The sequence below is a fragment of the Nipponia nippon genome, unplaced genomic scaffold, assembly GCF_047370975.1.
Source record: "Nipponia nippon isolate SJK-2023a ecotype South Korea unplaced genomic scaffold, ASM4737097v1 scaffold_1, whole genome shotgun sequence".
In the NCBI taxonomy this organism is placed as follows: Eukaryota; Metazoa; Chordata; class Aves; order Pelecaniformes; family Threskiornithidae; genus Nipponia; species Nipponia nippon.
Window position 1 is genome coordinate 50056696 of NW_028262290.1, and position 122237 is coordinate 50178932.

General features: G+C 43.2%; 1 protein-coding gene and 1 long non-coding RNA gene across 10 annotated transcripts; one reads left to right on the top strand and one right to left on the bottom strand.

Moving 5' to 3' along the window:
* Window positions 1-7332: 7332 nt before the first annotated feature.
* KCTD1 (potassium channel tetramerization domain containing 1) lies at window positions 7333-117853 on the top strand. Of its 9 annotated transcripts, none has more exons than XM_087754606.1 (5): window positions 7333-7447; window positions 83394-83572; window positions 111260-111404; window positions 113699-114004; window positions 115599-117853. In XM_087754606.1, the coding sequence occupies exons 2-5, from the start codon at window positions 83409-83411 to the stop codon at window positions 115755-115757; spliced, it is 774 nt and encodes a 257-aa protein (XP_087610732.1). In that variant the 5' UTR covers window positions 7333-7447; window positions 83394-83408; the 3' UTR covers window positions 115758-117853. The 9 variants fall into 9 exon arrangements, with proteins under 9 accessions (XP_087610732.1, XP_087610740.1, XP_087610705.1 ...); XM_087754614.1 differs by lacking the exon at window positions 7333-7447 and adding an exon at window positions 14725-14742; XM_087754579.1 differs by lacking the exon at window positions 7333-7447 and adding an exon at window positions 14791-14843.
* LOC148057370 (uncharacterized) lies at window positions 44661-46602 on the bottom strand. The gene is made up of 3 exons (XR_015704093.1): window positions 46540-46602; window positions 46385-46439; window positions 44661-44736 (listed from the first exon to the last, which is right to left on the bottom strand). It is a non-coding gene; the product is annotated as an uncharacterized LOC148057370 (long non-coding RNA).
* Window positions 117854-122237: the final 4384 nt, after the last annotated feature.

A 122237-nucleotide genomic window follows, 5' to 3' on the forward strand; every position in this document is an offset into this window, starting at 1 on the left:
CCCACCTTCTTTGATGGATGTGGAATTTTTAGGACAGAAATCCTGTGCTAGTCCTTTAGAATATTTTAGTGAATGTTAAACTCCCCGGCACTGCAAGGGAGCAGCTAAACCCCGACGCCTTTTCATCTGGAAAAAAAATGAGCTTCATTACTGTAAAAGCAATGCTTTCCCATGGTATGAAAGAAAAGAAGGTCCATTATTGTTTCTTTAAACCCAGCAGTATGACATGTCAGGCTCTAGCCAGACACCGAAACGACTGCAGTTTATTTAAGTGCAAGCAGTCTACTCAGTGCTGAATAAGATGTACAAGGAGTCAGGAGCCTTGCCCCAAGGAGACTGCAACCCAAGGGCAGTCGTGCAAAGCAGTGCTGGTGCCAAGGGTTCAGCACAGCTCCCCTTTGCAGTCATGCTGGGAGGTGGCAAGGAATACAGGATCAGGCCCATGAACTTAAAGCTTTCTGGGGAGAGGAGAGAACTGTCTTGTCTCTCCTTAGTTCATATCTTATACTTAAGGACTAAATACTGCATATTGTCTCTTTTTTCATGGTTTTCATTTGTGTTTTTTTTAAATCCCTCCCAACTTTCAAGAATAATCAGATTTAAAAACAGATGTCCTGCCTATTTTTTTAACGAAACCTGTGATGTCCTTTCTGGCTTGTGCCACAGCAGGACACCTCCGTCTTAGTGACATAGGTGTCTGACAATTTGTCAGGGAGATAGCCATAAGTTAGGCAGAAAACCGGACTCCATTAAAAAAACATAAAAGCTGGGAGGAGGCAACTTGATGTGGCATGGCTCCTGGCGATGAGGAAGCATGAGTGCATACTGAAGCTTAGAAATAGAAAGTGATGTCCTCATAAAAATATGGCTTTAGGCTGGTGTGCCACTAGAAATTCTTCTGTCAGTTTAGAATATTTAGCTCTAAGGGATCTCTACTTTCAAATGGATCTTTTGATGCAAAATAGGCTGCACAGACAGAGATAGTGTTGAAGAAGGGAGAGTCTCATTCGTTCCCAGTTATGCTTGGTAAACTGAAGATTTTTGGATAGGCTTTTTGATCCCAAAGTACTGAGTGGGCAGGTGGGTTACCGCACCAGTGCGTTAGCTCTCTGTGCTCTTCTAACTGAAAACCATTACTGATGCCCGGGCAGCTAAATAATACTGAAAGCTTCGACACTGCTGGTTATCAGGGGAACCTCTTTAGCCTAATTTGAAAGCTCAAAGCTCCAGGCAACTGAATTTTTTTGGTTACAGGCTCTTTTGTGTGATGTTCCAATGCAGTATATCCAATCAATGATGTGATATCACGCACGGTACCATCATGTGGATGTTTATTCCCCCTGTGTTTTGTATTTGACTTGTTAAACTGCAAGAAGAGTTCAGGGAACAAACAGAAAAAAAGAAATAAAAAGAAAACTCCTCAGCTCTCCTGCTGCAGAAATTTAAAACTAGCAAATACACAAGCCTCAGTGCTCCAAGAGAAATGAAAAAGAGCGGAAAGTGAAAATATATACATATGTATACACATGAACAAAACATGAGCCACAGTCATGGCAATCTGGGCTCCAATGCGCCAAACAAAAGGGGTTAGTCCTCCAAGCAATCTTTGTGCCGTAAAATTTAGGACACAACAAGGCTGGTTTATGATCACACTGTAGATTCCACTATAAAACTACACAGTCGCAGTACAGTAAATTCCACTGGATGATTAGGCCTGGCTGGTTGGGGGGATTTTTAATATTGCATCTGCTAAAACAAGTTATGTTAAAGATAGTCTGGATGGGGTGGGAGGGGGGGGACAAGACTAATTATCAAGATACTCATTCTTCCTTTCTTCTGTAATTCCTCTCACACACATCCTTCACAATTTAAGTTCACTTGGGGAAATTTCAAGAATTGTGAGGATTCTTTCCACACTGATTCTTTTAACACAGAAAATAATGGGCCAGGTCTTCAGATGAAATAAATCAGCCCAGCGTGCCTGTATAAATAACGTTAAAATGATTTTATGTATTAGGATGCCTAAAATAAAAGTAAGAGCAAGCTCCATGATGAATGATTCATTTACAGAGGGTGCCTGATGTCTCCTGAGGTTTTGGCCCAGAAGAGCAGGAGCAGCTTATGGAAACTCCATCGTTTTATAACACTTTTCATTTAATTTGTCGTGAGCTAGTCCAGTGCTACAAGCATGAAAGATAGTTCAGAACTAAGAATTCAAGCAGGACTAGATTATAAAATTATAAACCTTTGGAGCAGAGATTTCAGCTCCACCCAAAGCAACGCTTACATTAATTGCATTTTTCTGTGTTTACAAGATTTTCCTTCCAGTCTGGTTTCTCTTTCTGCTCTGTTCTGACGTGAGCCATAAACCTGCATTTCTGATGCTGTACTCCCTGGTCACTGAGATAACTGTGACACTGAGAGTTTCCCCTTGTCATTTCACACAGTCAGTCTCAAATGAGAACTCATATTTGAACATTAATATCTGCAACGATGAGGCATATGGGCAATCAAAAGTGGCAGGCATCTGGTAGGGGCAAGCTTCCGCATGCACATTGAGCTGTTTTCTTACACCAGGAGAAGAATCCCTTCTTTTTTTGGCTTGATCGTGCCGGTGCTGAGTGACAGCTGATGGTGGTGATAACCTTGTGCTGTCATTGACATGAGCCAGCCATGAGGCTATTCAATCCTGCAGGACTGTATCCTGTGCTCACCGTTACCCTGGAGCATTTACCAGGTAGCTAGATCTTACTTTTATTTTTGGCATCCTGAAAAACAAAATCATCTTACCTTTATTTACACATCTCCATGGAAGCAAAGTGTCTGTGGACGTACACTGGCCTCAAGTTCAACTAATGCTGCTGTCCCTTTCCCTGCGTTAGCTCTCTGCCATGTGAATCTTCACAGTGAGTTCACAATGATTTTGTTGATGCCTAGAAGATGTCATCAGTGCAGCTGTAACAGGGAGAGAGTGAGGAATGAAGCAACACTTACACATTCACACTGGGTGTATTAATCTCATTTACAAGGGAAATGGTATCCAAAATTAAAGGTATTGTCGACTTACTTACTTAGTAAACAAATCACTGCTGACAAGTCAGCTGGACGTAATCAGATGAGACCTCTTTTCTCTCTTAAAGGTGTCAGAGTAACAAATCAAAAAGCACACCAAGAGGTGTTGATCAAATTTATCCAAGACGAGAAAAATTTTCCTTCTTACACCTTAGTCTCTGTATCCACATGGTTCAGATCTGTTTGTCCACCTTTTAGCTGGTTTCAGCTCGTGCTATTTGTAAGCAGGGGGGAAGGTAAACATAAGGAGGCAATGACTGCCGCTCAGGATACTCAGTTAAATAATGAAAAAACAGCACTCTCCATATAGGAAGCACAGCAGAAGAGCAAAGAATTAAGCATGATTAGGAAACGAGGTGAGCCAGCTAACGTCTCATCCCAGGGAGGTGGAAAGGATCAAAAGGCCTGCCCAGGTCTGCAGGGACTCTGAGGGCGCAGGAGTCCTAGAAATTGTGCCAACACCTGCCAAAATGTGCCTGGGGTGGCACGGTGTTGCCTACCTTTTGGATTCCTCTCAAATCTGAAACAAAGCTCAGCAGAATCAAAATTAAATAAAAGTGGAGGGTTTAGGCATTCACCCTTTGAATGCATAGGGTATAACCAGGCACTAAGAAACTGAAAAAAAAAAAAAAAAACAGGCAAGGACTGTGTTTATTTAAACACCATAGCTCAGAGATTTATGAATCTAGGTGTGTTACAAACCCCATGCTCAAGTGATGTAGCAAGTGACATTAGCAGGAATGCTTTCTATACAGTCAAAGGCAATCTGGTGCAGAATTACCTACAAAATTCAATACAGCAGTGACAACAACTATTTTACCTACTCCCAGCTTATTTTGCCCGTTCATACATGACTGGTTGGGAGAGATATTTTTCCAAAACCTTGTGATCCAGACATTCTGGGAACACCATCATGCCCACAAGCAAGAGTTTTCCCTTTTGCTGCTGTTTATTTTCACTTTGTGCTGGGGGAACGTAACATGCATTTCTGTCAAGTCATATGGTAGCAAGTATGCTCAAATGAATGCTCATTCTAACAATAATGTCAGAAATAACTCATTTTTCCAAACAACAAATTTTAATTGCCAGCTTAATCTAGTGTAATAACAATATGGAGGCTTTAGGCCTCAGTTCATCAAAGCATTTAAACATGTGCTTAAGTATTATTGCACTTAATGAGACTTAAGTGTCTGCCTAAGTGTTTAGCTAGTTCAGTGACCTGATACAGGAACTGAGGAGAAAATGTTCACTGATTAAGTCAGACCACAAATAATATGATTTCAAAAAATAGTGTCCAAATAAAAACTTCTGAATGCAAAGTTTAAGAGTGCAAGGGAACTGGCAGGCTGAAGAGCAAAACAAAACTCTTAAAACCGGTGAATGAACTTGTCACTATTATAAGCAGTCTCTCAAAGGAGGAGCTGATTGGCATACTCCCATACAAAACAGAAACAGTAAAAAGTAATCAAATACCATCACACAGCAGAACCCAGCAAGTCAAATTAAGAAAACACCCTTTGAGAAGATGAGATCATCTCCAAATGGTAGGAAGGAAACAGGTCACCTCCCGTCACTGGAGATTCCATTGCATACAAGGATGGCTGCCATCTGCAGTCACCCAGAAACACCCGATGGCTGAGCAGGGTGATGGGCACCTGGACCTCGAGAGAGCCTTCTGGTAGTCTGTGATCCAACCCAGCCATTTCAGAGTATGGCATTCACATATCTTCCTGCAATTCTCTCCACAGTCTGCCCAGCAGTCTTTCCTATTTTCCCATTTTTCTCTAAAAAACACATTATTTTAGGAAACTCAGTAGGAGAAAGCCATTCTGAATAGAGCACTGATTGTATAGCTCATCATTCGAAAATTAGGAAATGCAGAACTAAGGGGTTTGAGCATAGTTTTGACTCTCTCTGTTGCTCACAGATAGATAGAGCTATGTATGTGTATATACACATATACAGATATATGCAGAAGAGTATTCAGTACTACTACTCCTGTAAAGGAGTTCCTGTAAAATCAGGTAATGTTTAAAACCTGAAAAAATGTAATACAACATATTTGTTACCAGTACTAAAAGTAATATGAAATTGCAGTATGTTTGCTTCCACAAGCTTACCCTTTAGATCTGTGATATGATCCCCACAGTAAAATGAATTTAGAGATCAAAATAGAAATAAGAAGTACAAACCTGGGATATCTAAATCTATAGGAACTTTGCTATTGACTTCAGTTTGACAAGGAGCACAGTTGGCATGAAAATGATTTTTTCCTGGGACATACAAATCACTAAAGTGCACCAAGTAACTCTGAAAAATTCAGAAGGGTGGTATGTGGTACACATCTATTTGCAAGTTCCTCATTCTCTGAAGTGCTATGGTTGAAAAAGCCAAGCATTTGTTACAAGGAAGTTTGCAAGTTGAATCTTCCAGTTAGTAAAGTTTTGTGACTAAATTAGTTAAGAATAGAATATTTAAAACACATACATAAAAAAAATCCTGCAGCTGTATAGCTAAGGCCATAGAGCGAAGTTGTTGTATTAACTTTACTTGAGAAAGAGATTGTGCCTTTGTGATCTTACGACATCATTTCTCACTGAAAGCTGGCAAGCGTGCAAGTTTCTTTCACAAACGTAAGTCATCTACACCAATATAGGATTGTTAAGATGATTTATTTGGATTTCCTTCAAGCTTTTGACAAGATCCCTTACTAAAAAAATCCTGTAAAAGCTGCACGGTAGAAAAGTAGCGTTGTTCTCTGTTGTAAAAAGCGGACTGGGAGACAGGAACTCCTGAGTTCTCATTGTATTTCCTTTGATCTATATGCCCTGTTCATAATAAGCCTGACACTTATTCCTTCTGTGGCTTTGGGCAAGTCATATAATGTGTCTGCCTCGTTTTCTTATCTTGGGGGGTATTGCATGGATTAATTAGTCAATGTTTGTAAAGCATCTGAAAGCGTATTGACCTGATTCTCCCAGGGAAGCAGGGACACTCAGCTTCTTGGGAAGTCATGACCAATAAATTCTAAGGCATGCTACAGAAAAGAAATACCAGAAGAAAAATGAACCCAGTCTTGACACAGACTACACCTGGTTTAGTTCAGCTTGGTCCTGAAAAAGGCTGCACACACCAACTCCTCTGCCACAGCTGTCAAAGGAGCCCAGGATGTCCACAGAGGTATCTGGCATCCTTCAGGTTTGAGGCTGTAGCCGCTGGTGAGAAAAGAGGGAGAATGGAGCGCTCCCGAAGGGGACACTGAAACTGCTCACAATGAATGTTTGCACTAGTGAGCTGGCAGAGGAAAATAAAAAAGTGAGTGAGTGACACTTGCTGATGGTACTCATTGTCCCATGCAGTTGAAGAGGATTGTGAGAAGCCTGAGATGAATTAAAAAATATTGGTGTATCCTGAATTTGAGGATGACTAATGATCAAATGAAATTTATTTTGGACAAGCATAAGGTAATAAACATTGGCAAGGTTCTCTCTGTGACCTCACTCATTTTACTTTAAGTTTGGCTTGAATTTACTGCATAGTCACAATCTGTATATTTCCACATCTATCTCTATGTGGACACAGGGAAATAACCACGAGAGGATTGCTCCTGTCCTAGGCATTGGTGTGGGTGGTTTAGCTGACCATTGAGTTAAAAAGGCAAATTGAGAACATCATTCTTTAAGAGAGAAATCAAGGGAGACAATATCATGACCAAGCCATTGATAAATGGCAGCAAATCCCCAGGCAAAGGGGAAGGAATATTTTCTCAGTATTTCTGACTTTTCCTGATCATTTTGGATACTGCTTTTCTCTGTTGGCTGACGTCAGGAGAGCAAAGGTGGCTGCTGCTGCATTAGCAAAACTCTGCATTTTCTTCTGGGGAAGAGAAGTGCAGCACACAGAGGGATAAGCCAGTTTTGCCCATGTGAGTGCATCCGCAGTAGTCGTTTTTCACTTTGGAGTAGCTATTTGTGTGCACAGGTAGCGTAGTTGCAGAGAGAAGAGAAACCAGTCACTTGCCTTGACACAGAGCCCTATTCCCTTCTTTGCACCAGCAACTATGCCAGCTACATCAAGCCACTGACTCTTTGCCAACACTGTTTGCTATTATATCTGTCAGGGGAGTGTTCCTAGTATAGACGTGGCCTTGGCAGCAATGCTGGCTTGCCGATGTGTACTTGTGAGATGCCTCTTTCGTGCCACCTTCCTTGAACTGCCTTTGGATTTCTATTTGGTGATCATGGTGTCCTTTCTTTTCTAGAGCCTCCTCTTTCACATACACACTCCATGATTCAGTTGCTCACAAGACAACCGAAGATCGGAAGAAATACAACGACAAAACCCTAAGCAGGCTAGCAGGAGGCTGGCTGACAAGGTAGGACTTCTCTCAACATCTTTGTTATGCTGGTCTGGATGGAGAAAGGTTGCCTGGAGGTATATATGGGAGTATTGCCTTTGCATGAACTAGCCCAGCAATTTTCAGTGACTGTGGCATGAGAGGGAGAGTTTTGCCAGATGGGCGTTTTTCCCTGGCAGACATTTTCAGCCTCTGCCTTAGGAGATGACTATGTCTATTTTCACAGGCAGTCAAGTAAAATCCTCTTTAAACTAGTAGGTCTCTTCATGTCCCCCTAGCAGCTGTGACAGGACCAGCAGGGCATGGATTAAAATATCAATGAGCTCCTGGCAAGCCACTATTTTTGACCAGGAAATGAACAAATAAGGATTGTGATGAGGCCACAAGGTTCATACCCCTCACTGCTACACTACCCAAAAACCTACTGTTGTCTATCACTGCTCAGTGTCTACAAGTTTCTTGTATGAAACAAGGTACCGGGACATTACTAAAACATGAAAATTACCATTATAACTGCAGCTGTGATATATACGCTACATATGGAACCAAGAACAAAGCACATAGTAGCTTAACATTTATGCACTTTTCCTCCTTTGAATATACTCATCCATCAAGTATGGCCAGAGTAGCCCAGCTCCTATAATTCCTTGCAAACCTGGGAAATGACAGTGATATAGAATCGGTATGAGGTGAAAAACTGCTGCTTTTCAGGAAGCGGCTAGGAGAAAAACATCATTGATTTAAAAGTGGATTTCTCCAAATTATTCCAAACAGAAAAGTACAGCTGCTTTCTGCAGATTCCTGTTTCTACAAAGAGAGTGCAAGGAGATGCTAGCAACATCAGTTTTTCAAATCTCATGCATATCATTGAAAACATAAGGTAATTTCTGTCACACAGAAATATAACACAAACTATAGTACACTTTTGTTTTGGAAAGGGAATGTTCCAGACAGTTACTACTTCTTTAGCAGAAGGGTGGCGAGTATCTCTTTGGAATATTCTTTTTAAAAGATACACTTGCTCTACAATGAGTCTAGAAAATTAGTCTGGTTCCAAAATCTGCGGATGACTCATTACAATCAGCATTTGTAGGTCTAAAACCTTGGAACGGACTGTTTCTGAAAGGTGGCTGTAGTAACAACCCTGTTCAAATTCTACGATCTGCCCCTTTCTTTATCCAGATCAGTTGCTTGACAATCCCAGACCAATACACACACTCCCAGACTCTGGGCTATTCAAAACACAGTCACAAATCCAGATTTCGCAGCCTGAGTTTCCCTTGAAGCTGTATTGTGTATCCCTCTGAAATATTTCCTCTGTTGAATAGGATGGTTTATTGGGTAGAAATTCATACTTCAAATAACTATCTCAATGTATTACCATATTATGCCAGTATCTCACACTTTCTGGAAGAGTGTGTTTAGAAATACAGCTATATTGACAGAGAGTATTGTAACATCAATGTCAATTTTCTCTCTGAAAACTCATGGTACAGCTGAGTAACGCTTCTGAGAATGGTGGTTTTAATGTTAAAAATCCAGGAGGGAAGGTTGTTAGTGTGTTTTGTTATTTAACAACACCAAATACCTTTGCTTATTGTCTCTACATATATAGGTGTGCTCAGGGAATAATTTTTATAGGTAGAAAAGCTAAGAGATTCTGACACCCAAAGGATGCGCAAAGAGATACACTAACATAAACTTCTATGGTGCCCTGAAGGTACTTCCATTGTATGACAGGGCTTCTTGTGAGCAGTTTTGGCTCGGGCAATAGAACCATGAAGTAAAACTGACTGGTTCTGGACTAGATGAACAGAGAATGAGGCAGATTATATTACCTCTAGAAACCATGTTTTTTATTATAGGGTACTGGAATATAAAATAGCAAAACCAAGTTAATCAAATGCTTATTTTTCTCCTTACCGACTTCCCTTCTCCCCCAACATATACACACATATACGCACACACACACGCACACACACACTTTACCCTCTTTTCCTCAGCGTAGTCTTTAATTAGAATGAGTTGAGCAGTTAAATTGGAACGATCTTAGAGCAATTTGTACAATCTCATGAGATACATTATCAGTTATGCCCTGAAATCTGCACGCTTTATCTGAGCGGTTAAACCAACTGAAGTTTCTTCCATGTTCAACCCTGCTGATATTTCACATGATCCAGCTCAGAAAAACTTACAGTGACCATAAGGACGCATTAATCTTTTTGTAAAGCGTAGTGACTAATCCAAATTAAACATTTGGCTTGCAAGGAAAGGAGAGATTTCAAATGTGCATAGGGGAAATCCAGTCAAAGTAGTAGGTAGCAGGAGCAGAGGTGAACTCCGATTTGCCCTCTGCCTTCACAGGTTATACAGAATTGGTCCTTTCCCACCTGTTTTGCAGCAGACAAGACAGACAGACTTTTCTGTGGAACAAATGTCTGAAGGCAGGAAAAAAAGCCGGTATGGTACTATCCTGCTGTGCCCCTCAGAAAGCCTCTGCAATCACCGAGCAAGCAGAGGGGCTGCTTCTCAGGAAGGAATAACTGGGGAGGGAAGAGGGAAGCAGAGAACATCAGAGAAATGCAGAGAATTTCCCAAAGTTCATTATAAATCCATATACACATAGGAGGCGATGACACCAGGATTCACATTTTCAATCCTGCATACTCAAAGACAATCTTCTAAATTCTTCTTATTTTCACTTTTCCACAAGTGTCATGATTTGCTGGAGGTCTTAGCATCTCCAGCTCCCATTGCAGGCAGGGGTTTTAGGGGCACTGAAGGCTTCTGAAAGACACCCATGGAAGAGCCCCAAAAACCTGAAGAAAGGCTTTCTGTGAAACTACTGTGTGGTCCCTCAATTGCCCATACAGTCTGCAAGCTTATCCATGTCTTCACAAGGGACCCAGAAACTCCCAGGAGATTTTGGTACACCAAAAATTGGTGTTTCTGGAGAAGAACTTAGTTCAATCTGGGAGGTTTCATACCAATGACAAAATTACATAAATGACCTTCACCTCCCATTCCAGTGACGCTGCTTCTCCTTAAATCAGCTACCCACAGACTCTAGTCTTATTCTCTGAAACAGGTAACTGTGTGAGCTTGGAGTTCAAGAGATTTTGGTGCTCTGATGCAGAGATAGACATCACCTCCTCTTACAGTGACTGGCAGGCAGAGCTGTCATGTTGGGGCAGCTGAGGGCAGAGCCGAGAGATCCACGTGGAAAGCCGTCACTACTTCTGTTTCTGTATGCATTTGCACTGCCTAACACAGAGCCAGCCTCAAAACTGGGAACTGTAGTGGGCTACGGAAATACTTTTATTCAGCTTGTTTGTCAACTAAGAGCAAAAGAGCATAAGTGGCATAAGTGCAAGGGGTACATAAGGGCTATGTAGAAACAGGGTAGAAGTTCTTGTTGCTGCATTAGTTCTGCCACCTTCCTATAGTAGACCTGTGGCTTGATGCCCTGTTATTCTCACAAATGCAGAAGGGATGGTATTGCTTAGGCTACTTCCCTGTTTGGTATGGTTTGCGCTATTCAATCCATTTCACAGTTAAGCAACAAAATCTATTTCTTCAAATACTGCATCAAAATGTTACTGGTAATAAAGAAAAAATACATTATTTTTAACACTCCTTGGGGAAAAGAAGTCTGGAGAAACTGTGTTCATAAATCTCCCCCTTCAAATGCAATGTAAAATCTTTTCTATTTGCCTAAAAAGAAAAAAGAGCCACTGACCAAATATCTAATGCAGGCAACTGTTGCTGGCTTTTATTTCCACACTTAGCTGCTCTTCTTAATATTTTTGAAACAAGATTGCAGCACATACAGAGCCTATGGAACTGCAGGAGGGAACTTTCAAAAGAAGGTCAAGCCGACATGAGGGCCTTCCCAAGAAGAGCCCCCATGCTTGTTTCCAGGCAGGATTACAGCTAAATCAGAAATAACGCCCTTTAGCAAGCGGACACATATGATCTGCAGCCATTGGAAAACCTGCCTCTTCAAAAGCTGCAATTTTCCAAACTGTTAACATTGACAATGATATGGCAAAACTACTATAGTTTTCCAGAGGCTAACTATGAACAGGTGATGATTTGAGGAAAAATTCAGAAATCAAATATTGAGCTCCGTTTGAGCTCATTAAGGTTGCTATTCAGCATCAGTAAAATATTCATAATGCACAAACACAATGTAGTTTTATGTAAACCTGTTTAAAAAAAGATAACTCCAAGTAAAACAGAACAGAATTTGGTTTAATGTGTTCTCCTTTGTATGCAAATTACCTCCGAGCCGTTAATAAAGGTAAACCTTGCTAACTTATTTAGATATATGTGACAGCCCTTTTGGTTTATATTGGTCCCTTGTGAACTCTCCCGATGACAAAAATTCATCCCTAGATCAGAGTACGGCCACACCAGTAGTAAATTCAGGCCTGAGTTAAGGTAAGGCTGCTGCGGATACTGAAAGCTTTGAGAAGGAAGAATAAGCAAAGCCAGGGTCTTTCCTCTCCTCTCCTGGGAAAGTACTATGGAAATGTTTAATTTGCATGTGAAAAGAGATGCAGACAGTGCATCAGTGTAGCAGTTAACATCGACTTTTTTGAGAATACCTCCATTTTATTCATGTGCGTTTATATGTTTGACCACCGTATAGAGGGAAGGAGCAGGCTGCAGTCCCATCATGCTATGATAGCGGACAAACGGAGGGAACAATAGCTACCCAAAAGATATGTGGGTACTTTGGGTATTTGGGTACAGGTTTGCAGCTACCCCAGTGGGCATTTGCCCTATCCCACGAACGTGATGTGAGACTTAAGCCCTTGATTATCTGACGCAGAGATGAAAGTTTTACCAAATGAGCCTTCTTGAGCTAATAAATAAATTTTCTTACTTCTTAAGAAAATACACCTTTTCTTATCTAGTGCTGACATCATTTGATAAACTCTTCACTGCAGGTAAAGTAACAGCACAAGGATATTTTTCACATTTTTAAAGGATGCTACATTGCTGTCTTTCTTCACCTTTCTCCATAATAGCCACTTGCAAGCTTAAAATTAAGATTTGGTCCTTTACTGATTTTTTTTTCTCTGTATTATGCAGGCCGCTAATGAGTGCCAGGCTGCTGGCATTGCTTTATTTATTTATTAGAAAGAGAAGAGCAGTGAAGCATTTAAAGCAGTCACATACAAGGAGCCATAAAAATTTTTGCCATGACACACAGTAAGACAGAAATAAAGTTAGGTCAAGACACAGGTCTACTGAACTTTGTAAACTGTTCATTTCATCTGGATGGCAAACTTCAAAAATGTTCTTTATTGTCTTTTAATTGACAAGCCATGAGAATCTTTAAGTTATTAAACCAGCTTTAAGTACTTAAAAATGACTCTGTTGCTAAAGCTGCATAACATTAGCAAGAGTTGTAATGACCCTGTTCCACATAAACCCACTTGGAGAAGGCATAAATGGTTGAGGGGAGTTTTTCCTCTTGTGTCCTACTAGTTTTTGGAAGAATATTAAAAATAAAATTTGAAGACGAAGCCATGTTGAGTGTTTCTTGGGGCAGGTAAGTGTGTGGTTGCTTGAAGTTTTTCCTTTTCATTTCTGTCAGCCGTTCCTGGTTAATCAACCGAACGTAGTTGTGCTCGTTATATCGCAGTAACAAAGCATTCGCAAATGGTGTGATTCCTGGGTGAGAAGTCCTACCACGTTATTATGCTGATCATTTAAAGAGAAGAGAAAGGACAAAAAGAATGTATTGGGTTGGATGTATTTTTAAGCAAGGGAATTAGTCATTCCTTAGGCTGCAGCAACTGCCTTAGGAGAAAAAGGCGATTGTTATATTTTGCATAAAGTAATGCTTTAAAATACTAAAAACATATAATAAAAAGCTAATTGTAGGTATTCGCTGGACAGACTGGTTCTATTCAGGGGCTTTATGGGGCAGTTTTGGCCTCACAGGCTGGTCTTTTTCATAAGAAATGTCAGCAAAGTCTCTGAATTAATGGACTGTGAAGTGCTTAGAAACATACCGTTTCACAAAAGTATACTGGGAGGATGTGACACTAATGGGAGGTGACCCATGGGTTTATGACAAAATAGCCCACTCTAACAACAAGAACAACAAAAAAATGCAGCTTCTATACACAGTAGCTTTGAACAACGCAATATACAGTGGAGTGGGAGGTGAGGAATGGTAGAATAAGGGAACGCTGATGAAGAATAAGATTTGTAAATTATTTGGTTACCCCCGCTTTTTGTTTTCTTCAGGAGAAGGGAGCTGCAAACTCCCGGCTGAGGGAAAGGGGAAAGGAAAAAGGCAAGGCTCCGTTGTAATGGGATAATTGGAGAAGGAAAGTTAGTGGCATTTGCGAGCGATGTCACATGAACCTAAGTGGTAAATTCCTGGATTTGCTTACATGGATTTGTTTTCTTTTAATTTTGCTGCTTTAAAAAAAAAAGAAAATAAAAAATGCAGTGCAACTCCTTCAATCTTTTTTGCAATTCTGCATGGTTGAACATTTGAAATGAGTTTGTGTATCACCCCCAGGCATTGATTCAGACTTGATTGGGGCAAAGCAGACTCCATGTGCTTATTTTTATACACGTCATTTGGGAAGTTATATAGCCAAGGGAACAGAAAATGTGTTGCTCCACTGCCAAATTATCACATATCCCTCGATCAAAACGGGAGGTGATCCTAATCAACAAGTTGTGCGACCTTAGTGCAATGGCAATGTCAGGTCAACTCGGGAAAGTGAAGAGACAGATCTAAATACAAATAAAAAGAAAGAGGGAGACAGAAAGAGAGAAAGAAACAACCAACAATCCTTATAATTATCATCATCTGCTGCTTTTCCCTCTTCTGGCAAAGAAACACTCCATCCATTTGCAGAAATCGCCCGCGGAAACGTTACATCAAAACTAATCACAACGATTAAAATCAGCTTTTCTGTGCAAGAGGAGAGTAAAAAGCAAGTTGGAGGCTGGAATGAGACTGTTTTTTCCACCAAAAAAATCCGAAAAAAAAAAATACACGCGATATATATCTATCTATCTATATGCACGTTTCGAAGGAGATCAATTTTATGCCCGTGTGATCAGTTAATTTAATTTAAATTTTATTTCGGAGATTGATTCAGACTGGAGGTAGAGACATGAGCTAATTGTATCCTGATCCTTGCCTTGAGGGGTTTCAAAGCCCTGGAGCAACTATTCTCTGTATTTTGCTCTGTCTACCTTAGCCAAGCTATTGCATTTCTCTCTGGTGTAGCGAGGAGAGCAGACCGCTGCCGGGAGAGAGAAATATCGGAAGTGTGAGTTGGGGGGGGGGGGGGGAAAGGGGAGAAAGGGGGGAAAAAAAAAGGAGGAAAAAAAAAAAAAAAAGGGGGACACTTTTGCGGCTCCGATGTTCCAGGTAAGGGCTGCTCGGGATTGTTGTTGTTTGCAGCGGAGGGTGCGGAGGGACTCGGGCGCCGCTCGCTTCCACGCATGTGCCGGGCGCTCGCACCCCGCGCGGGGACGCGGCGCGGCCGCCTCGCCCGCCGCGCTCCCCCGCGCAACCCGCGCCCCCGCGCAGCGCCGCGGGGAGGCGGGAGGGAGGGAGAGGAGGGAGGGAGGGGGCCGTGCGGCGGGGGGGGGGGGGGGCTCCTCCTTTCCCCACCGCCTCTCGGAGGGGGGGACTTGGGGGGGTTGGTGTGTGCGGGGGGGACTTATTTAATTTAAATGTGTATGTTTTCGCGCGGGGGGTGCGCGGCTGGCATTGTTCTCCGCCGGGCTGCAGGAGGGGGCCGCCATTGTGTGTGTGCGCGAGAAAGGGAGCGAGCGGGAGGCACCTTCCCCCCCTCCGCCACCCCGGCGCTGCCGTGGCTCCGCGGCGCACCCCCCCCCCCCCCCCGCCTCGGAGCCCCCCGCGGCTCCCTTTGTTGCCGGGGCGGCGAAGGGAAGGGCGGCCCCGGGGCAGCGGCCGCCCTTCCTCCGCGCCGCCCGCCGGCCCCCCGCCGCCGCGGGGGATGAGGCGGCTGAGGCGCCGCCACCGTTGGCGGCGGGACGGCGGTTGACCCCCCGCCTCCCCGCACCCCGGGGCCGGCCGCCGTTTCCCCAGTCCCCCGGTGTCCGACGCCGTCCCGGAAGAGAAGGAGCCGCGTCCGCCGTCTCATAAACGGAAAAAAAAAAAAAAAAAAAGAAAAAATCCGCTCGCCGCCTGTTTCCAATCAGCGAGATACAAGTTTATTTGAGCGTGGCCTGCGGGCAGCGAGCGTGCTCGGATTGTTCGGGCAAATTAAAAATGGGCGAAACGCTTCTCCTTTCGCAGCGGCGGGGGCTGCCGAGGGACCTCCGGCTCTGCCCGCCGCCGGGCGGGGCAGGGGGAAGGGGCCGCAGCGCCCGGCGCCCCTCACGCAGCGCTCGGTGTGCGGGCGGGGACGGGACGGGACGGGACGGCAGCGGGCGGGTGCGGGCGCTTTGGGGCCGGTGGCTCCGGCGATTATTTGTCTGCTCTGTCACAAGCGCGGGGGAAAGGCTGCGCCTGAAACGCAACTTTCCATCTGCATCTTCCTCCCCTCAAGCGCCGGGGGCGGCTCAGGCGGAGGCGGCCGGGCGCCGGGGGCTGCGCGGTGCGGCGGGGCGGGCGCAGCGGGGAGGCTGCGGGGCGAGCCGAGGAAGTTGGTGCCTTGAGCACTCCGGGGGCGGGGGGGGGAGGGGGAGGGGTGTGCAGAAAAAAAAGTGGGAGTTTAATTGGTGCCGGTTGGGTTCAGCAGCGGCGGTGCGAGGATGCTCGGCCCGCAGGTCGGAGGCACTTGGCGAAACTTCACCTCGCCTATTCAAAATGACTGCGGTGATTTTGGTGTATTAATGACGCCCGAAGCACAACACAAAATGTTCTAGCACACACTAGAGGTCCCTCTCAGAGCTGTCAGACGTTAGGGTGTTTTCAGGTTGGGTTGTTCTTTATGATTTTTTTTTTTTTCCCCGCGGTTTCACTGTTTGATCAACATTGACTATTGCTGCAACTATCAGCGCAGCGTACGTTATTCAAATAAGGGTGAAGAAGGGTTTGCGACGTTTCTGTTTGTGCCCTCGTTGTTTGGGTATCAGTGGGTCAGTTAACGTGCACATTCCTCTGCGCTCTAAAAAACGAATCTAAACGGGATTAATTTCGTGCCGTGATTTATGAGTTCTGTTTGAAATATCCTCGCAGTTTGTTGTTGTTGGGGCAAAGTTCCAAATTTTGTGCTCGCTTTTCTCGTGTGAATCCTGCCATGGAAGTAGACAGCGTAAAACTTAAATAAGGATTCCAGGCTATGGCTCATGGTTTTAAAAAGAGAAATATGCAAGCAAGCAAAAAGCTGAGTATTAAGATTATAAAAAGTCAATAAAGGTGATGGAGGCAACTAAAAATGATTGATCCCCAGCAATTTTCATATCCAGACCACGTTAGGGAACTAACTAGTTCCCTCCGTCTTCATGTATTACAAGCAGTATTATCACCATTTTAGGGATGGAGAAACTGAGAAATAAAAAGAAGGTCACTGACTTGCCTAAAGCCATATAGCAAATAAAAGATAGATCTGGAATCAGCTAGGACAGATTTAGATCTCTTGCTGATTTGCACTGCTGTAACCATTGATTTCAGTGGAATTCTTCTGGATTTAAGTCAGATTCGGACCTTAGGTGTTGCTCTTTCTCTTAGAAACACTGCCTTCGTCTAAATTCCATTTTGAACATGACTGAATTAGATGGAAGATTTTGGGGGGAATATTTGGTGTACATCTAATTTTTAAAAGGCAAATTACTATGAAACTTTAGAACTTTGTTGGCTCCTGATTCTTCTTTTCTCTCTTTTTTTTTTTTTTTTTCACCCATTACAATTTCATCTGTCACATCAGTGTATTTCCCTAGTTGGTTTTTGGTGTTTGTTTTTTTTTAAATAAGCAATTTCCTCATGTCTGGTGCAGCTTTTGTTACTGGTTTCCGAGTAGCACTTCTTACTAAACGTCTCTGAATGAAGCCTTCAGTTTTAGGTCAGAACAACCTGAGAACAAATGATTTTGCATGAGGAAGACTTCCATTCATTGTGGATCTCACTCAGGCAGAAATGAAAAATTACATGACTATTGTATGCAAAAAAGCCAGCCTTCCCCCTGCATAGGGGAAAGGCTGCATGTAGCAGACTTGCACACATAGGCTCTTTGTTGGATTATGATAAGTTTATGTATGGAGAAAATGCAATGTGAAAGGAAATATTCACTGATCGTAACAAATGTGAGTACATTATTCAAAGTGGGGTCTCTCACAATTAACAAAATATCAAATCTGCCAGTCACAGTCAGGCAGCATTTCACATGAGCACAGTCAGGCAGCATTTCACATGAGCCCAGCTGGGAAGGAATGATAATTTCTGCTTTCTGTATTCCAACTACTTTAGAAACATTTTGAGGATACCATAAAACAGACAGAGATGCACAGATTGTGATTATGGTGCTTTACATGTATTAATGTGTGCTGGTATATACAAACTGCCACCACTAAAGCATAATGTGAAGTTCCTGCTTTCGTGTAACTAGCTGTCAGCTGGATTGAGTACGATGCTGATACTTCAGGGAGCTGGTAGTCCCTCGGTGTTGCTAACACCCCTGCAATGAGGGTCTGACCCCACATCTTAACGTGTAGGAAAGCAGACATAGAGCATGGGTGTAATTAAGAATATTCCCCGCCCTGCCCACCCTCCCAATTTGAGTTTATGTGTCTCTGAAATAGAAAGCATTTAGGTGGGAATTAGCCCCACAGAGTGTATGTGGTTTGTTTAAGACCATGTACTGGCTGAGCCAAGTTTTAAATGCCAGAGCTTTAGCCCCCTTTCTCATGTTCTGTGCAGTAAACTACTGTGCCTCACTTGCAATATGTGTTCAACTCTTCTCTGGTACCAGAGGAAAAATAATGTCGATCAGAAGCAAATTTTAGCGGAGATGCCTGCTGTTACTTATTTTGGATCCTTTTACACTGCTGCAGTGGAGCCAAGTTGGATCTCCTTCCAGGAAACAAATTTAGTTAGTTGTTGTTTTTTTCTGACAGAAACATAATTCTTACTTTAAATGGAATCTCTTCTGTTGGTCTGCATTGCACTTATGTTTTCTTTTTACAGCCTGGGTAAAATTCATCTCTGGTACAGTGCCATTGACTTCTGTGTTGTTTCACAAAGAATTAATTTGCCTTCCTGTGTTAAAATACAAATTTCTGTCATCCTACTTCCCACAGAATACAATTTCTTTTTTTTTTGTCTGAAGGAGAAAAATATAAAATGCACATCTTCATTTTTATTTTGTCCAACTTCACTACTTGTGCAGGCAGAGGTACCTCTTCTTTCACTACGTCTCTGTTAAATTAAGTTGAATATATATATACATTTAGAGGATGTCTGTAGGTGGGAGGAGGGAGTAACTACTATCTTCCTAGCTGATAATACCTTCAAAAAAATTTTAATGTGCGTGAAAGCCATTAGCACATTCCATATTGATGATGTGTGTTGTAGCTTTAATAATCCTGGGTTCTGTAATGTATATTTTAATCATGCTTTTGATCCAGAAGTCAAATAAACAACATTCCATATCCAACTGAACCAAAGTTGATGCTGTTGCATGTTCAGTTGGTGTAAGCCCATGTTTATGAAATGAATGGCTCACCTGATAACCTTTTCCTGATAGCTCTTCATCTGGCTGGCTACCCCCACTGGCAATGGAAGTTACCGGTTTGATGTGGTTGGCAGGTTAGCGCAAATGCGGCTTTGCAGGTGGTTTGTATGTAGCCGAAGTCTACGGGTGAGGGATACAAACCTTAGAAGTGCTTGTTGGGGCAAAGGACAACTCATCCTGACAAATTGTTTAGTGGCTTTTACTCAACTGGTTTTCTTTGCCCAACGCACTCATGAATAAGGAACAGCCTTTAAAAAACCAAAAAGTAACACTGCACAGCAGGGTTGCCCCAAGATGGTAGGGAAGCGAGTTCTGTCTCACCCAGGTTAATGGCTCTTTCTGCTTCTCAAACGAGACCTGTACAATTGTGGCCGTTCCCCCTCAGCCAGCATTGGTGACTCAGTTCTGCCCCAAACCTCAGGTTCCATATAAGCATCTATGGGTTTTCCTTAATTTTCACAGGCATAATTCAGGCTGATTTGCAGGATAGCTGACATGCAGGACTGTAACTGGTAGTACGTCGGCACAGGCGTGTGCATCCCGCTCCTGGCTCTGTGTGAGTGTGGTTGCCTCTATCAAACAGGCAGCTGGAGTGGGGACACAACTGTCTCCTACTGCTGTAGTAGGTTTTGCCAGACCTCACCTGTCACAGCCTTTAGTTCTCACCTGAGAACTGTGAAGCCACGTTTTGATTTGGCCAGGCAGAAATGATGGGAGGTTGTCTCAGGCGAGGTATTTCCAGCAGACATGAGGAAATGTTAATAATTCTGCATAAGGCACGGGCGAAACTTAATCTAGAGCACAGTGTGCAGCTCTGAGCATCCATCTTTGAGAAAGGTGAACTTAAGCTGGAACTGCAGCTAGAAGGATGATCGGGGAATGGAGTATCTGTCTTGTGAAAGGAGATTCAAAGAGGCATGAATGTTCGTGTTAGCAAAGTGTAGTCTGGAAAGAGATAGGACTATTCTATATAAATACACACAGGTAGTAAATCCCAGAGAGAAGTGAAGTGACTGTTCAAGCTAAAGGGCAATAAACGCGTATATAAACTGGCCCTTTTTTGGGCAATAGTTTCCAAGAATGCTTTCCAATTCAATATCTAGAAGATTCAGCATTGAAAGTGAGACCTTGAATGTGGTAATACTCAGCTTTAGTCATGTCTTTAAAACCTGGGGTACTTGGAGAATATTTACAAAAAAAGGACTGCCAACCTTTTACCTCGGTGACCTTACCTGCACAGTCCCAATAGGCTACAGTTGACTAATTTTTTCATCAATGTTTCTGTCAGTGGAGAAAAGGTTTCATTTTTTAAAGAAAAAATACGTTTTAACATATATAAAAAAAAAAGTCAAAAAGCAATTCGAGATTCTTTTACAAAACTGAAACCGGACCTTTCTCATACCTGAAAACCACTATTTATTTTGAATTTTCATTAGATAGAATTTTGAAAAAGACCATCTGACAGAAAAATAAAAAAAAAACACCTGAATTTTTCACAGAAAAAAATCCTCAATGTCTGTTCTTATTATCAGTGAAAATTTCGTGGTGTTTGTCAATGGGAGGAATTTCTGATTTGCCCTTTAGATAGGAACCATCATTTCTTCTCGGTTCCAGCTGCAAAACTATTTCTCTTTCTATAGTTCTTCATTTTTTTCCAAGTTAGAACTTCAATGCTTACCGTTTTCTTCTGCTTTGTTTAGTGGCACTCACTTCATTTTCATCATATTCTGTAACAAGGAGAGGAGAGATTTAACAAAGAAAGATGAACAAAGAGCCCTTTTCTCTTTTTCTCACCTTCTTACAAACATTAACTTAAAAACATCCTCTTCATCATCCGATCACCTGGCAAACTTTCTGCACACTGGTTTACTTGTATACCCAGCTTATAAATCCTGGCGGGGAAGGACCGTCTCTCCTACTGCAGCAGAGCACTGCAGGTATTCAACAAGTAATTAATAATAGCTCCCGCTATCAGTGTTGCCAGAGGAGCAGGGGGAAGAGAGGAGAGGAGTGGCAGACGTTGAGAACATAAATAACCGTTGGAAACCAAAGTATCCAGGGGCTGCTAAAGTAGCTCAAAGTTAAGGCAAAGTGCTCTTATGAAATAAAACCAGCTTTATTTCCCTGTGCGAGCTGAACTTGGCAGTGGCATTAGATGGAAGAGGTGTTGTGCATAGCATGTCTTACAAAGGGAGGACAGGCCCATCAGTGTGACCATGCAGCCATCCAGGGAGCGAGGTAAGAGTGCCGTGGTGGCCCAGACTCAGAGAAAGAAATGAAATGGGAGTCTCTCAATAAAATACTAATACCGATCTCCCCAAGGTGCACTGCTTTCTAAATAAGCCAGGACTCACCTAGAGGTTTAGTTAAGATGTCCTAAGAGAGACTGATGGTCCATCCATTCAGCACCTGGGACCAGTGCTGAATAATTCAGAGGATCATTATCATTTCTGTAGCCCGTTATGTACCCATTATACTGAACACTTTTCTAAACACTGCAGAGAGATAATCCATGCGCTAAGGACCACTCACACAAGGTAAACAGACCTTCCTAGCTTGCCAGTAACAGGCAAATTTGGCACCGTTTTTCTATAGCAGTCTGTTTTGCTGTAAGAGTTAAGGCGAAAGGGGGAAGGGGTTAGATGGGCTTACCATCTGTATCAGAGGGGGCCCTACAGGTGATGTCAAGGCAGCTGTACCAGCTGGTGACTGTAGGTGAAGGCATGAAGACCATTATAGGAGAAAATGAGAAAAGGGCAGACTAGATCAACAGAGGACAATTAACACCCTGATTATCAAAGGGAGGTCATGGATGCAGGGAAGTTAGGGAGAGCCTTGAAGACTGGTGAAAATTGGCAGATGCAGCACCAATGGAGGGATTCAAAGAGAGTCAAAAGGGAGAGGTGGACAGTTAGGGCTCCATTGTGTATAGACAAACAAAAGGCTGATGGATTTGCCCTAGACATCCAAGAGACGGGCATTGATGAGATCCAGGTGGGATCTTACGTGGATCTGCAGCTTGGCTCTGGAGAAAGAGGGAAAGGGAGGAAAAGCAGCAGTGGAGTTTGGAGGGGGCTGCAGATGTAAGCTGAGGGAAAAAGAATGAGATGGTGCAACCTTCCTTACCCTCCAGCTTTTCCTTACAGTGGCCTCTGCGGTACAAAGACAGCTTGGGATTCTTGGAGGCAAAATGAGGACGTGATTTTTGCTATTAGCAGAAAACTGAATTTCTAAGGCTGTTGAAGCTGTTCTGAGGAAGAGGCTTCCTGAACAATGTGTAGGCAGGAGTGTTCTTGGTTTGGGGACACATGAGAAGGCAGCTGCAGTTTTTGCTGGGCCTTCTGCACTCGAGCAGGTGAAACTCAATCAGGAATAAAGGGAGTTACCCCTTCTCAGGGTAAGAGGTGGTTCTTTTAGGTGAAACTGTAGCTTTGAAGAAGTATTTTCTTTAGCTCAGAAATCTTCTGTATTTATTATTGGCTACGTACATTTTTTCCTCTTTTCTTTAATCTTTTTGAACAATTTGCATCAGTGTCCTGCAACTGAGAGTTCCACAGGTTGCTTGGAGAGAAGCTGGAGAGTGATATCCTTATCCATTTATAAGCTAATGCCTTTTTAAATTCCATTAGGTGCCCTCTTGTTTTATGAAGGGCATCTGATTTCTCCTTCACACTATTCATTATTTTATATACCTCAATTCTATCATCTTTTACTGTTTTCCTTTCTAAATGAAATAGTTCTGGTCTTAATCTTTTTGTTTAGGAATACCCCCACATGCCTCTAATCATTTTTGTTGCCTCTGGCTGTCTAGTGTAGCTATCTAGCACTCCCATCATTGCGTCTCACTGGATCTTTTAAAGCTAGTTCCAAAGTCATCAGCGTGAAGGAGACTGAAGGATGGTCTTGTGGTGAAAGTACATCACCGAGAGTCCAAAGTTTTGCTTCCAGATCTCCTGCCCTATGACCTTGGGCTAATCACTCAGCTGCAGAGATCCACAGTTTCCCTTTCAGTCCCAGGAAATGGCATGGGGAAATTTCAAGCAAAATATGTTAAGTGTTTCTCCACGCCTGGATGGAAATTATTATAGAAGCACAGCCATATTAAATGTAGTAGTTTCGACTATTTTTCCACAAGGCAGCTGCGTGTGTGTTGAAATTTGTAACTTCTCCCTGACTGTTTGATTGTATGGCACTTGACTGTTTTCTATTTGTTACACTGCTCTGATATTGGGTTCCAAACAAATTCAATTAAGTCATTTCTCTTTGTTATTTTATGGTGAATTTCATATGGAAAGTATGAGTTACAAACGATTTGGGCCGAACAGACACATGGCTTTCATGCCTCCTTGGGGACTTGGAAAGCCAGCGCAGTCCTGCTGAAAGTGAAAAACAGAATCAAAGTCTGACTTTTTACGTGTAGGACATGGCCCATTCCTGGGAGGCACTGGGTACCCCTCACTCCCACTCATACTTTGCACACGTGGGATCAAGACTAAGGTATTGCTGGCTTGTCTTCAGTTTAAATGAACTAATTATCCAGAACCTGTCAAGACTCTCACAAGGAATGTAAGACTCGCCCATCTGGTTTCCTCCTCTGATGTTTGCAGCCAGGCCTGGCTGTTAGATATTTCTAGCGCCTCTGTCACTCTCCAAAAGCCCGCTTCAGGTCTGGGGCACCTCACTGCCTTGGTGTATCATACGGTGCCTCGTCATTTCTGGCACACAGGAGCCTGCAACGCTGCAGCTGTGTGTGCGCTGCTGTCACGGCCCCGTGCTCCAAGGAATCTCACAAGTAAATGCATTCCCAAATGTCATCACTTGCTGCAAAATGGGATAGGAGATCTTTGAGGTGTCTGAACTATAAAACCTACTTTTTTAAAAAACATCTTGTACAACAAAAGGTGCTAAAAGAATACACTTCTTTGATAGGATGCTACTCCAACAGAGTAGCAAAAGCAAGCTGCTTAGATATTTGTAGCATAAAACTAAGGATAACTAAATTCTGATTTAAACTGCATTTTTTTGTCTGCTTGTTATCCTCCTAGCCCTGTACCTCCTTTTTTGCCTTGATGTCCCTCTTTCCTTTTGTAAGCCAATAGTCAGCTCCCACAAATACCCCAGATGGCACTGCCTGCTCCTTTTGCTGGGTGGCTCAAGCCTCTGCGCACATTCCCACCCAAGCCCTGGGAAGTTTGGTGCTCTTCTGGTCTCTTTGAAAAGTGGCCCATCCTACAAAACTCTCCTGATCACCCCAATCACGTCAATAGGCCTGTTTGTGTGATTAAGGATAACACATAAGGATGCTCAGGGGTTTGGTGCATCAAGAATCTTTGCAGCTTTAAAAGGGGAAAAGGGTGGTTTGGCCTTTGGTGGGGCTTGAAGGGTTTTGTTTCCCTTATGCCTTGTAGCTGGCATTTTGTCAGAGCCTTCTGCTCACTAGCATTCCCATGACACATGAACACGCTCAAAGAAAAATTTCCTGTGAGAAATCAGTGGGCTTCATTAAATTTTCAAAGTTTAGAGCTGTGATCCTCTTTGCCCCTCTCCACGGGCAGCTGGCCCTGCCAGATTCTGATGGTTTATGTGAACATTTGATAAATCTCACTGTGGACTACATTTGCTCTTTCACCCAAGCACACACATTTCCCTAACACTTTGAAATTATGCCTGCCAAACATTTTCTGATGTAAAGTTAAAAGTCATCTATTACTGAAGTGATTTTTCAGCCCTCGTGGGCATGTTTTTCTTTCTTTTTTTTTCTTTTTCCTTGTGTAGTTCAGATAGTTTCAAGCTCTTTTAAACAGGCCGCCAAGGGTCAGTTTCAAAATATATATATTTTTAAAATTTTCTGTGCCTTAAAAATATGTTGGTGTTATTCCTCTTTTATACATCTCCTTTTAAAGTCGAAGTCAAGTGAACATAATGTTGCCTTACTGCCAAGGCCACAGAGAACTTAATATAAAACTGGAGGTTGCTTCTTCCTCTCTCATGCAGGTCTCAGTCCTGCACTTACATCAGGACACTTTTCCCATTGACTTCAGTTAGCCACAGCCAATTAGGCCCCATACCACTGTGCCGAAGTCGATGACTCTCTTTCTGAAATGACCTCCGCTGTGTGGGGTGGCACTCATGCCTGCTGTGCTTCCGAGACATCCAAACGGGGGACGTGGCTTGAAGGGTGCACCAACTCCCATCTGGCTGCCACGCCGGCTCACAGGGAAGGGAAGCAGGTTCTTGCCAGAGCAGAGATGGGATGGGACTGGATCAGGCATCCAGATTTGAAACACTCCCAGGTCCCCCGCTCTAAGTTGGACCTGTGTAGGTTTGGTTGCAGCTTTGCAGTCCATTAATTTGGTGTCGTTCATGGCCAGCCTTTATATGCAAACCATTTGTTCGTGTTTAGAGCCTTGCCTGACCCTTTCCTCATTTTTGCCCCTTTTCACCTCCTGTATGGATCATACTCCTGCTTTCAGTGAGTGAGCAGAAGGCAAGATGTCACTTCTTTCCTCCCTGATCCTCTCGGTTCCCCACTTCTCAGTATTCCTGGCATTTTCCTTTAAATGCCTCTTTTCTTACTCTAGGTTCCAGAGCTGTGCACAGGTTTTGAAACTGATTAAAGCAGTTTGTCCTACCATGGCAGGGAGATCCTAAAACAAAGCATGTGTGTCTCTTGGTTTTAAACCAGGATTTTCTTACTCTTTTCCCAGTTTCTTGTTTAGCAAACATGGTTAAACAGGATCATGGTGTAAAAAAAGCAAAGCAACTCCTCCCTTCCTGGAGAGCACCAGCCTGATAACATATCCAGCTTTTTTCCAAAACCCTGCTAATGCCCTTGAACATACTGAAGTATGCTCCAGCATCAACTGGTCTGACCAATCTGAATTTGTCATTTCCATTCAAAGTGCCTTGGCAGGATGTTTATTTGAAATTGGATTTGCCACTTATTTGTGTCACAACTGCGTTTCATGCAGGATCTAGAAGCGTAGAGACTTGGGTCTGGGCCAGTCTTAAATAAAGAAGCTAATGCAAATACCCCCCAACCCCAGTAAAACACAAGAAATGCAAAACATCATACAAAGCCTTCTAGGGTGGAGATAGAAATCTAATAGCTAGCTAACACTTAAACTCCACTGCAATTAAAATATAATCCTTTAAATTTCTTGGATTTGAAGGGAAGAGAGGGTTGGAAAGAGGTACAGAGAAGGAAATGAGTCAGAAGTGAAGACATTACAATCCTGAGCCTCAACATGGAACTACTTAAGCATACCATAATTGCATCACAGAAGGTATGCATACCCCGAAACCAAAAAGGAAGCAGGCAAGAAAAAACAAACACAGTATGATGAACCAAACAGGTAACCTTTGGGAAAAGGAAATCTAGCCCTGGCTAACCCGAAAGAAAGGAACGTAAACTGGCAAGGAAAAGTGAAAGATGGGAAACAGGAGGAGTGAGAGGAAATTTCAAGTGCAAACAGACACATTTCTGCAAACAAATGCGAAATATAAATATCTGAAAGAGAATCAGTGGATTTGCTGGACCAAAGGGGCAGTTAAAAATGACAAGGGTGTTGCAGAGACTACATTATATCCTCCCATCAGTCTTTACTGGTTGGAAATACATTCACTCTCTACATATTTTATTTAATTACTAAAGATGGGGGCCTGTCAAACATTGAGGTATCAGAAGAGAAACTGCAAGACTGACATGCTAAAGTAACAAACCTCCCACAGCAGATGGCATCAATCAAGGCTGATAGCTGTTAACAAAATCATGCACATTTCCCTTAAAAATAGACTACTCTCCTATACCAAATCAATGGAACATGGCGTGTATTTTACTTTAAAATCAAGATCATCTCAGCCACATGAAAAAGAAAGAAAGGTTGAAGTATAAGTTAGTGAGTTATAAAATCTGCACACGAGCTTAATGCTAAGCATGACTGATCCAGTAACAGAAAAGCATGCCTTTTTTAACTTCCTAAAAAAACCTTGAAGTATCTCAATGAAGCCATGGATTATGCAGAAGCATTTAATATTAATTTTAGAGGAAATTTCAGAAAGTCTTTGATAGCTTTACTCACAAGATGCTGTTAAGATAATCTAGCAGTCACGAGGTGAGATGCAAAATTCTGCCCTAGCGTCTGTTTTACAAATGAAACCACGTGTTGCAGGAATGAAGAGTGAAAGGTTAGCAAGGAAGGCAGTAGAATACCCACAGATAGGCCCTAGGGGTGGTCTTTAAAACTTTGATGAATTATCAGAACAATAAGCTGGGACATTTGGAGGTAACAACATTGTCAAAATTGTCTGGCCCCTTGGCCACCCAGGGTGAGACAAGGCTCTGAAAAACTTGGGGACCCAAATACAGTTATGTGAAGAGGAAGATGACATTCATTTTTTACTTTGATAACACAGACAGTGACAAATGTGAGAATAAATATTTCGAGTTCTCTATACACCATCAGGTTATGAAAAACCTCTTAAAGCCTTATTTTACATGTCATGTCAGAGCAGAGCAGCGGTGGAAGGGGCAGACTGTGGTGCCCGGTTGCTGAAGGCAGAGCCACAGAGACTCCAAGCAGCACCAGGACCTGGAGGGCAGTGAGAGGGGGCTCCCATAATGCAGCCAGACTCCTCGCCCTGTGCTGGGGCTGCCCAGGACCAGTGGGGTACAAAGCCTGGCCTGCAAGGAGAGAGACACTGACCTGAGTGAGCAGGTCCGGTCACCCTGTTGTACAAAAGTTAGAGTAAATACAGAAGGGACCCAAACCACACAAAAACACAGAGGCATGGAAAGTCATCACCTGGCTGTGTGCAAGCTGGTTTGTGTAGAGAGGACTGAGAGTGTGATGAAGGTAGACGATATAAAGAATACAGTCGAGAAAATAAATTATATGTTTTATTTTACTCTTTCAAAATATTAAGAAAAGGTTTGTGTGGCAGTGTTAATTTGTAACAAAGAAACTGGTGTGATTCCTGGAAGACTCAGCTTTCCTAAATTTCTGCCCAGAACTGGCTGTAACATCACTCCCGCCTATTTCTGTGTGTTTCCCTACCTCTGCAAACTGAAACAGCCAGGGCAATGTTCTCACAAAGATCAGAAATACAATAAAACATAAAGCCAGCAAGTCTAAAGCTGGTAAGAGGAATTACATTTTGATACCAAATGGAAACTCCCTGATGCAGGACATATAACTGACAGCAAATACCATTTTGCTCAGCATGGGCTGGCACAGTGAGGTTCACCCAGGCTGGTCCTTGGGAGAGAGACAGGAGAGAAGGCTGTGCAAAGACTGTACTTAGTGCCCTACAACAAAGCTGTGATCCATTTTTAAGGAGAACTGTACTGGTCCCTTCATATTTTTTGTCTACAAAAATTACAAAATTTTGTAATTCAAAGGTTCCTTTCACTGTTCTTGTGTATTTTCCTTCCCTTACTCCTGCAGTGGTCATGTTCTGCTGCAAAATTACTAGAAAAAAATGTTTAGTTTGGTATGGGTTATTTGAAATTTTGTCAGTCCTGGGGTGGGCAAGAAAGCAATGGGGAGATACTTGAATGAGAAGAAATTCTAGTTTATGGAAATGAATAAGACATGATTAAAGCACAGGGTAAGCTCCTTTCATCTCACAGCAAATATAATATTTGTGGGATGTCAGGATTACAAGTTTCTTGTGAATGACTAGAGTTCAAAATATTCCTATTTGTAATTTTGCGGCTAGTGGCACTTCAGGGTCCAAGAGTCACCAGAGGATATTACAGAGAGGAAAATAATTTAGAGAAGAAACTAAAAGTCTGTTATGACACAAATCACAGTGGAGAAACGGAAGGTGAATTTTATTCCCACATACAGTACCTGCTTTATTCTGCAAGCTAAGAAATGATAATACAAAACCTTTCTGCCTAACCTGATCTACAAATAAAATCAATTGACTTCCTCTACCTTTCCCTGGCAGTAAAGAGTGGCACTATAGGTAAAATGTAGGTGACTTCAGGGTGATATTGCCAACGCTGAATTTTTTTGTCATTTAGCTAAAAAAAAAGGAAGGTCACATTTTGACCTTTTTAATCAGTGTTCCCAGTGGACGTTTCTGTTCTTGCTATTACAGAGTATTTTATAAGAAACTGCATCTGAGAGCCCAGTATTTGACTTATTTTTTTGTGTAACAGGACTGATAATCTTAGGTGCAAAATTGCTAACCTGTGAGAGTGCCGAGATGCCAGGCCTTACAAGGGCCATCAGAAAATAGGAAGAAAATATGTGATGAACTTCCCACGAACTCTTTTACAGAGTCTCCTAGGGTAACACCTATTGCTATGTGTACATGAGAAGGGGAAGGGAGGAAAGAGAACAGCCAGATCACAGTTTTCTGTTCTCAAGGGCATATCATGTAATCTCCATAGGTGGGTGCACATCTTTAAATATATTCTGAGTATTAATGAGTTTGGCATTCATGTCTGCCAGCCACAAAATAGCAATCTGCAAGCTGCTCCGAGCATCCCTCGCTGTGCCAGCGTTCCTGTGGAGGTGGTCAGAAACTCACAGGATTAGATACGCTGGACAAAACCTGCTATATTTAGCTGTGCATAGGGAGTTCCCCCATTTCCTTGGTTATCTATTACATTTGCAAATAAATGTTCTGCTGAAGGCATTAATAAATGCTATCAATAACTTCTTCACTCCGTGAACTGATCACAGAGCAGGGTAGAACCAACTGCTAGATAGAAAGTGCGACTATGTCCCAGTAGACTGGCAAACAGAACAGCAGGAGTCACTGTCCCAAGGGAAAGAAATGAATACCAGGGTCTGTCCAGAAGTTAAAACCAAGCAGGTGGAGCATTCCCTAGTCACACACGGAGGAGGAGAGGGTTGCTTGGTACACCATGCATTTCTGAAAGGTTATGGGTAGGCAGTTAAACAGAGAGAAGTGCTTTTGGGCTCTCTTCTGAGAGAAATGAGAGAAACAAGTTCCCAAAGGACACAGATTTACCTGGAGAGGCAGCTATGGAAATTGTGGACGCGTTTCCACTGTGCTCAGGAGAACCTCTCTTTTGCTATGAGCAGATGACACCAAAGGTTAATTTAAAGTGGTGATTATTTGAATAGAATAACCACAAAGCACGATAATGATAGTAATGATAATGGCCACCTCTTCTGTTGCATTTTTCATCAGCAGATTTCAAAGTGTATAACAAAAGAGGTGTTTAACTTTGGATGCATTTTACAGAGAGGGAGCCTGCTGCATAGAAGATGAAGTGACCTATCCGAATTCAGCCAGGAGGCATTTGGCTGAGTCAGGAAGAGAAACCAGAGTGCCAGCCCAATGGGGAAGGCTTCCTAAAACAACATGGAACCAAGGAGAAATGGGAACAAAGTCTCTGCATTTCAGCAGTGAGAAGCACCAGCTGCCTTATTCCCCATTTCTTTAGAATATTAGTACACACATTTTTTTTAAGATGAGTATTTAATTAATTACTGAGCTGGCTCTGCAGTTCCTCTACAGGATGAAAACAAACACTTAAACAAGCCTCTCCTGCCAACTCCACCCAACACCTACTCAGTTACAACAGATGGATGAGTGCCACAGACCAGATGTCAAAATGATACCAAATTTGACACTGCACAAGAAACTGTAGCACACTGCAGAAAAGAACCGCTCCCACGGTAACATTATTTAAATGCCAGATTGCACTGATCCCTGTTAGAAGTGATGTGCACAGAACCCAAACAGCAAAGCCTGTAGTTGCTGCCACAAACTCCTGAAATCTTTCCATCTCTTTTAATAGTCTTGCCTAAATTTTGTCATCTTCCAAGGGTGGGAAGCTTTGCTGAAAAAGGATATAGAAATACCTGGCTGGAGTCCAGGAGGGATAGAATGACTATCATCTCCTCTCCTTGGAACAGCTTTGATTACACCTGTGTTTGTAGTTCTTAGCAAACAGGGCTACTCAAGGTGCTCCTTGCCACCCTTGGACACTGGCCTTGAAGGACAGGTGATCTCTCTTCTGAGAGATTGTTCCTGAAAGATGAAGAGATTCAGATGTAGCGTGGACAGGGACATATGTATGTGAAGAAGGTATAAACCTTTGACGTTTACATAGGTAGTGGCTTCATTCAAATAGTTTATATAAAGTTGCACCAATTGGCTACTTTAAATCTGAAGCAGGGTACCCTTCTGAGCAAATCTGAAGGCCTTGCAGGTTGGATAGATGGCCCAGGGTTACTGGGCTTTCGAAGGAGATTGGTCACCCTTGGTAGCGTGGGATGATGACCTGAGCCAGGTGAACTCCCCTGGGGCTCTGGAGCATCTGTAGTTGGTACCACAGAGTTCAGATGAATGAGGTGCCTTTGCAAGCCTAGTTTGACTTCACCCAAAGCAACAACCTTTGGAAACAGAAACTTGTACGGTGGGACTGGTACGCTCTTCCCAGAGAGTCTCAGCAGTCCAGATAGGAAACGTGTACAAAGCAGTTGTCTGTCAAGAAAAGTTCTGTCAAAACTGAAGGTTTTTGCTGGAACGTATCCATTTTGATGAAATCCTAACCAGGAAAGGTTTCTCAGTTAAACTGAGTGTACAAATGACCTAGAAATGCCAAAAGTCTGCTGATTCAAGCGACTACATGGGACAACCTGAACACCTGGAAGCTGTATGAGGGGTGCCCCACTCAGAACTGTAAGTGGTTTTCTTTTTGTCCTAATGGGGATTTGAAGCCTTAACGTCTTACAGAAAGGAAATACCATTTCCCAGAGACATAGTTGTAACTGTCACACTGTCCCCATACTGCAAGAAGCATTTTGCATGAAGGAAAGGAAGTTCAGGGAGATCATGGCTAAAACTGTCTACTAGTTTTAAGTTTGAGCTGCTGAGTGTCTATCTTTTTTGAGAATATTTAGCATTTTTTGTAGCATTCTGCTCCAGTTGCATGCAATGAGTGCTTAGCTCTTTCACAAATGAGATCTCAAGTAATTTGATTCAGGCACCCACAGCATAAAAAAGAGGCTCTTGGTGTCCACTTTGGTTTGGTTTAAGTGACTAGTCCAGTATCTTAACATAGGAACTTTGTGGCAGAGCCAGAGATAGAATCAAAGGATGTATCTTCAGCTCCAGGCAAATCTGCAGACAAACTGTCAGACTGCAGATGCCTATTCAATGAGTCCCATCCACCCTGGGCACTGAATGAGGCAAAGGCCCTGTAGAAAAAAGAGGATGTGATTAGATGGTTAAGTGCAAAAGTAAATGTGGCAGTAGGAGAAGCAGCACAGCCATGCTGGCTTTAATCTAACTAGTGGGGAAGTGGTTTTATTGTAGAGGTGGCTGTATGGAAGGCTCCAGTGTTGGGTGAGTTGCATTAATGTCACACCCTCAGTTTGCTGAGCAAACTTACCGTATTCTCTTTGGTGCCCACAAACTCTCAGCAACATAACAGAGTCAGGATCCATCCTCAGATCAAAGCTAAATCATGCTCCTGCTGCCTTATCACATTCTCTTGATTTGCAGCATGCGCACGGATCACACAAGGCAGGCATGACCTGAAATACCAAGGCACTACATGTAAAATAATGGCCGGTCTTTGGCAGCAAAGTCAGGAATGGTACACATTTTTAATATTATGTAAGATTTTTGCTTTTTACCACTGTGCAGTCTTGAAGAATATAATCTATTTCAAAATCCTTACAGTATATCCGTGTATTCCTGCATTTTAGAGAAACCCTGGTATTATGTCCATAAGGCATAGGAGTTAATCCATGTTAATCATTAACTGACTCCAGAACAATGGCATGTGAATGCAAATTCTTTGTGGATATTGGACCTCATTACTCTGTTCCCGTTGGAGCAGTGACCTCACCATTTTGGCTTGTATTGTGTTAGCGCTGTCTAACACTGTGGAAATGGAGGTACCAGAGGTTTTTAAACATGGTTATTGGATCCTGTGTGCTTAAGTAGAGGTTTTTTATGCCACACGATTTTATAAGACAAAAGTTTGTAGCGTGTTGCTCTAATTCCTAAGATGGAAGGCAGGCTCCGTCATGTATCAAAGATCAAAGAAGTGATACACGTTTGTAGCTGCACAGCACTTGGGTAGTGGTCTTCTCATCAGAAAGGTGGCTTGTGTAGGTCGTCTTCACAACAATGCAGCTGTGATAACGGTGATGAGACTCTATCAGTACAACTGTTGGTCAAAATAAAATGAAAACTCTTCCATTAATCAGTCACATTAGTGTCCTGGTTTCAGATGGGATAGAGTTAATTTTCTTGTTAGTAGCTGGTATAGTGCTGTGGTTTGGATTTAGGATGAGAATAATGTTGATAACACACTGATGTTTTGGTTGTTGCTGAGTAGAGTTTACACCAGTCAAGGACTTTTCAGCTTCCCATGCTCTGCCAGGTGCACAAGAAGCTGGGAGGGGGCACAGCCAGGACAGCTGACCCAGACCGGCCAAAGGGCTATTCCATACCATATGACGTCATGCTCAGTATATAAGCTGGAGGAAGAAGAAGGAAGGGGGGGACGTTTGGCATGATGGCATTTGTCTTCCCAAGTAACTGTTATGCGTGATGGAGCCCTGCTTTCCTGAGGATGGCTGAATGCCTGCCTGCCGATGGGAAGCAGTGAATGAATTCCTTGGTTTGCTTTGCTTGCGTGTGCGGCTTTTGCTTTACCTATTAAACTGCCTTTATGTCAACTCATGAGTTTTCTCACTTCTACTCTTCTGATTCTCTCCCCCATCCCACCGGTGGGGGGGAGTGAGCGAGCGGCTGGGCGGTGCTTAGTTGCTGGCTGGGGTTAAACCACGACAATTAGTAAAACTGTTAAGGGTAGACAAGTCCTGAAATGGTACAGGAAGCCTAGTAACAGAGATCGGAAGGGACATGGGAGGTCTTTTGGAGGTCTAGTTGGTAATTTTGTACTAGTTGATTAGCAGATCGATGTAATTTCTTGTAGTAAATATTTTCTTCATGACAATTATGTTTGATGAAGTGTTGGAGAGAACAAGGGAAAGTGAAGAGCACCAGGCAATGCATATGGCTTCTCCAGGTCATGGTGACAGAAGTTGAAAGAGGGGGCAGAGAAGAAGGGATGGTCTGAAAATAAACAGGAGGAAGAAAAAACATTGGAAGTACGAGGCACAAGAGAATAAATCAGGGAGTTACTTGGCAGCTGCGGTAGGTGAGAAGTGCCAAATATGTATCTCTAGACTGCCCCAAGTTCCCAGTGGAGCCCCCAGGTAAGGGTGGAAATCAAAGTTTCAAATGTTTTCCCTCAATGCACTTTCCATCCCATAGTCTGTCCCCAGAGCCAGTTATCTACCCCCAGACATCCAACAGCCATTCAGGAGCCCTGGAAGGTGGCAAGGGGAAGGAGCATCTGAGGCTGTGGTTTCTGTGGTTGAGAAGACTAATTTCCCTTCATTTAAGGATTTCTCTTTTTCACAGTTCTAAGGATGACTGCTCAAATGTTCTTAATCGTGTGTGTGCTTCCCTGATGGGAAACATGCAAGAGCATTTGGGGACTGTGGCTTTGGTACATGGCAAATGGCAATTAACAGAACAAAATCTGCCTCTGGCAAATTAACCTTGCACAGAATTCTAGAGGGTTTTTTTCACTGGTTTTATTTTGAAGTGACTTTATTTGCTGAAATGCAGGAAATTGAGGTTATAATTTCAAAACATTTTGGGGGATGGAGTCCTTCTTCCCTGCCATGTGCACTTATTTTTCAGTCCTCCTTTCCCACTTCTATTTGCCTAGGCATTGGCCTGCATCCTTTTGTGTGTATTGCCTCTGATGTCTGACTCATTATGGCAACAGAAGTGTTGATGCCAGGCCCAGAAGCAGTACTTAAAAACCTGCTATTCTCTCTCCTTCAAGCTCAAAGCTAACCCAGTTTGTGGCAAATGAAAGAAATGCAATCATTTGGCACCTTGTCCATGCATCAGTTTGGAAATATAGGACCTTTCTCCTCTGCTTTTCTGAGTCTTTTTCTATTTGACTACACTATCATAAAGACCACTAACTCTAGGGTGTGGGGTTTAATGCTTTGGAAGGAAATGACTGGTTTATTGCATTCTTTCTTGGGTTGCCAAGCCGCTTCCCCCACCTCACCTCCCAGTATATTTCCCAGTGCCTCATATCCAGGAATGAAGAGATTCTTGGATTTCAAAGGGAGAAACAATCATCCTTAGCCCTTATGTTTGGGATGGAGGGCAAGTGGATAGGGCAGTGGGAGAAGAGGAAGGCAGAACAGGACTTGAAAACAAATGCAATCTGAAAACTCAAAACCAGAGGTTAAGTGAATACTCTCAAATACACCGTTTAAAAAATAATCAACACTTTTTCTCTGTCTTCGTGCTTTGTTTGGAAACAACTTGTGGTCATAAAAATACTTGAGATTGACAAGGGCTGGGCACTGTTGTACCCAAACACTTGCAAGGACACGTGGCTGAAAGCACAGAGTTTCCCATACGTATGGTAAGGGAGATCAGTACTGGCAGACTGCTGCAGGGCTTGGTGCCACCTTGAGTAGAGTTGGAACCTCTTGAGGAGGCAGGCAGGGTTATACAAAAATGAAGGAACTTGGAGAAGGAGGAGGAGGATCATCCTGTCTTTCCCACGGATATTAGCACTGTCTGTTCAGCTGTTTTTATGCCTCCATAGGAACAACAGAGCAGCTGGGGATTCTGCTGGAGAAGTGTGGGAAGTTGTCCACCCTGAGATACAATCACAGCTCAGAAAGGAAGGGGTTTTTCTCTTTGTCTGCTTTGAAGCTGACAGGCATGCAATTTTTTCCTGCCAGTTTTCAGGGGATTGCAAAGGAGAAGAAATAAAGCAGGAGAAGATAGTAGAAGAGATGTTCAAGGTAGCTTTGCATATCAGCTCAGCGTATTTTCCATCCCATTTTTCCCTGTCTTTCATCTTCCTGATGCCCACCAACAGAAACCTAGGAAACAGTTCAGGCAGCTGGGCACGTACCTCTGCTCATTCCTGAAGGAAGAACAGGTGGTGAAGGAGAGGGTATGGGAGAAAGAACAAGGTGATTTGGAGAGAGTGGAGGACAGATGCAGAGAGGAAGCATTGTCTCAGCTGGGACTGATGTGGAGCATTTCCGTTAGCTGGGTGTGATGCACCAGGGAGAGGGGAAAAAACAGGGAGTTTCTCATAGAAGAATAACAGCACGAAGAAGAACGCCAGGCCCAGGACATTTATCAGCCAATTTTACCAGCACTGTCTAGAGTCCTTATCAGTGTCCCAGGAGAAATCTTCTGTTGCCTCTGCAGGCACTGCAAATTTACTTAGGCTTTGGTTGTGACACCAGCAGTTTGACTTGAGAGAAGGCTGCTGGAGCTTTTGAGCAGAGCTGACCTGAGGCTCCAGCAACGCAGAAGCTGCTGAAGGCAGCAGGTTACCTTGAGGAACAAACCAGCTCTGGCCCCAATTCTACGTCACCTGTGCCAAAGCCCTAGAAAATGAGACTCGCTCCTGCTGCTGCCTTCACCAAGTCACTGCTGGGAGGCAAAAGAGTCAGATCCCTCCTCTTGTCAGCTGTGGGATGAAGGAAGTCTGGCTCTACAGCAGCCTTCTTCTGGCTCTGTCACATCTGTCCCCTCCCTTTTCCGTGTCAAATGTGCTCTGGCCCTGAACCCTGTCCACCACTGCCCCTTCACTGGGACAGCAGAGTTCAAATTTAGTTGTGCTATGGAGAAACATTCACCCGTTCCAGGTATGGAGCTCATGAATATGCCTGTATGTGCCCAAGGTTCGTAGATGGATCAGGGCTATAGGAATGCTCCCACGGTGACTCTTTCTATTCACTGAGACTGCTGATGGGAAGAAACTGCAGGCAGCAAGACCACATCTTCTTCTATTAAATGTTCCTCTCAGAAAAGTATAGGATGAATTGCACACAGTTTGACAACAGGGTGGCTTTAGGGCTGTAAAGGTTCAGATAATTGCCAACAGACCTAGGGGGCAGACGCAGGGATTGTTGGAGGAAAGCGCAACCTGAATGGGAGTAATTTCAGAACCATTTCATATTCTTCTGTAGTCCAACTCCAGCCCCGCACCTTTTCCTGCCATTCACCGTTGTTCCAGCTTATTTTCCTTGGTTAACCCAGCCCGGCCCTGACATCCTGGTATCAGATCTTCTCTGATACAGCCATGGCACTGGTTCAAAAGGGGCAAGACAGGATGCTAATGGAGGAAACAGCCATCTGTTTGGTCTGGATTTCTGGGCGTTTTTTGAGGGCAATTTTTATTCAAGAGGAATGCCCGTGGTGAAATTGTATTTCTATCTGTTATGACTTCGCAAGTCATCATGTGTCAGACTGGTTGTCATGAGTTCAAGATGAGCTTCCCCTAATACTGCTGGTTTTACAAATGCAGTGGGAGATTTTCTAGAGTTCCTGCTCTCTCCTAGAAAACCTTCATGACTCTGAACTCTGTATTAACAGGGGAACATTAAGGTCTCACATATATCATTAAGGCACAGCAGCAGTCTTGGTATCCTTGCTGTTTACTGAGAATGTCCTTTAAAAATATAATAGTAAGTTGAATGATGGTTGACTACACAAAGCAAGGGCAAGGGGGCTTCCTATTTCTTCCATGAGGAAACTAAGCCAAATATGTGATGCAGATTATTCTGCCGGAAAGTCTTTAGCTCTTGTTGCCAGATTACTAACATTTTCCCCCAAGGTGTATACATTTTCCAGCGAGCACAAACAGCATGGCATGTATCACCACAAGCTCTCAGATGACTGCAAACAGCTGAGACTGAATTCTCCTTTCCCCAGTCTATTTGCTAAGCCATACTCTGTTGTCAGATTCAACAGAGTCAACCCAGTCTGCCTCAGCCCAGAACACAAGGATACTCTTCATGGTAAGATACAAAAGACGAGGTGCAACCAGTGGTCTTAGATTCAGGGTTTTCTCTTTTCTTGCTTTTGGGGTGCTTCTAATACTGCTTTGCAGTATTAGGTAATAGGTGCTTTGTAGTACTGGGTAATTTCCACATGACAAATGTCCCCTCTTCATTACCCAGCCAACTATCTTCAAACTGATTATGCTAATACAGTACAATTATTTCCCATTTCTGCGTACTGTTCTGTTGACTCAGTGACATTTTAGATACACTTGAGGGAAAAGATCCTCTTTTAGCACTGTGTAAAACTCTTGTGTCATCCAAGCCAGAAGTTTTATCAACTGTTTTTATTTGTTTCCTTATTTACATTAGTCTATTTTCAGCTTAGGTGATTTTTTGTTTTGGTTTGGTTTTTTATTCTGGTTTAAAACATATTCCAAGTTGTAGAACATTCACAAAATTTTTGGTTGTTTCATGCCCTTTCTGCAAAGCAGAAGAAATTGAGAGGAATGGTTCTCTCTCTGGGGTTAAAAAGAAGGGTAAACTTTTCATATAGGCAAGTGCTAGCTTGCCTACTGCCTATTAGAATAATCGTTTATGCATAGGACTTTGAAAACTACTCTGAGGCCAGTATTTACCACCTTTCATTAAAAAATGTATGATAAATGATGTGGAGGAGACTTGCCTAATACAAATATCACAGTGCTTATGTTCAAATTATGATGAAAATTGTTGTTTGTCTTTTCTGAAGCTTTCAGAGGGTGAAAACTCTTCTTACTTTTTTATTTCAAAATTCTCCTGTTCACCAGCAAATAAAAAGGTAAAAATACTATAAGTGTGCAGGTATTACTCCACTAACATATCCAAAAATACTGAAAAAGTATTGGGTTTAGGTGTATTTGTTGTTTTAACAACAGTCACCGAGGTCTAGATAAAGCCTAAGAGACGGGACAGCCCTTCAGAGAGCATGTGCAAAACCAGAATTCAGCAGCCTGCCCCTCGGTGGGCTTCGGAGCAGGACAACAAAGGGGGGTAGTGGCATTTGTCCATGGCGTTAGGGAAAACCTTCATGAAAGCTCAGTGTTTGTGGCCAGAAAGCACGAAGAAATGAAGACCCGACAGTCTTCCCCAACATGGAAGTGGCTGTGTAGCTTCTGTGTGTTACTGGTATACTGCTGAGAGCTGAAACTCTCAACATGACCTCCCAAAATAGTACCAGGCTTCTTGGGCCCCACAGAGCTTAAGAGACAGGTGGAGAGGTACCCCTGCAAGGGGCAAACTTGTCCTGTTGGGTGGCCAAAAAGCCTCTGGGCTCGCACCCTCCATACAACAATATTTCAGCAACCCCAGTAGGTGAGAACGATTATAAAAGTTCTAGGTGGACAGGTTAGCCCATGAGTGACCCACCATGTGTTTCTGCCATGATATAGCACCAGAATTGTTTTCCCATAAGGTTTTGGAAGTGGCCAAAGCCAGGAAGCGCAGCAGGCAGGTTCAAGCAGATTTCCTGTTCATGAGTACTAATTAGTGCTGCTGACCTCAGTGGGACATCAGGATTTTTCTAGTTTATTCAGCAGCGTGTGGGGTTCTCTCTACCTGGCCCTAATTAGCCCGTGAACTAGTAGCCAAACTGGAATTCAGAAGACAAAATCCTGTCCCTCCCTCTTTGGGATCTGACAAGCTCATTTGAAGTGATGGGTGAACAAATTGAATCTAGAGCTTCCTTTCAAATACAGTGCCCATCCCCCAAACATTACAAATTAATCCAGATACTTTGATCCCTTTAGCTTCACAAACAAAGCTCCTGTAATTCTGCCTCTCCACTTTATGTATGACTGAGATTCCAAAGTACTTAAACACCAGAAGTTTCTAATGGAATAAAACTAGCTCTTAGAGAGTATTACTAAACATTTTAGTGTAAGCAGAGCCCAATATATCTTGCTGAACAAAAGAAAAAATTAGGGAACTACGGTGAAAATAGAAGAACTAAGCTGATTAAATGCTGTATCTAGAGTTGGGCAGAACAATCCAACTGTCACTGCTGAAAATGCAGTGAAATAGCAGGAGCTTTCGGTAGCAGCATCCTGAAAGTCACATCTAGCTAGTTTTAGAGGGAAAAAAATTGTGGTACAGAATACGTAAAGCACAGAAAGGATGTATTTTCCTTCAGTCTTCTACCAGTGTGCCAGAAAGACCAAAGGTCAGCTTTTCAGAAGAACACTGGGTTCACTAACTCTAATTTAATTATCTACATAAGCAGCCATGTTTGCAAATAGCTAAGCACAAAGCAGCTCCCATGGAAACGGTATCAGGTGCAAGCCTATTTAAAAGTACAGCTGGCTTAAATACCTGTACAATAGTTTTTGAATGCAGAGACCTTCTAAGAATCAGAACAAAGTTATTGGTTCTGAGAACTCGAAGAAATCTGGATATGGATTTCTTCAAGTAGTTCCTTGTGATTCTTTGACTCTTCTAAATATATTGCCAAAGAGGTAGAAAAAATGCCTTGCATAGGGTTTGGATAGTGATTTTTTGATCAAGAAATCTTGAGAGGAAAAGAAGTCAGTAATTTAGAGACTTGCCCAGAAAACCAAGTCAAGTTACCAGCTCAGTTCTCGTAGGCAAGTTTATCTGGGAAACCCCAGGAGTGCCAACCACCAGTCTTCAGAATAAAGAAGTCTATCTTCAAGATCACAGGGATTTCTTCTTTCTAAAATTACAAAACTGTGGTTCTCCACCTGATTTCCCAGTTTTTACAGAGCAGTAATTCAAGGTTTCAAACTTCTCTTCCAAATGGTAACTTTCAACCTCTCCATTCCAGCATATGGAGGAGGAAACTCCAAAACCACTAAGTATCATGTGGCTGTGAGATTTGGCAACCCTGTTATCAAGATGTTACTGTCAAGGCCAAATCCATAGGAATGACCTTGAAATAAAGGCCCTGTTATCTCTCACCAGCTCTTCAAACTATCCATCCCCCAAGAAAGTTCACAATTGGAATAGGATGCCGGGCTGTTTGGAAAGAAATTAAATTGTTCACAGCTGCCTGGGAATTAACAAACTTCCTCCTCTTTATGGTGGAATGCAGCATATTTCTGAGCCAGGTGAAGGAAACCATGTGAGGTTCTTGTAGAACCTGCAGTTGGCACAAAGAACAACATTTTCAAGTCTGCACATATATCTGAGTTACCAGGGCTCAATAATAATTTTCTGGCAGGTTAGTCCTGCCCTACAGCAGGTTTCTATGATCACTAAAGCCAGAATGAAAGCAATGGGTCTGGATTTCACACTTGATATCCTTCCACACTGAAGCTTTGATTTTAAAAACTGCTTTTTTTCCTTTGACGCCAATCAGCAAGAACGAGTCTGACAATACACAGGTAAACAGCAGAGTAAACTGCAGGGACAGGTCCGTAACAGGCCAAGTGACACACTCATAACTTGGAGGGAATTATTCAGAATAACTCAATAAACCTTTGCCAAGATTGCTAATGGAGAGATCATGCACTGCAAATTGCAAATGTGACCTTGTTTTGTCCAAGGCAAAAGAAGAGCTTACAATTTTTTTCTTCCTTATTTTAACAATGCTCATTGATCCTAAAACCCAGGGTCTTTACTAGCAAATAACTACCTGCTTGTAAGTAAATAATTCAGTCCATGAATGTGCAAAGTGTTGGCTCTGAGAGTTTTCTAATTTATTTGTATTTATTTGATGACACCTTTAGTTCTGAGAAAAGAAACTGAATTTTAGCCTTGATGTTCAAATAAGGAAACTTTGAATTGGCCACAGCTTAATATTTCATGGGCAGAAAAAGGCAAGCCTATTCAAAGCAAGGTACAACTCAAGGATGGACAAAAAGGTTTTGCACTCACACTCAACAGCTGCAGACATAATTTTTTCGGAATGCCAGACTCTAAGAAAATAGTGATGCTCACCAGCTGTTAGAAGGTATTTTTCATCTGTTTTAGTATTACCCGATACTGAAAAAACAAGAGACGTACATCCAATGCATCCAGTCTTTTTCACTGAGCTTTGTAAGCTTTCTTTATCTTATCTCTGAATCAATTCAGTTTCTTTACTTTTCCAAGCTTTATCCTCTATAACTTAAAACACAGCACTGTATTGCAGTCTGCACCTTCAGATCTCTTTTACTTCATGGCCTTTGGCTTTAAACCTCAAATGAAAGTCCTGACAATATCCTGAAGATTTTTCCCCAGTTTTTACCTGAAATCACGTACACTAGCAACATTTAGTTTGTGACAGTGCTTTTCAATAAAGGATGAGTCAAATCCAAATAAGCACGCAATTTTTTTTTATCTATTAGTATTCTGTCACATGTTTTACAACAACTTTTTTCTTAATACGAATTAAATTATAGTCTGATAAATGACATGAAGGAGGCTGGAGGTGAACGTGCTATACTTTTTTACCCCTGTATTCTTCTTCTATATGATCTATGAATTTGTTCCCTTCTACTCAAATGCTGCTTTACCAGTTAGTGCAATCTGTGATGGAAAACTTATTTAGGCGGTTCCTGTGTGTTTAGATCTCATAGGATAACTAGTGATACTTTAGTATCTCTCACATTGAGAAGGGAATGTGGCATTCTATTACTAGGGCCAGAAAACATCATGACCAGATCATGGTTTAAAAGAAAATAGATGCAAAATTTGCACAGATCAGATTTGCCAACATCATATCAAATAAAATGGGGGAGAATGAAGGGGAGACATAGAAAAATGAAAGTTGTGTTTAATTGTAAGTTACTGTCTCAGCAACAGAAAGGTGGGTCTGGATGACAGCTGGAGTGGGGCTCTGACACTGCTTAACAGTATGGTTACACCCTCTGCGGGCTTCGTATGAACTCACCCAGTTTTAAAATTGCTTAAACTGGGTTTGTGTCGACCCAGCTGAGTTAACTCAATTGAGAAAAGAAAATCCAAGTAGACAGGCCATTGATGCTGGGGTTTTTGCTACATAAATACCTGAAAAGGAATTTCCAAATTCACTACGACACAGACATAATACTGGTGGAAAAGGGGAATAATCAGTTTATTTCAGTCACTAAGGCAAAACAAAAATATATTGACAGTGAATTCACGGTATAAAGAGGCATTAAAGCCACTAGCCGACGGTCAGAGGAAGATTCCCTTTTCCAGGCTGTGCTGAAGGCCAGCTGTTGTCCTGTCTCTTGAGGACCCCCAGCTCTGAGAAAAGCCTGGTGTGAATAAGTTTTGTGGGGTGTAAAGCCCTACCTCTGGCCCCGCGCGGGAATCAGCGCTCAGTACACCTTGTGGCAGCACGGAAACTTTGGGTCATGCAATGGGGATAGAAAAAGTAAACAAGATAGAATCCATACGGTACAGAAACAAGGTGGAAAGTGCATTTCTTCAGAGTCTCATTACATTACATTTTTATTTGTTAAATTGTTGGGACTCAGGTTTTTTTCTTCCTTTTTTCTTAAAGGTGAGTTTAAGGAGCCTTCTTAGCCTGACCCTCTTGTCATATAACCATTCATCCCTCCCTGCATTTCTAGACTTCATCCAGCCCAGTGTGACTTCCAGGCTGAACTTTTAGTTCAAAATAAATTTTTATTGGAAGATTATGAACGGAAAATAGGATTTCAAGAACTCCATATCCAATACAGCATTAATTTATGCTCTATTACGTAGTACTAAAACCACTGTATAAAGTGAAAACCTGTACTGACACAGACCTACAACACCTATTAACAAGGCTTTGTGGTTTCACAGGGATCTCTCTTTGGAGGTTCCTTTCTTGAGCTACTGGCTTGGTCCTTCTAAATTTCCCTCACATAGAATTTATGGACCCAGTTGAGAAGGACTAAAAACTAACTTAAATTATCAGCCTGGATGGAAAGAGCTCTTTCTCTCCACAGAGGATAAACGTTATGCCACTAATGTGCCGGCTTGCTCAGTGTCAGTAGTTCATAGAAATGACCGGACAACTGCTAGAGCAATTATAACCAGCTACTGCTGTTCCTCACAGACCAGCCAATTTGTTTCAAGTGCCCTCATCACCACAGCAGCAAAGACAAACATAAACTGAAACACAGCTAAATAAAACATTAATATATCTCCTGGCAACTTACCTCCAGCACGTTTTAAAAGACCCTTAAAACCTTTATGCAGTGCAATGCAATTTACTACCTGCCTCTCTCCAAGCTGTCTGACAACATAGTTCTTCTATAATTTTGGAAGCAAAAATGCTCCAGCTGCTTGTCACTGAAAATAACGATGATTCACGAAGTCTTGACTTTTAATTTGCCAAGCACTAAATGCGTGCTTTCTTACAAAGATGATGACTCAGGTTTTCTCTGGTTTGTTTTGAAAAAGGAGCAATCGGGAAACAAATCATGGCCTCAGCAACAAAAATATTGCTTTTGTAAAAGAAAAAAAAAGCAGTCAAGTGAATAACAGCAAGTACCTGCGGGAGAAAAGATATAAGCGTACTTCAGAAATATGCTTTTGATTGGCACCGTGGAGCTTCATGAGGGGGCTGGTTTGATGCTGCCTTCACATTTCACAACCTGTCGGTAGTAGCTGGTGCTTTGATATGCGCAACTACCACTAACATTTCATAATATGACAATCTAAGAGGTGAAATAGCTTTTTGTATTTCAAAATTCATTAAGAGCAGCTGCAACTTAGCGCTGATGGATACATCATTACTTTCCTAAATCAATGTCTCCTTTGTTGAGTTATATAAAGCCGTTTCATTGCCACGCAGACAGGAGACGCTCATCTAAAAAAGAAAAATTTAAAATAAAAGAGATTTAAAATCTATTATACCACATTATATGTCAGCATCAGCTGTCCCTAGTATCAAGAAGTAATGAAACAACTAGAAACACCATATACACAAGTAAAAGAGTAAAATAAAAATGGAATTGGCATTTTGAAGTGACAGTTCTGAAATGCTAAAAAATCTTATCTCAAACCTGCATGTTTCTGGATGGGAGAAGGATTTCTAGGACATGCTTTTTCCCTAAGTGAATTTTCCAAGAGTCCCAAGTGTTATTTGCCTTCTAGTTCTGTAGTGTCAATATGGATTTCTCATACCAATTTCCACATAGCCGGCCTCTACAGCGAAAATATCTTGTGTTTAGAAAACATATTAGCACATTTTAAGAACAAGTTTATTGCCTTTAAACTAACAGTAAAAGTGTACATGGAGAAAAAGCTATTTTCTTAAAAAGATGCCATGTGGTCAGCCTTAGGGTTAACCAACAAACTTGTTTCAAGCACTGTTTTTTAAAATCTTTTCTAGATGCCTAGACTGGATCCCGGGGAACAAACAAGCCCAATGGATTTTCTTTGCTTCTTGGCTTTTGGGGGATATTCCAGTTTAGTTCCTGGTGAAGCTTCATGATGAAACACCTACCTAGAAACACCAAACCAGGAAGGCTTAGGTGGCTGTAAGTGAAATAACCACTTACGGAGGCTACAGGTATGTGTCAGTCTGAAGGAGAACAAGGCTGTGGAGAGCTTTAGCACAACAGTCGGATTGTCAAAGAGCGTGGCTCTAGCAAGCTCTCTGCTTGCCAGGAGCGAGACTGGGGGCCAGGGGGAAGAGTAACTTAAAAAAGAAGTGAGGAAAGGCCTGAAACTATTTGGTAACGTGGTTACAAGCATTACCTTTATTGTAAACCAACTGGCTCACGGAGAAGGTTTTTTTGGTTTTGGTTTTTAACCTGGCGTGCTAATAATGCAAATGGCCTGATCTCCAAGTCCATACCAGGAAGGATAATCCAGTCTAGTGGGTGCGTTATTAGTGTTCTGTGGGTATTACATCTTCTTTACTGACAGCAGTAATAAAACGTATTCTCCAAGTATGGACAGGACCTGTATTAGAATCAGCCTCAAACCTTGAGTGCTAGGGGAGAATGCTATCTATGCCTGCGTGGAGCTCTCAGCAGGATAAAACTGATTAGTGACATGGAGGGTGGAGTGGATGTAAATTGAATGTTGTTATGCCAACTTCCATTAGACAACCTTGTGCAACTCGCGCCGTTTTGGTATGCGGTTCGATTACCTCGTCTAACTTGAGAGATTGAATAATAGGATTTAAACTTCTGGAATCCAACTGACTAGGCTAAATCTTATCTTCAGGAATGCAGACACATAAGTGAACATATGTACGTGATTGACTTACATATGAATATATACACACATGCACACACATATATACATATAGGTTATACAGGTATATACATTATACGGGTGTCTTCCCAATTATGGGTGCCTGCAGCATGCTAAACACCTCACTTGCTACTCTCTGAATTCCCCCCTGGCTGCTGAGGTGCTTCCAATTGATGTGTGTAATATGGATGCTCCATATATATTTTTCCCCTCCAACCTCACTGCAAGTTTTTTCTGTCCTTTATACTTACTATTAGTATACTGGGCTCCATATTCATCTCCAAGTCTGTCAACATAGTTCACCTCCTGTAATCAGGAAATGGTGATTAAATGAACATCCAAGGACAGAAGCTGTCAACCTGGTGTTCATCTTTTTTAAAGTTAAAAAAATCAAACGGTCAATTACCTTTTGCACTCATGTGGCTCTGAAAAGCTCTTCTTAAAAAAGAAAGTGGCTTCATCTCTTCTACGATCTTAAGACAGAATCAAGTTCAAAGGTGAATGCCAATCGTAATTTTTAACACTTATGGGAATAATAAACAAAAAAAAAAGATCCCCATAGAAAAGGTATATGTCACAAGCCCTCCAGTTCTCGGTCTTCCAAGGTGGGTTGTTAAAGCTCCTGAAAGGAGCTTGTCTGGGGCATTTAGGTTTTAACCACAACATGGTCTTACTGCTTTTAGCTATCTATTTCAGCATGTGGTCCATCATTGGAAGGTCTTTGAGACTTTGTTTCAGGATTGGGTTGCAAATAGCATATGACAGGGAAAAAAAAGTTATTTATATCCTCTTTATATGCATAGGAAAAAAATATCTAGAATATATATATATATATGCCATCGACCTAAGAGGGAACACAATCCGCTCTCAAACTACAGAGCTAGTACAACTTCTCTAGTGCATGCAACAAGTTTGACCTCGGTGTAATTACTCCAGTCTTACATCAATATAACAGTGCCGGGTTTCTTTTCAATTATTTTCTGGGAGCGGCAGGCTCTCTTTCCGGAGCGCTTATTTGTTTCGAATTGGCCTAATTTGCTCAACAATTTGCACATCCCTTCTTTGGGATCCCACGTTCGCCCGGACGGCGAGGGCTGGGGCTGCCCCGCACGCCCCCTCCGTGGCCGCCGGTCTCCGCCCCGGGGGCGGCCGCGGGGCCCGGCGCTGCCGGGCACCGGCACCGAGGCCCCCCCCAGGTAACCACCGAGGCTGGGGCCCGGCGCCGAGCAATTGCCTACGGATGAGTAAGCACCAAATGTGGTAACTCAGGCCAGCAGCTTTGCAATTAAGGCTATAATTTCAGGTGTAGCCAGTAGTCGTAATGAATATTTATTTCAAGGTACCAAATAAAAGAAATCGCCCGGCTAGGCGGCACAGGGAGCTCTGTGGGGAGCTCAGTGTGTGTAGTGCGAGTGCTACCGGTGGGGAGCTGGGGAGGTACGGCCGCCTCGTCCCCTCTTGTCCCCGGCTTCCCCCGCTCGTGGTGCGCGGCCGCAGGGCTTGCGCCCTCCGGCCCGGCAAAGGACCCTTCCCGGGGAAGGAAGGGTAAGGCGGCGTGCAGCGAGGCGGCTGCTGGCGGTGCCGCTGGGTACGGCTTCCCCCGGGCAGAGCCGGGCGGCGGGCAGGAGCTTCCCGCCGCGGGGGTGCGGAGCTGGCGGAGGGCAGGGCCGAGGCTCCGCTCCCCGCCGGCGCTGGGCTGCTCGGGGGCTCCCCTCTGTGAAAGCCCCCGCAGAGCGGCCTCCTCCGTACCCCCCTGCTCTCTGGCGTGCCCTCGGTTTTTTTTTTTTCCCCGTCGCTGAAGGGGGCAGCTGAGGACGGAGCGGGGCTCCCTGGGTGGCAGAGGGGGCCGAGGGCCCTCCGGCTGTCCTAAAGTCTGCAGCCCCAGCGAGCTAGTGGGCGGCCCGGGGCGGGCGCCCGTCAGCCCCCGAGTCTTTATTTCTCCCTCTCCGCAACCAACCTCGCCGGGGCTCCCGCAATCCAAGCGAGCGCCGCGGCTGCTAGCCGGCTTTTCCCGGGCGTACTCCGAACCGCACGGATGCAAAGTCCCGAGCGTCCATCTCCTCCCGAGCCCCTCGACCGAAATCCAGGCGCCCGGCTAAAGGTGCGATGCCGCGGCGGTCCCGCAGGCGGGGACCGGGTCCGCCCCGCCAGCATCCCGTCGAGGGCAGAGCCGTTCTGCCGGGCAAGCACAACCCGAGTTTGTTTGGGTGGTTTTGGTGGTTTGGGGTTTTTTTTCCGTTTTTTTTTTTTTCTTCCTATGTTTGCTTTTAAGTTACTGTGAAATGAGGATGTGCGATGGTTGAGGAGGTGCGAGGCGCGCCGACCTCCGTCCCGGCTGCTTGGTGGCGGTCCGTCGCTACCGAAAGAGCTGCTCTGCACACGGAGTGGGGTTTTTTTGGTTTTGTTTTGGTTTTTTTTTTTCGGGGATGGGGAGACGGGAAGGGCGCCGGGGGTGGGGGGAAACGCCGGGCCGGGGCGTCCACCGCCCCGGCCCGGCGTTTCCCCCCCACCCCCGGCGCCCATCTCCGTTGCTCGACGGGACGGACCCGAGGTGAGCGGCGGGCGCGGTAAGTACCGCTCCCTTCCCCGCGGTCCCCCTTTAGCGCGGCTCAGCCTCCTCCCCATCCATCCCAACCCCTCCCGCCCCTTCCCCATCGCTGCCACTGGGAGCGCGGCCCCTTTAAGAGCCCGGCTTTGCCTCCCGGTAGCTGAAGGTCATTAAAACACAAAAGCGCTCCAGCGCTGCGGTCCAATATAGCGCATGCGCCCTGCCCGAGGACTGGCAGGGAGACGGCAATATGGCGAGAATGCCTGGCAGCGGCGGCGGCGGCGGAGAGTGGAGCGGCGGAGGGGGAGGCGGAGGCGGCGGCGGCGGCGGGAACAATGCGGGGGACCGGCCGCCCGGCCGCGGTCGCGGCGTCGCCCCCCGCCCGCACCGCTACTGCAGCGCCGGCGAGGAGGAGGAGGGCGAGGAGGAGGATGAGATCCAGGAGGTGCAGATAACGGGGGACGAGGAGGAGGAGGAGGAGGACGGAGCCGATGGGGGGCTGCTGCTGGACGAGGAGGAGGAGGAAGAGGAGATGGGTCTGGAGTGGGACGGCGAGGAGGAGACGGAGCCGCTGCCGCCCGCCCCGGGCCGTACGCCGGGCGGCGGCGGCGTCGGGGCGGCCCCGGGGGGCGCCGCGGCGGCTGCCCCGGGGGGCGGCGGCGGCGGTGGCCCCGGGGGGGCGGCGGAGGACGCGGAGCTGGAGGCGGCCCTGCTGCTGCAGCGGCCGGAGCGGGCGCGGCTGAGCGAGAACACGCGTCTGGCCACCCGCTACGCCGTGCGCATCTTCCGCGAGTACCTGAGCGAGAAGGCGCAGAGCCCCGACTTCGAGACGATGGACAAGGGGGCGCTCTGCCGGGTCCTGCGCTCCTTCTACGCCGAGGCGCGCTCCAAGAGCGGGCAGCTCTACTCCAAGTCCTCCCTCATCAGCATCCGCAGCTCCCTCAACCGCTACCTCAACGAGCCGCCCTACTGCCGCACCCTCGACCTCACCAAGGACCCCGAGCTCCGCGCCGCCAACCTCACCCTGGCCGCTGTCATCCGCAAGCTGGAGGAGCAGGGCGCCGGGCCGGTGGTACAGAAGCAGGCCATCACCCGCGCCGACCTCCGCAAGCTGTACACCTGCAGTGTCTTCAGCACCCAGAGCCCCTTCGGGCTCCTCAACAAGGTCTGGTTCGAGACCTGCATGTACTTCTGCACCCGGGGCCGGGAGAACCAGCGGGAGCTGGAGGAGGACTCCTTTGGGCTGGCCGTGGATGAGGATGGACGCAAGTTTGTCTACTTCAAGGCACTGGGGCCCTACCACAAGTCACGCTCGTCTTCCTGGAGCAAGAAGCGGGCGGAGAGCAGCGACGAGGAGAACCTGCCCCGCATGTATGAGACTGGCACCGAGTTCTGTCCCTACGCCAGCTTTGTCAAGTACCTCTCCAAGCGCAACCCCCTCTGCAAGGCCTTCTTCCAGCGCCCGCGGGACCACTGCAGCGAGGGTGACATCACCTGGTATGAGAACAAGGCCATCGGCAAGAACCTCCTGGGCACCCGCATGCAGATGCTGTCCAAGGCGGCCAAGCTCTCCAAGACCTACACCAACCACTGCATTGGTGCCGTTTCCATCGCCACCCTCAACAGCATCGCCGGCATCGGCACCAAGCTGGGGGGACCACAGCAGCCACACCACCACCCCCCTCCCCACCACCACCACCACCACCTCCTCCACCACCCTGCCGGCGGGGGCTGCTACACCCCTGCTGCCCTCAATGGTGGACCACGGCCCCGGCCGCCCGCCGCCAATCCCTACGTGCTGCCCAAAGACAGTGACACCGCGCCGGTGAAGGCAGAAGTGGCTGCGGTGGCCCCGGCCAAGCGGGCACTCTACGAGGCAGTATTCCCGGCGGGGGCCGCGGCCGGTGGCGACGCATGTGGGCCCTCCGCCTCCCCCAAAAGACTCTGCCGCCGCCCTGCCGAGCCCCTGGACGCCGCCGCGCCTGCCGTGGTGGTGGTCTCAGTGAAACATGACCCCCTGCCTCACCTCCTCCCCGAAGCCAATGGGCACAGAAGCACCACTTCACCCACAGTAGTTTCACCTGCTATTGTTTCCCCCACACAGGTAACTGGAAAAAGAAAAAAGAAAGGAGAAAAAAAAAAAAAAAAAGCAAGGTGGCGACCCCGCACCCCATCCCACATAGCCCCCACTGCACCCTTCCTTTCTTCCCCATCTCCCCTGAGGCTGGGCAGTGATTCACACTGCCAGCCCCTGGGTGACTCCTGGGGTGATTCTCGCTGTTCAGGCACCCAAGGAGCCTGGACGTGAGTTATCCAACTTCTTCGCCCCCCCCAAGTTCTTCATTGCCTGCCACCGGTCCGGTGGCTGCTCTCTGCGTGCCTGTGGGTCGGCTGCGAGAGGTGCCCGGGTGCTACCATGCTTCCCCTCGGCAGCGGCACTGATGGCTCAGCCCTGCAGGCTCCCCTTTTCCCTCTTTTTTTCTTTATTTTCCCCCTCTTTATCTTTTTGTGGAAGATGTGAGTTATGGAAGTGGGGCCAAAATAGTAGATAAGGATGTTAGGTATCGTTAGTGTGTGTGGTGTTCTTGATGTGCTAATGAACTATTTGAATAACCTCAAATGCAGGAAACAGCCAGGAGAATACTCAATTACACACTAGTAATGAGGGTGTAATTTTAAACTTCAGAAGTTAACAAGAGGGTTAATATGGCAATTGCATTCATCTTGTATTTGTTTATTTAAAATAGCTTTGTTTCCTGGCAGTGATCCTCCTCTTCCCTCCCCCCCCCCTTTTTTTTTTAATAAGGAAAATTGCCTTTAGTTGTGTTAGTTGCCATAGTGGTGAAATATACAGTAAGAGCACAATTAAACGGATTTAGGTGCAGCTTAACTGTGGAACAAGCCCAAGTTCATTAGGTGTGTTTCGTTGAGGTAAAGCGGTCTTGTCAAAAAACGCTGTTGCGCTGTGCCTTAATGCGTGCCTCGCGAACCCCCTCTGCTGTGTGCCGGCACGTGCTGATGCCTGCTCCCCGTCCCCTCCAAAAGTACTTTCCTTTCTGGTGTTTCAGCGCTGGAGCTAAATTACTTCAATTAAAGACTCGCTGCACCTCTGCAATTGGCTTGAAGTTTGGAAATCATTCTAACTAAATCTGTAAAGTGTATGCAGTTATGCTGTGCCCCATAAAATACCATGTTTCAGGCAAGAACTTTACTGCTGGCTGCCCTACACGATTGCAAAACCCCTCTGACATTCTTGTGTCAAGTAATAACAGGGATCGCAGCCGTCAGCTGTCGGCCGGAGAGCGCAGCGCTGGGTGAGCACAGGTATATGACATGCCTGAGCTGTTTCCCAAGTGGAAATACCAGTTCTGGACAGACTGACCCTTTCAAAGAGTTTGCCAGCTAATCAGCCTGAAGGCTAATTGCGGGGGGGGGGGGCCGGCGGGGAGAGGGAGGGAGGGAGGGAGGGAGGGACAGGGGGGCTTCCAGTGAATGCCTGCATAAGCATCTGTGTTCTTTAAAATACCTGTGACCTCTCCTTTTTAGCAGGGATTTTTTTTTTTTTGGACCACTTCAGTGGAGTACTCTAGTTTGATCTCCTGCTGTGTGTATCTGGTGTCTCTGAATGGCTTAGAGGCTTGATTATGTGCAGATAATGTTTTTGTTCTAGCTCATTATTTCAGGTATAAGCTAATGCTCTTTGCTGTATTTAGCCCTAGACTCCTCTTTCCCTCACTTTTAATGACCTTGAAAGTAATTTTGAAACTTCAGGCATAGTTTAGCTTTTTTAGAGCAGCAGCGCACATGAGTACGGGAAGGGGAAGAGGGAAATGGGCAGAGCAGTTCTGATCCAGTTAGCGGTAGCGGAGTATGCGTGTCTTTAACCTGTTAAATGAGGTGTCTTGGTACCTTCAGTCATCAGGCTGGAGAGCTGGATCTCTACCCCGGCCCACAAATCTCTTCACACTTGCATAAAGCTTAGGTGAGGAGAAATCCAGCCGCTGTACTGTTCGTCGCAGAGCCGCGCTTCCTATGTGAAGCATTCAGAGCTGTAATTCTCATTAGTGGCGGGCTCTGGCGAGAAGGGGAGAAATATCTAAAATAGATGATAGAGTACACAGGCATGTGCTGTTTTCTTAAGTGTATTAAGAAAGAAAATGAGCAATCAGCGAGGATACTAGACAGTGTGGGGTTTTTTTTCAGTAATTATATGCAAATGTTCATCTCCGTTCACAATTTAATGAGCTAAACAAGCTGCCCGGCCACTTTTGTAGCTGAATCTTGCCTTCGCTACAAAACTCGTTAATTTAAGTCTTTAGGAGAAGAAAAACTGTCTCCTTTTTTTTTTTCTCTCTTTTTAATCACCGATTCTTCTCTTGTCAGTTTTAACTTATGCACTTCTTCTGGGATGTGACAAAATGAAAAAATATTGGCTGTGGAATAGATTTCCTTGGGAGAATGTTAATGCTAAACTTTTTCTCCCTAGCTACCTTTTATAATAGTTACACTAATCGAGGTCCAGGGCATTTCCTGGGGAAATTAATGACTGGCCGGGGTTAATGGCCCAAGGCATTGCCTCAAGCCATCGACTCTCCCAGCCGGTCATTAATCCCCAGGAAATGCCCTGGCCCTCAATCGTTACTGCTTAATTATAAACAAAGACTTTCCAGGCCTTTTTACTGAATACATCTCATCAAGTAACGTGACACTAAATTCCACTGTTGACAAATATTACTGATTCCTTGAAAACATGAAGGTCATAAGTTTGTGGTTTATTGGTTGTCTTTGCAATTATCCTTCCAGGAGACAGATTCTGCTGCCCTCATAGACATGTGCAATACTCTGATGAATAAACGGTGGCGTGATGAGTGGGTTTCTTAGCATGCACGTATGCTTTTTTTTTTATAGCATTGATAGCATCAAGCAAGGTATGGAAAAGGTTAAACGAAGGCCCTAAATGGGATGTCTTCACTTTGCACTGACTACAAACTTCAAGTGTAAGAATCTGTGCAAGGATGTTAATTTTATGCTTTTCTATTGTGGTTGCTTTTGTTTTAGCCCCAAGATGTCTTTTCAATCCTGGGTTTGTAGAAGCCTCCTCCAGAGCTAGGGAAAGGTACATTAAATGTTCATCTTGATCCAACTATTGCTTTAGGTTGCAGCCTTGAAAGCAGCATTTGTAGAGTGTATTTTCAGCATACAGCACTGTGCCATCATGCAACAACTTTCTTTTCAGTCCTTATTTGTTCTGAAGTGTAGCAATTTTCCTGCCACTGACAGCAGTACTTCAGTTCAAGTTGATGACAGAGGGATGTAATTTGGCTGTTGTTCATCTTGTGTGTTACTGAAAGATGAACAATAGCTAAAGTTTAAGCTTTTGATGCTACAATGTGGTGGTAGCTGTTGAGATTTATAGATCTGGTACACACTGAACTTACTATAGTAGTAATACCCAAAAATAGGTCTAAGAAAATAAATTGGCTTCTGCCATGGGTGAGGAGAGTTGCTTGTCACTTGAAAATGCTTCAGTTATGTCGGTTCCCTAACTCAGCTGGGTTTCTCTGGGCTGCTTGTGAAGAGTTTCATCAGCTATTAAGATATCTACCAAACAGTCAGTTGTTAAAACATGACCCACGTGCATTTGTCTTGGCTGTTCCAGGGAATCCTTAACCATTTTTCCTCCTGCTTTAAATCCAGAGCTGGGTTTTTGTTTTCTTTTGATCTGGCACATGTCTTTTCGTTGCCTTACGCTGTCTTTGAAGGGCTTGCTTTGACCAGCACTAGATATCTGGTTCTGACTGCAGGTTTCACAGAAGGCGGCAAAACAATAGCACATGATGAATATAACTAGGCAGCAGGCACAACTGGGAATAAATCAAAGTAACTAATAAGTTAGTCTAGCTCTTTTTAGTGTCTGGGTTTTTTTGGAGGTGGATAAGAATCTTTCTGCTTGATCTTTGGTCTGGGAACATACTACATTTCCATAAAATGGCCACAAAAAAGGCTTCTGTTCTGTACGAATGTTTGTAGTACTCTGACTAGAATCATCAGTAGGTGCTTTCCATATAGAGGGTAGGAGAACTCATCAGACAGCTTCAGGGAAGGGTGCTTAGGATGCCAGTGTTAGGATGCTAGGCTTTATTTCTATACAGATAATAGATGGGGCAATATCCCTATCTTAAAGGCTTAAAGTACAGCAGCTATTAAGACTGCTGACTGCTAAATACCTTGTTAGTTCTTGTGGCAGTACTTCTGTTGATCTGGTTTCAGAGGTTAGTACTGGCTGTGCTACTGCCTAGTTAGTGCCATCCTCTTTGATTAATGGATTAGCTCAGCTTGCAAGAAAATCTAGGATTTGTTTGGTGTCTTTTTAAAAAGAAACACTGAGGTTAAAATCTTAAAAGTGTGAGGATTAAAGGAACTGTAAAAACTGTGCCTACCTCAGAGGCTACTGTTTCTTGGCTCTTGTTTGTGTTTTTTTTTAATGGGGAAGATTTTAATCTTCTGCTAAGTTACAGGTGTGGAAAGTGGTTAACCCTGGAAGGGACCTATTGTATCTGATAGTCATCAAAATTGCTCTCAAATCCTCTGGAGGAGGGGAATAGGGTAGAGCAGGGGTGTCAAATATGGTCCCCAAAGACAGCTTTCTTATCAATTTCCATCGTGAAACATGTGAATCGTGGCTATTGCTCTCTTTGGTGGAAGTCAGTGTTGTTTGTAACTGAATGCTTCTAAAGGTCTTTGAACAGAGAAGGGTTGGGGTTTTTTTTTTTGAAGAAAGTAGGATATCCCAGGCTATATTCCTTATAACTAACGTGAGGTTTGGTAGGCATGTGAATGTTTCCCAAGATGAGTGCAAGAAAAGCAGAATAAAGATTAGGCTTAGTGATCTCATATACAGCTTTGAGGACTGTATATGCACTGAAAGGAATGAAGGAAACTGGTTTTTCTTTCCTAGACTGAAGTTGGTCCGTTTTGGATCAGCCATTGGGGAGGGAGTTGATTTAAGGTGACTCCGGAGAGTATTTCACAGAAGATCTGAGAATGGTGTTTCGATACACGCATTTAGAATTGTGGTTGTGGAGTTTAAAGTCCAATACCAGCTTTGTAGGTCCTCTTAGTTGCATTGGCATGATACATTGGAGGTATTAAATTTTGTAACTATTTCAGATGGTGATTTCTTCCACTATCACTTTAATTTTCAAACTATTTTTACTTTTTAGAAATTAAACTCCTTTTCTTTAGTTGCATCACGTGAGCTAGTCAGAGAACTTGCTTGGTCCATCCTTCAGTGATGGTAAGAATGCAAGGGGTGATCTGTTTTGTATAACTCAAATGAAGATGACCTTTTTAGTACAATTAGGAGGAAAAAACCAGCATCATTGAAGCACTGCTGTATTTTGACACTTTTTTTTAAATTCTATAGAATCTGAAATGACTACGTTGGTACTCTTCCTCTGTGCACATCAAAGATAAAATGCACAAACTTAAAGACAGCAGAGAGCTTTTTCTTTTTAACAAAAAGTCTTCTGTGATTATCCTGTAAAAGATTTCCCATTGCCCACTGCTCTCCTAGAGAGCAAGAGATCAGAAACTGTTCAGTCTAATTGGTGAGTCTGTATGACAGTGAGCTGCCTTATTTCATGTGTGGTGTAGAAATAAATGAGTGCTTAAACCCTTTGAAACACACCACTACTGCAAAAGCCATAGGCTGTAATTAAATTGAATGTGGGGTTGTATTGTCTTGTGCCCTTGGCTATAAACTTGATAACAGACCATGGTACACCCACTATTGTGTTAGAAGCTGGAACCTAATTAGCGATGTTGTAGATTTTCAGTCACTTTTGAAGCCCTTCTGTTCATCTTTTTCTCTGTGTCCTTTCTTTCTTATTATTTTGCTTTTCTGTTTCTGAAGCAATAAACGCACTCTTCTTTTCAGAGGGAAATCGTTAAGGGCATGTAGCCAAATATGTACGTGCAAGATAATTTTTTATCGTATTTTGGATTCAAGGGACAAGTGTTGGTAACTGCATTTTATCTGATGTAGAAGAGATTTATTAGTGTTGTGATAGTAAAAATATATAATCATGTTTCCAGGGAATGCTCTTCCAGGCATTTGAGGGGGGAGTAAGGAAGGGATTGGAACTTCTCATAATACCTTGATCTAGAAGTAACATTGGAAGACGTACAACTGAATTTTGTTCTGGTTGTTTTTTGGGGATTATCCACAAGGAAAAATGGCTCTTCCGGGCTTCTAGAAATTCACGTGCTTTTGCACTCAGCCAGTTTTAGTTAGTTGATCTGAAAACCTTCGAACTTGCTAAGGACTTAATCCCTAATGAGGACAAGTGCCTTTGATGTGTTCTTAATGCCATTTTTAGTTTGGGAAGTAATAAAAGTTGTAGTACATAGATGTAGTATATACATTTCCAGTAAATTCTTAGTTAATTAATATGCTTACCTATTGTATGCATCTGTACACTTCTGTAGCTAGGACAGATCATTTAAAGTACATTGAAATTGAGTGAAATTTTTAAGCCCTATTCACTTTACCAATATATGAAAACACTTTTTTTTACTGTATGCTTAGGGCACATCTGCTCTGTATAACACCGTCCTGTGCATAGATACTTGAGCTAGTGCCTCCTCAGGACTTCTGACTCGCTTCTTGTACTGGCCTGAGTGGTGCACTGTGCTGATGTGGCCTGCGGTGTTTCAGGTACTTAAACCGGGTAGCGTAGCCTGGAGAACACGTTATCACGTAGCTTTTGGCAAGGGGTGATCACTTCTCTTTGAACAGTGGCACCAGCAGTGGGAAACTGGTGCTTCTCCTGTAATACTCTCAGGGTTTTCCATTGGGGAACAACAGGAGTCAAGGAAGACAAAGCTGATGTGATCTGGAGGGAAGCATGGACTGCAAATCCCTTGGTGAAGCTTCCCTAAGGTGGGGGTAGGAGAGGGGGTTTGAGTGTAGCTTTTTCGGTAGTGCACAGCTCATGGTGGTAGGTAGTGTGTTGGGTAGGTGCTGTTCAGCTAACACAGGCTGGAGCACTTCTTGCAAAAGGAGGAGGGCAGAAATGTCTTTATTGGGAGGTAAGGTGCTAGGATGAATTTTGGCTTTCTGTTTTCTTATCCCAAAGATCTTGTGGAGGTGCTGGGGTGATTTCTGAGCTGGGGCTTATCTCTAGCACAGGGCTTCATTTCATTCTCTCCTCCCTTAAAGCGCCCAGGAACCAGGTCTAATGATGCTGTCATCTGTTTTAGTTTGTTTTTCGATATGGGGAGTGGGAGGAAGAGGAGGCTGTGTAGTTGGGACTCTGGTGCTTGGTGGCTCTAATGAAGGAGCCACAGCTCTCAGGCTTCCCTGCAAATTGGCGCCTGTGTACGCTGTTACTACTTTTGCATCTGTGTGTCAGAAATGTAACGCATAAATGAATGACTTCCATAAAACACCACTGTGTTTTAAGCTCCTCTTTTTTTTTAATGTGTGTCTGGTTTATGTATGTTTAAAATTAAGGATTGCTGGAGAAATTTCAAGAGCGATTTCTCAATACCCTTCAGCTGAATCCTGAGCTTTTACTCACTGCAGCGATACATACAGCTGCTTCTTTCGCTGCTGTTGGTTTTTCTCTGTGTGTTTCTAGTAGGCTTCAACAGTGGCAGGGAGAGGTTGGTCTGGAGTAAGGAGAGCATACTGTGTCTGATGCTTTGACTCTGAGTTAATAAGGGCCAGTGTAGTCGTCCTGAGCTCTTACTCTGATCTGGGGTTACTGGCTGCGAAGCCTGTGCTTGCCTTGCCACTGTGAGCTTTTGTTTCAGGGGTAAGGAGCCTGCAGTGCACCCAAAGGAACAGCACCGAAACTCTGGGGTGCAATAGGAAATCGTCAGTGGTTAATTACCGAGCGTCCTCTGGCTTAAAGCTCCCCTGGAGAAGAAGCAGCGGAAGCATGTGGTGTGTCTGGCCAACGCGGGGGTGGGAGCGCGGGGTATGTGGGTTTAGCACAAAAGAGAAAGGGAAATCCGCTTGCATTGCGCTCCTCACCCCAGTTCTGCTTGGAGTGGGTTGATCTGTTTTCTCCTTGTGCCTGAAATGCTGGGGGAAAAGGAGGAGCAAGGAAGGTGAAATGGGCTTAAATGGCTTCCTTTCTTCCTCCCTTCTTCCAAGGGCTGGCTGTTACCTGTGATGTGCCTGATAAATTCCTTCCCTCATACTGAAATCGGCCTGTTCAGAAGTATGTGAGTCGTCTGAAGTGCTGTAATTAACTCATATACTTTTGATGCCAAATTAGGAGGACCTAACTGTGAGAGTTAGGTTGACAAGTTGGAAAGTATAAATGGGAGCACAGATGCCGTGACAGACAAACCTGCAGCTGTAGTACGAACGGTGTGTGAATGGCAGATAAAGACAGAACCTGCTTGAACTGGTTGCCTTTTTGAGGGTTTCCCAGTGTTTCTAATAACTTTATGACTAGCAGCACTCACATAAAGGATGCTTGTGTGCTCTTCCTCCTCATCTCAGATATGACAGCGATACGGGCTGCAGTTGTTTATCACAGGAGTTAGCTAGGCAATTATTACAGGCCACGTTTGTGGTGATCAGGAGATGATGCTTTGTGTAGGCTTTTATCAAGTTTATCAGTACTAGTTTCCATCTTGGGTTTGGAAGACATTGTCTTTTTCCTGTCATCATAACACTAGTTTCTGGAAGCTCTCCCTCGCCTGTTGCAAGACCAGGTTCACGTTTCTGCTCAATTCTTTGAAATGCTTTTGGGGTGGAATAATAAAATTGCTCTAAGCATGTGGATTTTGGCAAATAACCAGTTCATAAAGAACTGTGTAGCCTTTTAGTATATTTTACGCTTTCTCTTGTCTTTTAACTTGGTAACGCTGAAGTGTGTGTCTTGCTGATTCTCTCTCTTTGAAAATACAGTTTCTCTGACACCACCACCCCCCTACCCTTCCCGAAAATGCACACTAATCAGTGACTGGCAAACTTGGGAGTAGAAAAGTAACTGTTCTTGAAGGCAAAAGGGATAATGCAAAGCTCTGTGGTCCATGAAGCCACATGAGGAGAACTAAGTTTTGTACAACTGACTGATGTTGGTAGGACTATGATTTCTTTCCAGCACAAACACTTGAAAAATTTATATTCCTTAGCAAGGATGGCAATGCAAATCCCCCAGCCTTTGACTCTGGTGCTTTTGCCCAAGTACTGTTTGAAAATAAAACAGGCAGAGTGGGACTAACGTGGTTTCAGTGTCGGACTTAAACTGCTTCAAAATCGGCTTTCTGAAGCCTCCTGCCAATCCAAAGCAGTATGTGTAACAGAGTTAGGGTTTGATTTTTAGAAAGCAGAAGCAACTTACTTTGTAGTTTTGCCTTCCTTTTGGGGTATTTGACATAATCCGAAAGCAGCCTTATTTCTGGTTCTATCTCTTTAGAAGTCTTTGCAAGTCACTTTTTTTTTTTTTTTTTAATTTTTAAATGCATTATTTCTGAAATGCACCTGCATTTGCCAGCTGGGTTCAAATAAAACATAGCGAGGCTTTTTGATATCTCTTAAGTAGGGCCTGGATACAAATGTTTCCACTGAAAGTACTTTTAGATATAAGCTGTTCCCTTTACTTCTAGGCATTGAAAAGCATCAAAAGTAAGGATTGGAAAAAAAAAAAAGCTAAGGAAAAGCCAGGTTCATTGTGACTAGCAAGTACAAATGTGTCAAAATGGATATGGAGTTTAAAATGTACAGTGACTCCAATAATACTAAACATAGTATTAATTGAACTGCTAATGCATTGGTGTATGGAAGTAGCACTACGCTACAATGTAAATGACAGAAGTATCCCCGTGGTACAGAGGAGGATAATTCAAGACTTTTTTTTTTTTTTTTTATTAAAGTTTACTATGGTACTTCATTAGGAAAGGATTCCTCATGCCTGTGCTAAAGTGTAATTTTAACCAGCCAGTTTTCCTCAGTATGGTATATTCACTTCCAAACTGCTAATAGATATATTCAGGATCGTTAATATAATAGTAGGCTAGATTTGCAGTACAGGGTAATGATATGGTAGTAATTGTTGCAGTCATGTAAAATGTGCAGCAGACACTTTCAGAAGCTTATGTGTGTTGTTTTAATTGTTGAGAGATACCAAAGCATCAGGTCAAATCCATATCTTTCCAGGAAAGGTATAATAGCTAATTTTTATTTTTTTTTTTTTTAGATTTAACAAGGCTTATGTCCAAATTTTTGCTAGAAAAGCAAAACAACCTCCCCTATTTCCGTGCTTGTTAACTTAGCAGATGAATATTCTAACCTGTTAAGGCATTTCTGTTCCTGTAAAGTGCCGGACTGATTCCACTGGACACTTTTTTTTTTTTTTTTCCCCCACACTACAGGGTTGTGATCTTACTGATGTTAGTTGCTGTAAAATGCTCAGGTGTGGTGATTTTCTAGCATTCTTCTGTGAAGATTTCCAGTGACAGAGCCGCAATGACTACCCAGCTACCCTAGCCCTCACAGCAGCAGCCCCTTGCTTGGCGCGTGGGGTGGCCGAGTCCTCCGTGGCCCCATCCTTCCTGCGGCGAGTCGATGCGGGCTCCAGCACAAACGAATGCCGCTGCTTGAGCAGCGACCTTGCAGCCCTGCCGCAGGGATACTGGGCACTGCTGCTGACAGCTCACAGCTCTGGGCTCCTTGGGTCTTCTCAGGCTTTCCTCCAAAAAGGAAACTAATACTGTAGGGAAAAACTAAAATGTCTTCCCCCCCTTCCCCCAATTCTTTATAAAACCGAAAAGCTCCAAAATAAGCCCTAATCTGAAAACCTTTTATTCTCTTTAACATTAATGACAGTGGTCTGAAATAGCTGTCACCTCCTTTACCTGAAGGGACTAGATTTTTAGGAGGGGAGGAGAGCAGAGATGAGCTTACTGACCTATCTGGAGGTCAGAAAACAGGGGTTAAATAACTGTGCTAGAAGGATTTTGAAGGCAGAACATAAGAATTTTGTGAGAAGAAAATGATCTGGAAATAAGTTGAAATGGAAAATAAGGAGGCGAGGGAAAGCAGGGTGAGAAAATGTTACCAACTGTCTTGTTGCAGCATGTCAGTTTGGAAACCAGATTAATTTCTGTATACCAGTGTGCTTCTGCTGGATTAGTTTAATGGATTCAAGGGGTGGGAAATAATGCTTCTGTCTGGAGAGAGGCTAAAATTGGAGGAAGAAATTAGGATTAAAAAAAAAAATCCTTCTCTCCTGATGCTAAATAACAAATGTAGTAGGTACACTGAAGCAAGTTTTAATCAAGGAAAAGATAGACCCAGAAGGACGACAAAGAATTGTGCTTTTTTTTCTTTAAAGTAGAAATGCTAGAGGAAAATGTAAAAGAACAGTGAAGGGGGGGGGGGAAGTCTTGCTTTTCTTCAACTCTGAAGTTAGTTAAAAGAAAATGAGTATGACTTAAGTACATTGTATTATTGCCTCTTAGGGAAACTAAAATCCTTTTTTTTTTTTTCTTAACCTTAAAAAATGTGACATTTAAACTAGTGGTTTCCTATAGAGTTTTGTGTCAGAGTAAGTGTTGGTTCTTGAGTATGTGTCCCAAAAGAAATCCACTGTCAGCGCTGTGGTGAAATGGCCTATATAAGCATTGTGTTGGTTTTTATGCCTAATGGACAATAAACTAGTTTCCTCAAGCCACTTGCAATATTCCTTGTGAACTAAAGTGTCCAGATCAATTTCTTATTTGCATCTTATTAAAACTCACTGAGGAAGTTGGGAAAACATGTTTTTTATCAAAGTGCTGTATAAACTAGTCATCTACTCCATTAATCTTTAAGCTACTTCATACATTTCCTGAGGAGAACCCTGGCGGGTTCCTGCTTTCATCCATCCCACCTGGATGCCAAACGGAGACAGAGCAGCTCCGCTGCGTGATGGGAGGGCATGTGGGAGGTTTACAAGGTCTAGAGGAGAGGAGACAGTTGGAGAGTCTTGTTTTTCCCATGTTTATCTGACTCGCGGTTTCCTGGTGGAATACTAGGATTGTTGAATTATTTCCATGAATAGTTGTCTGCATCCAAAATGACTTGTGTATGCTAGTCTATCCTGTACGTTACTGCCTGGTTTTTTTTTTGGTTTTTTGGTTTTTTTTTGTTGTGTAGTCAGTTCATGTTATATACGACAACCTTAAATGCCTCAGTGGTGTGCTTGATCAAAACATCTAAGGCAACAAATGTAGAGTCATAGGTCTGAGAAGTCAGGAATTTCTCATTGATTCTGGTGGTAGATGGCTGGATGCTAGCTTTCAGCAACCCATTCTTAAGAAAAGTTAAGCTGTTATCATATGGTACTCCACTTTTTCATAAGTATATTTTAAACTTCCATACAGGCTCTTTTCAGATCTCTCTTCTATCAAGTTTCTGCCTGTGCATCTTAATGAGTAGGAGACCTCAGATCACTATTTACAGCATCTGCTTCCGTGCTTTATATATGCAGCTATATCAAGACACATGGTTAAGGACTTTATAATAAACTTATTCAAGGAGAAATGTTCATCTGATCAGCAATATTTACTGGTTGGCAGTGGTAGGGGGATGCTTTAAGCACTGTTGTAAAAGCAGTAGTATTGTGTTTTGGAGACGCTGTCAAATATGCTGGTTTTGTTGTGACTTGAAAATTAAAGCTTTGTGTTTTACTGTGGAAAAAAGTATGACAAGTGGCCACCACAACATAAAGCCTCCCTGGAGTGAGAAGCGCGCCGCTTGCGTGCCAGCGGGATGATACCATGAGAGTAAAAAGTTGTGCTTCAAGAGATAGGAGATGGTAGTGTTGGAGGTGGTGTACCAGTTGATTAAAGGCTATAAGGAGGAGACAGGCTACGTGGCTGAGAAAACTGGTAAGAGATGTTAATCTGGTTGCACCAGCAATCTAGCCCAAAAGTGGGTGGGGGAAGAAAGTCCTCATCTGTAGTAACGGAAAGTCATTACCTGTTCTTAAAGCAGGTTTTTTTGTGACTTATGTGAAAATTAGTGGTCTCAGTCAGTTCCTAGTGGACAAGTATCCTCAGAGTGGAGGAGGCCACCAGAACTGACACTATTTGTCACTCCTGTTGGCAGCCTGAGTGGTGAGATGGGGAAGAGCTGCCCTCGCCCCAGAGGTGAGCTCCTGACCGTCAGGATGAGCTGACGGCCGTGTGTGAAAGCTTGCCCTGCTGGTGCTGCACTTGCTGTCTGGATGGTCTGCTGGGCTGTGAATGCGATGTTATCTAAAAGTAGCAGGCTCCTGTAACAATTTAAGTGGAAAAACAAGACAAATGGCCAAATTCGTACTCTCCATGCTTTTCACTAATCGTGAAAAATAGAAGTTTGCTTCTCCATCCCCCTGGCTTTACCATCTTCTTCATATAACTGCGCTGACTTTTACTGATGGCTTCTTGTGTCTAATCATTTCTTAATGAAGCAGGCAAGTATATTTTGTTTTATCCTGCATGGGCTTCTTTTTGTCACTCGTTCTTCTTTCCCTCTACTCCATTTCCACTCCAGGCAAAAATTATTTCCAGCTGAGGGGCTGGATGTGTGTCATTCCAGAGCAATTGTAAATGACCCTACAGATTCTCTTGCAAAAGGCAGAACATATTTCCCCTCAGTGCACACCCCCTTTTCTCACCTAGAATGCATGCAAGAAAGGTCATATGGGGCCAGACCCACGGGGTGTCTGTCCCCATACCCCATCCCCAGAGCAGTGGTCAAGAGCAGATGTTTGTAGAAGAGAACAGGAATGGGCAAGTACATGATGCTTCTCATGTGGGTCTTATAAAGGTCTTTGCCAGGTCTCCCTCTGAGGTGTAAGTGACGTGGCAGAAGGACATTAATCATTAAAAAGCAGATATTAACACCATCATGTTGGGTCTGTGGGATGAACAGACCCCTTTGCATTTTCCTCTCAAACTGTTTTGATGGGAATGTTGATTACAGACAAGGTAAACTTGTTTGTACTTTATTCATTAATAACAAACTATAAACTGCCCTGCCTCCCCTCCCCACAGGCAAGGCACTTGAGGAGATGCCAGGCAATTAAAGTACTTAAGACAGTAATTACAGTCAAATATACAACAAAAATAAAATCACTGCACATGATTTTTTTTTATGCTTGGTTTTGTTCTCTGCATTTATTAAACCACAATTCTTGCCTCACAGATGAACAGGAGTCTCTCAGTTAGTGATACCAAAGTGTGCAACAAGTTTGCTTTAGTTCAGCTGGGTATTCAGTAACCTCTTTGAAGGTCTTACTATTGAATTCTTCACGGCTCTGAAACTCCTGCTGTTTAGATGTATCTTAGTCATTGTATAGAGCTGGTGCACCTCTGAGTCTTAACACTGATCAGTAGAGAGGTGATACCAATGGTCTCTTGAAACTTTTCATTTCTTGCTTTTCTTGCTAGTTTTCTCATTTGTACAGGGAGTGGCATCTCTCTGGTTACTGTGATACTTAGGAGGGGAAGACTGAAATAGGCTGTCGTTCAGTTCATAATCCATACTTGGCTTCAAATATTTGTTTAGCTGATGCATTTTAACCTTCAGAAATAAGTGTCCACAAACTTGACTTCTTGTGAACCTATTTCATGAGTTAGGATCCTGCAGTATAAACTTGTGTGTATGCCAGCTCAACATATTTTTAAGTGAAATTCTTAGTGACTTCCATGTTCCAGATAAAGTACACTTTAAAAAGACAGAAACTTAGCCATAATGAGATCCAGCTGGTGTGCATAAACCTTTCACATTACATTACATAATTAAGTTGGTAAGTAATGTATGGGGAAAAGTTCTTCTTGCTTATTCTTTTGTACCGAAGTTTTACAAGGCTATATAAATACTGTTAGTATTTAATGGGGGAAATGCAGGATTAAAAGCAAACAGCAGATGATGTATGGTACAAAAACGTCATAAACCATATGTGTAATATTACCCTTTTTGGTATTTAATATTAAATGACTGAAACTTGACAGTGTTTTGAATGTCACCTACATTAAAATAGCTCTCATAGGAACAATTTCCAATTGATTGGTTTGATTAACATGACTAGTTTAAAGGTAGATCATTTTATGCTGGATGATACCAGAGCGTGGATTCCTTCTGAGTAATGTTTTGACCGGTCTTTTTATTCGGTAAAATCTACATTGCTGTGGTATTCAAAGCAGGGTACAGGCTCACAGATTCCTTACCATAACTTAACAACCTGTTCTCCTTTTAACAAACTGTAATTACGGAAACATAAACTACGTCTTCATTTATTTTTGACGGTAGAGCATGGGAGAGGAATGTGGGAAGGCATTCTTTGTGCCACCATCAATTTAGTTGACTACCTTGCAGTTGTTTCATAAACATCCTAGAAAGCTCCTGAAAATACCGAATGTGGAATGTGCCAAAAATGGTTAAAATGCAAGACTTTGGCCTCTGAGAGACAAGCCCTGGCAAATCTTAGCTTGATGTTACTGCCCTCGGCTGCCCTCCTCCTTTGCGGAAGGCTTTTGCTCCCTTGCAGAGTCAGCAAAAGGTACCGTGTGCCTGCGCTTCAGCGGCTACAGCAAATCTTGGTCAAGGGATTATTATTTTTTGGGTGCTGTCATCACCAGCAATTCGAGTTGCCATGTTTAGTCTGAACTGGAACATGGGAGGCATGGGCATACCGTCTGTTTTGCCAGCTCTCCTATGGGGGTGGTAGCCTTGGGGAGAGGAGTGGTTAAAAAAGAGCAGTCCTAAATTGCACAGCTGTTTGCTGCGTGATGGTGAGTCTGAGCCCTCAGCTATCCTCATTTAAAAAGAATGGTCAGGCAGGTATCATAACGTATTTAAAGTTTAGGCTGTTCCTCTTGTGAAGAGTGTAATTTACAATAATTGCCACTTTTAATAATGAACCAATCTATTTGAGATGTCTCAATGCCCGCTAAACAGTTAAAATGACAACTTAATTTCAGGATGCTGTTACCAATGTAGGTATATTGTCCTCAAGCTGTTCAGGGGGTATATTGCGGGGTGATTTCCATAGCAAAGGTATATCACACTTAAGCTCCCTTCTACAGAAGGGAAACTGAATTTTGAACTAGAAGTAAACTTTCACTTGCCTGAGAGTTACTCAACGAGAGGTGAAAGGAACATTAAGAATGTAAGTGAATACCAAATATCTTTTGGTTTTGTGGGTTTGTAAGTTCCCATAAATCAGTCAGCAAGTTCCCAGTTGTGACAACCATGTCCCATGCTCTGACATTGTAGCCACCGCAAAACTCTAGTGAAGGGTGCAATCAACCCGTAATAAGAGTGGCAAGTCAAATGAGTAGCATTAAAAAAAAACCAGGGTGCTGTCTTACAGACTTCTGGCTTAATTTTTTGCAGGCTGTCAGTGCACTGACAGACTCTTTAAATCACCTTCCCTTTCCTCTGTGGGCCCTCACTTTGCCCCTTGCTACTTGGTAAAGCAGCAAGCAAAAATCCATTATGGGACTTTGTGGGGGAAGAATGGGCTGAAGACCTTTAATGGCTCGTTTGTAAGGATTTGACATGGCTCAATATTTTGTGATCCTTGTTTTTAAGGAAATGCTCGTGTTAATCAGCATTTATTGTAAAATATGGAAAAGAAATATGTTAAAAGTCAGAGTAGTGACGATGAGCGATTCTCTGTCTTTCTCTCACTGCTGCAGCGGGCTGAGGTCCCCACTGCTCCTGGTGAAGCCAGCACGAGGAGCAAGGCCATGCCGCTGGGCGACTGGCCCGTCTCAGGGTTTCCAGCAAGAGCGAGCTCTGGACATGCAGGCTGGTGCCACCCACATGTCCCAGATTAAAAAACAAGGAATAGTAAGCAGTGCTGCTCAGCAGCCTCAGATCGCTTGGCAGGGCTCTGCTTCTCGACAGCTTCTTGCTGCGTACAGGACTTGCAAATAGCCAGCGGACCTGCCAAAGTGGTGGGAGCAGTGGTTGTAGGTGCTGATAGGGATGTCTGCAAGCACCCAACACCTTGTGTGCTCCTACTGTGTGAAGCGGCCTTGCTGGGAGCAAGGTGTGAACTCGCTTCAGCCTTGGAGCAGCCAATTCCGGCGTTCTGCTGGACTCTACCCAAATGCTGGCCTGAGCTAACCCTGCTTGGCCTGCGATCTGGTGGGATCACAGTGCAGCAGGAATAAGAGGCACTTTGTTCTCCATTGTAGATACAGTGGGATTAAACTCTATAGTCATGAGGCTTGATTTACTGCTGTGCTTTCACTGTTTCGCATTGCACAAACAACCAGAGAGTGAGCGAATTTGATCTGTGTTTCCTAAGGATTGTGAAATTCTCCTCCTGTATAAATCTGCTGGGTGAATTTTAAGCATGATTTGTAAAAGGGGCCTTTCCTCTTATAGTAAACACGATTTCCCTTTCTGTAGGGCTGTAAGACAAATGTTCTTAGTCTGCGGTGTAACTTTTTCAGTGTGCTGTCCTTAACAGGGTTTTGGCTTATCTTTCCTGCTGCACACTTACTGAAGCTATTTAACTGAGATGCAAAAGAAAAATGCTGTTTCTTCAGCATTTGGACCTAATGTTGGCTTACAAGAAACATAGAGCAAGGAAGGCATTTGTTTTGCACTGTTCGGAAGCTTTCTAAAATCCTCTGAACTGTGCTGTGGTTCTTATTTTTGGTCCGTTTCCTCGGTCTGCCGTTGCAAGTAGACTTTCTCTTGCTAATCTGCTGCCTGAAATACTCTTTGTTCAGGAAAGCAAGTCTCTTTCTGTTGTAATCAGGGCTAGGAATTCAGCTGCAGGGTCACTCTTGGTGCTGTAGAGTTCACTGACCACATTTTGCTTCTGGCAGTCCTAGCTTTGGCCCCTTTACACAGATCAATGCCAGGCTAACCCCATTTATTGCTACTACTGAATCAAAACTCTGCTTCTCCTATTTAATTTAGCTCAAAATAGATGTAATGCAAACAAGCGTCAGCATGGCAAAAGAGCCAGAAGAAGGAGAGGGAGAAAAAAGACACTCAGGGTTTTTCTGAATTAAGGATACCAAATGATGCCAGGCTTCAGATGGGAGGAATTAGTTTGCACTGTATCATTAGACCCTTTATAAAAATCAATTGTCATCATCAATTCTAACTTGCACGTTAGTATTAGAGCTTATCTGGTTGTCTTCAGTTCCCTTTTTGTGTTTAAAGCCATTTCTAATGTAAATGCTACTGCTTAAGCTCAGTCATGTGTTCAGATTTCTTCTGGGTTTCGTAGTCCTGGGGATGAATCTCCTGGTTTACTTTGTTTCGCCCCCACTAGGTGAACCCCCATCCTTACTGCTAGATGACTTCCACCAGTTGCCATGGCTTCAGCCTCCTAGAAACTTCCAGACTTGCTTGTGGTCAAATGAAGTTGTTGTTGGTAGGAAGGTATTATTCTCGGTGAAGCTGCTTGGTGCTGAGCACTTCGTAAGGCTCGTCACTGTGAGATGGGTTAAGAGGTTTTGTTAAAGCAAGTGTGTGGCAGGTAAGACTCTTGTGGCTATCGAACCACGTGACTGCAGTACGTTTTTTTTCTCTATCTGTGGCACACCTCAGTATGAGAAAATGTTGGGATCCTCAGGACCTTACTTGACATTTAGATGATGGGACCTTCATGGTGTGGTTGGCATCCAGCCACTGTTCCCGGCCAGGGCTGGAGTTACGAATTCCACTCGCCACACCTCATTCCACACTACTTGTCAAGTATGTGGAATAAGGCGCATGCATACCCTCACCCCTTGTTGTCTTCTGGATTGAAGCTGTGTTCGCCGTGCAAGGCAGTGCAGGTGGAAATCATGAGGCTTAGTGCTTCTGCTGAAAAACAAAACAATCTCACCATGCATCCTTCCACTCCGCCCCCTCACTCCCCCCAGAAAAACCTCTCCCCAAACTAATCTTCAGTTCTCCAACTCCAGGGTGGTGTTCAGCAGAAATCAAGTGCTCAGTCAAGTGTGTCTGTAATGGGACGGAAGATGGCTGCCATGAGACAAATGCATAATTTAGGAATTGTTGCTGAAGTTAATTTCTGCTACCCTCTACTAGATGATCACCACAAGACCCCTGAAACCTTTCGTGTGTGTTTCAAATGCTCGTTTATTTGTGACATTATAATTCATCTCTACCTGAAGGCAAGCTTTTCGAGTATTTGATCCAGAGGGGAGACCAAAGCCTGTCAAATGTTTTTGTGTTTTTTATTTCACCACCCTTCTCCACACTCTTACTAATTAAATGCCTCCTCCTTCTTCTGCCTGCCCTTTTCTTTTTCTTCCAGGGCTTTGTTGTTCCAACAGGGAATACTTTGGTTTCCCACTCCCAACACACACTTTGTGTCTCTGTTGCCTCCTTTCCTTGCCTCTTGCAGGAGCAGTGGTGCTTCAGCCTCTCTGCTTTCCTTCCCTTCCATGCTGGGGAGGGAGCTGATGGTTTCCTGCACTGCTCCTCTGGGCAGGAGACAAGCATCAATTAAGACACAAGCTGTAAGGCCTTCTTGATGCTTCCCTCAAACTTACCTGGTTCCAGATAAAATCCTTTGCAGATGTTATCTCCCAGACTTTATCTGGAATTGGTCTTTAAAGACTCCGGATGTGTCGCTGTGTGTGACTGTCCCTTTATCTGCTCTTTTACCTGTCAAGTCCTCCTCTTGCAATGGTTTCTTCTACTTTTCAGGTCTCTGTTGGAATGTAGTAGGTTTTTTGCATGTGACTTTTAAAATTATTATTTCATTGTAGTTGGTGCTTGTCTCTACCTGACACTTTCTCCTGCTTTTGATACTCAAACTGCTCTTGTAAAGATTTCCTTTTTTTTTTTTTTTTAAGATACTTCCAGATCTTATAGTCTTGATCCTAGTTTAAAGTTATTTTTTCTCTATTGCAGAAGCCAGGTGTAGTTCAGAGCTGTCAGTTTGGACCTATAGAGGATGTTTCCCTTTATTGGCATGCTCTTACTGGTTATTACCACTCAAGATATTCAGTGGGTTTGTTTTCTCTAGCTTTATATGAAGTCTTTCCCCCCTATCCCAACAAAAGATTTCTTTGAGTATTGTTTTGAATGAGGATAATTTCACATAAAGCTTACTGCCTCATCAGTAGTTAAATTAGCCGAGCTGAGCCTCTTGGCAAGGGCCAGCTTCAACAAGAGCCCTGTTACAGAACAGCCTACCAAAAGAGAAATTTCATACCTAAATGCGTACCCCACGGTGCTGGTCCAGCTGTGGCAAGTAGACAGTGTGTGTCCTGGGCTGTCTCACTTAACTTCTATATGTTTTAAAAAGAAAATAACTGTGGTTTTTGTTTAGCTTGCATTTTCTTGGTGAAGCTGCTAGTTGCCTTTTTAATTTCAAGCTGTCCCTCAGTATCATCTAATGTGATTGTTCTCTGGTGTTGACTTCTGTGTCATAACACAGCTATATGGACGATCAGTTTATGTTAAAGTGTCTTTATTTCTTGCTTTTCAATTTTACTGAAATGTGTTGTACATAGGAGGCAATGAAAGCCAATAGCTAGAGAAAGTGAGATAGGCATTTCGTGTTAATTGACAGGCATAGTCTTTTCTGCTTCTTTAAACATTTTCAGGTCCTTTTGTTGTCCAAGTACTGGTGCTTTGCGTGTTAGTAATGACCAGAAAAGCACAAACGCAGACTTAGAAACAGGCCATGCCATCCAAAGAAATGTATAAGATTTCATCCACTATTCTAAGGTTATGTGTGAGGTCTGTTGTGGTGTCGGGTCAAGTAAAAACCTTTTAATATTAAACTAAGAGTTTGCTGAGATAGTTAGCAGAGGTCATTCTGTCTACACCAAGATAGTGGATTGCTGCTTCATGAGGTTGGTGGTGGCAATGATGGCTTCTGTTAGCATATAGCAGCACATGGTTATATAGATTTGGGGTTAATCTACCCTTGTGGGCTGAAATTAGCTGCCAAATGGATGTTTTTATCATACGAGCTACAATGACTACTTGGAGAAATCCCTACAGGTCTGAAAACAATAATAATCAAAATTGTATTTCTTAGCCTTGGATCCTAAACTATCTTTTACACATAATGGAATCAAATGAACCAAATCTAAAATATGCTTTGTTCATGTGCCATATGGTCGTCATCTTGCCAAGCACTCTTCTTGCCTTCCAGAGCAGACGCCTGTGTTCCCCTTTCCTCAAATCCTGCCCTTCACGCTAAGCAAAAAAACTGCCACTTGACCCCATAGTCATATGCCTTCCATTCCTTTTCTCCCTTCATCCCTAAATGTTTTCCCAGCATCTAAGAAAACCTCAAACACCAGAAAAGAAGTAAACCAAACTAAAAACCTTTGTGCACTACTGCACTGAAGAAGCCTTTTGAATGTAACCATGGCTGTATTTAGCTTAATTCAGGACTTCAGCCCCTTCCTACCAGGCATCAGAAAGCCTACCTACTCCTGCAGGGGATTTAAAATCCAAAGATGGTCTGATTTTAGTATGGGGTGGGGGTAGGGAAGTATCTGGGTCACTGATGGTTTTCGTTTCGGGTCCCGCGTGCCACGTGCATAGCCTGTTTCGGGAGCTCTGGGGAGGCCCTGGTTGTGGTGCGCTGCCTTGTATGAGTATTTTTAGCAGGAGCCTATTTCCTGTCCCCGCACCGGGAGCTCCTGTGTGGTGTCATGCCGCCTGTCCTGAGGTGTTAAGTAAGCCATGTGCATTTTGAAATAGCTAATGATAATATGATTTTTCTCATGATAGTGTTTGGACTTTTTTAATTCTCCTGCTTGTTATGAAATCTGTAGGCTGATAATTTTAATGGGAGTTACGAGAGGAGAGGAAAAAGTCCTAGCCAGCCCTGGAAATGCATGGGATCGTGGTAGAGCTGAGTAAACGCTCCCTCTTGCAGTCCGTCTTAACAACTTCCAAAAAGCCTGTTGTTTCAGTAAGTTCAGCTTTTCTCCTTTCCTGGCACTGTCCTCCCTCTTGGCAGTCTCTGTCCCTCTGGTGAGGTTTCAGTAGATAGCAATTTTTGAGAGATAGTGTCATTGCTTTGCTAAGTTCAGTTTCAGAGTCCTTCTGGGAGGGGAGGTGGATGGGAGAGAGGAGGAGAACCCAGCAATGACCCAGGGCTCCTAAAAGTCAGGCTTTTTTGCCCATAATGTTGCATTGCATTGATACTAGAGCGAGGGATGTATAATTTAGGGTTACAATTTCACACTGTATTTCTAATTCTCTACCAGCCTGAACTGTAACTGTCAAAATTGCAGTTCTGTTTACATCTTCATCATAAATTAAGTAATTATGAATGTATGGCTTTAAAGCCCTTTTGTTCCTTTTTTTCTGGAGTTAGGTTATAGATGAAGCTATCTATCTGTTTTATTGTCTAGTCTCGTAATTACTAAGTGGACGCAATGTCTTCAAAATTACGATTGAGTCTGAGAATATTTTATTATTGGTTGCTGCAAGAAACATCTGGAGAGTGCTTGGAGCTCTTGTGTGTTACAGCATTTCAAAGACACAGTTTCACTGGATCCTTATAATTTGCCCCTTTCCTTTTTCCTCTTCATATGACAGGAAGAGCTAATACAGGCTTTCTTGTGTTTTTAAGTCCGGAGGGGTGACTCCGGATACAAAATTCTTCAGATAGTCTGAAGGTGGATTTTTTTTGTTGTTTGCATGTTCGATCTGAAGTAGATAATGTTCTGTTGATATGTCCAAAAACTCATCTTCTCTAGATGGGTCAGTATTATCTCTTTCTGCTCCTAGGCAAATTAATAAACCAAATTTAAAAAGTGCAAAGGAAAGCAGGTGGCTGGCTGATTCAAAGGGAGAGGCTATGTTTTTCATCACCACCCTTTCAAAGCCTCTCTGAATCAAAAGAACCATTGGATTGCGAAGGCAAGACCTATGCCACACCAGAAGCTCCCAGTTCAGCAATTTTCCCAGGGTAAAATTATAACTCATGTTTCCTCAGCACAGGCTGTAACTGGCAGCGTTCCTTCTACTTCTAAGGGTGAAATTGCTGGGGGGGGAACAGACATCTAATGTGCCTCTGGAAGTTTTACAATGGGTGTTAGCCTCCCTTTGTGGAAAGGTAGACGTTCTTCTGGAACATACCCAAGGGCAGGTGCTATTCAAACTGGAGTGTAAATTAACTTCAAATAAGGCAGGATGGGCTTATTTTTGTTCAGTTTGAGAGTCAAATTTAAAGAAGAAAAACCCATTTCTCAAATTCTGACAGTTCATGACGATCTTCCAGTTATCCCACTGCAGTCTGCATTTTTATGGGTCTTTAAAATCTTCAGATATGACTGCAATTCAAGATGTTAATCTTTATTCATGTACTACTGATAGGATCTTAACTCACAAACAAAACAGACAGATTTTAGCAATGCTTGTCTTTTGGTGTTGCTTCTCACCAGAAGATTATCAGACAAATTACAAACTCGGTCCGAGAAGAATGTAACCAGTTGGTTTCTTTCCCACTCAAATTTTGACACCATCTTTAAGGATTTGTTTAACTTTGCATTCAAATGTACCAGAGTGATTCTGGCAAACATAAGTCTTTCCCTTTTAAACCCAGGAGGGAGTGTTGTGTGTTGTTTTTTTTTTTTTCTTGTCCTTTTCTTATGTAAAGACTCTTAAAAAATAATGTGCAGAGGGCCTGCTAGAAGTGGATAAAAGGCAACAGTTGAGTGAGAAGTCTGACCGAAAGTTACATTATTAATATATCTCAACCTATGAGGCGTCCACCTGGGAACAGCTGGACGATGGATTCCAGTGTTCGGAGCTCCTCTGTCCCTTCCTGTGTCCATTCCTGCTCCGAACCCCACATACATGTGTGAGCTGGGGCTGGCTGTTGCATGCCAGTCCTCACTGGTGCAGGAGATGAGCTGGGAGGTCCTCCATCCCTCATGGAGGCAGCAGGAGCTGTTGGCTGCTCTGTGCTGGGCTATTCCCAGTGACTGGGGAGAGCTGCCCGAGCGGCTGCCTCCTTCAGGGAGGAGGTATGGACTCGATGGAGCCCCAGAGTACGTAGGTATGTTATCTGCAAAGGCACTGGCAGGCCACATGTCCTGCAGCAGGGATGAAGTGGTCCAAGGTGTCTGGATCGATGCTGCTGCTGCTCACCAGAGTGAATGAAGCCTTGTTCGGAGGAGGACTGGTCTGTCATCTCTGTCCTTTGCCAAAAGGTGAAACTCACTTTGCGTGCTTGCTTTCCTATGAGGTACAGGTAAATTCACGTTGTCTCTGCTACCTGAGGTTTGATGGAAGTAAGAGGAAAAAAAGCGACCTATTTTCTCGGTTTAAAGGAAAGTAAATCAAACTGTCCTCAGGGCAGGAGAAGGAGAGACTTTTGTCTTTGCTGTAGTGTTGTGGGCAGGGCTGCCAGGCTGCTAAAGGCTCTTTGGACCTGGCAGCCTCTTTCCCAGGGACTGCTCATCTCTTTAATAGTGTTTCCTTTTTTTTTTTTTTTTTAAAAAAAAAAAAAAAGTGTCCACGATGACTGCAGCCTTTCTCCGCTGGGACTGAGGGATCTGTTGGCACTTACTAGCTTGTAATAGTTTCTGCAGTATCTGGCAGGATCCCCCTTTTGCCTGTGAGAATAAAGAAGGTTGAGTGAAGGTCAAGGAGGTGCCTCACTATGCACCTCGTGAAATATTTTGAGCTGGGCACGTCTAGTTAGCAAAGGCTCAGGCTGGGGAATTACACTTCCTTTGGGTCACTCATAAATCAATTTTATTGCTAGTTTGAGTAGAAGCCGGTGCAGAACAGACAAGCTCCTGGTGGAGCAAGTGGCCTGAAATGCCAGGCATCCAGTCCACCCCTATCATAGGACGCCATTAGAAGCAGCACAGCAGGTCTGTTGACCTTTGGTCTGATGACCTCCTGCATCTAAACACTGCGTCTTCCAGCATGGTTAGGGGACGTTTTTGCCTGATGGATCGTGGGGTAAACACCCTGTGATTATACAATGCCGGGTGGGCAGTGGTGTGCTCTGCAGTAATTGAGAGCAGCTTTCAAATCCAGTTTTGCTTGTAAATTAAACGGCCACTATTACTGCGCAAAAATCAAATCAGCAGCATGTCTGAAGACCATAGAAGTCATCTACTTCCATTATGAAAGCCAAAGTGCCTAGTGGAAGTGTGTGTGTTTGTGGGGTAGGGAATCTGGGCTGGACCCCCAAGTTACATGCAGATTTTTTTTTAATAGTGCAATGGGTCGGATATATGCTGAAGATCCTGCTTGCATTATGGGCTTAAGTCAAGTCCTGCATCACCCACATTTACCAATTGCTTGACCAAAGCATAGAGAGTGTGCACAGCAAGAAATGGGTAAGCAGTGCAGAAGAACAGAGCTTTCCTTGCAGGGCCTGAATGTAATAAATGAAAACATTTGGGCTGGTCTCAGCACTGCTTACCCAAACAAGCAAGGGGCTGAGTTAATCATCCACAAAGAGTACGAATTTATAGACTATCTTGTGGGAGGTATTAAACTTTTGTCTGCAGTTTCAAGGCTTAAGGGGACTCTTCAGAGAAGTTTGTAAGCACTTGAGAAGATACCTGCTGTCTCTGTAAACTTGACCTTTTCCAGGTTTTTTGCCTCGCCTTTACTGCTATACTTGTGTAAGCACAGGTCATCATTTGACTCCTGCCTTTATCCCTAAATCCTTTTTCTCCAGTTAGAGATTTTTCTTAAACTCTCACTGGCTGGTTTCTGATGAAGGTGTGGTTAGAGCTGTTCTGCTGAAGTTAGTTGAGTGCTGCAGACTCGGCTACTGGGCACTGGGAATTTTTAAAGTGTCTACAAGCTCTTGTCCAAGGACATTTTTAACTGTCCTGCTTTGCCAGGTAGGCAGCTCTCTCCCTCCCTCCAGCAAAAATACCTTGCTTCCCTCAGCCTCTTGCCTTGCATTTGGTTCTCTGCACCTGTGGCATTTATTCTAGGTCCTGATCAGCTCTGATGAAATCCCAGCAAGGCTCGTTTTACCAAGGAAATGCAACTACAATCTCTCCAGCACTCGCAGCACCGAACGGGTGTACGTGCTCAGCAGTGCCAGTATCTTGAAGAGGAGGAGGCTGTGAGCAGCCAGCGTGTGGGATGTGGAGCAAGGGACCCCCGTCTCAAGGGGCTGCATCGGTGTTGCACCCTGGAGCCAGTGCTTCTGGGACAAGGAGGATGTAGCAGTTAAAATTGTTGTGTCAGGTAAGTGCTCCAGTCACCACTGCTATAGCCACTCTGGTATGACAAGAGGGCCATCATTGCCTTTGTGGGCTTGATCTGTATTTGGGCTATTGCAGGGTACAGAAGACAGCATAACTCCGTTCCTGGCACCTCCAGGAAAGGGTTTCAGCCAAGGCTTTGTTTCATGATGGCCTATACCTTACACTCTGGCTCTGACGGACCCCTCTGGGTATCTCTGTCGTCTCTCTCAGGCAGCCTTGTAGCATCCTCCACCTTCCTAAAATGCATTACTGCATTTATTTCTGCAAATAGTAGAGTGCTGCAAACATGGCACTGGTGGTGGGAGAAGTGAGCAGCTGCTTGGTATTATAGCAGGTCCTCTGCTGTGCTTGGGTGCCTCAGCATCTCAAGAAAACCTTCCTGACTTCTCAAGCTCTACATTGTATTTGACTGTCTTGTATAGGATAATTTGACCCTCTGTCAAATGTTGACAGACGTTCAGGATTTAAAATGAGGCTTTTCCTCCAGAGGTCTAAAATAATAATTCTGGTGCTACCGCTGAGTCTCAGGGGACTTAGTATTTCTGCTTACTGTGGCACTAAATTGCAGCTGATAGTGTTTTGGGCCTGTTTCTCACACAGCACTCAAACACGATTGTTTTGGAGTTTTGCTTTATAAACATAATTTATAATGTTCAGAGTAGGCAATCCTAAAGCTCGCAGCTGTGAGGGAAAGAACAGTTGGATTATATTGATGAAAGGCAAAACATGACAGTACAATTGGTCTATTTTTGCTGGGGGAAATGATGCACTATTTCTTTGTTTTGCAGACCCAGTGGCAACCGTACAGCCCAACCATCTTCTCAGAGAGCTACCGACCATCAGTGTAAGAGTGAAGAAACAGAAAGGGCATGGATATGCTCAAGTATAAAGACTTCTTGCCAAAGATCTGGGCAACTTCTTTGTGCTTCCGCACTCTTCAGAGCACAGGTGAAGAGAAGGCACCGCAATGGCACGCATGCCTTAAGAGACCGAAATGCAGCTTGCGTGCTCTCCACTGTGCACGTGGTTGTCTTTGACCACCTTGCAGGGCTCTGTCTGAGGGACCAGCACAACCTGGTGTCATCTGTGGATGCAGCGTACCATGACCATAGCCAGAGAATTCAGCGCGAGGACATCGCCAGCCCACAGAGGTGCCCAGGGTGGGGCTTTCCCCTTCCAGCAGGACGAGCACCTGGACTTCCTGGACACGTAGCTCTGTATCTCTGCCTCCTTGCTACACCTTCCAGAAGTGCTCTTTGTACTGTACTGATATTGTTTACATTGAATAAATGTTTTCTCCAGCCTCTTTGTTGTGGTGACTGTTTTTGCTGAATTGAAAAAAAAAGTGAGGGGTACTTGTTTAAGCATTGTGGTGAGACATAATCATGATTATTTTTTTTAATCTTTAATGAAATGTTTGTTTTGAAAAAGTGCATCCTCAAAATGGGGACACTTGTGCAGGAGCCGAATCTGGGAGTAGTCCTAATATTCCTGGTTTGGATGAGGGACTTGAAATGGGCTTTCCCGTATCCCACAAGCACCCCTAAGCATCAGCCTGCTGTTTATTTCTGAGTTGGGCGCATAGCTGTCCATGACACTCGAGTGATTTCTGCTTTGTACAGAAGGAAAAGGGATTTGTCTCCAACTTCTGAAGTTTGTTCACCATTTGGATTCATTCCCCATGCAGTGGGATTTATGTGCTCAGAGGACACTTTCCTGCTGCAGGTGGCTGATGTGGGTGTGCTGACTGCTGTTGCCAGCTCTTCCTGGGCACCAAGTTTTTGTGAGGAGAAACATGTCTCATGGCTTTCTGTTGTGAAGAAAAGTTAATGAATACAGACAGATTTGGTGCTTTAGAATAAACTACTGCATGATTATCGTTTTTAATGTCCAGACTAGATGACACAAGCTTGTCCTCACCTCCCCCCAAAAAATCCAAGAGTTTGAAATAGGTGCTTTTGAGTTTCTCAGCAGTGATAATTGCTTGGGCTGTGGCAGGGAGCATCCAATGATTTTAGAATTTTATAAAAAGGCTATAGCTACAGTATATTGAGTAGCATATATACACTCCTGCTTGAGCTGGGCTGGCTCACAGGGAAGATGTTGGCTATAACAACTCTAGCCAGCAATGTCTTGACCTGCAACCTAAAATGATCCCCACAGTCTCGTGAGTCAAGTAGATGTTTTGTACTTGAATGTCGGTCCTCCTATGAGTGAGCTTGGGTTGTCTTGTACTGGCATGGTTTTTGTCAAAGTTTCTGGCTTAAGAAGGGGACTGGAATGACTTTACTTAAGACCACAGAGCGTAAATAACCCTTCTGAAACCACTTCTAATCGTAGCAGTCTAACATGAGTGAGTATTTTGAGGGGAGGAGGAAGCCTCCTGTCTCTTTGATTTTTGTACACTTATCAGAATGTTGTAATAACTCACGTTCTTAAGATATGTCTTGTTTCTTCCACTTGCTACCAGAAGATTGACAAGGTTCCTGTGTTGTTCTTTGGTAGATCAATTGCATGGGTGCATGTCTCAGCCCTACAGCTACTCTTTTTTCAACCCAGATGTAAAGGCTTATTCTTTAACTATATTCTTGAATGGGGCTGGGGAGAAGGTGGTATAGAAGATAAGGAGAAGAAGAGATCTGAAAGCTCTCCTCTGTGGTCCTCAATCTCCTTTGGTAGAAAAACTTCTAAATCCTAAGGTTTTTTGTAAATCCCGGGGAGGAGGAGTTGAGGCAGGACTGCTTTTGCTTCTGTTGAGCCTATGGGAGGGCTTGCCTAGGGCAGAAAATGAGAAGCAGGTTCAGGTATACTCAAAAGACCTGGGCCTACCAACTGCTTGTTGTTGAAAGACTTCTTCAAATATCATCAAGAAAATGGAGGAGCCCCAAACTGCTCTAATAGAGCGGTGTTTTTGCATGCTGAACCAAAACTGAAAAGTTTTATATGATCTAAATGCTTTTAACCTGCCTAGCACATACATTTTAGCACTTTTGAGTATGTAGTTTTACTAATAAATTCATTCTGATTGGAAATCAGAACTCATTACGTTGTAAAGTTGTTGGAAAAAGATCTTTGAGTACTAATAATGATAAATGTTTTACAGGGTATTTCAAGTAATTTGGTCCACAGGAAGCGTTGTAAAACCTGGGTTTTCCTGTTCTGATTTAATTTTTTGTAGGGTAAATATCAAAATGTTTGAGGAAAAAAAGGTACCAAGTGAAAAATGGACTGTTGTCAGATCAGGAAGGTTGCTGCCCATCCAGCCTGCACAGGCTCTAGCTGTGCTTTGTGTCCAACTTGTGAATAAAGTTGGTGTGGTTCCCGAGGCAGACGGCAACCTCTGTGATCTCCCGTGTGGGAACAGCCATGGCTGAGCTATAAACCCTTCCTGGGTGCAGGTCTCACCTGCCTGACACCTAGCATACCACAGAAGGCTTCTGAAGGGCTTTTCAATCCTTTTTGTCATCAGCTGTTCTAGATATCTTGCTGGATCTCATCGAATTTAGTTTCTGCAACTCCCTTCTCTCCTCCTGTAATTGTTTCTAAGGAATTATATTTGTAATCACTTTAGGTAGTATAAGCTTAATTTACCAGCAGTACCTTGTTCTAACCACTTTTTACCTAAGCTTGTTTGCTTCCACGTTTGCAGTAATCCAAGGCAAGCAGTGGGCTTCAGAGAGAGTGTTTGCTCCTGTGTTATGCTTTCCATAGCTGAACAATACGGTGATTTAACTAATGCAGCAATTTAACTCTGATCTGTTAAACAAATATCAGCAGTCTTAATGCCGTACCCATTGGATGGTGATCTATGCTGTGGCTGTGCTAGTGGGTTGTGCCACATAAAAGAAACTTTTTTAAGCACCCGGTTCTCTGAATCCCGTTTCTGCTTTAATTTCTCTGGGGCAACTGCAGTAGAAATACCATTGCCTAATTTCGAAGTGGTCTCCAAAACAGTAGTGAACTGGTTTTATCCAGGGAAGTGTGCTTCGTGAGCTAAGGCTGGAGCAAGGCTAGCAATATCATATTTAATATGTAAACATTGAGCAGATGGGTGTTGTTTCTTGTGGCATAATAAATGCAGGTAGCTTGAAGGGGGAATGTTGAAAAGGAGGAGGGTGAAATAAGACAGCAAAAGGTTTTATTATAAAGCGTTTTTATTTCTTGGGAGTTTTAGTAGGTAAACTGTGTAAGTGGCAGCTTGGTTCTGTTTTGGTTTTGGAAACCGGTTCCCTTTTCTTATGCTGGTGTGTGTTTTTTTGTGTTTTTGTTTTTTTTTCTTTCTTTTAAAATGCCCACAATCCTTTGACCTATTTCCCATCCTGGCAGCGATGTTTATACTATACATTCTTCTACCGTTTCATGCAGCCGGCGCTATCGCAGCTATGCTGAATGAGGTCCCAGCCTAACTACAATATTAACCCTGCAAATCTGTTCATTTTCTCCCGAGCAGCCCCAGGCAGGGTATACAGGAGAATGTGTCCAATTGAAAAACTATTACAGACTCGGTGGTGCTGCAGTGTGCTAAATTGCAACAGGGCTGTGTTTTTCTGCCAGAGAGGATCCTGCTAAGGGAGGTGGTGGTGTCTGTCTCATACAAGTTACAGAATTTGGTTTTTGTTTTAGTCTCAGCCTTCATTGGTGATTTTTTTTTTTAATTTTCTTTTTTTAAACTGTGTGTCTGATTTTAAGCACTGAAATGTGTTCCCTTCCTCACACCTGCTGCTTTCCTCCTGCTGATCGTCCAATACATGCTTTCCACCCCCCCAGTTTGTATCATGTCTTGCCTTCTTACTTTCACCATTCCAGTTGTTGGTTTTAATTTTTTCTTCATTATTTTACTGAATATCATACTGCAGATCAGTAGCATCTTGGGTGGTGGTTGTACCACATGGCATTTATAGCAGACGTTAGTTTTGCATAGCGTGTGTACCTTTTTTTGTCTGGACTTGTCTTCATTGTGCTGCAGGCACCTCCTCAAGCAATTGTAGTGATTAAGCGTGGTATTTCTGCAGATTTATATTAACTTCTGCTTGTTAAGGAACAGAAGAAAACCCAACCCTCCCCCCCAACATCTAAACTAGATGTTTTTCTTCATCTCCTTCATTTTTATCAGTGTTTGACCTAAGCTTGCTTTTGCGTATGAAAGAAAATTAGTTAAGTACCTTGTGGTTTATAGATGCCTTTTGTTACATGTTACTTGGATTTATTGTGCAACACTGGCCTGTAAATCATTTCAGTTAGACATTTACCTGGCTCGTGTTGCCTTTATGGTTTGAATATTTTAACAGCCATGAAAAATGGAGAAATTATGTTTTCAGCGGCAAAGGGCTTTGCTAGTCCAAATACCCTGTAACTCTCTCTCACGGCCGTGCTCTGCTTCTGCGAGGTTTGCTGCCCGGCTCTGTGGAGATGTTTACAAGGAATCCATTACCTTTCAGGGCTGAAAGAAGTGTTGAAAGAACAAAGAGAGTTTTGTGATGAAGTGTATCTAACTTCTGGCTGCTTTGCTTACCTTTTAAATGTAAAACTTAGTAATTTGCAAGGGCTTTTAGTTCTCAAGGCATCCCTATAAGATTCCACCCCATATGGAGCTTTCCTTCAGTCGCAAGCGGGGTTGTCTCAAAACCGCTCTCGAATGCATTTCTATTTTAATCCCCAACTTTGAATGCAGCCTGCCTTACTGGCTCCAGCAAATCGCCCTGCCCTGCCCCACCCGCCGCGCGCGCAGGCTGTGTCTGCTGTTTGCTGGCGTTACATCTATTCCTTTGTGACTAAAAGTTGGTTTCATCAGCAAAGCATCGGCTCCCGCTCCGCGCTCGAGCTCGCCTGCCTCGGGAAGTCACTCAGACCTGCAGCCTATGCGGGGCACGCGGGGGCATCTGTCGCCATACGTATAACTTTTAAATGGAAAATGTCTTTCTCAAAGGCTGTCGATGTCCAGTGGTCTGCAGTCCATGAGCAGTTGACTAGTCCAGGTGTTTCTGCTTCTGTTTCCGTGCTATGTGAATTGGGAATTCGAGAGAAGAGTGTGCAGGATGGAGGAGTTGAGGGTTTGTATTTCTGTTCTGACTGTACGGCAGTGACGGAGGGCTTGGGAAGGAACAGAAAGTCTACCTGGGGTCATCTTAATTAAGGAAAACAGTAATTGTTCTTGGTCTTTCTGTCTGCAGTTCTTTCTTTTAGAGCCTTTATCAGCTCTTACATACGAGAATGAGCCTTTTTTTTTTTTTTTATGGGTTGTCTGTCACGAGTAGTATTCAGGAAGAACTTGTTTTATTGAACATGATTTTTACTTTGTGGGTTTTATCACTGCGTTTTGCCCCACTTATTTAAAACATAGCCAGTTAAGACTCTTAGAGCTGGATTGACTTTAAAAACTGCCAAATATTTGTCTATGCTTTAATAAGATGAAAATCCTAAGCTGAGACTATGAGACAGTGCTATTGACTCAAGACTGTGGGTTTCTGTGAGGTTTTTAAGGAGATCATTAACCCAGGTCTATCTCTTCACAGGACAGTCGGCCCAATATGTCAAGACCTCTGATCACTAGATCCCCTGCATCTCCATTGAACAATCAAGGCATCCCCACTCCAGCACAGCTCACAAAATCCAACGCACCAGTTCACATTGATGTGGGTGGGCACATGTATACCAGCAGCTTGGCCACGCTTACAAAATATCCCGATTCCAGGTAACTTTAAAAAGCTTGTTCTGCATGTCTTTGGCAACTCCTTTTCTTCCATTTCATGCTTGGTGTCCTGGGGCTGTCTTAGAATGATAAATTTAGTTTCTTTTGTTTCAAAATTAAATTAGGTTTCTTAGCTCGTAGGAGGTTAGAGACTGACTTGTCTTTCCCTGCTCCACTATGTTTCAGACAAATGGCACTGCTGCAAATCCCTATGTGTGTGTACTAAAATGAAGTTGATGGTAAAGAGCACTTTCTTTCTACCTCCTAGAATTCTGGTTTTATGCCAGGGCACCCATTCTGTGGTTTATTACATTCAAAAACTGTAGTGGTACTGCATTTTAAGTTCAAAGGTGGGGGTGTTGGGGTATTTGTTTTGTTTCTTCTGGAGCAGTAACCGCCCTCCTGTAGTATCAACATGTAATCTCAGATGTGTCACTTGAGGTAAAGGCAAGGTTGTATGTAACAAAATATAGGACAGCATTGACTGAATACTTTTTATAGACTTTTAGGACTTTTCAACTAATTAGACTCTTAACTCTCACATACCTTCTAAACGAAACATTTGTGATTCTGATAGCCTACTGGTATTAAGCAGTTAGAAAACTTCTGCATGCATGAGCAAGTGGTGTATGTAGAGTAGATGAAATAAGAGTACAGCTTTAAGAAAACAGTGCATTGAACACAGTGTGTGTGGATGTTACATGGTGGTGATGGCAGATAAACACTGTAGTGACACTGTAATTTTAAAAGTTAGTTATCAGTTAGCAGGTGTTGATTATGTCCACAGCATTAGTCTATACCTTGCCCTTCGCTGCCCGATCCTGCTCTAGAGGGAAGGCAGTGTTACCTTCGTTGGTCTTTCCAGCATTTGAGGGGGGAGTTTTTCCCACAACTCTGACTTGCCTTTCCCAATCGTACATGGCACACTTTATGGGATGTGATTTTGTTCAAAGCATGGGTTTCATTGGTACTACTGCCTCTGCAGCCTTGCCTACGTAGTTTTAGGTGGGACTGGAGTAGTGCTTCTGACACTCGGAGCTGACAGTGCCAGAGGAGGAGAACCGTAAATAAAGGTGTATGAAAGAGAAATAGCTGGGCACATGGCCTTTCTTATGACAACCTTCTCAAGGAAAGCCAGGCGGGGGGGGGTATTAGAAGCCATGCCAAAGCGCAGGCCTGCCAGGAGAGATTGAAGCAATGTCTGGGAAAACTGGAACTGTTCTTCGAAAACCAAATCTGTCATTTTGGGGAGCTTTTTTTAGGACCTGTTTGTGTTCAGCTACTAGGAGTTGTGATTACTTAGCGGTTTTTCAGTAGTTGGAGTAGTGATGGTGTCTGAAACTGTTGTATGTGCAGTATAAGGGGCTTTTGCTATTAATACATGCAGCTTGTCTTTCCATGTCAAATTCACTGGGACAGCATATTACTCTTTTAAGTGAAGAAACACTGAAATGTCTTTCGTAAATGTGTATGGTGGCAGTGGAATTTAAGCTTAATGTATTCTGTGTTCAATTGAGCCATTGTAGCACTTGAAAGTGGAAGCTATGCCTATAGTATCAAAGTTGATTTAATAAATTAAACATTTTAAAGCTCTTCAAACATAATTTAAAGAAAACCCAAATTGTGAGTTATAGTCATTCTGTTTCAAGTCGTTCTGACATGCGTTTGTGTTTTACTTCTGACAGTAAGTATCTTTGAACCCCTTGATGAGTGAATGTTTCCAGCGTAGCTATTCAAACTTGGAATTCCCAGCCACTTCCAGAACTTGAGATTTTTTTTTTTTTTTTTAACATTAGCAACTTCAAAAGAGCAATTACTAAACTTGTTTGGATGTCAAGACAATGGCATGAAGCAATAAGTTGGCAGTCATGATATAGTAGTTTAGTTTTTGTCTGTGAGAGTTTACTTTAATGTGTTTTCATGGGGGGGGGACGGTATGGGGCGGGGAGGGTGTGTGTATATATATATATATATATATATATAGTGAGTGCTGGGTATAAATTATGCAGTAATATTTGGACTTTAATACAAATTGTTCCTTGGAGCCTGACCCAGTCAATCTATATCTACAGTCTAACTTTGTTAGTGTTAGGTAATCCAAGGTTTTGGTCAACATTGCTTGTGTGTTTTCTTTTTCTACCAATATCACGTGTGTGAATGAGATCAAAACTAAGGCAGGGTTTCATAGATATCTTTGGATGAGTTAAAGCCTCCTGAGGCTTACTGTCGTATGAAGTATTGTCTTTGAAAAATAAGGTCTTGATTATCTTGCCTGAAAGAGCACTGCTCCAGGGATGAGTCAAGGCATAGGTTGCAGGCTCCAGCATCTAACAGGTTGAGACATGAAAGTCATTAGGCTTCTGACTCGTATTACATGTAGTCTAAGGGCCAGAAGCCTAAAATGAATCTTTCATCTGTGGGCCAGGTACCAGAGTCATCTTTCTTTGCGAGACTGAAAGGGTGATATCCAAACCTGCAGCTTTGGAGTCACTGTGACCTTCTGGTGTGAAGGAGACCTATCCTGATAGAGCAGTCTCTACTCTGGAGCAAGTGTACTCTTCCTTCTCCTTTTCGGTTCAGTAGCATCTCATCTTGTGCCTCTCTATTTTCTCCTTCTTGGACAGCAGAGTAGGAACTGGAAAGAATACTTTAAAAAAGGGTTCCTTAAATGATACCAGGTAAAGACTTGTAGCTTACAGAGATCATTTTCCATAATTCTTTTGTTAGATCCCCCAAACTTGTTTGTGACTTGATGTGTAAAATGCCTACTGACAAGTATCCATTCATTCCTCCAAAGAAACCCGGGTGAGACTCTAAAAGCATCTTGCTACTGATGCTGAGTTCCTGCCCTTTGCTATGGAAAGACCATTGAGGGCTTCTCTCAAATGCTCTTGTGATTGAAGAACCCAAGGAATCAGAGCCTATCTGTGTTTTGGCCAAAGGCTGATACAGTGAAGCAATCCAACAGACAAGCAGCTTATCTAATGGATGGTTTGAATTGAGTCATCCTAGAATTTTAAATTCTGAAGCTGAAATAATGCTAAAAACCAACCAAAAATTAATTTAAAAAACCAGCAGCATGGAATTCAAAGGAGCCCAGTTATATTCCAGACTAGGGAGAATTTGCTGTTGTCACAAGGAAGATCCCATATGATTATTTTATCTTGTCAACAGACTTCGGGTTCTCCCAAGCCGACAGTGAGACCATGCCTCAGATATGATCTCATGCAGCTGAACAGTACAATTTGCCAGACTTAGGCTTCAAGAAAAGGCAATCTGAATCAGTATAGCTACCAAGAAGACCTAATGTAAGGTCAGTCTGCTGAAAGAAATGGTAATTTTCTTTAAATGCCTGAGGAGGGGGCAGGTGTCCTTTTGTGCAGCTCTCTCCACCAAGACTGTAGACCTTGATGCATTCAGCCATACACGGATTTTTCCTCCTGTTTCTCAGTTGTCAACGGATAGTTATTCATATGTCCATGTGAATTGACCAAACAAATTGTTTCTATTCTGTGAGGAGTTTTGTTATTTTGGAATTTGTTCTGGTTTGAACTAGGTCATGCCTTCCTCTTTGCAACAACCTTTGATTTACTTTAAGTTACCAGATCTGCAGGATGATACTTGGCAACACAAAGTTATCTATTAAAGGTTTGGTTGCCTAAATTTTTTTATTATTTTGTTTTTGCAAATGAAGATTAAAAAAAAAAAAGTCTGCTTTTCACCACCCAGAAAAAGCATCAAATTTTTTTATTCCAGGGAAGATGGAAACAAGATGAGGGTCTGCTAAAGGAGCCTTTCTCCCAGAGAGCTGAGGCACATGCATGCTGTCCCATTGTTCCCTATGGTCGCCAGAGAGTCTGTGGAAAATGGGTTGAGGTTTTAGGATTTATGATTATAAGTAGAGGAAGCACAGGCCTGCTAGTTCTGATATTTGAACCTGAGCAGCCTACTTGCCTTCTTCCAGTGCATTATCATCTTGCAGTGGGATTGAACCCTTTCCTTGGAGTCAGCATTCCTACATTTCTCAGCCTTAATGCTCTCTGTATGGTATCTACCAAAAGTTATTGTGCACGAGGCTAAGACAACCTCAACTGCCTGTCAGATCTAAATGGGAAGATGTTTAACTTTGAACGTATGAGCATCAGTTGTCTGATATCTCTGATATCAGCAATATCAGCAGTGTTGTCTATCTCATAGGTTCAAAGCACCTGGACTTTTAATTTGTTCTGTCCAAGTCATCTGGTGCAAGCATTTGCATAACTCCATGGCATTGGTTTACCACATCCTGTATTCCCACCACAGAATGGGAAGATTTCATTAAAAACCTTGTATATATTTCTTTGTAGAACCTTTCCGGGTATCTGTTTGCGCTGCTACATCTCCCATCTTGAGTTACTCCCTGCATATGAAGATGGATTCTTCCTATACAGTATTTCACAATACTTCCAAATTTCTGCCCAGGGCTGTTTTAGGTTTTCATATGAACCAATCCATTCGTGTCCCAGTTTTCTTACCCAATCTTCACTCTCAGCCCTCAGGGAAATTAAATTTCACACACTTGGATCCAGTTAGGACACTGGTATTTTTTTGGTTGCCAAGGGTTTCTTTTGCATCAGGAGCACAGAATTACTTAGGAGAATGCCCAGACTGTCCTTGGCCTTTTTTGACAGCTTGTGAGCAAGCCTTGGTGGACCTCCAAGGACATGCTATGAATTAGGCAGTTTAGCACTGTTTACCTGTTTCAGAGCTTTGGCAGTTTCTGTTGTCTGTAGACTGCCCAGTTCCAAAATAAGATACTGATATGGCCCTTAGTTCAAACTTCTGCAGGTTTCAATACCATGCTGGAGACTTCTGGTTTGGTAGGAGGTCTGTTGGGGTGGGGGCACTGTTGCGTAGGACTCCCTCTGCAATGTCTCCACAAGAGCAGCCCTGTGACACGTTTCTTACTCACCTTGGGTAGTACCTCTCAAACTGCTGCCATGTGATGCTAATTGTTTAAAGAAATAAATCCAAAGTTTTCTAACTAATGAGCATTTGGAGATTTTTTTTTAAAGCAAATACTAACAGAATGGGTGGTATGATATCTTTATTTCCACTCTACTTATTTGAATTCATCTTCCTGAAACGCACATCTCTATCTGTGGAGGTATTTGGTGATCTTCCTAGAGTAGCAACATCAAAGCCCAATGATGTGGTTGTTCTTAAATAACCATGACACTACAGTAGCTAAAGACTACAGCAGGCTTGCACTTTTTGAAAACAAACGTGGTGTTGCAAGTGGTAAACAGCAAACTTCCCTGAGAGTTTCCAATATTGCTATACACTAGCTCAGCCAGCTGTGTTAGCATGAGTGGTCCAGGTCACAGTTTTAAAATATTTTGTAAGATTCCTGGCAGGGGGGAATAGGCAGAAGAAGTTGGCAGAGGCTCAGTTTAATCTTTGTTACCTATCCTGGCTTGCTCATCTAGTTACTCACCTTTTATATTTCATCATGTGATTGCTGCATGGTCTTGTGGCAAGGGGAAGGGAGGGCTTGGGATAGGGAAATACATTGACTTTCTCACTGGCCCGTTCCGTGACCCAAGGTAACTGATTTAACTTTGAGCTTTGGTTACTTCCTACCAAGGTTAACAAAAAAGCGATTTGTAAAATGCTTTGGGATGATGATTGGAAGTGTAAAAGATTACTATCTCTAAGTGTAAATATTTATAGATGCCAGTAACTGAGATAGAAACAGTTGATGATGTTGCTATCATCAGTAGCATGTATTAGTAAAAAATGAAATGTTGATTCACGAGGACCAGACTCTCAGTATAGTTAGGCAGTACAGATGTTCTGGTGGGTGTAACCACATATACAAACTTGAGGGGAAAGAGAAACAGAAACAGAACTGTGAATGGTAGTGTACTTTTATGCCTATTTCAAGAAATTCAGAGAATTTACACAACTGATACTGTAAAGAGAAATCTTCTGTAACACACATCTGTCAATAGAGAGCTCAGAGGGGTATTTTCTGGTCCTGGCTGAAGCGAGATCAATTGTATCTATCTCTAGGTGGGTATATTGAACTTGGGGTATATATTGACCTCATTTTGCCTCAATTAATGATCACCACAGGTCAGTCATCACTGTCGCCTCAGTAGAAGTGAATATTTTCTGAATCTTAGTCCTGTAGTATGTCTAACTTGCAAGGTCAGCAAGTTGTTGCTATTGCTTGTGGCTGGTGACTAGGTGAAAGAAATGGCATGATCAGATTAGCAGGTTCTAGCATCATGTGGTCAGTAATAACTGGTGGTGAGTCACCACTGAAAGGGGCCGTGGAGTTGATGTATTCCTGTTCTAAGTGTCAGTAAAAGTGGTTTTGTGTATTATTTATTTGGAGGATAAAAAGCAGTGTTTTCTACTTGTTCAATGCTCTTGCACTCAAATGTGTAAAATGACAGTAAAATCAAGGTAGTGGATTGTCAGAGCACTCTTTGCACATACACAGACCCAGAGAAAGTATGTGTGCAGACTTTATATTGCAGGGGTTCATGCCATGTTTAACTATGGCTGCATGGCTATGACAGTATGGATGGAAATATTCAGGGGAATAAATTTCTACATTCAGGAGTTTTAGAAAGCTAAAGGCTTCAGCTCCTTATTTCTGAGGCTAGTAGTCCTCTGAAGAAACAAACATTCTTCCTGAGGGGAAAGAAGAAAATCCATATCCATATTGTCAGTGTGGCTCATAGATACCTTTCCCAGTAGGCTTGTGTGAGGTTGTATGGGTTGGATCAACCTGTAAGTCAGGAAGAGGGGAGGTTGTCAATAACTAGTTGAAGGGTCTGTGCTCTGAGAAATCCTTTCATTGCAAAGGCTGCTTGATATCAGCTCCGTGGATGGAAATTTGTCCGTGAGTAACAGTTTATTGTAGGGTTTGCACTTTTCTACCCAGTAGCATGGCTTCATAAACCAGGCTGAAGGCACTCAAGCAGTATTTCTCATTCTAACTGACCAAGAAAATACTCAGGAAGGCAAAAAAGAGTGCCGAGTCTGTGGGTCTTGCTGGTCTGATAAGGAAAAGCCCATTAGAAACTGAGGTGGCACTGAGGTATTCTGCTTAGCGGTCATTTCTGACAGGGCCCAGGTTTGAACTGTAGTCTTGAGGTTCAGATGTTTGTTTTGCCTTTTGCTGTACTCAGGTCTTGCACTGTATGTTAGCACTAGGTTCTCATCCTGCTTCCACATGAACTGTTTGTACTTCATTGGTCTTTCATGAATTGCAATGTAGTTGCTAAGCAAATTGGCATCTAGTACGTACGTAATTGCAGAAGTAAACATTTGGCTTCCAGTTTTACCGTCAACACCCGGCCACCTCTTGGGTGTGTTTGGAGCTTTAGGATACAGATTCCAATTTCTGGCTTACTTCTTTCTGGTAACGATCAACCTTCTGGCTGGGTTTCACGTATACAAGTCTGTTTGCCATTTGGGGATGCGTTTGCAAAGGTTGGACAGGAAATGGTGAAACCTGCTTAGGACCCCATGGTTATCCGCACTCATTTTAATGCAAGTAACGCATAAATGCTGTGTTGGCCAGGGGAACGTCACCAGTTCCTGTTAGGTGGACGTGTCTTCTAACTTAACTGGTTTGCCGTTTATTCAAATGTGGTCGTGTCATAACTAGACAACTGTCATCTGGCAAGCTTTATTTCTCCTTTGTCATTTTTTCTCAGTTTTTCTTTCCTCTTAGTCTACAGCTCTCAGGATGTTGCTATCTCTGACTCCTGCCCTTTGAGATCTTTTTTCTGTCCCCATTCTGCTTCAAGCATTGACCCTACTTCTATCATCTGAATTCACCCATTGCTTTGTCTTAATTTCTTTTTCATCTACACTTTTCTGTCTTTCTTGGAAGGAGTCGGAGCTTACAAAGGTCACAGTTGATCTTTACCTGACCACATCAAGGCACATTGTTTGCTTGCTTGTTCCTTTCTCCCCACACATCCTTGGCTTTTTGGCTCCTGTTAATGGTGACCTTTCTTTGAGTAGTTAAGCAGCCAGCATATTTTATAGATATCGCAGACGATGCTTTCACGCTTAGTGACGTCAGTTGGAAGGATGCTTTGAGACTCAATGATATTGATCTCTTTCATCAAGTCTTTGAATCGGTAATGAAAGTAAACTGTTTCTGACTGTGATGTGTACATTAGCTTGGATCTGTAGGACTCTTGCAGCACAGTTGTCTCTACACCTCATTTGGACAATTTTCTAGGCACTTTCTGCCTGCTTCAGAGAACCAAGGGGGTCCTGCAACAATTTGAAACCATTTAAGCTGAGCTTATAGCTACTTATGGCATGCTTTGTAGGGGCACACCTTTAGGAAAGCAGTGGTCTCACGGTCACCTTCCCACCCAGTCCTTCCACTGTGCAGTGCTGCGTGCGTAGACACTCGGGCTAGCTCAGGTGCTCAAAGCAATATAGTGCAATGCTCCACCTGGACTCGTTTATCCTGCTTCCAGCTAACTCAGCTGTGCCACGTCTGGTACCCAAGCTAATTACTGAAGACCTATCTTTTATGTTTCTACACACCGCTGCATTTTGCAGAACAGGCACTCAGTGAAGGAGAGCAACACTAGCAATTCAGTTTCCATGAATTAACTTTCTGTTTGTGAGGGATTAAAAAGGTGAAAGTAATAGAAAGATTACAGGGGTTTTGCTCATAAGATGAGGTGGTTGAGCATAGCAGTATTAAATGCAATGGGGTATATTTCAGTAGTTCATCAATTTATAAAGACTAATTCTATCTCTTAAACCCCATTGGGGTTTTCATGTTAAAAAGTGACATGCCTGTCAGTCAAATGGTAGACATAATTGTTCTTTAAGTGACCTATTAAAATACCCTTCCTTTTAATTAAAAATTGTATTTGTGTTCTCATACAGGCCATATTTGAACAGTAAAAACCCTTTTCATGTAAGGCGCGTTGCAGGTAGAGAGCTGTCACAAGCTGTATCACGCACACGTGAAACAGGAGGGGTGATTGAAGTCCCAGTGCAGCAACAAGTGGCTTGCCTTCAGCTCCCGCTGACACGGAGGGAGATGGAGGGATAAGCAGCATCTCCCAGGACCACACCCAAACCCTTTGCATTCCTTGCCTAAGAAATTGCTTGTAGTTACTTATTGTGGCATAGAAAGCTATAATACACAGCATTTGCCATAAGTGTGTCACTTCAGAGTAAATGATGGATTACGTCCTTCCACACCCCAAAAGTCGTCTTTGTGCTGTAATTAAAAAATAAATGTTGCAATGTTGAATTGGAAATATTTTCTGCCATACAATGAATTTGTTTTGTTAGGTTGCCTGGATGTAATAGTAACAATGTCAGTGTATTAAACCCTTGTCACAGGGTAAAGGTTTCCTGCCGCTATACCAGTGCCAAGGACTGCTTTGCTTAGCAGCTCTATTGCTGTTTATCTCCATCAGCAGTAGTGATTATTTTGCTTCTACAAAACTTTTTTTTTCTTATTTTGTTCCCTGTATGCACACTATAAATTATAGTTCTGTGCGAATGCTAACCACAAATCCTAAACAGTAGGAAGCGCTGCCCTGCCGGAGAGCGGCTCCGCTGGGAGCTGGTTTCAGGTTCGCCCAAACTTGTCGGTGATCTGAGGAGAAGAAGGCGTTCCAAACCGTGAAGGTCTGCCGGGCCCCTTCTACCCATCTGAAAATTGATCCCTCTTAAACAGTTTAGAGGGCCCTCGGGGTCTTACAGCTTACATAAAAAATGAAAGCCCTTCCTGTCTTAGGGCAGCACAAGCAGTCAATACAAAAGAGAAAAACGATCTTTTAAGTATATCCCATTGAATCCATTATCTTGAGGGCCCATGTGTGATGCTTCATCAAAACATCATCGTCTGTGATACATGGGGGAGAGGGGAAATTCAGAGAAAATGCTGCAGTACTCTCAATGCCACAGGACAAGCTAAATATGATACAAGCCAGAAAATGAGAGCTGCAGAAAAACTGATATGTTCCTCCTTATAACAAATTGAATTCATATTTTACATGTTAGAAACAAGCAAATCATTCAGGAAAGTTTTGGAATGTTTCTTTTGTAGGTATGAAAGCCCTGTTGGGCATCTCGTACAAAATTGCTTTGCTTTCAATCAGAATACAAACTTTAAGGTTTGGGGTTTTTGTTTTTGTTTTTGTTTGCATTCCAATGATAAAGAAAATAAAGGAGGAAAGAAAAATCAGTGTTTGTACCATCAATGCATTCTAGCCTTGTTTTGGGAGGTAGTGAAAGGGTTGGACTGCTCTATCATGAGCTGAATTGGTGTTGAATTTCTGGTTCTTGTGAGCAAGTGTCAGAACTGTTAATTTTTAAACACTGAAGTTTTTTAAATCTTTTGCATGCCTGTACTGATGATTCGTATGTTTTTCTTAGACTAGCATGAAAGGAAGATCTTTGATTTCTGTTGTTCTGAGTTTGCAGTATTTACTTAGTGGCATAGTGGTGGTGTTTTTACCAGATTATGTGGTTAGGAGCTGCTCTTTTGCTGTTGGCGTTTCCTTACTGCAAATAATAAGGATGTTGCTCTTTGGTAGATTATATGCAATAAAACAGAGGAAAAAAATCAGATTTATTTCCAATAACCAATAGTATCAATAATTCAGAAGTGCTATTGAAAAAATGTATTTTTGAAGGGTAAGGGGAAGAATGAAGAAGCAGTATTTTTGAATGCAACAGAGTTGTCAGATGTACATCCTTTGGGGTGTCCATTTTCTCTGGTGAAAGGTTTGCTTAAATAAACTGAGCAGTAGGCAGTGGGTGTGTGCCTTTGCACAACAACATACACCCAGGTGCTTTGTTGGCCAGGGTGATCCTAAAGGCAGAACGCTGTCAACATTCCTAATTGGTTATTACCCAATAACGCACACCCTCCAGTGTCTTGGGCGCACAAAATGCTTTTTACCTAGCCTTCCTACATGAATAATGAAGCGCGTCAAATATTCATCCAATTATAGTCAGCCTCTCTCTTGACTAAGGGTTGCCAAATGCAATTGGACATACTTCTGACATAGAATTTCAGCCTATATCTGTGTTGGAAGGGTTTAGTCATAATTCTTGACTTCTGGGGAGAGATTAGATAACACCATGATGGTAATTTCTCCAGCCTCAAAAGCTATTGTTTATTCACTTTTGCTATTAAATTCTAGTTTACTAGCAGTATAATTTCAGAGTTTTAGAAAAAAGTATTTTTTCTTATTTTATACGTGGAGCTTGTCACATGAAACTGCTGATGTTCTGTTTGAAACAGTAAGATGATTTGCTTGTTCTCCAGGTGCTGTGGATACAGCTGCATATGACTTGAAGTCACCATCAAGCATATGAAAAGCAGACAGTTAGCATGTATACTTTTCAAACATGTAAACTGTATTTATTTTCCTCTTCTAGTTTTTCCAAACATTTTGCTGCCCATCATGATTGGCTCCTGATATACCAGTGTCTGACTTTTAAATAGGTTTTTCTCATGTCTTGCTAACATTCTCAAAACCAATGTCCTCATCCTTTGCAGAATATTAAGGTTTCATTTTACTTTACTAGCTTCTCCTGTGAATAAGCTCCTCTGAATGTTAATCTTCTCTATGGCCTTCCAAAACCTGATGAAGGTGTTGTGCCATACCCCTGCTCATGGCAGTTTCCAGCCCTGCTGCAGTAATGCTGTAGGGAGTCACGTTAGCTCCACCATGCTGCCACAGAAGAAAACCCCATGACAGTGTCTGTCTTTTTGGTGCAAAGGAGATACACAAGCAGGAAAGTGGGGGTAAATGTTATTCTAGGAAGATGTAAACTGGGGGAGTGGTGGCAGGAAAAATGCCACCCTGCTTGAATGTCCCCTGTGGAAGACCTAACTCATGGGAAAGGGAGAGGAGAAATGCTGCTGCTTTTCTGTAGCTAAAGAGTATTTGGAGGCTCCACTTTTTATCAGGCATTCACATTTTCCCAGTTTCTAATATTGTTGTCTCACAAAGCTGGGCCTTGGGCCATGCCTTTCATACTGGCCTTTTCTTGCTTAGTAGCTAACCCTGATAAACTCATCAGCAGAGCTACAATTGCGCTTTCCCGCTTTGGCTTTGGATTAATGGTGTAGCTCTCCGAAACTGAATGGATGCTGCTCTCTGGACTGCAGAGGTCTGGTTCCAGGTGAGCGTTTAATTCCCTGCTTGGGAAGCAGAAATAAAAGCCCTAATCAGGTATGTTTCATGCTTCTCTCTTCAGTAGGCTCAACAAAAGGAAGGGTGAAAAGGATGCTTTGGAAGTCGCTGCTTGTCTGGTATCATTACAAGGCACAAAGCATTGGTTTAAAAATAGAAACAGCTGCTATGGCTGCAAATTTCATTTGTGTTTAGCTTCCATGTGGGTCACTTTATTTCCTATTAAAGTGCGAAGTAGTGAAATCAGAGGTGCGAGTCCTTCTTCCTTCTCTTTATTAATGAAGTCCTGAAAACATGACAAACACGAAGGGCTGTGGGAGTGTTGAAGAACATATAACAGGCTTCTGTACCATGCAAAATGCATAAAGCTGCTAGTGCAGTTCTCATTCAAAGAAGAAAAATTAGTCATGTTGCTCTCCAGACCTGTCCCCGAGCCTGCAGGCGCAATGCTGGGGAGTGCTGAGCTGTTCCCAATTTGGGACAGCTTGGCCGCGGCTCCTCCAGGCCCTTCTTCCAAGGGCCCGTTCTGTTGCTATGAAGGACTGCAGGAAGGACTCTGTCCCTTGGCCTTGCATGCCTGAATATTTTTCTTTGCAGCCTGCTTCTGCTGGGAAAGATGAGCAGTGATGAAAGCTTTGTCAGCTGGAACTTGCAGAGGCTGCAGACAGAACAAAATAAATGGGGTGAGGTCCCAAAAAAAACAGGGTCAGTGAAATCTAGTCCCGATAAAGGTCAAGTTTGTTGTAGCACGTTGCTGGCTAAATGTATGTCTGAAATGAGGGCACATGCATCACAGCAGAGGGAGTTTATTTGCCTCATTGCTGTCCTAATACTATTCTGCCATAGTAACACACACTTGTGGTGGCATGGCAGGGCTGGGAGGGTGGGTAGCACAGGGGAGAGCTGGTCCCCATGGTAAGAAGTGACTCCGCATGGTTCGGCCAGCAGGAATGCATTCCTGTCAGCTTTCCCTGCTTTGGAGACTGAGGTGAAACCCCTTCTTTGTCTTGTCTAAGTGTCAGATGATAATAAATAATAAGCCAGCAACGTGCTCCCAAAATTAGATGTGGAATTTAATTTTGCCTGTGTTTACAGACTCTGAGGAGCAAACATGTCTTGTCTGATTCTGATCCTGCAAAATCGTCTGAGCTGCTGTCTGCAATCATACAGTGGCTGTTTCTGTACCCCTCAGTATTGTTTAGCAGAGGATTTTCCATGAAGATAAACCAGCCCTTGAAGCATAGTGGAGAAATACCCATTCCTTTTGACAGTCTGTTATGAGGCTCAGGTCTTAGTCAACACTTCTCACTGATCCCGGCAAAGCCGTTGCCAACTGCCTTTGCTCTACTGGCGTAGATGTGGCAGACTCCTTCCTTCCTTACAGCGGTGTAAATCCCTGGGGCGTATCCCTGCCAGAAGTCGTTTTAACATCAAAGCAGGGAGGTATCTGCTGGTGGTAATTAGAGGTGGCAAAGATTACTCGTGCTTCCACTGCTGCTGCCCACTGCAACTGGAGCTCTGGGTGGGCTGCTGGATGCAGGGATGGAGTGGGGCTTAAGGGTGCAGTAGGGCTTGGGGCAAGGATCTGACAGGGGCAGCTGCAAGAAAATCTCAGTCCTCTTGCTGCTTTTCTATTGACTGTATCTCTGCAATATCGGTGGTAATATCAGAGACCAATCTGACCTCAGGTGCCTTCTCCCTCCTGTTAAAACCCATCACAAAGCTGGTGCTCGGCAGCAGGTTCTGTCTTCTGCTTCACAACTGGGCACCTGGGGCCATTTCGCCTGCTGTGATTTTTTTTTTTTTTGTAGGCATCTTGTAATCTTCCCTTCTGAGAGAAGAAAAGCTGTGCAAAAGTGAATGGCCGAGGACTGCATCGTGGGTTTCCCTCAGAGGGGACTGCTTGGTTAATGCAAATGGATACAGACTTCTGTGCATGCAAGGGTTAGCAGGAGAATATAGTCTGATGGTCTGGCTTCATAGTCGGAGTTGGTTGTTTTAAGACATTATCTTTCCCCAGACCCCTTCCTTTCATTGAGCTAATTGACTTCTGCCTGCCTCTAAACACTTGAAAAAGTAGGTTTTTAGGAAGGTAATGGAAAATAATCAGAATCATCCCATAGCCCCAAGCTGTTTATTGTAGCACCAGCGGCTTCTGGAGAAGTGGGGGTTGAGAGCTTTGAAACAGTGCAGCTCTTGATTACCCCAAACTATTTTCGGGCTTCTGCACCTTTCAGTAATGTGCTTCTGTAGATCTCCTGTAAAGATAGTAGGAAACAATTATATCTGTGCCTTGTGGTGATGCAAGAGGAAAAAAAATCAGAAATCTACCAAAACACCTGGATTTCTGCTAAATTAAAATTTTATTATGTTCAGATATAGAGGAAAAAAAGTATTGGTATTAAGTAGCTACACAAGTGGAGGGGGTAATGCAAGGTTGTTGTAACATTTTATTTTCAGCAAGCACAGAGAGGAAGAGAACTTCTTGAAACAGTTTTCTGTCCCTGAAAATGCCTATATTGGAACTTGCATTATTCTAAAAAACTATAGTTTTGGAATTCAGGATTTTTCTCACTGAATTGTTGGCTTTTTTCCTTCCTTTTGGTAAGGGAGTCATAGCCTTTTGGCATACATACCTGTGTTAGTTGTTGATCAGTTCTTCTGCAGTACCAGTCATTAGTTAGTGCAAGCTGTGACTTAATCTATGGATATGAGAGTTGTGCAGTCATACCAATATCTGTGTACAAGGGCAGATGCAGTATAGAAAGACCCTTAGGCAATGGCTTTTTTTTTCCCCTTTTTAATGCAAGCGTAGTTAAATTTGGTTCTGTCTTTTTAGAGAAAGGCTTCAGAGTTAAATGAGTACAATAATGAAAGTGTACAAATTCAAGCAGTAGGCTGCTCCATGATCAACAGCTTTTTGCTAGTGTAAAAGCAGTGCTCAGCTTGGCAGGCAACTTCTTGTTTGTTAGCAGCCTGAAAGTGTTAGCAGGGAAATCTTGGCCGTTGGGCTGTGCTGGTTTCTACCAGGAAGATCACAAGATCTATATCCTCATGATTGTAAATCTTCCAGACTGATGGAGTCATGCTTATTTGACTGTTTCTCTGCAGGTCATTTCCCATGTTGTCTGTATTCAGAATTTATTAGTTGCTACATCGGAGTTGTCGTAATGTTTCAGCTGCGTGATCACCAGTGCAGTTGTGCACGAGGCATACGTGGAATGAGATCCAGTCCCGTGTACGTGGGCTGGGCTGGGCTGCCCTCCATAGGTGGCTGTGTCTTGTCCATTGGCTGTAGCTCGATCCTAGAGGCAGCTCACTTCAACACCCTGCTAAAATACTTGAGGCTGACTGTCTACATTTTGGAAATGGGGATCCTAACAACTTGCAGTATTATACGACTTCAGATGGCACCCTTCTGTATTTCCTCTGGTAAAGAGCATCTTGAGAAGCTAAGAACAGTCAGCTCCTCTGTGAGGGTAACCTGACTTGCAGGGTAAAATAGCACTTAGATTAAAAACACCACAAATTCCTACTCATTTTAGGACCACCGTAAACTATTGCTCGCAACTTTGTATCATATAAATTTGTTATTTTTTATCTAATAAAGCCTAGTTTTCTATTGACATGAGTATCTAGGAAGAACACTGTTAAGCTGTGTTTAATGTATGGATTTCAGTACAGTTAGTTTCTGGTCTTTTTGTGAGTGGGATATGTTTGCCTTAACATGGGCAGCTAGTGCCCATGCACTGTTCCTGCTTGGACTCCTGTGGCTGCTCCAGGAGGGTATGAATCTGTAGTAGTGTCCCTGTGCCATCGTCCAGCCTTTCAGGAGTCCCGGAGGTGCCCTAGAGCATCTCAGGTGGCACCAGACACCTGTGTTTAGGCAGCTGAATCACATCCTGGCTGTCATGTATTAAAGGCATCATGATGTAACATTTAGTTTTGTCATGTGGTGTTTTTGAGGATTTCACTGGCTGCAATTATAGTGTCTGTTTTCACATACATGGATTAATTATTCCTTACGCCACTATTTATGGGGCTGTATTGCTTCTGTACAGTACCTCCGTTCTCTTCCTTCCTTCTGTCTTTACCTCCTCCACAGAAATACATCTGACATACTGTTGGGTTTGGTATGGCTGCAGGGATGATTACACTATGACAGTGTCTAATTTAATAAACAATAAAGCCGCTGGTTTGTATATGTAAAGTTTGTCAATGGAAATAATGTTATCTGTGTGCTTTTTATCACCCCCACCACCAGCAGAATGTGCAGGCATGGCTTTGGCATTTCTAACCTGTGCATTAAGCATTATTTATTGCTCACTGTCTAAGCTGTTTTAGGTGGACTTTCCTGTCTTCTTAACTGATTAGCGCACAGGTTTTGTATTAACTGACTTGGTTAATGGTGTGATTTTCCTAGTTACTGAAATGCTTAAATCATTTCAACCTCTAGCATGGAAGCAGTTAAACATGTAAATGTATGGAAATAAGTTACACATGTGTGTCCACACTAGGAATCACAGCAATGTAATTGTAATGTACATAAGTTAGAGGTAATCAAAACAAGAGCAGTGTACGGTCCCGTGTTTCTTATGCTAAATTCTGTGCTGATAACACCCACATCTTTGTTGCCTCTGTTGCATATGCTTTCATGCTATCTGGATTGCCTTTCTCAAAGAATTCATAATCTAGGATGTTAGCTTGGAAGTACCATTTTTGGTCTAGGTGGAGGAATCTGTGAGCAGGTGAGCTAAGTAGTAAAGAAAAACACAAATGTTTGAGAGAAGTATAATAAATGCATTATTGTGTAGCTAGCCTTGCAGCTTTTCTCATTGCAATTAAAGTCAGCTTTATAGGAAAACGTTATTAGGGCAGCCAGGATGACCTTAGTTTGTCGTCTTCATGATGTATGTGTAGTAATACCATCTCCAATACGTGGTTACCTGCTGCTGTGCACAGAGAAATGCGGTGCTTAATTAATAAACAGGTCATCAGCAGCTTCTGTTCCTCCTCAGTTCAGCTTGTGTCCTTGAGCCATATTTTCTGCATATTATTCGAGTCCTGTTCTGTAGATACCTTCTCGCATGCTTTCTTTGCAGCATTCTTTAGTCTAGTACCTTCTTGCTTCACGCAAAGGAGCTCAAAAAAACAAGGTAGGCATGCTTAGTGGTAGCATCGCATGGGAAATCTGACACATGCTTAGAGTTCATTTCTGCAGGGCAGGCCCTGTCTGCCTTACCTGCGTTCCTTTCTTGAAACCCCTTCTTCATCCGTTCGACCTTCTCCTGCTCCTCCAGCAGATGAAGCGGGGGTCCCATGGGCAACACTCTCTGCTACATTCTACAACCCTGGCTTCTCCCCAGATTGCGTGCTGCCTGGATTGAGGGTGCTGTGGGAAAACAGTAGGTCATTAAAGGCTAAGTCTAAAGTGCAGAGGGAGGTTTGCAAATGAAAGTTGCAGGAGCATCTCTAATGTCTGATATATCTTGTGAAGCTTGTTTTGACTACCTTAATAAAGTTCTTTATATGTGTATTTTTTCCTTTGTCTATTCTTGTAGGGCTTTAAAAAAGCAGGCTGAACATCCTTTCCACCTTCCCTGGCAGATTTGTCTTATGACAATCCGAGCCCAAGTTCAGCAGCAGGGCTGAAACCTGTTAATCTGTTTTACAGGCTTCTGCTGCACAAGCTAGCAGTAGCAAATTGTTGTCCTCTGCATGAACTGCACTTGAGAAGGATGTTACGAGCTTTGCAAGTGACTTTCATGGGTATTTATTGAGAGCAGAGGAGCAAGGATGTTTGGGAATACTTTATTCCATTCTGGGCTCTGGAGGATGGTGTTTTCTGGGGATACAGGCTCACCATAGTTAACAGCTAGAGGTTTTAGAAGCGCTTTCTCTGAATTTTATTCTTTAATGAGAAGCTTTTACTTAGGCTTTAATGCGGAAATGGCCTCTTTCTTTCTTGAGAAGCAGTCCCCATAGGATCCCCCAAACAGCACGCAGAGGTGAGTTGTACAGTCTCTTGCCTTTATGGACTGCAATGCAGGAGGAGTTTGTGCAACTCTTGCAAAGGGAAGGGCAAGTGTGTTCTTGTCCTGTCTATGGAAACGCGTTGGCCTTTCTCTCAGAGGAAGCAGCAGTTAACAAAACAACATAGCCAGGATTTCTGGCTAAGTAGTCCGAGTTGTGAAGATCTTGGAAAGCTTGATTCATTATGGGTTCATTGCAATGGTAGTCGTTTACAGGGGCACAGGCTCCAGGCATATGAAGTGTGATGCCTGGTTCCCAAAGTAACATCCTGGAAAGGGGCAGAATTAGCGATATCATAGCACTTCTTACATAGCATATACATGCTTAACTGAGGTATCTGTTGGTTTTGGATCCAGAACTCATTTTGCTGCTACTTTTCTAAGGGATTTCATGGAAAATCTCAGTGTTTCCAAATTTCCAGTGATTTGTACATGGAATTTTGATGCTGAGTCTTCTCAAGGGTACAGAGAAAGTATTGAGAGCTGATAGTGGTTTGAATGAAATTCATGAAAGATGAAGGGGCAACCTTGATGTATGAAGCAATACAACAAACCATTCTAAGAAGGTTTTTTTTGTTGGTTGGTTGGGTTTTTTTCAACATCCAAATTTTTGAAAGGGAAATGACTCTGGTAGCTTTTTCTAAGTTTCTTTAAGTGTTCTCTCTGTGGAATCTGCATTTACAGGTTTATTGATAGGGATTTGAAGATGGGTATTGCTAAAATGTCTTTTTTAAGAAAAATTGACAGGCTCAAAGGAGAGTGGGTTGGAGCTAATGTATTTTTGCTTTTTATTTAAACATGATCCCGAGATGCAAGTTCCACTTTTTTACGTTGCTGCCTGCAAAGGGGTTCAGTGTTCTAAATATATAGATTATCATGGCCTTTGGGATGTTGTGCATCCATTGGTTTAGCTACTTTCTGGCTTTTGGTATTGAACGATAAACGCTCTGGTTCTGCTCCTATCCTCCATTATCTGTACTCACAGCAAACCTGACCATCTTAAACATGATTAAAATATAATTCAAAAGTTATTAGCTAATTATGACGCAAAGTACTTAATTTGCCATTGCACCCTAATAACTTAGAGGTACTCCTGATAACTTGGTAATAACCATATCATAAGCAAAAGGACACGGTTGCTACTAACTTAATAGGCAGCTTCCCTCAAGATAAAACATAAATAACATACCTCAATGAAATTGGATTCAAGCTTAGTAAAATTATCTTGGCAAGCAAAGAGAATATTTGTTAATTTTTCTGTGAAATGTTATCATTGCCAAGAAAACTTGGTTACAAAAAACAGAGATGGAAAAAGTATTTGCATGAATAATTGATTTAACATTTCATTGGTTTAAATGATTTTAGGAAAAGTGGTTTTGATATGCTCTGGAAAACTAAAAAGTTTTTAAGGACTTATTTGTAAGATACCAAACACTGTAGGAGATGTGGGGCTTAAAGGCTTGCAGTCTGCTCCGGTATATGCAGTGAGTGAGTGAGCCTGAAAAAAAAGATCAAGGAGAGATGGTGTTGTAAAGCATAAAATACCAGTGGTCAAGCTTGGGCTATGGAGCAGCGGGTGTGCAGGTGAGCCGTTGTGTGTAGCTGCTCATTGCCTGATGTCCTCACAAATGGCTGAAGCAAAATGCCTCTCGTGATGAGATGGAGTCTCCTTGACTTGGCGTGCAGGGTGGGCCGATCAGAAAGCCTGCTGGTCAGAGAGGTGTCTCAGGGTCCTAGAGGAAGAGAGAGGCTGTGGTACCGCTCTGTAGATAGTGGTTTGGCTGAAGGAACAGCCTATTTGGGGACTGCAAGACTTAAGTTTTCTGGAGACTGGTCTGTATGGTAGAAAAAGGGCTTGAGGGAGTGCGTGGTATCTGGAGGCAAGCGAAACTATGAGGGTCAGGGATAGATGGGTTTTCTTGGGAAGCGTCAGCAACTTCAATGTCTGTCGGACGGAGGAACCTCACTTTGTCCAAAGTGATGGGGATTGTGGGGATGAGGATCCTGGTTTGGGGTGGGGGAGTGGTTGGAGAGCAGAGGACAGACCCTTCTCAGCCACATCTGAAGCCTGTAATGCAATCTAGAGGTTCAGGAGGTTTGGCTGCTGCAGTATTGAAATTGCCTTTAAAACACTTACCTGCCCAGCCTTGTGTGAAAAGATGCAGATTTGGGTTGCAGCCTGTTCCTTTTATCTGTCTGTATCTCCTTGGTGAACCAGAGCAGAGAGAGAATACATTTGCAATTTTCAGGTATATGGTAAACAGAAACTCCCTGGCCCATCATCCACAGTCTGGGGATAGTGCTCTCCTGGCCTCACCCTTGCTGCTGTCGTGCGATGTGGGAGATTGTTTCCATCTGCCCACAGATATAGTTTTCTGGCCATAAGTCACCAGCTCTTGACATCCCATCCCAAGTATTTATTCCTTTTTTTTTCCTAAAATGTCAGTATTTCTACAAGTGCCATTTGCGTCTGGGTGGATGATGGTCCTGAGTTTGGGAATGGGGGTTTGAACATCCCAGGAGAAGGCTGTGACAGAGCCTATGTTTTTTGGCCTACTTCTGTTGGACATTCAGGCACCCTGCACCCACCATAAGGCTGTCAACCAGTATGCTATGTACGTCGGGGGAGTTCCTGCATTAGCTGTATTTCATAGTGTAATTATTACTTCTGGTGTGAGTCTCCTAGGTAGCTAGATCACCTGTTAAGCAAGGAAAATACAGGTTTTAATTTTTCTTGGAAAAACTTCCTTTTCAGACAAACAGAGATTAGGGTGTTGCTATTGACTTCTGGAGCCTCAGCCATCCATTTTTTTAGTTCACCCCAATGTTTCCTGTGGTCCACATATCCTCTTTTGTTCGGCTGTCAGTTAGTTACACGTCTCATCATCTCTACGCTCATCTGCGGCATGGAAAGGCATAGTTCACTCTCGTGTAAGTAGCATTCCTGCAACATGACTACACGGTGTTGTGCAATTTATTCTTTTCCAGTTAATGTGTCAGTTTGTCCATGTGGGTTGGATCCAATGACTATTAGTTAATTTTGTAATATGCCTGATTTGCTTTCATCTCTGTTCCTGGTGCTGCCTCTGCTCAGGCAGGTTTTAGCAAATCCCATGTTTCTTTTTTTTTGGTCTCTGATGCGTTCCCTGACGATACCACCTCATCATTTGAGATCCTTCCCATCTGCTCCTCACATGCTTTACTCTGCATTTAAGACTATTCACCACTTCTTGTCTATCTCAATTTCTTCTAAATGTTTTATTAGCCCTCTGAGATTGCCCTCACCTTTTCTGTTGCTTCCATTCTCAAATAACAATCTTAAGATGTTTGAAATGATCTCCATGTAAATGGTTCAGTTCTTTAATCTTTAGCAAATATTTCCACAAAGGTTTGACATCCTTCTACTCAGTATATGGGATTTATCTGTTCTTTAAAATGCCATGTAACATTTTCTTTTAAATCTCATAAGAGCTGATGTTTTACTACCTCCTCCCGTACATCCTTCTTGCTCTGTCATTTTGGCTTCTATATAAATACCTTTTCTATAGAAGGTTTAATGAGATTTTAGGTTTTAATACATATTTCCCCTGTTACCTTTGCTTTATAATCATTGTATTCATGCCTCTTCTCATAATGTAGGAACTGTCTGTGCCAAGGAATTCCTGAGACTCATGGACATGAAACCTTAAATTAAATGTAAGGAGGAAGAGATAAGAACAAATTATAATAGCACTGAGAGCAAGAGATTACGACAGGGTATTTGGTTAAAATGCGGTTTTCATAATATATGTTCCTGAAAATTGCAAATGTATTCTGTTATATCATGTTTATGAGCCAACTTTTGTTATGCAGAGTTATAAAGATTGCTAGGTATTCAGTTACTGTGGATCCAAATGACATGAGGTATTCAAAAAAGAAGAGCAGGTTGTTACTGATGTAGTGGTTCTCTGAAAAAAGAATAGAAACCTTGTTGTTCTCTGTTTAGGTAGGATAGCATTTGTCCCTGGCGTGGATACCTCTTCAAATGTACTAGCTTCTAGGGGACAGTGCAAAATTATATAATTTAGACATGCGAGGAGGTAAAATTAAATAGCCATGAGATGAGCATACCATTAAAGAGATCTAATTTATAATGGGCTCTTATGCAAATTGCCTTTGAGCATTCAGTAAAAGAAAATGAAAAGAAATTAATACGGACAATGTGGACTAAAAAGTCTCAGAGCAAAAAAAGTAAAAGCCTATTCCAGCTCGCTCTCCACACACCCCAGAGTGTTAAATAAGCATTCCCATTATCCACATAAATATAATGATGTAATAATAAAACTTGTATTCACTTATCCTTTTAAGTGTGAAACCCCAACTCACTTTGCCACAGTGGCTCCAACCAGGTGAGTAAGATTTCAACTAAAATGCTTTTCCTTTGCCATGTCATTCATTATTGGAGGGAGAGAGATGTGTTTTCATGAGTACTTTGCCCCTTGCCGGCCACTGAATATCCAACCTTGGTGGAGTCCCAGGCCGTTACTTACTTGCCCGGCCATTAGCACGGGGTTGTGGGTGCCAGGGCATCGCCAATGCTCTTGCTGCTGCATGGTTCCCTCTGCTGGGTTATTAAAAGGGCTTCACACCATCAGTTTTCCTCCCTTTTTTGTTGTTCTGCGAAAGACAGAGAGAGCAGGGAAAGCTGTCAGCTTAGAACTCTTGAAAATAGTTTATTGGAAAAGATTTTTCAATGAGTTTTGAGTTAGTAGTGCCCTGTGATAATGACAACAGTATGAAAAAGAATATGCTGAATATATTCAATAATAAAGAATCTGTTTTCTCAGAGGAAAAAAAAAGGTTTATTTCCACCTTAGATTGAAAGTAATGCAATATTCTTGCAGACATCAAAGCTTGCATCTTTTCCATGTTCCTTGTATCCCTTTGATTACAAAAGGGATGAATTTTAGCTCTGTCCACTGAGGCCACTAAAACAATCTGCAGAACTGTGGGGTTTTTTTCTTAGTGTTAAGAAAATCATGCAATAGTTGACTTGTTTAGTTAATATTGTCTATCTTGTTCCTAATTATTGCTGCTTTCTCAAATTCTCAACTGAAGGAGAAGTCTTTCTCTTTGTGTGTAATAATATATATAAATATTTGTACACTGAGAGCGCAACGTTATAAACACTTACACTATGTATATAGTTTTCCTGCAGACTGAGTGTATTTTTATACTTGACAAACAGTACTTCTTTCTGAAGAATCTGAGAAATCCTGTAAGCAATGCCATCTTCCCATTGTTTTCTGCCACTAAAACCAGGCTTGCAGCTGTACCTGTTTTGTGTCCTTAAAGTGAAACCAAATTCTCTGATGAAAGCAGAGTTTTCCACTGGTTATATTTTCAGCCCTTGAAGGATTTGATTTCTGGCAGTGGAATATGATACTTAAAGCCACAGACATTAATTATTACCCATTGGAGGTCGCACTTTCAACCCATGGGACATTAATTTTCCTGATATACAGAAAATTTCAGCCTGCTAGTTTTAATTAAATATTTCAGAAGTACATCTTCTTGTAAATGGACTACAGTTTTTTTTATCCTTTACCCTTGATATTTGGCTAATTCTGCATATAATTATAAGAGTATTTTGCAAGCCTTCTTCAAAGCACTTTCCTGTTTGGAAATCCATTCAGCTGTTATGTATTTGTCATTTAAAAAAAAAAACAAGTTCTTTTTGCCAATCATCAGCCAATGTTGTCAAGAAGGAGATGGGGAAAAACATCTTTCAGGTTTTCTTGGGAAGTGAAATTATAATAAACATAACTTATCAGGCCCTTCTTGTGCCAGTGGATTGATGTCTCTTAAGCATTTAGAATTGCAGTGCGAGACCAAGCAGGAGTAACAGTGGAGCTATGAGTGACAGAGAGAATGGTTACTCAAATATTATTGTATAGAGAAGTTGCCAAGCGAGGCACAGCAGAGAGCTTGCCACTGTGCTTCCAGGAGCTCAAGAGTACGGGGGGAGGCTGGAGGGTGAAGGCATCGGTCATTCCCTAGATCCTGGCATAGCCCAGTCTCCTCTCCTGAAGGGTGTAGCAAATGCAGCTTAGGAGAAGGACCATGCCACCAGATTTGGATTCCATATTATCTGAAGTCCTTCCCTGGAGGCCACGTGTAGGAGGCTGGAACCTACATTTTCCCACCTGAAAAGGAAAAAGGCTTTAATTTTGGTTACAGAAGTCTCTCTGCTGCGGGTCTACCCTTCCAAAGCTGTTTTAACATGTGAAAGTGCAGTTGTGTATTGTAAAGTGATCCTGGCAGCAGATTCAAGGGCAATGGGACTTCGCAGTTCCTTGTTTTTGCTGCTGCTGCAAAGCAGCAGTGCGCTAAGGTAGCACTTTCTGTTAACTCTTCCAGCCCAGACCCAATGGCTTTCAGGTCCCAGGTAGCACTCCTGATGGTTGTGCATTCCTGTCAGAATTATGGGTTTATCAGAAGACTCCGTCCTCTGATACTATCTTGTTCTTCTCCTAAACAATTAATAAAATGAAGACAAAAAGCCTAGAGGTTTAAAATCCTAGAATCATATAATAGTTTGGGTTGGAAGGGACCTTAAAGATCATCTACTTCCACCCCCCTGCCATGGGCAGGGACACCTTCCACTAGACCAGGTTGCTCAAAGCCCCATCCGACCTGGCCTTGAACACTTCCAGGGCTGAGGCATCCACAGCTTCTCTGGGCAACCTGTTCCAGTGCCTCACTACTCTCATAGTGAGGAATTTCTTCCTTATATCTCATCTAAATCTACCCTCTTTCAGTTTAAAGCCATTCCCCCTTGTCCTATCACTACATGCCTTTGTAAAAAGTCCCTCTCCAGCTTTCTTGTAGGCCCCCTTCAGGTACTGGAAGACTGCAATAAGGTCTCCGCAGACCCTTCTCTTCTCCAGGCTGAACAACCCCAACAATCTCAGCCTGACTTCATAGGAGAGGTGCTCCAGCTCTCTGATCATTTTCGTGGCCCTTCTCTGAACCCGCTCCAACAGGTCCGTGTCCTTCGTATGTTGGGGGCCCCAGAGCGGAACACAGTAAATATGTAATTAGAGTAGTAATTTAGAACTAGGAAAATATTGCAGAAATCAATTACTATTATACATTTCAGTACTGACTGACTTGACCAAATATATATGTTTTGTGTGCGAGTTCCATGATAGATCCCAAGACAACGTGTTTGAGTATAAGGGAAAATGAATTCTAAATGCCGAGTGCATCCATATTAGACATAAATGTTACTCATCCACCTAGTGAACAGGAACCTGTATTATATGGCCTGTTGCAGCTTAAATTTTGAGCAGCAGGGCAGGCAGTAACAAGTATCTGAGGAAGAAAGCTTGAATTGTTTAAAGGGATGGCTTTGAAAAAAATACTTTGTACCTGATCATTCTGCAAAATATATTTAATTCCTTATAAGTTACTGATTTCATGCGATTTGAATTGATTCAGTCATTTCCTACAGAATTGTAAATGGCCAGTTGAGGTTAATGGGATTTTCTTTCTTTCCTGGTCTTCATCTCTCCCAGCTGGTGAGAAAGAATAGATGAGACTTGTATTCTGTTCACAGCTTGTTACTGGGCGTATTACCGAGGTCCCTGCTGCGGGCACAGACATCACTTCAAACTCCGTTTGGGTTGGCTGTGCCATTTTCAAAGGGAGGGTGTATGGCTGTGGGTGTGAAGTGGTGTGTGGTCACCTGGAGCCCTGTCCCTCTGCAGTTCCCCGAGACCCTGCTGCAAGCCCTGCCATCTCCCCCTCTTTGGGAACCGCTTCTGTCTTTTGCCTTTTGAACCTTTCCTGGAGATCCCCTTCTGTTGGCTGATGGATTGGGGGTGTCTCTCGGCCTGGGATGCTTCGTGCAGCCAGGAGGGCTGATCACTTCAGAGTTTTTGGTGGGTTTTTTTTTCTACTGGTGGTGAGGAATGCTTGGTTCTTCACTTCTTCTATAACAAAAATAGCGCGCCATGACTGTTTGTTTTGCTTGCTGTATCCTTTTCTTGAGAAGACAGATTTGTACCTTACCTAGGCCACAAACTGAGCGTGGTCAGGGAACGAAAGTGCCTGTTGGCCCTCTAGCTCCATGCTGATGTATGGTGATGCTACTGTATGCTCTTTAGTAGCCTGCAGAGGTTTTACTGTGCTGGTTCCCAAAACAAATTGGTTATATTGGGACAAAAACTACATGTGAATGAGCCTTTTCATTAAAACAATGAAAAAGCAGAATCTGCAGAATATTGCTGAACGTAATAGGTTGTGACAAGGCTCTAAAATCACCTCCCAGATTGTCGGTAGTATTTCACACGGAGTGTCCGTGTGACGCATCGCAAGCAAGCTATTTCGAGACCATTTTGTTTACAGTTCTGGTGTTGGAAAGAATCAGAAAGTACTTCCACATTGCACATACAGACATATAAACAGGCACATGAAATCAAACCTACCAGTCGCTCCTGCTGATTCCATTAGGAAACCACCAGTGACTCAGGAGCGTTTTGGAAACGCCCCGGTGCAGAAACACAACATGTATTTCGTGTTACTCTGGCAAGGGTTTTGTTTGGTGTTTTCAGCCCTTCCTACTGCTCAAACTAAAGCTGGTTTGTGAGGCAACACGTCTAGAAAACGTGTGTGCACCCAGCGGTTGATATTGCAAGAACTGTTGGCAAGCGGAGGCTATCTAGGCGGCTGCGTGGTTCTGGTGGTCGGTGGGTGGTCTCTAAAAACTGAGGCCTGATTTTCCTGATTATTTTAGAGTGTGTTAATTGATACCTGCAACAAACAGTTAATTTTTACTGTGAAATCATTATCTTGCATTGAAATGTTATAACCTTTGTATCCCCACCTACTTATTCCCACAATGTGCTGCCCCCTCGGCTGTGCCTGCCCAAGTGTTGGTTGCAGTAAATGGCATCTGAAAAATGAACTGGGTTTAAAAACAGAAACCAAGCAAACAACAACAACAAAAAAAACCCAACCAAAAAAAACCAAACCACATTTCCCAAATGCAATTTCCAAACTAAATCAGGTTCACCGTGCAGTCCCCGGGAAAGCAGAATGGAGTCAATCAAGGGGGTTGGTGCATCTGGGGGGATGGGGTTTGCTGATGGGGGCTATCAAGAGAGGTGTCCAAAATAATCGAGGGGGTGTCATCTCACAAGACGCGGATTTGGGCAGTGAGGCTGGTGCGAGAGGCTCCTGCCCCGGCTGCTTCCCCTCCACCTCCCCAGCTATGCAACTGAGAAGTTTCTGAGGCTGTGCTGGAAAACATGCAGCTTAAATCGTGGTTTGAAACCAGCCCTTTTTGTTACAAAGCAGAGCTGCAGAGCTGCTTTGGTGAAGTCGGCACGAGGGGGTTTTGCAGCGTTGGGCTGTTTGAGCGGCTGCTGAGCCGAGCTTGGTCTGACCCTGCCGCTTGCCTCTTGTTTTCTCTCCAGAATCGGCCGGCTTTTTGATGGCACGGAGCCCATTGTTCTCGACAGTCTCAAGCAGCATTATTTCATCGACAGAGATGGGCAGATGTTCAGATATATCTTGAATTTTTTAAGGACATCGAAACTCCTCATTCCTGATGATTTCAAGGTGAGATTTCAAGGGACTCATGTGTTTTTCATGTACCTTGGTAATGCAAGTATCTGGCGTGTAGTCAAAACAGAGCCTTAGGTGGGGCGATGGGACTTGTATAGGGTATGGTGTTTGATTTCAGGTACGTGGCAGAAGTAAGTGTGGGGTTGCTAAGGTGGCATCAATATTAAATTTTCCCCTCCTGGCTATAGCATAATGGAGCAACCTTGCCATGTTTGACCTAAAGAAATTAAATATTGTAGGATGCTGATGGAGATGGAAAGGATGTTACAATCTGGAACCGACTGCTCGTGAGCTGTGCTGATTACTTGTCCTCTCATCCGCTTTTATGCTTCCCCTCTGATTGCAGCAGCTCCAGCTTCCACTCCCATGCTGAAATTCAGAGAATGGTGTGGGAATCACAGTATTGACAAAATAAACTGCACACATGGTAATATTTGAGCATTAAGTCATAGAATATTTTCTCCCTCAGACTCTTGAATGCATACTGCAAGTTTAATTTTGGAGTTTTAGAGAAGTCAGGGATGAATAGTTCCACGTTTATTATTTAAACTTTATTAAAGAGCCTGCTTTTTTTTCTTTTTAATAACAAATTTAATTTGTGGTATATCACCACATTAGACATTAGCCTACAGAGGCAGAGCTTCAGACTCCATGTGATGTTCTGTGTTTATCTGCTTGTAGGTACGTGGGTGTATATGTGGTGTCAGCGAAGAGAGCGCTGGAGACCCGCAGTTGCAATCAGAACAGATCTTTATCGTTACTTAATGAATGCATATCAGCGTAGCTGGCTGTGCCATTAGTTCACCGTAGGAAATACAGCAATTGAGATTGAACAGGAGAGGTGATGGGGAAGGGTTAGAGCAGTTCACACTGGCATGCAGTCTTTTATCCCTCGTATCTGAGACAGATTTTCAAGTGTTTTGGGCATAATAGGTGTGAGGTGGAGTTCAAGAGCCACATTGCGGCAACCTTTGAATCATCTGCTGTAGATGCATACTTACTTCTCCCATGCGTGACAAGGGTAAACCTGCCTGAATAACATGGGAGTTTGGGCCTAGCCAATAAGCACCACATTCCTCTTTTCAAGCCTTAGCATGGCTTTGTGCCGCGCTCAGCGTTTGCCCTGAGGGTAGTCAGAAATATAGAAAAAGGAAAAGCCACCTTCCATGCAGTATTAAGAAGCTATATATGCAGAGCCTTTTAAACACATAAATACACAGTAGCTGTGCTGAAATTAAAAATGTAACTCCTGGCAAGTTCAACCATCCAACATGATGTTCAAAGGGGTGTCCTTCCCAGTTATACTTTAAGGTGTCCAAAAGATGAGTGCTTAAAATGAACAGCGGTCCTTGTTTCTTAGAAACATATAGATTAGGTGACTTTTTTGTTACACATTAAATGTGAGCAGTATTTTGAGCATGATTTAGGTGTTCCATTCTCATCAAGTATTTGGTTTCTAGCTCAAATTCAGGGCCATATTGATAGCAGTCTTCTCTTGTCGTCATTCTATTTCTCGGTCTTCCCTAATTCTCATGTATTGCTTTTCTCTGTATACGTATTTTCTAAATGGTCTTATGCTCTTAAACCTAGAAAAACAAGATTTTTTTTTTTTAATTTAAAAAATGGCAGTAGACAGACTCCAGATCATCAGTTCTAAATTACTTCTGTACTGGCTGTGCTTAGAAATGCATTCTTTCTGCTCTGGTGTTTGAGACAATGTGGTAAACAATACTGTTGGCAAAATGGGGAGGTATTAAAAAATACTTAATTTTTAAAATGCAGTAATATGTGCAATCCATTATGCAAATATCTGGATCGTTTTACACTAAGAATCATTGCAGGCTCCCTCATTTACATTCTTATACCTGTTACAATGCCTGCTAGTATTGCTGTAAGACGTGATGGATCCTAGTGATGAATTTTCTGAATCCTGATTGAATTTTGTTCCATCTGTTCAATGAGGTCATTACTCTATGACATCACTATGGGGATAAAATATGGGGAAAAGTGGGATTTTTGCCTGGATTATTCCATAGCAGAAGGAAGTTGGGCAAGCATAGCCTCCCCCTCCCCTCACAAGTGCTGCTATGCCCAGTCTGTTTCAAGTGGCTGATGGTTATTTTTTGCTTGCACTGTTATTTTATTGCACCTTCCTACCCAGTAATTATGAACTATGACTGAAGGGTTCCAGATCTACAGCAGCGTTAGCCTGAATAACCGTATACATTAAGCGGTACATTAGCAATGGCTCTTTCTTAATTGTGTACAGTAATATATGTGTCTTTCAGGATTACAGTTTGTTATATGAAGAAGCAAAGTATTTCCAGCTTCAGCCCATGCTAGGAGAGATGGAAAGGTGGAAACAGGACCGGGAGAGTGGCCGCTTCTCAAAGTCTTGTGAGTGCCTGGTGGTGCGAGTTGCCCCAGATCTTGGAGAGAGGATTACACTAAGTGGCGATAAGTCATTGATAGAAGAAGTGTTTCCAGAAATCGGTGACGTGATGTGTAATTCTGTCAACGCTGGCTGGAATCACGACTCGACGCATGTCATCCGATTTCCACTGAACGGATACTGTCACCTCAACTCAGTTCAGGTAGGAAGTCACGTATGCATTTTTTGGAAGGGAGCCTGCTGGCCAGGTACCAGTGGGTTGACCCTGTCACTGGAGCGTTTTGGTGAACAAAATCAGCTGGAGGCTGTGACCTAGTTATTTACTTCTATGGGTTAGGGCTGCTTTCTCGACTTAATTCACATGTATCATCACCAAATCTCTTTGAGAGCAAACTGAGACATTTTGGGGGGATTTTGGCTTATATTGTTAAAAGCTAAAGATCAAGGTAAACAAAAATTGCACAGATGTCCTGATGGTTGTTTCCGAGTCTCTTTTCCCACCCCCTCCTTTTTGAGATTTGTCTGCTGTGCAATTAGCCGTGCTCGGGTATTTTGCCGACCTGAAGCAATACATGTAAAGGCATGGCATGTCTTGTTTTAAGCGTTTTTAAACTACGGCTTGCTTCTCCCCCCATCCCAGTCCTCTGCAGCCTTCTGCTGCTCTGCTTGCCCTTGCTGTCCCAACACACATGCAAGCCCATTTGCTAATTGGTGAAACAGCTGGGAAAGACTAAGTAGGCACCTGCTCCCAGCACAACCCCAGTGAGGTCTGGTCGTGCCGGACAGAGGGTCCCACGTCCGGCAGGGTGCGGGAGCTTCAGCCCCCATTTGGGGCTGGTGGCCATCACAGCTGGCCCTGGTGAAGCCCTGGAAGAGTCTCCTTCACAAGTGAGGTGAAGGAAGCCCAGGCAGCAGAACAGATAAAGATTATGATAAAAGTAGCAAGGAGTATAAAAAAGGGAAAGAATGCCTCAGCCCTGCAGTTACAGTAACCCAGCAAGAACATGGGTAACTGAAAAAAAAAAAAAAAATAGTGGAATAGTGGTGTGGAAGGAGACCGTGTTCTTAGCAGCCTGGAGCTGGGAGCTGAGGTCTTTGTACCATCATTTGTTGGGTGAGGTGTGTTGGGCACATCCCCCTGCCACTCCGAGAGGCCTGCCTGACTCTTCTTTTTTCCTTGTGTTTTTTTTTGTTTTGTTTTGTTTCCTTTTTTTCTTTTTGCCACTGGAACAAACACCCAGGTTGTGAAAAGGGAGGAAAGAAGGTAGAACTCGTTAGTCCCATAATTAAAGTTAAAAGGTCCCAGGTTTTACCACAGGTAACCATAGCCACAAACCTTCGTAGTCGCGGTTGGTTTTTAAATGTCTAGAAAACATGATGGTAACTTTTCTGAAATTATGACTGCAGTATCTGCCATGTCATGATTTAGTTGAGGTGTTTGCTCAGCAACCTCTGGTATCTGCTGCGCAATCCTCTATTTGCACTTTTGTATTGTAAATTTTGTGAAGCAGAGAATGCGTTTTTTCAGGCATGTTTCCGTGGCTAAAAGAATACTGGATTTGTTGACAGTACTAAAAAAATAAAACATGTTTTTCTTCATTTTTCGTATTGCTCAGTGGCCAAAGTCAGCAAAAATCAGTCCAGTACAATGAAGCTGAGGAAACCAGTTAGCGGATCTGCGTAACCACTTTTGTTTCCTAGCTGAATCCATTTGAAAACAGCAGTTATCATCCTCGGACAGCAAATAGTCTGTTTATTTATGTATACATTGGTGTTTGTTTCCTCTTTTTTTGCAGGTACTTGAGAGGTTACAGCAAAGAGGGTTTGAGATTGTTGGCTCATGTGGAGGTGGGGTGGACTCTTCCCAATTCAGTGAATACGTACTGAGACGAGAACTCAGAAGGACATCTCGTGCACCCTCCGTCATTCGAATAAAGCAAGAGCCTCTGGACTAAAATGGACATGTTTCTTTATGCAAAAAAAAAAAAAAAAAGAAAAAAAAGAAAAAAGAGAGAGGAAAAAAAAAGGGGGGGGGGGACGTTTCATGTTCAGTTTGGACTCCAAACAAGTCCTGGAACTAAAATTGAATAAAAGACACATTTATATCAAATATAGAGACCACACCTGAATTCATATGGGAACATTTGGAATAGTAGTAATAATAATAATAACCTCAAGGTGTAAAAGAAAACACACACACACACACATATATAAAAAAATATGTATGTATATGTATGTATGTACATATATATATGTATGTATATGTCAAAGGGTAGGAAATGCAACAACAAAAAAGTGGTAGATGAGGTTGGTGCTGTGATGGCCATTAAGTGTCCTAGGCCTTACTCGGGCCCACTTAACGGTGTACAAGCCATTACCATTGGGGGATACATAGACTACTCTTCACCCATTTTCCATTGCCAAACAGCCATCCACTTTTTAGTGGTGTACACACCTTGACTCAACTTTATTTGCATATGGAGGTTTATGTCTGTCTTTTTTAGAGGTGGATGGGCAGGTGTTCAGGAGACAACCATCCATTGCGTTGGAAAGATAGTCGACTGAAATTTTAAATGTAGTTTGTACAGAAGTCGCACACTTTTTGTCTGCCCTCACAGATGTGAAAGGTTAACTTTTCTTTTGAATGAATTTTTTTGTTGTTTGTTTTGTTTTGTGTTTTTTCAAAGGGGGCCAGAATAATTAATATTTGGTAGAGATGCTCTGGTTTGAATCTGCTGCTTTCCTACAATTTTTTCAAATTTTATAATGTATTAAATACAATAAACTCTGTTTAAAGTAACAAGGGTCTGATTTAAGCCAGTAGAAGCAGAGAGGTGGGATTTAGCTCACTGCACTCTAGTGCGTGAAGTGGTGGCCGCTCTGGCAGGCAGCGGGCGGGCGGCGCTGCCCGCGCATGGTGGAGTGAGTTAAAGGCAGCAGACGCTGTTGCGGGATCTGTCTGGTGTGCCGCAGGTTGCTGGTCTTCCTTCAGTGCTGTCCTTTTTAAGCTTTGTCCCGGTTTGAAGAGAGGCTGTTGGTCAAACTTGAAAATAACACCAGCTCAACCCAGGGAAACCCGTCAAAAAATGACACCTGGTTCTGTAACCTTCAATGTAACGGTCAATAGTTGCATCCTTCCCTCTTGACTAAGGAGTTGGCAGCTTCAACTCTCCCAGCCCTTGCCCTGCTGAGTGTTAGCCAGCCTGTTTGTTTTTAATGTTGTTCGTTTCCCTCGTTTAAAGCTCGTGTTCTTCTGCCTAGAGGGTGAGATGGTCAGCCCTTCGTGTTACGCCATCGGCTGCGTTGCTCTTGATAGCAGGCGGTAAGTCGATGTCCTGCGTAGATGTCCTGCAAGTTGTTCACTTGCAGAGTCTCACCAAGGCCACCTCTGCAGCCACCTGGTTCGGGCTGGTGAGATTTTGCAAAGGCATCACATCACGATACCGCTGCACAGACCGTTCACAAGTTGATGCTTTCACCACCTAAGATGCACCAGCAACCACCATCTTTCCTCCAAAGTATCTTTTTATGCAATATTCCAGAACATGACTGTGTATTCATCCTAGTATGGAAGTTTCTATCGACGCAATGGTGCCGGTGTTCCATTCATTTTGGTGACACTTTGCTATTTATTTAAGAAAAGAAAAAAAGAAATTGTTAAATACATGTAACAAGGTTTTTAATATAGTCTGATAACTAAAAAAAATGCTACCATTTTTCTGGTTTTTATTAAAAGATGTCAGAGGGCATACTTAACTCTCTGGCAGCACATATCAATGGTTTTGAAATTATAGAAATGTGGAAATGTGTGAGGGAGGGGGCTCCAAAAATTAAGGTTCATTAGCGGGTTATTAGATCTTCAATGTGATGCTGATCTGTCTATTCACAGTACTGAAACAGCTGCCTCATTGAAAATGCTTCTTTTCAATTAGCAGCAAGTAGTCCTCTTACAAAATAAACAAATGCTTGTTCTTACTGCCCACAATTTGGTTGTTAGTTTGCATAGAAGACAGAAAGCTAAAATCCTGGGAAATAAATATTTTTAACAGATCTTCAAGCTGTTGGAAGTGGTATGAAATTTGTGATGTTGAAAAAGATGTCAGTCCCCATGGGTTGAGAGCACAGGGGTTACCAGTGTGACCTGATGTTTCAGAGACTGTGTGCTGCAGAAACCCTCCCTGTATTTCCAGGTGGAGCCTCACTTTCTGGGGCTTCCGCAGTGTACCTGGAGATATGTTTATACTGTCTGTTAAGCCCAAAGGTACTCTCAAATCCAGACCTGCCCTGCTAGCCACCATGTTTATGTATGGGCACGTGCTCCGGTGCAGGCTGGAGCCGGTGGGCTGTGGCTCCTTTCCCTGCTCCCCACTACTTGGCCAGCAGGTAGCCTGGCCAGGAGCATCAGCAGCCCTGAAATTGGCCCTGCAGCGCCTGCCTCAGCGCTGGCAGCACCCGTGCCGCCCGCAGCCTTTGCACAGGCTGGGTGTGGAGGGTGAGGAGCTTTGCCACTAATGCTTTTTGTTGCGTTGGTCCCAAAGCCACAGGCTGTGCTTGGCCGGCGGTTTTGCTTGCTCAGCACGTACCTGTCCAACTCAATGACATAGAGGATACCTTTGTGCTCCTCCCAAATCCCCAACTGGCTGGTCACCCTCCCACCGTTCGTTGTTGATGGAGTCAAAAATCACTCTGAGACCCTGAATGTAAATGTCACTGCAATTATGGTGTGGTTATGGAGTAAGAGGTCATGAATAAAGAAAGCCATGGCTGCTGAAAAATGTATGCAGGAATATAAGCTAGACGTAGTTTTTAGAGCGCAAATGAGATTAGTCCTGTTTGCAACTGAGGCTTGTAACCATGTGTTTTTAAAATGTTCTTTAGAAAAACTGATCAACAGACAAATGAGCAATATATCCAGGAAGGGGAGAGTGGGGGGGACTAAGGACAACCCGATTATGGTCAGCTCTTTTCTGGGGGTTAGTAATTTTGACATGTACAATAGCTAAATTTATCTAATTTTTTATTAAAAAGTATGACTCCATTTTATGCTATCAGTGGTGCTGTATTTAATAACAAGAGGAAGAGCTGCAGTGAACAGTAGCTGCCAACATTGTACTTCAGCAACTTAGTTAAGCAGCTGCCAGGAGAACTGCTGTGAACATGCAGAGATTGCAGATGCCACCTCACGCCCCTTCCCAGAATGAGACACAGGCAGAGGAACTGGGTCTTCACCCTTTGGTAACGTGAATGCTGGATTTCTGCAATAACCATCGACTCGGGGTTTAATTCTTCCCCTGTTGCCTCCCTAATGTACCAAACAGCTACGTAATGTAAGTATGGATCCTGATGCACTTGGATGAACCTTTAAACTGTGAGTGTCCCATTGAAGACTGAGTTAATTTACCCTGCTCTGGAGAAAGCGAAGTCCTGCTTAGTCACTGGGTTAATCTCTTTCCAGAAGCACTACTTGTAAGTAGGTGCTGCTAAGTTGTTCTGTCTCCAGGTACTTATTGGCCAGGTAGTCTGGCCCAGTGAATGTTTTTCCCCTCCATTGCCAAGCTGGTCATTTCAGTGCTTGATTGGTACAAGCAGGTATAGTTGAGGCATTGTTTTTTTCATGCCTGATAGAATCCATAACAAAATCCAATGGGGACAACCTACTACCCTCTGAAAACATGAGAGCTGAGCCACCCATTCAATTATTTTTCTTCATGCTAAACAGGCACTGATTTCAATTTGAAGAGAAACATTTTGTTCATGAACATAATTTTTTGCAGCAACCTTTAAAAATCAATTGCTATATTAATTACAGGGTTTTTACCGTCACCCAAATGACTTGTCAAGTGCATTTTTCTTTAATGTTCACATTTTTGGGGAAGGATTTGATTTTGGAAGGGTTTGATTTTGGGGGTTGAGAAAAGAATTTTTATTGACCAATGGCCAGTTTTTCAGAGAAATAAAAGCATTTATTTCTGTCTGTCATTTCTTGACTGTGGAATTCTATATTATGAATTATTTCTAGGGACAACTGTTATTTGTATGTAGGCATTCTTGCTGCCTGAGGTTTATTTACAGTGGAAATGAAACGAAGATATCCTCAGGGCCTGTAGACCAGTTGCTTTTTCTCAGATTTCAGTTTGAGTGGTTTATTATTTCTTGAGGGTCTGGAGGGATCGCCACCACCAAAAATCAATATGTTGCATCAGGTCCCTGTGTTGGCTTTGGCTGCCATCTCATTGATCTGGTTATTGAAGACCCCAAAACTGACTTAGCATTTGGGATCATCTATTTGAGATTGAAACTGCTAAAATTGTATCCCTACCCCTCTTCCAAAAAAAAGATGCAGGCACATAGCAAAAAAATTCATCCCCTTGTAAGCTGAGCTAGCGCTGCTAGCTGGTAACCAGGATGCTAACGTCCGTGCTGGGGGGAAACCCTAGTGCTAGCCTGCTGAAGCATCCTCTGTTTGTGCAAGGGTGTGAGCTCCAGAAATGGAGGTGTCCTCTGACAGATGGGGAAAAGTCCACTTTTCCTTCAGTCTGTGATTTTCTTCACATGTCTTTTGACTAGGGATTTATTTAATACGTTATTGAGTCCTGTGCACCTAAAATAAGGAAGAGTATATAATTTTTCAACCGATGTCAGATATTATGGGCCAGATCCCATCTTCTGCCCTCTGTATTCATAGTGAACCTGCCCCACACCCAAGTTATGAGCTGAATTATAGATTAGTTTAATTTAGGGATTATGAGAAGAGGTGTGGCGTGGTAATTGGCTCTTCGTACTGTTGCATGGACAGCAACTGTACTTCATCTCTGTTGAGCGTTGCTTCCAAAAAATACAGTATTTTCCGCTGCAGGTCAGAGGAAGCGTGGTTCAATCAGGCTTTTCTCTCTCAGCCTCACTGAAACTATATGTCCATGAGCTCTTTTCTCCAAAGAGGCTGCCACTGGTGTGAACAGTCTGGGTTTGTGCCCTTCAGGGAGCATGGGGTGTTGGTGCCCTTGCCCAGCCCAGCGAGCCCCATTCCCTGGTCCCCAGAGCAGAGCTCTGGCTTGCTGGTCTGGGGAGAGATGGAGGGAGAGAGATTTCTGTCTCTGCTCTGGAGTCTGGACTGATAAATGATCTCATCTACAACCCCAAATGGTCTTCTAGCTTCTGTTCTATTATGTAGCTTGTCAGTGTTGTTATTAATTTTTCTGAGGAAAGTGTGTAGCTTGGGATGCCTGGCCTTGCCTGCTCGCCATTAGGATGCAGTCTAAAAGGGCAGGGCAGCGACCTGTCGAGAGCGCACCTTGATTCGGGCATCGACTTAAAACAAAAGCTACGCATGCTGAAGTCCCCAAAACTCATGTACTGCACTCATTCTGGCTTTAGTTCAAACCAGGGCGCTTAGCAGGGATCACCAATGGATGGCTGATATTTCATTTGATTAACCTCCAAGCAATTACACTCAATGCAAAAACAAAAGACAAAACCACCAGAGTGTGAACACTAGTTCTGAAGATCTGTAGTCGTGATTTCGCTAAGCACTGCCGCTTCTGAATAAATACTTCAGCTCTGGGTGGCTCACATTAAAAACATTTATTACTAGATAAATAACATTTCTTTCCCTCGCTTTCTCTAGTTCAGGAGGCTTGGTTTTCTTCTGCTTGGGGCTGTGCCTGGGCAGTTCAAGAGTAATAGTTTTGGCCCTAATGCAGTGCTTGGGCTCTTCAAAGGTTTGTACAAACCTTCAATTAAGCATCTCTCTACCTGTAAGGGAAGAAGGTAGCAATAAGCTCATCTTGCAGCTGGGGAGGCTGAAGAGGCTTGACTTTGAACCAGCCGGGTGCAAGCTGCACTTCAAGAGTCACGCTCCGCTGCCACCTTCTTTCACAACCCCTCTTGCAGTACAGAAAGAGGCTGGAATCAGTGAGGTGCTATGACACATGGTTTTTAAAGCTGAGAGTTGCAGGCTGTTCAAGCAAATACTTCAGACCCTGAGATGTCTGAATAAGCTTAAAAAGTAACACTACAACCATGTTAGGCTTGATATACCTTTGGGATTTTTCTTCTAATTTCTTCCCAAGTGAGAGGAAAAATAAATGAAATAAAATTCCCTTCACCTTTTATGTTTTAAGTAGGGTCTACTGACGTCTCCACCTCCTTCCTCTGGCTCAGCTCTTCAGCAGTGACTATAATTCCCTGTTTACGATGTTTCGGTTCCTTACCACAAAACTCGGGCATTATGAGGGGGAGGGGGAAATAATAGCAACAAAAAGCTCCAGTGCAATTTGTGAAAGAGCTTGGGTCAGTCATATGGCGATCACAACAAAATCCTGACATGTGCCGGAATGGTCAACGGCAGGAACGTTTTTCAGGTGTGGTTGCTGAGATGGGGCAAGGCATGGCTGGCTCCTGGCTTCAAAAGCTCCAAAATAAAAATGCCAACAGTG

Bases quoted from the DNA above. Each gene is read 5' to 3' on its own strand.
- KCTD1 (XM_087754564.1), top strand. From the start codon at position 48,932: ATGGCGAGAATGCCTGGCAGCGGCGGCGGCGGCGGAGAGTGGAGCGGC. The intron at 50,786-83,393 runs GTAACTGGAAAA...ATCTCTTCACAG, and splicing joins CTATTGTTTCCCCCACACAG to GACAGTCGGCCCAATATGTC. The intron at 114,005-115,598 runs GTAGGAAGTCAC...CTTTTTTTGCAG, and splicing joins GTCACCTCAACTCAGTTCAG to GTACTTGAGAGGTTACAGCA.